The 115,193-nt window shown below is 46.4% G+C and overlaps 1 protein-coding gene across 1 annotated transcript; it reads right to left on the bottom strand.

Annotated features, from left to right (window-relative positions):
• Positions 1–19,736: 19,736 nt before the first annotated feature.
• LOC144173456 (uncharacterized) lies at positions 19,737–77,806 on the bottom strand. Its single transcript, XM_077701875.1, has 8 exons — positions 77,709–77,806; positions 75,640–75,681; positions 74,739–74,796; positions 62,709–62,806; positions 51,155–51,232; positions 39,924–40,052; positions 26,575–26,673; positions 19,737–19,973 (listed from the first exon to the last, which is right to left on the bottom strand). Exons 2-8 carry the CDS (start codon positions 75,652–75,654, stop codon positions 19,887–19,889), a joined length of 564 nt encoding a protein of 187 aa, XP_077558001.1. The 5' UTR covers positions 75,655–75,681; positions 77,709–77,806; the 3' UTR covers positions 19,737–19,886.
• Between the last annotated feature and the right edge of the window lie 37,387 nt (positions 77,807–115,193).

The raw sequence follows: 115,193 nt of genomic DNA, 5'->3' as shown, positions 1-115,193 counted from the left end.
TTTTTAACCTCACATTCAGAGCTTTTGACCTAATGCCAAATGTTTTATTAATACTTTCCCTTTTTTTCCAGCGTACAGTTTACTTTGGATAAAAGAACGCCAAAGTTGTTTGGATGGCCATGGCTTAGATTACATCAAAGTGTGCGGTTAACACAATGAGAATTTGCGATCCACTTTCGTGTTTTGGTTTAATTGGAGCTAAATAATGTTGTCATGTAGCCAAGGAAAACGCAGGTTTCTTTAAAGAACAAACGTTTATTGGAGCGAACTTGTGTTTCGCGCTGAAAACTCAGAAGACTGCTCAAAAAGACGGCAGAGAAGTCAAGAACGTGACATGCGCGGGCGAGTGTCGGCGAATAGAATGCCGCAGTGCTTGCCTTGGATTCTTTTGGCGCTAATCTTCCTAGGAGCATCGAATCACATTGAAACTACCGGCGATCAAGGGCGACCGTTGTATCGACAGACCGTATACTGTGCCTATCACAGAAGACAGCCGGCGCGCCATACAAATTAGAGACGAAAAGGGGCGCGTCACTTCTAAGATAAGAATTCTGAGCGCGACAGAAGCTGGCAGCATAACCAACATAACACACAAATTAACTAACCACAGGGGATAGTTCCCGGCAATACGTCTAGAGGCAACGTTTTCAATCTTCTCAATCATGAATTGGTTGTCTTCAGCGTATGCTATTTCTACCATTTTATAACATTTTGGAATTCAGGAACATCTTAAAACTGCTAACAGACAGTTCAAAAATGCTTCGTCAGTACGCTAAGCCAGCTTATCAGTTTGAGGCTTATTACTTGCGTACTGTTTCCTTACTCATCTTGTATAATCTTACACGAAAGTTAAATATTGCAGAGAACGCTTAACTACCGGTAAACCAGCGTGGGAATAAGCGATGATGCCGAGATTAAGTGACTTTCATATAAGGTTTGGATGCACCAAACCGAAGATGCACAGTTTCTAGTTGCGCATATTTTGAATAAATTATAGTTTTATGCGTAACAATTACAAACTGAAATCTTGCTCATGCCGGTAACACTCCACATTCTTACATACAGTGCCCACACCCCAATGCATCCTACAGCTTAATGGGAAAACGCACGCGTTGCCTGTTGGAACATAAGCTCAATTAAGTATTTTACTGCCAATGTTCCATCCTTAGACCTCTTTCCACATGGCACCGGATTCGGTGCATGGATGCTGACAATCATAGTGGCAGTCATATTCGACATAGTGCAGAGGTTGCTGTATATAACGAACACTGATGTTCGTTACTCTTAACGCTTTCTGCACATTACAGACTTCTGTTGAGCACTGCCTCAGATTTACCTACCTTGAATTGAAAAGTTCTTTTACGTCTTACATTCATCCCCATAAAACATAATACATCTTTTGATCATGTTGCAAAAGCAATAAGCAGCGCATTTGGCGAAAAAGTCATGGATACCTTCGTCTAACGACGACGATGGTTGAACGGGAACCTTTCTCCTGAAGGATTCTTCAGTTGTCGTCTGAGATTGCACTGTGACTCTCATACGGTTTGGCTTTGAATCCTTGAGCTTCGTACCTCGCTCGCACGAAGTTTCCACTTTTGATCGAAGCGGCTTTGATTTTGCCCTTCACCGTTTGATTTCTAACAAAGAGCTCTTTGCGTCGACCCATCGTCGTCGTTAGACAGAGGGGTGCATAATTTATCGTCAGGAAAAGTTACCTATTTGCAGTGGGTTATCGTCTAAGTTCGGACTTTGACTCACAGACGGTTTGTACTTTGAGTATTGGGGCTTTCACTCCGACTCGCACGCAGTTTAGACTTTTGATAGCTTCAACGTTGACCCTGCGCCGTTTCATTTTGCAAGAAGAAAGCTTCGCTTGCAACCATCGCCGCCGTTAAACATGATTTATCATGAGGAAAAGTTAGCTTGTTGTAGTGGGTTGTCTTTTAAATTTGGACTTTTATTCGCCGATTCTACATGCTTTGAGTTGTCGGGGTTTGGTATTTACTGACACGTAGTTAAGACTTGATAGCAACGGCTTCGACATTGACATTTCAACCTTTTATTTTGCACTAACAAAGCTTCGCGTTCAACCGTTGCCGTCGTAAGATAAGAGGGTGCCGGAATTTTAAGTCCAGTTTTGCACGTCCATGCACCCCTCTCCCAGTCAAAAGTGCTTTCACCGTGTTGCAGTGGCGCCCAATTCTGATCAAATATACCCGCGAAGGGGAATGGCCCCACATTCTACGCCAAAAGAAGCCTCTAAGACCAAGCGGATGCGGCTGAGGTGGAAGAAGAGGGGGTGTGAACGACGCACGGGCAGAGGGCGAGCGAGACCGATCCAGGAGACGAGGCGGATCGAACGGGGCACGGCACAGTCAGAACCCGTGTAAGACGTCCGGTCTACGCGCCACAGCGAGGCAACGCCGTCGCCAGTCTCCGCCACGGTTCCGGGCGTCGCCGCCAAGGTTCGGGGCATCGTCACCAGCACGGACTACCGTCTACCGGGCTCCGGCGTGCCGAACGGCGCAATACCGGGCGCGAGGCGGGATCAAGCCTTCAACTGCTTCGGTTGAAATTCTTTCCGGCGTCGCAACCTGCGGAGTGAACCCCGACTACGCAAGCACCGCCTAGAGGGCGACGACGGTACCCGCGTCGTCATGCGACCGACCGTTAGCGGGTTCTATTGTCGGGACATTTACGCGGGGACGGTCGCGGACCTTGTAGTTGTGAGCAGTGGAGCCGGCCACTTGGGTTGTTTCCCTTAGCTGAGTGTCTCTTCTAACGTTTCGTGTATAACCTTTGGTCGTTGCTTTAAAACCTCTGTCCTGTGACGTCTGTAAATATAATGTCTTCTTCTCGTTCGCACCAAGAGCGTTCCCATCGTTTCGCGTGATCCGGCCCATTCTTTTGACCAATAAAAATTGTCACAATTGCGGATTCTGGTAGACGTTGGCTTGGAAACGCGAGGAACCGAGGCTCAATTCCGAACATGAAGGGAGTTTTGAAGCAATCTTTTGATCATCATTACCCTCAGAGAAAATTTGCTTTCCTGGAGGGCCTTTTAGGTGCTATCGAAAAATCAGTAAGAAATGTAAAGCTTCACTTTAATATCTTTGGTCCTGTGTGTGTAGCGGCAAAGGCGCTTCTCTCTCAAATCGCGAGAATCGTTCTATTGTGCGTGCCACGCATTTGTTGCACGGAACAGTGACAGCGCTATTGGACAATGCCAGCGGCGGCGAATAGTTCAATAGCCTCTGATACGTACTGCTACCCCTGGGACACGCCCATTAGTGGCACTGCTTTTCGAACGCATCCTTTGAAATATCAGAAGCACGTCATAATCACGCAGCGCGGATGATTCACCAGCAGGGGGCGGGCGTGGTAGGAGATACACCCCTTGGGCACCCGCATTGATGTCTCACAACTTGTGAATTTCTACCCCAGCCTTCAACTCAAACTAAAATCGAGCACCAAACGGGGTTTGGGGCAAATCTATACCTACATCAGCCAGGTGCGACCATCGTACCGCAATTGTTTTCTCACCACACCAACAGCGACACCACGCCGTCAAATCTAACCTCGCTAAGGCCTAGCTCCGGCCTTGGGGCGCGCCAGACAGCGACGGAAGATGAACGACGACGACCAGGATCACCCGCTCATGGCGCGGCTGACAGCTGCTTCTACGGAAGCGGACACGGAAGCGGCTATAACGGACGCGCCAACTTCTGGATAAAAATACTAAGCAAGCGACTCAAGGAATACGCCGAACACTTAACCACGTAGGACACCGGCAGCCCCCCGATCTCGCCACCGACAAGAACAACCAAACCCACACGCCAGGAACCAACCACCCGTCTACCTCCCAACAACTTCACGATTGCCTTCCACTCACCTGAAGATATCCACGTATCCCCACTCACCACCCCAACCATTAAGTCAGTGCTCTCAACTAAATGCGGCCTCTCTGTCACTAACTTTTTAGAGCAAGTAACCGTACTCCTGCAACACACACCAAACGTAATGGAGGCGACCACTCCAAACTCGCGATCAGTCTCAGTGAAATAAAAAACCTTCGGTATACCAACCGTTAGCTACAATTCTCTACCCACATGAAGCCACCTTCAGGCACCAGCGCGGAGTTATACACGGGATCGGTCCCGCCATAACAGGCTCAACAACCTTATGAAGTACCCCCTATCCAACTGCCCGACTTTTTTCCACGTTCGCATCTAGGGACGCACCAGTTCCGCCCAGCACAACTTGGGGACAAAATACGTGACTTTGCTCCTGAAGGCGGATATAATAGGTTTGCGGTGCCGCTCATTTCGGCGAACCGTTCCAGGGTACTGGTCCGGTGGTGACGTCGGGGACAGGACTTACGTCTGTTCAACTCCAAAATGTTGCAAATGCCTGAACGGTGGTAAGGACTGCCCACGCCGCTATCTCCCTCAACCAACTACCCGCAAGACGAACATGAGTACACCCAAACAGGTAAACGGGTCTGCTGCTTTAGCGGACACCCATATTGTCCAAACCACACTACAAACCCCTACCCTACCGATTCCTTCCGCCCACTACCGACGACCAACAAATAAGTTCCCCACCTAACCAAACTACTCCAACTCTCCCACCTATATGAAATGATGTCCACAATTAAAGGGCAGATTGCCCAGCTCCTTTCCCGTGTCGAAGTACTTCAACGCATACGATCACCCCTCTGCTGCCAATCGCGACCAAGAGTTCCCGAAAACGAAACCAGAGCTGCCTTCTACCCGACCATTCGCCGTCAGTTGGATCCTCCTCGCCGGCCGGCAACTTTGGTGTGAACCCTGCTCCTCCACCCCAGGTACTTTGAATCAGGGAGGGGCGGCCGGCACTGGCGAGACGATCAGCTGAGCTGTGGCAGTGATCGCCTCCTACTGGTTTGTAAGGCAAGAACTGTGTGTGTGTAACCGGTTTGTTTATTTTTATTCGTACGTATAGTTGTGGTTAAAATTCATCAGTTCGGTCGTTGATTAACGAGACAGCACACGTGCTTGGTGCACCTAGAACACAGCCTTTCGGGCCTGCATAACCTCCTTTAAACCTAACCCCCCCCCCCCTTACGCCTAAAGAAGTTGCAGCTGCGAAATTCGAAGGAATGGTCTACACCTCTTTTAACACAATCATTGACTACATTTTCCAGACATTTCTCATTTAGCAAACAAAACGCAGCAACAGTAACTCATGTCTCACACCACGAAGTCTATAACCGGCGCCATGGATTTTCCCCCATTCAATCAACGAACGGATCAAACATACAGTGACTATCATGCAGACGAATAACTCACCATTCATCAAGAAACAAGGAACGCAATATTCCCATCGACCCCAGCCCTCCGCCCTTAACGATATACGAGTAGAACGGCCGCACCCTTAGGAACAAAAAGGCTACCCTCGGAGCCTGTCTCGCTTCACATTCAGCGGACGTCATGACACTGCAATAAGCTTGCAGCTTCTATCTAACCCTTGGAGGATTCCATACATATATATACAAATCCCCCTACACCTGTACGGAAACACTGGTGTCCCATACTCTTACCGCTGAAGTGATACCTCCTACGCTGCCAATCAAGCGCGTGCTCATTGAACTCGTTCCCCAGCAACCAACCACCTCCAGCATCTTTATACCAAATGTCTACAGCGCCCCGAAGCAACCCCGCATCGACACTGAAGCAGGAATTCATTTAGCGAAAAAAGAACAAGCTCTGAAAGAAATGACAGGGCACAGTGGATAACTTCCAACTGGGATTTATTGAGGATGTCGTTAATATAATCAGGCATCAATATCTGTTTTTTTGCGCTGCAAGAAGTACTGACACCCACTAGCCCAAACCAAAACTCTGCTAAGCAGCATTGAAGCCCTGCTGCAGGGCCCAGCATCCAAGCCAAAACGGACGCGGGCGTTGTAACAGGTGAGGTGAACGCACCTAACAACACCTGCGGGTACCCGCACGCAACATGATAATGCACGCCCCTTGTAATGCCATTGAGTACCATCGTTTCAACTACATAATGATCCTGCTCAGAACACCCTTATCGGCACCAGCGTCACTGAAGATGCAATTTCTGACACAAATTTTACTCGCAAGGTATGAAATTCCACCTTTACCTTGCAATTAAGCACCCTTGATAGAGACCACCTTTTAAAAATTACTAACACCTCGTCCCATCACAACCATCGCACATATGTGCCAAAATTAACAGGTTGGGACGCTTTCTCCTTGAACCCATTCCCAAACACCTTTCCATCAGAAGACATGGAAAGCTGGGCACAAAGCATATTCGACTACAAAGCTTCCCACATTGAATAAATCCAGCCTACAGAGGAAATAGCCAGAGTCTAAACCCCTTCCACCACTTCTGGGAAGCCAGACAAAGCCTCGTAAATCTCTGGTGCGCAATCGACACAACCTCAGTCTAAAACGCCGCATCGCCAAATTAACAGAATCAGCTACGTTAAAACACACCAGGGAACTTCAACAGAACTGCGGCGGATTATGTGACTAACTAGCGGGGGCTGTAACAACCAAATGCACCTTACACATTCCCCGTAAACTCACGGGCATATCCCCATTCAAAGCACCCACCAATAAAGACATCACACGTCTGATATACAACCATCCCCAACTGCTTGCGTAGCTTTTATCCATGCTCCGCCACCACCTGTAACGCCGCCTCGTCACCCAGAATATCAAGAACCACCCAACTCAGACCTCGAAGCAGCCTTCCCAGAGGATACCGTATTCAAGTCCTCGCCAAACTCACACGCAAGGCCGTTCCGGGGCTTGTCCAGGTCACCTACACACAATTAAAAACCTCGTCTACTAACATCTCGAGGCCCTTCTCAAATACATCCACGACCATTGCAACCACCGCGCCACGTTGCCCCCCCCCAACAGCGCCATTCTCGTACCAGCTTTTTCATGAAACCCGAGATGACAATCCACTTAGGCATTCTCCAGCAATAGTACTGACCTAATGCGTTGGCAAGATACGTGAATGCCTGGTCACCCATCGGCTAAAATCCAACCCCGCAAGTACCACCCAGCTCCATGACAAGGTATTCCAGTTCCGGGTTGACCTCTCGGTCCAGGACATGTACATTGCATTAAAATAAGAGGTGAAGGTATAACTTTACGGAAGCTGGCTGTTGAAGCGCTGGCGGTGACCACAGGACACAACCCAGCGATTTCTACGGCAACAGGATCCACCAGGCCCTTGTGGACAAGAAATCATTCAGAAACTGACCAAGAGCAACCCCAGCCCCACCCTAGCACTAGACGTAATGGTGACCGCTAACAATAACGGTGGCCTTTGGCGACCTTTGACTCGCTCAGCAACTTTAATTTACCTCCAACACACCGGATGTGGAGCGGCAACGTGCGACTATATCCGTGCGTTCCTTTCATACCGTACTGCTACTCTGATCACCTGCCCACACAAGACGGACCGTTTTCACACATCAGCGCACGTCACTCCACACGGCTGCGTTATATCGCCTACTCTAATATTGCCCTTGACAGGTCTTCCACCACTGCTATACTTTGTATCAGACATCCCTCATGCGTTTAATGCAGAATATATTGCCCTCTGGATTCACAACGGCTCCGATCACACGCGAAGGGAATGAACAAAGCACCACCCGCAGGTACTCCAGCCTTCCAACCTCTACCTCCACCTAAACCGACAGACTGTGCCACTACCACCAATGCCGCTTCTTTAACCACCACCTTACCCCTTCCTACCCATCGCGGATGAATGGATCTGGCGCCGCCTATAAACAAATACTTTTTACAACCACTAACAACCGTACGCATATCCCTGAGAACCTACTTCCTGAACTGCAAATATCCATTTATTTGATGAATCTCAGGGTACTCAACCCGAATAAACCCGCGTCAATTTATTATACGCTCCTGTTCTGGAGAGCCAGCTAGGAATTGTTCGTTCTAATTGCTCTCCTAAAAAGCGCACTACTAGTATTTAATAAGCGGACATGAGCATGTACCGCAAAGGATGCGATGCAAACGTTGAAATATGCAAAAGAATTTCAGCTTTGGTTTGTCTACAAATGGTATTGTTTTTGTATACAAACACACCCTTCTGATTTCTACGCTATTGGGCTCCCCAGACTGCGGTACCATATTGCATTCGAGGGATCGACGAACACCAATATTCCACGCCATCCTCACCGGCCAAAGTGGAAAGAGACACGTGGCCACCAAAGCGGCTTCATTTAAACAAGCTGCTTTAGTCGACAACATCATCCGACCATGGCCACGGCACCTCATTATCCCGTTTTTTCATAATAAATTTTCCCTGTGTTGGTGAGGCCTTGGCTCGACCTGTAGCTACCGATGGTGAAGCGGCATTTAGCGGAGGAGTTTCTAAAGGTCTCCAAATGAGGAACGAACCCCCTTCCCCTACTCCGCGAAAAAAAAAAAAAACCTTTATTGGTCACCATAAAGAACACTAGAGGAGAACAGCCCTATTAAAATCAACAGCGGCTTGTGTGATGTGGCACTCCAGCGTAAGTACGCCATGCGGTTTTAGTGTACATGTACAGCCTCCCAGAGTTTTAATCATATAGCGGGAGCGACGACCGACCGGCATTTCAGCCCCTTATCACGGTGTTCACCGGCAAAATAGGCAAGGGTACGCGCACGCGCATAGACGTATCTGTTGTGGGAGCGCCATCTGCTCCGCTGTTCTTCTCAGGGCAACACACCCCCTGTTTTTCTTATCTTGCAAGGCCGTTTCGCTACTGCCAAAGGTAGCTAAGCAGCGTGGGGCACAAAGTCATTCAGATGTAGTGACAGGGGGTGTGCTTGTCTCATAGAAACAGCGTAGCAGACGACACTCATGCAGCAGATGACACTAAGCGCGTGCGCGTGCTCTCGCCTATTTCGCTGCTGAACACCGTGATAGGGTGTTGAAATGCCGGTAGGTCGACGCTCCCGCTATATTATTAAATATTTGGGAGGCTTTCAATTCTAAACAAACATTGAAACCAAAAAAGGTGAGTAATAGTTGCAACACACATATACAGGGCAATGACGCAAATCAAGGGCATGTGCACTCTAAGCGGAGAAGTGAAAACTGCACACAATACTAGAAAACCAAAACTATATATTTACATTTGACTGTTGTAGTAGAAGCAATAAACACACCAATACAGAGTTCACACTCGCAGCGAAAATGTCATCGGGCAGTTTGTTCAAAATATTTGGCATGTATAATTCCGATCAATTTGGTAGGTGATCGCTCGATCGCCGACCCAAATAAGCGTTGCCGCCACGTTGCGTCATCCGCTTCCCTTCTGAGGGAAACGTCAAAGTGGCTTTCCTTTCATTTGTTGCTGTTCTTTGAGTAGATGTTACTCACTTGTAATAAAACTGGACCTTTTTTGCTAATTTTGTTTTCTTATTTTTTCTATAAATCTACACATCGGCGCATGAGGGCTATAGAGGACAGCGACAGTGATATAAAAATCTCTGAATGAAAATAAGACGACCTGGTTATAGCACTAAACATAAAAACACAGAATTTGTAATATTTAAGGCATGGGGCAACGACGTGCGCTCATGATTGCCATGAAAAGGAAATATGCACTGACAACATTTGTCAAGCTACTCACTGGGGCGAATGTTCTAGCGCGGAAAAGCCTACGAGTGGAAGAAGGAAGCCCAATGCTAATCTTCGCAGTTCAGAAATTGCCCGCTATGCTGCTTGAAAGGCCCGATGAACAATGCTCCCGCGATCACCTTCGTCTGTACACGCAGTCTCACTGCTGCATATCTAGAAGAGTAACGCAGTACAACAAAACGTGTTTTTTGAGCAGCCAGCGCGGGGAGACATGCGGGAAATTAAACTCATCTGTCCAGTAATGGCGCAGTACCACAGTACAAGTGAATATTTAAATGACTGAAATCCAAGTTCCAAATCCAAGTATACTAGAGAGGAAACTGCGCCTTGTAAGCCATCTCGTCGTGGGGGTTATCGGAAAACCCCACTTTTTGGCTTGGGCTTGGCATGGCAATTGGATTCTTAAGCGGTTTTCGGGATTTGCATTTTTCACTATGCATTAACACGTTTACCAGCTACAAGGAAGCCGAAATCCTGCCTGTTCTGCAGTAGCCGTGTTCAGTGAAACAGCAGGCCGTGCGTGATCGCACCTGAGGTTGATCATGCCGCAGTCGAAGCACGCATGACAGAGCTGGTAATATGCCGCCGCGAAATTTCTAGCCGACGAAAAGAAGAAACAAAACGTACTTCGACGAAGACAAGATACGACAACGGGGTGACGACAGATACGGGCGCTTGTATGCGTCCTATCTTGTCATGGTTCACGACTGTGTAACGGTGCGGTTTCGGAATGCACTTTATAAGCGACCCCAAACCTTCCACCGCCGGCGGCGGCGGCGGCGGCGTCCGCAGTCCTCCTCTCTATATAAAAAGAAAACAGCATCCGGCGCCAGGTTTCGATCCGAGGACTTTGCGGCCGCAGCGCGACGCTCTACCGACCAAGCCACGGACGCGACGCTGATATCAGTGTTAGTGACGCGCCTTATATCTTTAACGCATTCAAACTACGTCGTCAGCGGCGTGCGTTGGCGACTCAGCGGCGTTATAGCGGCTTGATAACTGCGTGGTGTACACGTGATACTACAAACCCGATGGAAGAGATGGAAGAGAAGGCGGCGAGGCGGTGGGCTGCGGGGGCCGAGCGCATGCGCCGCAAGCGGGCCGACAACCGTGCATTCGCACTTTCACATTCTCCCCCTCGGGGAAATGCGGGGGAATTTTTTCTTGCTAAACTACTTGGCGGTCGCTGCACCGGTTCACCACGAAGACAACGTTTTAATGGGCGCGCTCAACACACTTTCCAAACTCTGCAAGCAACTTATTATTTGCAATAACGGTCAAATTATAAAATCAGGGTCTCTAATGAGTTCCACCCCCCCCCCCCCTCGTCCCCCCCCCCAAAAAAAATATTAACCTTCTTCTTCACTTGTTTGTAACTGCAACCTTGGCCAGCGGAATAGCGGGCACAACCGTTCCGGCAAAAATACGCTTTACTTCCTTTTTTCTCAGTTTTAAAACAGCCTGTTTTTATTTTCCACACACATAATCGCACACTATTCTTCGCGTTTTTGTGCCCTTCATTTAAATTTTCGATCACTAAAACGTTTGCATCCAAGCCAACCATGAAACTAAGGCGAACGCGATGTATAATGGCGGTCCATGACGACACAGACGGCCTTCATGTGAGCCGCATAGACGCTAGCGCAAGACTCCTCTCTAGTGTATGTTGTAAGAAACTCCATGCACGTACCACCGTCCTACGGTCTAGTTTTGGAACCTTGAAAATCAATACAGTAGAATCTCGATACACGGAAATCGCTCAAACGGAATTGCCGCCTAAACGGAACAGTACCCTGTAAGTTGGTTGGTTTTGCATTCAGATAACGTAAAAAAACTCCCGGTAATCGGAACTAAAATTTGGGCGTCACCGTATAAGCGGAACTAGAAATGGAACGTCTTGAGAAACCCTTCGGGATGAGAATCAGCTTGTTACGGTTCCGGCTGTTTCGTTTTTGTTTTTTTTCTTCCTCCATGTTTTTTTTTTACCTCGTTGGCCTCGTAAGCCTCGTCTCGTTAGTGGTCAGTCGTGTTAGCGCAACGAATGCAACATCGCAGTTCTCGTTCCAGTCGTTTGGTCTCGATTCAAGACGCTGAGGTTATAGGGCTCAGCTCCTTATGCCTTGTTAATGCCATTGTGATGCTATTCGCACTTCATTACCGCGTTGCCGTATTCCACATTCGATGGCTCGTAATACTCGCGAAGTTGAGGCCTCTAGCCTCCGTGAAGACGCAGTTTCAAGTACTCAAACAAAGATAATTGATCCATTTTGTAGTGCAGAGCGACCAATTGTTGCCAAATCAACTTTGTGAATGCTGTGCCTAAACCTTTTTTTAGTTTTCTTGCTTTCTAAAAACCTATCAGCTACATTCACCTCCTAGTGCTTAGAGTTCCATGAAATGGTATGAAGAGTGCGTACGCACACAAATGTGCACTTTTACACATTTATCTCAGTAAACGGAAATCCTGTAAACGGAACTAATTTTTCCGGTCAATTGAAGTTCCGTTTATCGAGAGTCTACTGTATTTCACATTCTTCTCCCCCTTGTTGGCTGTTCTATGCTAGAACAATGGTTCTGACGACTGACTTGCCACCCTTTGGGCTTCAAGCTTTACATTCGGTGTCATCAAGCAGACAATTGGTTGCTTTTATCCACGCCGACGATAACGAAACTGGCATGAAATATTTGCTAAAGCTGGTGTTCTTTCTCCTTCGTTTGAAAGAGTAGCTTTCCCGCGATAACCTTTGAATCGCAGCAGACTGTACGTGCGACACATTCGTATATTATAGCGGTGAAGCTAGCAAATGTGCGTCTTCGTCCTTAAGTAATCGCCTTTTGTTATTTTTTCTGCTAAGTAACGTGACTAGTAAACTTGCGCGTAGCGGAACACCATATTGCACTGCTGTTGAATGTTGAGCTTGTTGCACGTCTGTTAAATTTCATTATATTTGTATCCGTTAAACCTAAACAGACATTGCTTCAGTAAACTTCCGGTTAAGCAAATACAGAATGCTGATTCTAACCAAGAGGGAGGTCAAGGAAAGAATGAAATAGTGACAAAAAGACAAAGCTCCGCAATAAAGAGAATTGTGTAGTTTTGTTGATGTGGAGGAAATACAAGATGAGCAGGGCAATGCTTTTTATGCAGCCGAAATTATGGAACTGCAATAGTCAATTGAAATGCGATGTCGGTAGAAAAATAAACATATCAAGGATTGATAGTTGACTGAACAAAATACAGCGACGTGCTCTGTACTGTGATTATAATTTGTACCTGTGTAAAGACAAGGAATTACACGCTAAATTCCAGACCACATGTATGCCTATATGAGGCTTTTCCTGCTGTTCAGCCATTTCCCGGCTGTGCTGTTCCGCCAGCGAAACAGCGGGACTGTTTCGATCGGCTCGCGGCAGGTTCCCGGCGCTTCTCGGTGTATCCGGCGCGAAATTCAGCCGGGCTGTATACATTGACATGTACAGCATCTGGATCGGGCATCGGGATCAGACGATGACGTAGCCCTTGTTTTCAGCTTTATATGAGCAAGAATGTCCTTACAACTGGAGGTTCCGCGCCTGCAGGCGACTTCAGGCGGTTTTTCAGGCTACTTAAACCGCACCTCGGCCTGGAACGAAACATTTCAGGGAAGGGGGGGGGGGGGGGGCGGGCACGGGCCCGGTGTCCTCTCCCCTGGCTACGTCCCTGAACCTAACCGAGACGTTATCTTTTTGAACTGCCTTTCTGGTTTCGTTGTATATTAATGTTTCAGCCGTCTTTTGATGTTTTGGAGTTTCTTCTTTGAGTCTTATTGCTGTTTCAACGCTTCTTGCCTGATAGGTTAACTCTTCTTTTAATCAAGTCATGGTGCATTATGCTCAAGCTGTTGACATAGTGATCACAAGTGTTGTTCGAATAGGTTCTTCTGTGTGTAAGCAAATTCCCGAGCCCTATTGTCCAAGTCCTGTTAACGGGCGAGGTAATATGACCGGCCTAATTGGTTTTTCAAATATGTGTGCAAAACCATAAGAACATCAATAGTTTTTACCTGACTTTCGATTTACCGCACCAATGGCGTGAAGCGAAAGGTGCAAACTTTTGCTAATTAGCATAAAGGCTCGTTAGTAATTATAAAATCAGCTTCAATGTAACTTTAACAAGGAAGCGTATGAGGCTGCTGCCATAGAACACTAGTTTACAAGTATATATTCAGCACATAGCATTCGTTAGCATGGTGAACATTTCCTCGGCACGCGCCAGGATGTGTCAGTGCACAAGGACGTGATACAGATCCCGGGCACAGTGGCTGCTTGTATGATAAATGCCAAAATATACAACACCCGTGCATAGAGATTTTGGCACACGCTACGAATACCCAGTTGGTCAAAATAATTCGTAGGAGCCGTCAACTACGGCGCGCATCAAATCCCAGGTGTAGCTTCGCTCGTAAAACCCCACAATCAAACAGTCTGTTTTCCATGGCAAGGGTTTTTCGTATTTTTCCTTGGTCGGAATAGACTTGAACTGAGTTAAAACAATACCTTGGGAGGAAACCTTAAGTAGAAACAGTGTTAGAAACCGCAATCTTCTTCGCAATAAAAACATTTTCTGGCGAGGTATCCACTGAATATGCTTTCCTATTGTCCAGGGTAATTTTGTTGACGGCGTAAAATGTAATATATCACAAAAGCATGCTATGCGAAACAGGATAGGAAGGTAATACTGTGCCGACCATGAACACGAGTTTGACATGGGTGCACTTTACAGTGCGCAACAAGCAACGTGTTTACTCTCGCCTGGCATCCAGCTCAAAGGCGACATATTTGGTGGCACATGGTGGAAACGAGTGGCATTGCCACCAGCGGAACTCTGTAGCATATCTATTTTAAAATTATTACGCCAGTGTGACATACCAGCGGAACGACTGTAAACCATATGGAAAGGGCAGCGTCCGGTCCGAACCCACCATCAGAATGCCGCCCGTTGGTTTCCGTCTACAAATCTAGGCGACACAGTGATGTATTTCGTCCACAGCGTCCTTGCTCAATCTACTTCTCCAGGAACCTCTGAATAAAAATCATAACGGCGATAGACTTGTTCAGCCGCTCTGTGAGTCCGTCCATTTGAGAGTGATAAAGTATTGTCCTGCGATGATCTGAATAACATATTTTGCATACGTATTGTGGAAGATATACAGCTTTGGCTCTGTCCACTACAACAACTGCAGGGAAACCATGGCAAAGCACGGTGTTATGAAGAAAAGATCTTAAAATTTCACTGGACAAAGTTGTTTATTCTCTCTCTCTATCCCTCGGTTGACGCTTGTGTTTAGAAGCAAATTCTCTGAGTCGCCATTCCGTAAAAACCGTTGTTATTGTAGTTGTCGAGCAAAAAAAAAAATAAGCACCATTGTGAAGAATAAATACAAAACACACCTGCTAATTCCAATGAGGTTACAACCCTCGACACCATAATATTAACCCAATGAGTGACCGCTGTTATATCTCCCCACGTTGGCAACGGTAAAATATAAGTTGCTTTCGTTTCCTTCTCAATTGCACATAGCCACTTGGGGAAGTGGACAAGAATCGGGAGCTTTTCGTCGCTAGTTTTCCCGCTTCGCAGAGCTCATAAAACTATGATTTGTAAACGCCAAGAAGCAGAACGGGGCAACCGCGTGACTCGTGAATGTGATTGGATGTCAGTTGAACAGGTGCGGAACAGCCACGTGGAGTCCTGTTTCTAGAGAAGCTATGGCGTGTTCCTGTCTGCTGGCTGACGTATTTCACTCCGTAACAAAAAAATAAATAAATGAAAAGAAGTAGCTTGCACTTATACGATATAGCAGTAAGGCAGTTGGTTACAAGTATTGCCAAGCTTGAGCCTAAAAACACGAAGGCAGCCTTAAGATCTCCGACAAACGTTCGTTATGAGAGGTCAGATAGTAAGTAGCAACAACAATTAACCTATTCCCATCTGATGACTTCGCAAACAGCCTAGCGAAACCATGCTGACCTGACCTAATATCATTTTCGCTAGTTCTATGGGCTGAAAAAAACCAGCGGTGCTAGTAGATGGTGTGTTACACAACTGTCAGTAGCGCAGAACTTCACCATCTAAGAGAGCTGCAGCCATTAATATATTGGGCTAACCCGTGCGCATGTACGCGTGAATCTCATGTGCCGAGACGAAGCCACGTGATTAGTGGCATACGGGATGTCGTCTTTTCATTAAACCTTTTCAGTAAAAGGCCCCGTTCTGGAGAAGAATTTGCGATAGTCGAGTAGTAGTAGTGCCACAGTGTTTGACATCGGGTTCAGGGTAGGGGGTGGCGGAGGCACAAAGTGCCCCAGCGACGTTTAGTGTTCTGGCCCTGACGGTTCCTTTGTTGCCACGTCAGAAGTCCCCAGAGCCTGCTCCCACTGAGTGGAGGAGGGGTAAGGTGGGAACGGATCCCGAAGACAGTGAGTGCAATAGTCATCACTGGTGAAGCTGCTATCTTTAAGTTACCCAAGTAGGATGAGAAGTTCAGGGTCTTTTTTTCGGGTTCTGGGCGGAAGCAGAAAAAGCTTAGTCGTCGTGAGGGCCGTCGTTTCGCGACTCCTTGTTGTTTCTGATGGGCAAGCACTGTCAACTCATGTAAAGTGGGTGTGGGGAACGATATTTGAAGCTCGCGAGAAAGTACAAGCCGTAAGGTTCGCTGACGACACTAAACGGCCGAAAAAAAGTAGAAACGGAATTTGTAAACTGCTCAAATCCACAGCCAAGTACTTCTTTTTTGCTATTGAATAGTTAACCCAGCTCGTGATAGTGCTACGTGCGCAAGCATAAGCAATGGCAGCTTGATTACAATCCTGCTACTGTGCTACGACTGCGCCCAAGGCGAGCGCTACTTACACTCGTGTGAAGTTCTGTGTGGGCGCCTTCGACGAAGTGTCCTGGTATGAAGACAGCTTGTAGGTAGGCCTCTGGATCACCGCAAGAGCTGCACTGCCCCGTGCCCAAAACAAATGACAGGTAGTCCTTTGTAAGAACATTGAGGGGTTCAGCTACCATTTAGAACTTAGTCATGCAGCACCTATAGTAGGCACAGATCACCCCATACCGGCGTAGACCGCGTTTATCATCAGGCGTAACGAATGCGTTCGTCAGGGTCGAGACTGACACTCTCAGAGCTCAACACACGCCCGAGAGACATCAGCGGTTCAAACGGCGACTCGCATTTCTCTGGTTTGATTAAGGGTCCAGGTGAGGGGCTTCAGATATTTGTCAAAGGTTTCAAAGATGACTACGTCATCCAGGTATACGACTTATGCGCGCCATTTCAGGAAAGAAAGAACGCGTTTATATTTTTTTATGATTACAGGGGCACGGGAGAGAACAAATGGGAGAAGCTTGAATTCCAACAGTTCGTATAGAGCAATAAAGGCAGTTTTGTTTCAGTAAAGTTCTTCGAATTTAATCTGCGGACACCGGACGGGTAATTCAGGGAACGAAGAGTGCACTGTGTGAAGCAAGATATCTAAGACTTTCTGAATACGACGTGGCGTTAAAACATTTTGTGACATTGTTCAAGCTCCTGTAACGGACTCGCAAACGAGGGTGCCGTGTTTTCTGCCCTAATACAGGCACCCTCGAACACGTCGATGGCTGTATAACGTGATCCCATAGGATGTATTTCATCTGTCGACAAGGTGCAACTTCCTATTTATAAATTGCAACTCGTTCAGAACAACACGTCTCCCATTTTCGACAAAGAGGCAACACGGCCCCCAAAAGCCCGACGTACCTCTGAATTCAGTGCTGGGTGATCTGCTCTTTGGTTCCGGTTAACATGAAACCTAATGGCTGAGTTGGGAACGACTGGATAGGTTGCAGTCCTTGAAGAAGGCTTCTTACTATCTGTCTGCATCTTAAACAACGTGGCTTGATGATCACGGTCGCAGTCTTCGTCAACTTGTGCTCAGGAAGTCTCTTCTTAAGCGCTGCTGTGCATAGCCTTGCTTAGTAGTCAAAATTCATTTCAGTGGTTGCAGAGCTCCAGAAGCCTGCGAGCAACCCAAACGTCTTGCAGGAATGAGACAAAGACAATGCCATCGGCGATTCTGCTGGTGGCGTTGCCTTAACCGCCTACCACGAAAAACATGCTGGCGTGGGGGGGGGGGGGGGGGGTTTACATGCTCGCTGCTTGCGCATAAAGCCATTATACAGGTTTCCTTGCCATTATAACAGCTCCATGGGTAAAGAGCTTCACCAGAAACTGTCTAAGGTCAATATTTGCGCCTTACCCATGGAGTATTTCCAACCCTACCATAAGCTGTTTGGAACATTCTCGCAGGTAGAGGAAGCAACCAGGGAAATTTTACAACGCGTATCTGAATTATGGCGTTCCGTATGCCGAAGGGTGTCGTCAGATGACGATCAGTGGGAGCCTGCGCGCCGAGCGAAGGTCCGCAGTGTCTGTAGGAAGGCGTTGCTAGATGTAGCAAGTTTATTGCTAGATTTTTAATTATTCTAGAAAAATCACCGTCAGTTTACAATACAGCTGCTAAGAAATCGGCGTCAAGAGGGCTTAGACTTCCAGGCGAAACTATTGCATTTTTTGATGATGCCGAACACTTAGTCGGGTCAGGTTGTCGGGCTGGGACGGTAAGGTTTCGGCGTTAGTGTGTCGAGCAGGGGGATAATTTTTAGGTGCCCGAGGGGTGTCAGCTGGAGGATGCCGTTTTGGGCCTTCACGGTGAGCACTGGGGATACGCCAGTGGTCCTCACCGAAAACAAAGGCCGCCGACGCGACGTGAAGCGCCGGGGCGATACCTTTAGTTACTCGTGCCGCTCCGGCGGGGGGAGGAGAACACGTTCGCAGAGGGATACTCTTTGGTTTAATGGGGAATTCAGTGTAGTTGGGTCAAATTATTTCTCAGAAAACCCCTGCAGCCTATCCTATGTTACGGGCAGTGGCTAAGAACTTGTCCTGTTTAACCATAGTGACTCTGATACCACAGCGTTCGTTTGTCCTTCATGCATTACATAGCCTCTCTCGCTTCAGGTTTGCTGGATCGTAAGGGGTAATGTCATTAGAACATTATTGAAATCGAGGTTGCGAAGTTGGCTGGAAATGCAGTGTCTCTACAACTTCAGCACGTGACACGTCAGCGAAAGTTAACACCAAGGGAGAACTTGCCGGAACTCTGCTGACTACCTCAGTGGTGCTGTGTGGGGACGTCGAGTATTTGGACCTCTAGTTCTTCACGCCCAATGCTCCTATCAGACGAAGAAGAGCTTGACCACCATTGCCCTGCCACAATGCACACAACTCGCGGCTGAAATGTCCGCTTGTCGACCGTATTGGGGGAACTTTGCGGCAGTGGGTGTTTTTTTATTCCCCCGTGAAACTGGCTACGCTGCATGGAAGGTCATGCACCAGGCACGAGAAAGAAACGACGCACGTTATTTTCTTTGGGATGTTTGGGTTTGCTCGCCTACATACTACATACTTCACACACATACTGAATGACCTAGGGAACCGTTTTATTTGGCTTTTATACTCTCACCTAGAGGGTGAGACCAGCCTTCTCTTTTCTTTTGTTACTGCTGCATGTAGTAAGCACCACTTACTGAATTTTATTTCCCGTTGTCTTGGAAGACTCATGGTTTTCGGTTTTCAAACCACGTCTTGGAGCCTTCTTAAGAGCGAGGTTTGCAAATATTCCAGTAAAGCTTTGAAAGGACCTTACAAGGCAGTTTGATATTTCTAGTGCTCTGAAATAAATGTTTATGCTAAAATATATCCGGCTTGGGTTTGGGTTTTATTTTGGTTGTATTTATTTCATAGTTGTGTACATAAAGTTATTGTAATAATACCTAAATATGTATTTTCAATATTAAAACATTCAGAAGATTTCCAGAACCTCATTGCCCATTTTTTTTTCAATTACAAATTATCTAATACTGTCGCATTCCCGGATATATAATGATATCGGTTGGACATTATTTAGGAATATTCCACTGTATACCTCCCTATACCTAATTCTAGCCTTGGGTAATACAAAAATTACCCTTTTGGTAAGCGTTCATTCTATCTGCACAGTATACACTTTCTAAATAGCCGTACGCCAAAAATAAAGCAGATATTTCAGAAATGTATTTTTTTATGAAAAGGTATATTTTAAGGAAAACCCGCTTCCGGGGGAACAATGTGTCAGCATCCATGTGGCTTCGTCTTGCATAGTACTTCATCTCCGACCTCTGTACAGATCCCCATGACATTGTCTCCTTCTGTAGTGTGCTGAAATCAGAACATGATGGTAGAATAAAATCTTATGAATATTTTAACGAATTAATTTTTCTTTTATGCTCATAGAATACGAAAATCTCGAATGGTGATGGGTTAAGCTCAGTCTTGTAGTATTTCTCTGTGGAGCCTTTTGTTACTCGCGTCAGCCCACATTCCTGAAGCCAGCCAACGCATGTTAGAGAAATGCTTCGGATTTTATCAAATCGATTCTCTTCTCAACATGAATTCGTCATCTATTTTGGCAATATATATGTTCCCTTATATTAAACTAATTGGCTGTTGCTTGAGTGCATTAATACACCAAAAATGTAGTCGACATACCTTATATGGCGGGGTATATGTCAAGATAAACCATGAGACGAATTTGTCAAATAAGGGGAAAATGACATGATTTAAAAAAAACAATTACGTACTTGCAATGCTCCTTTTAACACTACCCTTCGCCCCTGAATACTTTTTCTAAGCATGTAGGAAAAGACATGCTTTGAGTTTCCTTATTGAGCAATTTTGTGATTTATTAGCGTACCCCTATATTTAAAAAATTGCCGGCGTATCTGCTTCTTGCGATGCAAATGTCGACAAGACGATATAATGTCGACAGTTGTCAAGTAAATGCCTTATTCTCGCTCACCCCTCATGCTGTTACCCTTCCGTCGCGGTCCTCCCCAAGGTAAAACACACTAAAGGTTTGCTGAAGTATATTTAAATTTACCGCGTTACACTGCTACAGGTCGCGTTTCCCGAGGCCAGCGCTGCCGTACGTCAGAGACCCGCTTGTACCAAGGCGCCCTACTTCACCGTTTATAGAACCATGTTGGCTTAAACAAGTGCGTTACAAGCAGAACGTGGAATTTCCCTACTGAAACCTTTCGCTGCTGCTGCCATGTGATTGCTCAAATGGCGCCAGGAGCGCAGGGAACAGCAGGGGACGGTTTTCTGCAGTAGTTGTAGTATATCATTTGCTATCGCAAAAACCAAGCATCATGAATTTTTTAATAAAGAAACACTGCAAATACCACCCATGTATAGCTGTCCTACCCTATGTTTCCGTAATGTCGAGTTCTTTTTCATCAATGTTGACAAGTATGAACATTGACACCGGACTTAGACGTTTAGATTTGGCGGTGAGTATATGAGACTATTGCGGACACTTTATTTCGCTTGGCCGGGTGGCTCAATCGAGTCACAGACACACATACATACAGACAGAACAAATTTCTGGGTTTAAGTAGCCCAAGAAAGTCTATCGTCTTTAAAAGAGTTGACAAGAGAAGCCATAAAATAGTCGGTGCCGCCAATTTCCTGGTGCATTCTCTTCAGGCGAATGTGCAAGCACGTAGCCGTTGCTTGGGCTGTCATGGCCATGGAGTAAATCTATCTTATCACCGTCAACTAAAGTTCTCTCACTTGCATTGCCCACATATAAGATGTATGGAAGAGGTTGCAAGGCCATCCCAATGCGCCCTTTCTCGGCATTGAAATCGATCGCTTCAAGTCTCTGCAGAGAGGGCTGAGATGACATGGTGGTTGCGGCAAACAGGTACCCCACAGTTATTGAATATGCTGGTAAACAAGAGAGCGCATTCGTTCAGCTTTTAGCCTGGTGCATGCGGTTCATGCTGCCGAGAATTTCACCGTCTGACTGAGGCTGACGTGATCAGAAGCGCACCCTATCGCGTATTTCTCTCTTGCTCACCTATGTTCACCTCAGTCTTCGTTAGTCCTTAACTCCCTATTTTAAGAGGGGTATATTTTTTCCGTGTGACACTTTAAAACCATTTCTTGGTCAAACTCCAAAATTCAAAATTAGGTTTACTTGTTTTTTTACCCTTCTTTGCTCTCTGTACCAAAAATAAGTACATTGTCTCGTCGCAGCGTCAGCATTTCATGTAATGCAGTGCAGCGTACGCAACAAAACGAAGGGACAAAAACATTTCGAGCCCCACCACGTTGTGAAGTTGGAAGAGAGCTAACTAGCTTTAATGAGTTTTTAGAGCCTGGTTTCTCTCAGCGTACCGGTACTTGAACGAAAATTATGAGGCTCTTTCAATTCCTTCCGCTTTTCGTCCCAGCGAATGACATTCCTTGAGTATCGGCTCACTTCACTTTAAACGTTGTCGAAAGCCGAGGCATGTGCTCCTCCTCGAATCAATGTCCATTTTCTCTTCCTCTCCCGCAGCGATTAACAAGTTAGGGGTTTGCTAAAGGCAATTCAGCTTTCCCGCGTTACACGGCTCTCGCGCTATCCATGGAGGTTTTCATTATGGTTACACCCGAAATATCGCCCCTAGGGTAAGGCTTGGGTCTGAGCCTATTCTGTATTTTGGTTGTGTTAAGACCTGTCGAGCGAAGAGAAAACAGATACAGAAGGGCGCTGTTCTGAGCTGCTGCTACTTCTTCCTTTACTGCTTATTCAGTGTCTTTTTCTACACGGTGAAAATGGTTTCAACGCGTTCTTTAAACATAATACCTGATACCACCAATGAACGAACGTCCCATATCGCGTTCATTCTGTTGAAGCAGTGGTGGCAAACAAAAAAATTGCTCATCTACATGCAGACGCCTTCTTCAGAAACCTAGTCCTGTACACCTGCGCTTTGAAATGTGAAATTCGTGGAGTATGATAACCAAGGCTAAACTCATGAACATGTCGGGCCATGCTTTATTTTAACTAAGCCCATTCCACCTGTTGCTTTCTTAGCAGTATAAAAAGAAATGTTTAAATTTTAGGGTGTTCGTAAAGCTGACAACGACTCAATGGTGTTTTAAAACTGAGTTCAGATGGTTACCCTAGACTCAATAACGGCGCAGTCACAGACTAAATACTCACCCCTGATTAATCTTGTCTTTTATCGGAGCCAGCGCACGCAGCCACTACCGCGCTAACTATGGTGGGATTGCAGGCATCTCCGCTGGCATCAAAAAATTCACCACACTCTTTGAATGTTCTACTTGCGGCAGTGTGCCTATTCCTCACTCTAGGAGCACCGTCTAGGTAACGGGTGTGTTCATAAGGAGAAATGGGCCATTTCAGACCACGAGGATGCACAGTGACACCATGCCAACGATGAAGCTTTTAGAGCCTTAGTCGCTGCTTATCAGTCCCACTTCGCATGATGGCGATAGCAGGTGAATAAGTACGTCTGGTCACACTACACTCGTACCACGTGTACGAACTCAGAAGTTTGCCTACATTACAAAGGGTGTGCGCGCTGTCCGCAGTAAGTTCATAGTTGATGTCACTAAGGAAGACCAAAAATGGCATTACAGAGCCTTCACTGCGAAGCACCAGTTCTTTTCAATGGCCACGATGGTGCCATGGCGGCCATATTTGCAATTCGCGTAAGCTTATATAACAGGGTGTGATAAAGCGCATTCTAAAGATTGAAGCCGCAACGCAGCGGATGTTTGCTAGTAAGCCACGATTGAAGCCATCGAATTGCCCTCAATCACAATTGTTTTTGCATCGTGTTAAATGGGTAACGTGGGATATAAGATAGCAGTAATGATGCCACCGTCAACCAAATTTGTCAGGTCAGCTGTGTAGTTTCCTAAACTAGGGAAGACGAGGAGGAAGACGAGGAGCGCGCGCACCCGCAGCTGTTGCTATGCGGACGACGGCGGCGGACGATTCAGGCTCGCTTAAGAAGTGCATTCGCACTTAAAAAAAATCATCCACATTCATCAAAAATGGTCCTGTTTTCACCACACCGATGGTTGAAAGTTTTGCGGTAGTAGATAAAGTACCCCACTAGAAACACTAGAACTGAAAGCAGATTTCCTCGGGGAACCGATGACTACCTTTTTTACGTTACGTTTAAGACCCATGGTTAGGTCAAGAGTTGCAAATAATGCGGATTCGAAGCTGCAATGGCATTTCCCCAATTTCGTAGTCAGATACCTCTACACCATACCGCATGAAAGGGGCCATGTATTCTCTTCAATAGAGACAGTAAAAACTCATAAGGTAGCTCAATAGTACATTATTGCTTTCGTGCACTTGTGAAGTTTCTTGTAGTGCTTTTTCAGCAAAAAAAAACACACTTCACCTGGCTTAACCAAATAATATTACGTGAAAGCATTGTAAATTCCTGTTGAAAAAGTGCTGTTCAGTGCCTCAGCACACCTATGTCGTGCTTCGTGGGTGCGAAACGTTGGTGCGCTTCAGAGTCTCCAAAATAGGATTTAGTGTACGAACACACATTTCTTTTCGCCTAAAATTTTGACGATTTCAACTAATTTATTGCTGTATTCTTTGACTACTTTTAGCACGCCTTACCGTGTACTGGGGATGGTCGAGTCTGTGGGAACACATTTTTGCAGCATCGTACTTTTCTGCTCTTCAAGTACTGTAGTATAGAGCACTTCGGTTATATGCAACTCTGTGGGTTTTGATCATTACTCGAAAGATGTCACCATCATCGAGTGTGGGGTAGGGCTGAGCTGAGGCATAATATTCTGCTTTTCTTAAGCTTATAATATTATCCGGTAGCCCAAGCTTCACGTACAGTGAGTACAATGAGAACTTTTTTCAATTAGGCACCAGTAGACGACGTGAGACGTCAAAGGACTACGTTAAGCCTGACATCCTCATGTCACATAAAAAAGACAGTTTCAGTTTCATGTGCGTACGCAAACATTATAAGTATACTGACTACACGCGCATGCTGTTTCAAACCCTTTTTTACACGTAGCGGCGTGCGTACGTGACGCACGCCGCTAGTAGGGCGTTTGTATGCACGATCTCTGCGCCAATAGCCGCGCTTTAGTAGTACTAGTGTCACCTTCTAACAGACACAGATACTGCTGTAGCAATTCATGATCACGCGAGTTCGTTGCTATGAAGACGACAAAGTCTACTCCATCATGCTTAAAAGCTGAAAATTCGCTTTGCTATATGAAAAACAAAACCTGTTCCCTGGATTCAAATTTGTGTGAGGTAAAGAATGGGCAAACTGAAGGAAAAATCGATGGCTTCAAAACACGATCTCACACCGAGGGATTAGCGACGAAGCTGTTTTCACTGCAAATGGGGAGGGCAAGGCGCCACCACGTTGGTCAACTCTACATACGGAAACAACGTGAACACCGCAACGCAACATTCCAATCTCACGTGCGACCGTGACACTAACGTATACCCTTTGCGTTCTGAGCATGCGCAGTGGTCACCCGTGAAAGTTTTGCGTACGTCTAGCTTCCACGTACGTGAAGCTAAAACTGTGTACTGTCCTCCGCCTCAGTCTACGGCATATGAAAATTCCCATAGGGGAGTGAGAAACTGGGGAAAGCCGGATTTCCAGCAAATAAAGCTTTAAAGAGGAGGATAATCACCTTCATGCAATATAGCCAGAATCACGCCATTTTATGTTTCTCTAGTATGACCAATAGGGAATCCTCAGTTTTTTTTTGTTTTTATGACATGGCAACACGTTTGAAGCAATTAACGGATCGATCCGTACAATGCACCCTGCATAATATTTGATTGCACTTTTGCCCTTGAATCTTGATTTCAAACGCCTGACTTGCTAGCCGTCTTTCTAATTGTCTATCCGAGTTATAAAGGCGAACACGTTGCCCAATTAAGATAGAAGGTACGTAACGCTTCTTCACATGTAGAGAAAAGTTGTTATCGGTTTTAAGAAAACAAGAAATCAGCGCACCTAGCCTAAATACTGTAATAAGAAATACGAAGGCTAAACAAAACAGATTACAGGAACGTCAAATACAAAGATAGAGAAAAGGTAATCAGGCCCGCGTGACCGGGTTCAAAATTTTCTCCAATAAAGAGGATGTTTTATGCTCCCGCGAAGCCGTGGGCCTGGAAAACCTGGCCAGGCTGAACCCCACCCCCCTCCCCCACATAAAAAAACAGCTCCTTTTTTGCTTCGAGGGAGACTGACAGCAAGACATAAAATGTTTTGTTGTGCGTTCTTCGCCCTACTGGGCTTTAGTGGCTCCAGATTGTGCCGGGTGTCTGCTTTGGTGTAGGCATGCTGTCCAGAGCGATTTTTACGTCTTAAAAACACCTGCTTCCATTTTTTGTAACAGGAAATTTGGAAAAAAAAGTCTTAACGGCATTTCCGAAGACTTTGAGGAAGTATGCCGAGGGCACAGAATGCTGGGCATTCTGTGAAGATTTGTAAAGGTGTTTGTCTGTCTTGTAGAAGGCGCCACAACTGTAATTTATAAGTGGGTATACAACGACGAAGTTGTCTTAAATGTAGTGTTTAACTCCCCTACTGCAAGAAACAATACGCACAGAATACTAATGCAAGCAGTGGTTCGAACGCTTTTTAGCGTGACCAAAATGGTGCAATTGTGTCACCAGGCATCGTTCGCGCAGGAATCACTGCTGTTGTATCCTGTTGACCTGGATGATCACGCCCACATAGCACTTCTCTATAATGCGTCATAAATTCTACTGTAAAGAAAACGAGCAGCGGGTGCACAGTCCCCAAATTTTCGGCATTTTTTAGTCGACGAAAGGAGGCTTCACAGTTTCAGGCAACAAGCCTCGTGCTTACGGTGTTTGATTTGAAATAAAGGTTGCTATTTTGATAACAACATAATTATTTATAAAACATGTTCTTACCCAGCATGGAACACCAGGCTTGTAGTATCCGTATTCTAACGTATTTTTGTCCGGATCCCCGCACCTGAATGTGCAACCAGTTGGGGCGTTCTGTTTGGTCTGAAAGGCAGTGCGATAAAATACACTTGCATGGAGTAACGCTTGTTTCAAAGGCACTGGACACTGTCACTCCAGGAAGTGAAAAAAATACGTCAACTCGTGGTGGTCTTCTTGCCGGACGTTCTGCGGTATTGCTGTTAAATAATAAAGCACTATGATTTATAACAACCTATAAATACGGTATTCAGCGTAGAACAGTTTTTTTTTTGTCTTTCAATCCTAGTTTATTGGAGAAATTTTATCCTTTGTAAAATATTCCTTACCTTGAATCAGGAGTCACTGACACATGTGTCTATTAAAAACAGAGCTCTTCCTGCACAAGTGCAGGCATCGAATGCACACTGCTGGAGGAAAAGTTAGATGAAACCAGCGTAACGCGGGTGGAATAATAAGGCAACAGAACGAAACAGTGGAATTTGAAACAAAAACTCCGCTCCTGTGTGAAGTTCAAATAACTGTTTGTAATACCGCCAATATGACTGAAAAAAATTCCCCCGCATTTCCCCGAGGGGGAGAATGTGAAAGTGCGAATGCACGGTTGTCGGCCCGCTTGCGGCGCTTGCGCTCGGCCCCCGCAGCCCACCGCCTCGCCGCCTTCTCTTCCATCTCTTCCATCGGGTTTGTAGTATCACGTGTACACCACGCAGTTATCAAGCCGCTATAACGCCGCTGAGTCGCCAACGCACGCCGCTGACGACGTAGTTTGAATGCGTTAAAGATATAAGGCGCGTCACTGACACTCATATCAGCGTCGCCTCCGTGGCTTGGTCGGTGGAGCGTCGCGCTGCGGCCGCAAAGTCCTCGGATCGAAACCTGGCGCCGGATGCTGTTTCTTTTTTAAATATAGAGGAGCACTGCGGACGCCAACGCCACCGCCGCCTGCGGTGGATGGTTTGGGGTCGCTTATAAAGTGCATTCGCACTTAAAACAAAGAAAATTGCAAATTTTCATGAAGCTCGTATTCGCCAACCAAGAAAGAGCGACAATGTTTTGCACGGTCTGTCGGCTATCAAGCCACTCTGATATGAATGAGAATTTAAAGGCAAAACAATGAAGACCAAGGTGTATGAGAGATGTTTTCTTGCGATGCTCTCATATTTTTGTTGTCGCCGAGGATAACCACTCCACTGACGAACTACAGTAAGCTGTTAAAAAAAGCTGCGAGTAGGAACCCTATTGGTGAAGCTGCCGCTACATAGCCACACTCCCTGATCACTTCGGGCACCATGGTAAGGCTGCTGTCAATAAAAACGTAGTGAAATGCTTCAAGTGTGCACCAGGGTGGGCACCTGGCACTGTAATCAATTGGTGTAGTTACAAACCTTTACGGGTAACCACGGCCAGAACTCTTCAACTGTTACATATGGAAAAGTGGATGGTTCTTATGAAAACTGCAGATAATAAAATGATTTCCTTCTCCAGTCTCTGGGCAGTTGTTTACAGGACGACCCTGCCCGACAAATACGAGATGTTGCTGATAACTGTTGACAGTCGCCACTGTGGCTGCACTACCTAGACAATGTATAGCTCATGTGGAGCCCCTTGAAGGAGTTCATTTTACATTGCTTGGTGTGAAGTAGTTTGCTTCGAAAGGCGGGTAAAAGCTTCTGGCCTGACTATGTACCCCATCCCGCGCTTACACCTAGTTCCCCGTCCAAGGTTTAGCGAGAGGACATAAGGTTATGCCCGGGTCTATGAATAAACAAATAAAATTTATTTAAAAGACACCACCTTTTTATTGAGCATACAAGAGAACCTATGGTGCCAATAAGTGTCCATTTGATTTTGCGCAATCGTAAAAGGAATTTAAGTTTAAAATATGTTTGACCGTGAAGGTTCTATTCAAATATGAGTTCGTAAATTTGAGAAACATAAAATGAGCAAACCAACAACATTTTGCAACTATACGCTGCTAAGTATCGTGTTGACTCAAAAAAATGTTGGTGCATGATGTCCTCACCATTGTAGCAGACGGAAGTTTTAGGGAACCACCGTTGCCAAGCTTCTACATCGAATAAGCTTAAAACAGTTGACTGCAGCATATTAAGTCTCACTCAAGCCATGGGTGCCGATAGACACAATATTTGCTTGTAACGATTATATTAATGAAGCCGCTCAGATCCGCTGAAAAATCAAACCGAAAAACCAGATCGAAAGTAACTTTTGAGACGTTTTGCGGGTTCTAAATAATATTATGATTTTTCTAAGTGCGTAAATAAACGCCCCTCAACTAACCCAAATTTATCGCCAAGATTCCCTGCCAAGCGACTGTCATTTACTGTAGTAGTAGTAATTCGCAGTAAGTATAACATATACCAATTTATTAGTGACGTGTGATTACTTGTAGTTAAGAAAGGAGCTGAAGCCAGGTATACTAGCCGGATTTCAAGGCATGGCCTTGTACACAGCCGTGTGCTTGGAGAAAACGTCTGGAACTCTTGCTTTATTAAAACAAACCCGAAATACATTGTACCACGGGTTTGCTCAAACGACAGCATCCCTATCAAAAGAAGTATCTTGTCAGGTGTGATGGTAACGATCAGTCCCTGTTACATAGCATAGAACATAGCCTCCCATAGCTGGCGTGTGGTCATAGAAAACACAGTACCCTCACAACAGATGACGTACGAGGTATGGTGAAGCGGGAAAGCTCAGTTGAAATAAACCTTCCCTGTATTTACGCTGCACCAGATTCGATAGTGTTTTCTGTCGTGTACTCACTGCCTGCCCGGCGCGACAAACAACTACGTTTCACGTATCTTGCCGCAATTTTAAATACGGATGATTACCCGCTGCCCCGCATTCACGTCGCCATAGACTGTCTTTATTGAGCCTTGTACGTTTCCTCCATTGACGTGAAATGAGGCTATTGGGGAATTCTCATGGACACTAAGGATAAGAAAAACACGCCTGTTGTTGCGCTTGATAGACTATTTTAATTTAACCTTTTTCCCTTTGGACTTTACGATGGTCCGGCCACCTTTGAACGCTTTATGGACGACATACTGTGCGCACGGAGTTGAGAACTAGGCAATTTTTTGGACGCACAATCAGAAACCACAGGTCTCATAGACCACTGTTGTTCACAGCTTGTAAAATACTAGAGTAGTACTAAATTGTAAAAACGGTCAATTCTGAGATCGCCAAGCACTCGTTCTAGGAATTTTGTTCGATAAAAACGGAATCAAACAGATCAACCGAAAATCCAAACAATCACGGATTTTGAGTAGCCATGTTCTGTCAGGGAGCTTCGAAGTGTTCTTAGCCTTCAAAGTATTCTCGGCCTTTGTTATTTTTTTCGCAGTTTTATTCCTGCATTCGCTGTCAACGCCTACCCTTTGGTATCTCGACTTCAAAACTTTTTCCTGTTTACGTGGTCATCTGAATGCAGCATGGCTTTTCGTCTATTGAAGCTCCTTTTTTCGTAAAGGCTCATACTTCAAAATGTTGACCCCTCGGCTTCTGCGGAAGTTTATAGTGACGCCAGTGGTATTGGAATATCGACTGTGCTAGTTCGACGTCGTGATCAAAGTTAACATGTCATTGCTTATGTAAGTGGAGCGCCAAGCAAAGAAGTAAAGAATTACATAATGAACAAACCCGAGTACCTCGCTGTCGTGAACATCACGCAAGGATTTGGATCTTATCTCTATGGACATCCATTTACCGTCGTGAAAATTTTCCACTCACTACGCCGGCTCATCAACTAAGGCGATACTTGCGGCCGCCTCGAACGTTGTGCCATGCGTTAGCAAGAATATATTTTCACCGTTTCATACAAGAGCAGCCGCAAATATTATGGCGCCGATTGCCTTTCTCGCCTGGCGCTGCAAGCAGCCCCTGCAGTGCTGAACTTTCTGCCGCCTTTACCTGACCTCACAATCTTCTAAATGCAACAGTGTGAAGACAAGGGTCTAGAGCTCTTATTTGAGTCTGCCTGTGCTAGAAGGCGTGATAGCCGTTTTTGCCAGTGTCACGGCCTACTGTAAAAAAAGAATCGCTCTCCTGGTGGTTGCAGCCTTCTGCTCGTTGTACGCAAAGCCTGTAAAGTACTGTTATCAATTTTATACACAACGACCTTACTTACCTCCGATCACATGGGACTGGCGCCACCAGTGCAGTGCACCAAACCACTTTTTTTTGTTGGCCAAATATACATAAAACAACACAACATTAAGTGGTGACTTTCACACAATGTGGACGGCAAACACTTTCCACTACCGCTCCGGAATTGAAACTGCAGCCACTGTATCTGCCTATTACTGCCTTCGAAAGGACGGAATCTATTTGCTAGGACCACCCCGCGCTCATCAAGACGTAACATATGAATTATCGTATGTGTCGACTATCTCTCGTGCTACTCCGAGACCACCGCCCTACCATCTGCTACTGCAGCGGAAATGTCTCAATTGCTGCTTCGATCTATACTACTTCGTTATGGACCCTTCGTGTCATCATAAAAAACCGCGCAGCTGAATTCCCTGCCGAGATAGTCGAAGAGCTCATTTGCCTCTGCGAAATGGAGTGTCGTCAATCCAGCCCATACCATCATCAATGGAACGCTCATGGTGAGAGAAGGTTCTCACCCTGCACGTCACCTCCGAGCACAAAAATTCGGACGACCTATTGCCCTTTCTTACGTATGCCCCTAAAATGGGAAAGCACGAAACTACCTGCTTCATTTATCTCTTCCTTCTCTATGCCCGCCAACCTCGCAGCTTTTTCAACATCTTTCCTTTTGCACAACGCGACAAACCTTCAGTGTCTTAGAGACTTTTTCTTGCATAAAAAGGCACGCCGACGTGTGCGCTCTCGCACATTTGCTTCTCAAGAATGCTCCGAACAGCGCTGTGACGGCGGTCACCGTGATTTTTGTACGCCCCTTGTGACTTAATGTAGCTCTGTAGCCCCCCCGGAGACTTTACCTGTCCGGAAAACGTCTTCACCCTTACGTCGGTCCCTTCACTGCTCTTAAACACAGGAGTGAAGTGAAGTTCCTTACGTGGTGGCACGTGTAACCATCGGTGGAAGACCAATCAAGATAATACAGTTTTTGCACGTAGCATGCAAGAAACGCTATAGCGCCCATACTGTACAATTACTCGCCGAAGGGCTCTCTCTGTGAATGGTGAAGTGTTAAGCAAGTGAAATGTGGGTCTACTAATCTGAACCCTCCCGCTCTCTTGACTAAGCGGAAGAAGAACAGAACCGTTTGAGGAAGAGATGACGGAAGCTGGAACCTCTCCGCGTTTTGGCAATCGGCGCTCCAGATTTCCCTCCATCTTCAAAGTCAACGCTATTCTGTAAATAAACCATTACCGGTCGTAACAATACTATTAGGTCGGGTAAGAGTATTGTTACCCGACGACACAACTTGTCTGACTAAAAGCACAAGTTGGCGCGGTACTGCCCACAAAAAAGGTCCACCGCGTTAAATAGCACAATCCCATACTCGCGTGCTGTTCCAAAACAGGCGCGTGAGCACAGCGAGTGCGACAATCTGAATTCAGCTGAAGAAAAGACCATTGTATTTACCACAGCAGTCGCAAGAGAGTACAGAAAAGACTGAGGGGTGCGTGAAGGCGATAGAAGCTGGAGTTACGAGGCAAGAATGACTATAATGTCATCTTTCGAAGGTAACTTCAGCCGAATAAGCCCATATGCGACAACATATTCCCCTCCACGCCGAGAGTAAAAAAATAGAGCGGAATTGAACTCCTTGGACATAATATAAGCGTGCGCGTGAAATGTGAATTCGATAGGTCCCCAATTTTGGGCTGGATCGTCGCAACACGTGTTAGCGATTTTCTCTTCGTGCGGTGTGTAATTTTGAAAACCCAGTCGTTTTAGGGCAAGACCATTACATTTTCTTTCGACTATTTGTGGGTGTAGTATTTGTAAACAAAAACCGGCTGGATATATTGTCCCACAAAAAGTCCTTTCATATGTGTCTTATGTTTTGTTACCAGCGCCAAGCCTCGCCACGCTTTCTTATCTGGTTTTTGAAGCGAAGTGCGCGTTTCGTCCTTGTTTTGTACTTCACGACACCATTTTTATTTTGATAGGAATGGATATTGCATTTCTGTTCCGGTTTCCTATGAAAGTTTTGCATCAAGATCCAAGGTGGCAGAAGTGACGTCACTTTAAAAAACTCTTGCAGGGAAAACACCTAACGCACCTTAGATTGTAACACGCAGGTAAGGCTTTTAAAGAAAATCTATAAAAACTATCTGACGCTGATTCTATAGCGCAGAAGTAAACGAATTACCACCGCGTAACTGGCATAGGAAATTGTATGAGAGAAACTCAAGCCAGCGAGAAAAATGCTGTGGGCTCGATAAACTTGCCAAATTTGCTTATTCAGCATCAGCTCGCGTTTAAACTTGCGCGGGGAACATTAAAGTTCACCTCTGCTTTGGTTTGTCAGTAGCGCACTGCTATCTCCGGAACACCGTGTGTGCGTGATGCTGCTTTGTTCTCCACGTTGTCGACAAGTTGCGCTTAACGAAAGCTTGATAGTGGTACTTATTTAAAGTCGCAACGGCTGAAACAGGGCGTTAAATGCTCAAGTAGAATTATGTGCAATAGCTGCTTAAGGTACGCATTATCAGGGATGGCTTCATCAAAGTTTACTAACTCATATTGCGTTGCTAGATGTTCTGTTAAACAAAAAGGACACGAGGAAGAGCGATGAATACTAGAGTTACTTTGTGTGCCACCCCTCGTTGCACTGTGATGTGATTTTGTGTTTGTTTTTAACCCTCCACCACCAATGTAATGTCCATGGCACTAAAATAAATGCGATGAATGCTCACTTAATTTTGACTGATCGTTCTGACTGGAAAAAAGTTTCAACATTGGGAGAATTCAGGTGCGTGGAGTACGTGTGGGTTACCTCGAAGCCGATTTCAGTTTGTAGCCCGATTGTAACGCGCGCAAATCTTTGCAGGCTAGTTGTAGCAAAGAAAGGTGAACGTTGGAATTGTGGAAATACGGTACTCCTCGAGGTTTGTGTTTTTTTTTTACTTTCTCTTTACTGAGGGGCAAGACCTTGTTCCCATATACTTTATTCCTTAAATAACCTGGCGCAGTCTCTGATAACCCGACAATATCAACGGGCTTGCCACTCCTCATAACTCCGTGCTTGCCACTATTTAATCTTCCTTACTCATGGGTTCTCCAAACCTCTTGCCTGAGTAAGCCGGTACACCGTTATAAAACGTACTCCCGAAATTATCCACCTCTAGAGACAGTCATTCATAAATTAGCCTTACTCCGACACTTGCCTTTATAGGTATAGATTAGCTTGGTAATAATTAGCCCGTTCACAGTGCAGTTTCAAATAAGAAATTCCGGGGTGCTTTTCTGCGATTGTAAATATTAAGGTTTTCAAAACTAAATATCAAATGCAAAGCCCCTGTTCTTAGCATTACGAAGTTACAGGCAAAATTAGGCGTACTTTCTCCAACCATGTGCGTGATGTGTACTTATACAGCTTCCCTTGTCACCCACATTGCAAGATTGTAGCATCTCGTAATTTATTTTGGTCTTTTGGAGGAGAAGTGGCTATTGATTGTCATTATAGCAGGACGTTTTTTAGTAAAAAGATACTGGCATTATTTTCTTTACAGGATTTAACATCATTTTCATTGCTCTTGCGTCATCACGTCGCGTACCAGCACAATTACATACGATGACAGTTTTCCTGCCATACATCGGACGAAATATTAAAGAAATAAATAAACATACAAGCTCCAGTTATTAATTATCAGCCTTCGAAATAAGTTCAGCCTTCTAATTTTTGTCTTAGAATTTTGTGTCACCTGCCGTAAAGCAAAAACGTAAAAAGCCTGCAGCATTTTTGTTCCTCACACTAATATAAAAGCTGTGTCGTAGAGTCTTCGATTCCAAGAAGAAGCCATCAGAACATGTAAATGTCCTTAACTAGGATTCAGTGACTTCCATTCACCATACACTTGCTTAGGTAGAGCTAAATGATTGGTCAGTGCCGTGAGTGTTGCCTTGAATGTATTGGAGATTTTTTTTTATAAGAAGTCTCGTCCAACCAACTACAGTCTCAAAGATTCCCCAGTGGCCATCTTACAAGACTCGTAAATGTATCATTTTAGGTGTTCCTTCATTAAAAGGAAAGCGCCCAAATGACCGATATCAGCGTCATTTGTTGAAAATTCGCGTGCAAAATACAGTAAAAAAAGTAGTAACCGCTTTATCATGTACCCCCTGAACACAAATTGTGACATCAAACCTAAAAAATTCCAAGTTGTTGTTGGGGCTCCTTCGGTTGTATTACACGCTTCCTACATTTTAGGTTGCACTTTTGTTATTTGAAGACAATTTGTTTCAGCGTACGTGTAAGAGCCCGCACAACTAAAATGGCTTTTGAGACCCCATTAAAACGCAATAAACGAGCGTTATCACCTGAGACGACTTTTTCCCTCTACCACACTCAATGTGCAGAGTGAAATGTGGACCTCTAAGACTTCAGTAATTATTATGATAATTGTTTTTCTTTCAAACATTTATCTATTTTCGCGTGTTTTGAGAACCCTAAGTCGCAGAAAGGTATCAAGCGAAGTCAGTAAACAATTTTAGTCACCTCTACAAACAAGGTATAACGCATGTCTTTCGTTACTCTAGGTAATTGAAAATTACCCTTAATCCTAAATCAAGAATGCATAAAATTTTGACATGTGCCTATTTAATTACAACCAAGACTATGAGTTCAAGTGCGTTATTTTTTGTCTGGTCTAGATATGTCGAAGGCGTAGAAATGTCGGTGCCACTCGGAGGTTTCGACAGTTCCCCTTGGCAATTGATCGGTTCTCTTTCCCGTTTCTAATTGTAAGCCTTTGCCTTAGCATACTCGTCGCAACATATTCTTTAATACAGAGTTCATACATACGATCTGGTGATCTGGAGATAATGAGTTCTTTTAAAGTACGAGCAGCACTGAAACCATTGTATTCATAGTTTCTAGGAACTGACTACTGATCAAGTGTAAAATGAATTACCACACACCATTTCCTCCCATGATTTCTGCTAAGTTAAAGAAGTACTAAAGGAGGCCGGCAGACTTCCCAGTGCTGTCTTCGCACGTTGGGAGACGCACAAAACGTTCTTTGACGCTATACCTTCACGTAGCGATGAAGAAGCGTGTTCACAACAAAAGCACACATACCCCCCAGACATAACAAAAGCTGCGCCAACGTGAATTTTTGCGCCATAATTGGACAGTTACCGACGACTAGGTTTGTGCAGTCAAGCACAAACTTAGTTTGCTGGTTCATGCAAAGACATGCAGCTCTTGTTGGTAAAATTATCCTCATCGCTAGGGTTAACTTTGTGCACTACACCCGGTTCGAGCATTTAGCACAAATGAAAGTACACCAAAGACTAGTGCGATGAGGAATTGAAAAAGCAAGTGTGCCACCTCTGTGGTGGGTTTTAATGCCTGACTTTGTTTTTCACCGCCCAATTCACGGTGGTTAGGTGACCTTTTTTTAAATTGCTTTTTCCGGGTATTTCCTGGCACTCACCGTAAACATTGAGCGTTGTCGTGGTTTCAAAATCCACCCCCCCCCCCCACGAATAGGCATTTCATGGTAGCACAAAACAAAAAAGTAGGTTTTTATAAGTCACATCGGTTAAAAAAGCCAAAACATCGATCTTGCGCCGTCCTCTCAGATGTTCATATTGAAGCTCTACTCAAGGAGACACTGGAGGACCTTCGGATATGGGGTATTGAAGCATGACCACCGTGCCCCCACACTGGACGAAGTTTTTCCCCTCTTACATTGACAGTTACCACTTCCACAGTCAAAAACAGTTCTTTTCTTAGCACGGCAGCGGTTATGTAGGCGAATAACTTGACAAGTGCAAGAAGATAACCTCAACCGCGAAATGGGATGACACCTTGAAGCTGTTTAGCATCGTATTTCTTACCGGTGTGCTCAAAGGACGTTTCTAACTACGAAGGAAATTTAGCAGATTTCCCGCTTTCACTTAGCTGATCCTCTATATTTTTCTAACGTTGGCCGCACGTGCTGAGAGCCCCCACAAAAAGATCAATAAACACCCACAGTTTTGATGCAAGACATGTACTTTGTGTGTTCCCGCTTTTTTATTGTATAAAGAGAAACATGCTTGAACAGGACTGGATCTAGGATGTTGTAGAAGGCGTTGACTTTTTGGCATTTGATGCCCTTGCCATCTCAAAGCAGTTCTGCAACGCTTCGACAAAGTCCACGTGAAGCAAATTAAAAAATATGCTTCGCCAAGCTCTCACCTTGCACCCAAAGGCCCTCGACCATTGACCCCCAGCATAATTCGGGAAGAAGTGTAAAGTCACACGGACCGAGTTCTCTCGGTCTTCAGTACTATTCTCCAAACTCCAGGTCGCAAGAAATGATAATGGAGGAGCTACACCTCATCACTAGAATTTCCTACAAGGTGTACGCAGTGCTGCGTGAACAATCGTGTAGATGTTAATGCAACTCCTGCTACCACAAACACCCTTATGTTTTTCGTCTCCTAATGAGCATGTAGCGGCGGTTACCTCGATTCCTTATCACCGGGTTTTCTATTCCTCTTGGCATCCGTCGTGTCCTATCTTTTGGCACGGCGGGACTCGGGTGCAGGTTTGCTGCGTCTGCCTACGCCGTCTTGAAACCATAAATGGCTCCGAGGAATGCCTTTGCCACACCACCGTTCTTCACCGCCCTCTAATTACCTCTGCCAGTCTACACGCTCAATGGCCCTGTACTTGGAGCATCTTACGTAGTTAACAAGCGCTCGGAAGAACTGGGGCAGTGTTTATCGCAAGTGAAACTCCGTAGGCCCGAATATGCAAGTCCCCTCTGCACATCCACACTTCATTCATCCGGTGGAAACATTTGTGTGGAAGCTTATTAAACAGCGTTTCAAGTATTTCCGCTATTCATGCAGATTTGTGTTCGCCTCTCCGCAATGTTGAAACTCCATACCGTTGTTCGGTGCTAAGGCGTTCTTCTTGGACGCTCTATACAATGTGAGGTGCACGTACTTATCATCACTTTCTCTGAGCAGTGCTCACTCCGTGTGCTGATCAAATAAAACTGGAATCGTACTTTCTCTCTTGAGTATGCACTGGTATTTTGGTGCTAATTACCGACCGCTCCAATCAGTTACACTTTTCTCCGCTGTTTATTGTGCATCCGCTTGGCCCTGTTGTGGATTTCGATAAAGTTGTAAACCCTAGCGAAGAGACGTCATGTGTTCCTGTTGGAAAAGGTTCAAGCTGTCGATGTTTTTGTTATTCCTTCAGAGGCCTTTCATCCCAACGGATTCACGGCCTTTACGTTCCTGTTACGGTTTTAGAATGCGTCCACTCTACGTGCTCCAACAATCCGCAGTGACAAGCTTCATTTTACTGCGTGAAGACGCTCCTATTCATTGTGCAACCGAAAGCGGCACCGTGCGTGGTATGCACATCTGTTCAGCGACAACGGCGCTGAGACCTTCGGCCGCTACACCTTCATTTTCTGCTCTAACTGGAACCTCCATTTCGCACCTCAGTTCTTGAGATGCCGTGCTTCATAAGTACGAAGCTTGGTGTGACTTTTCTTATACGAAGCTTCCATATGATACCGCATCAGTGCAACATCTAGATGCAGGTTGATGTCCTATCACCTGTTAGTGGAGTAAGGAGGGATTGGTGTGCGTAGATAAATACAATGCCGAGGACCGAAGTACAGTTCAGTCTATCTGGGGACGTCCTCCACGCGCTGGAACCTTGATATATGACCGGTTCCCTCCAACAGCGGAGACGTCGAAACTTCAGTTTCATTTGTGCCTGGAGTAGCAGAAAACACGGCGCAGAAAAGTGCAGAGGAGGAAAATGTGCTAGGCAAAAGAAGGGTGACGGAGTGTCGAGGCGGCAAGCAGCTGACGAGTAGTTGTGGGGAGAGCGAACCTCAAGGAAAAAAACACTTCCAGTGGTGGGAATCGGACCTCGGTCCTTAGCGCTATAATATTGACGTATATCTTGTTGCGATATCATCCCATTCAGGGTGCCCAGCATTACTTTTTGGGTTCGTAGCGCGGGCGCTGGATTCGGACTTTGTCGACCCGAGCCGCGCTTGGGCGATCCGCATCACCTGGAGGTGACATAAACTCAGGCGTGCATTTATTGTAATTGAGAGAGGAGGTGCACGCTCGGCGGAATCAGTGTGCGACCTACCGACAAGTTGGGCCGACCTAAGAAAAACAAGGTTAAAGATACTGCTGTGATCGCCAGCTCCGCTGCTTCCTCAGTCTTCATATCTGAATCGCGAAGGTGGCCGAATATTTTTCTATTATATAAACGAACAGCTCCATGAATAGAATCACAGGTGCGCTTTCTGTTTCACTTGCACTCTACACCATTCCCTGAGCGACCGTACGCGAAACTACATTGTGCCCTCCCTTTTCAGTAAAGTATTCTGCGCTACACGTGGTGATAGGGGCTGTGAGCTCAGGAAATTCCTTGAAAGCGGGAAGTGTTCACCTACTTTTAGTCATCTTAGTATCTGTCACGACCCAACTGCTGCAAAACAAAAGTTTGTACAGATGTGGAAACACTACAGCTAGTGGAGAGTGTACTTTCAAAACCAAACAAAGCAACAACACGAAAACAACATTAACCATGTGTTCCTGCCATCTCTCTTTGGAACGCAGTGACTCTTCATTGTTCATATCATTGTTATATTGGTCAGGTCATTGCTCCCACTGCTCTTGCGTTGTTTAGCGCTTACCTAATAGTAGTTCAATTCTTCTAAAAGTGCTTTGTGCATTGCAGTCTTTTAATCACAAACTATTTTTTATTTGCCTCCGTCAATTACTCGTGATTCAATTTTGTCAAAACCATCCTGGATAATTTAAAGGCTTTCTTGGATATTTTTTTTTTGTTTTAAAGTCGCCTATACCTTTCAGTAGATTTAAATTTACCAAAAATAGTTTAAATCCATACAAACTTGTTACAAGCTTAATACCAGTGGAAAACAGACGTAAGCTATTATTCTATTCTTGCTTCTTTTTTCTGTTTGTCAGCTCTTCTCTGCAGCCCGAATACTCGGCTCTCAAGGAAGGATGTGATATTAATCAGTATTCAAGTAATGCTGTTTGAATATTCGGAAAAAATGATACCAATGTTATAATTGTAACTCTGAACCGCCCGCCATACAAAATAGAAAAACTTGTGTGCAATCACTTACAACTTCTAGTTGATGCATTCGTGGTGTCATTTCGGCACATCCTCGTTTAATAGGAACCAACACGCAGTCGCCGAAGTAGCATCTTCCTTCCTCCATTGACCTTTCTTTATTGTAACCAAAATCTTCCCTCTGCGTGGGAGGAAGAAATAACCTGTTTAACACACAACGAAACAATGCCGGGTTCTCAAAAATTGCGTATTTTGTTGAAATCATAATTGAATAAAAATATACTTATAGCTTTTAAATTTTTTTCGCATTTCTAGAGTCAACCCTCCTTTCATGACAATTAACAAGATTCGTTTTGTCCGAGTTTTTCAGGTTTAAAACACATTGATTGGAATTTTGTTTGTTTGAGGTTCCTAACCAGCCAAACGGCTTTCCACACCGCTCAATAGATTGCATGTTTTGCTAACTTGTTTTTTTTTTAATATTTGGTTAAATGTTTTGTTTCAAATATTGTTATGGTTAAACCTGGATATAAAGAAGCCGACAAAAATTAGCAACGTTTTGTTACATCGCATTTTCGTAACATGCAGGTTTCAAGTTCAAGTATTTATTTTACAGTGCTCCGTGATTTGCACCTGCCGCTTACGCACGATCTTAGGCACTACGCGGCGTTCAAGAAATCTAGTTCGCTTACCCCCGTATTCACAAGTGTACCTTAAGTATCACGCTTGCCTTTTTACACGTTTTCTTTCAAAACGTGTTTCAAGAAGTGAACGTATGCTGACATGACGCCTTTTCATGAACTTCATGCTCTTTTTCCCACTCAAAATTATTTAGTGGGTGCCCGGTGGAGTTCTGTACCGGGAGGCGACAGAATTTGAAAACGCGAACGTTTCTTGAAAAAGAGAAAGCTTATCGTTTTCTGGCAACAGGACTCATCATCGGTGAACCGACGCCACAGACATCATTGAAGACCAGCGACACGGGTTGACAGAAGCGTAACCCTAGAACCGGCACCGCACTTCCTCGTGGAAACGCATGGCAATTTGCGGTACGGGCGAAGAAAAATAAACTGAATGAAGAAACTTCACTAAAGTAAAGATGGAAGAAAGCGGAGAGAAGGATGAGAGAGGGGGCAGAGCAAGATTGGAGATGACGCCAGTCGCCCAAAAAAAATTGAAGTGCAGTTACTATTGCCAACTGGTGTCACAATACACAATCTCAAGTTTGTGCTACGTTAACCATGGGATGGCGTTAGCCACTGGTTTCATCATCATTATCACGAAAATTTTGTTTCCGGAGATTCTAGCTATCTCCATAGCTGCTGGTTCCTTAAAGAGACACTGAAGTGATATGTAAACATTGCGGGATTACTTGCGCAAATTGTAGTCCAGAGTCCCCAGGCCATGTTTCAGCCACCCTGGGCGCGTTTACGCGATTTTATTTAGTAGAAAAATTATTCGAAAATGCTTTCCTCCTCCCTTTACGCTCGCCCATTTTCTGCGGCGTTTTCGTGTGACGTCGCGAGGAGCCGAGCTCGCCATTGGCTGCGCTACTGCACGGCTCCCCGGCCTTCAGACACAGTCAGTCGGCCCAGCGTTTCGTCCGCCGGCCGCCGCGGGTCGTTGCAATTCGTTCGCTCAGTTGAAACGAACCCAGGACACGTTTGTGAATGGAAGAATCTGCCTTCCTTTACTTGGTTAGTTTGTACACTGTATCTAGCTCCAAGTCAAGGTCGCTTCACAGAAGCGCTGCACAAGCGCACATGCGACGCTTCGCTGACTGGTACGTCAGTAGGAAAATATAAGGCCTCTTGAAGGCGGGAGAAGAGTCAGCGAAGTCAACATAGGTACGAAGGAAATAAAATCAACTGATATTTTTACCGTACAGCGTAAAACTAGGGTGCGGGAAGCACTTTTTTGCGCTGGGCGAACAAGCACAGCGGTCAGCAGCACGACTACGCATCTGCGAAAGCTTTTCCGTTTACGAAATGCAATTACTAGACGTGAGCTATTGAGGAAACTCGGGTGACGCTTACTGCACGAGCGCAATACAACAAATAGTGACCTAAGCTGCATGAAATGCCAAAACTAAATAAAAGTGTAAACTGGTTGTACAATATATACAGTATATTACCAAGGGCAGCGGAGCCCGCCCCGTGGCCGAGTGGTCTGGGGCGCTGGGTATGTCACCGCGCAAGTATATTGCAAGTCACGAGTTCGAATCCCCGCGGGTACGTTTTTTTTTAAGTGCACTTTTTCGTTTTCCGCCGATGTTTTTTATATTGAGTTCACCTCTTTTTGGGCCGCAACGTTCATGGCTCCACGAACTAGTTCACAAAACGCGCGCAGGCTGGCACTGGCGCGCTAGCGAGTTGTCGTTGGCGTGCTGTTGCCATAAGCACCGACTCTTGCAGGCAGTGGGCACAGGCCAGAATGAACAGACCCTTGGCCTGGTGCGAACACGATTTTTACGATACAGTCATGAGGGAGGCAAGCTCCAAATATGGGGGAAAAGCGCGTGACATTTGGGCGTCTATGGGTACGCGGAGGGCGTTCATGCACTGCGTAGGTCTCGGCTAGCGAATGCTACGATTCCAAGCCGTCCTGGGAGGCTTATCTTTATGCATTTTTACAGCTGACAACATGGCAGAAGCGCGGTACGATGATTACTGAGTTATTGAGAATTCCCATCCAACAACGCCACCGGTTGTGTTTTACAGAACCGAAACCGAAACCGAAACTTGTTTGGTTGCTCACCTTGGGCATCGTCCAATCACGATGCCCGCTCCTCCCAACGTCACAGCTTTAGTTGGTTCGGCCGCCGCAAACCGCGCATGGTAGTTTTTCTTCTTTCGCGCTTTGTAAAATAATTACCGATTTGTCAACCGGATAAACGATGAAAAGTGTGCTAATTTGAGCCAGTCTACGCAGTGCAAGCAAAAACGGGAGCTTGACAAATTCACTTCAGTGTCCCTTTAAAGCAGTGGCAGTATTTGGCAAATCCGTGCACTTCCTCTGGCCGATTTTGCAGTAAAAGTGCAAAAAATAATGGCTGACGAGCTTAGCGAGTTAGCTAATAAAGGTTACCCGCAACAACGCCTTTCTTACATAGAGGTCGCAAGCACATGGGCTTCTATGGCTGTGCAACGGGGAATTGAAAAACTTCGTTAAATTCACGAAGTCGTTACGTAGAGCTTCGTTTCATCCCGGTTTAACTGCTATTATAGTCATTCACCGTTTACTTCATAACACGCTCAATGTGCAAGTACAGATGTAGCTGAACAACACAAAAACATTTGTTAAAATGTCTAACCAAGTGTTTCTACTCATGATAATAAGCTAAGACCTGTCTTGGATACGTTTGAGAATAAGGCTTACTTTTGTTTGATTAATGCAAATTGCTGGCTGTTCGAACCGGATATAGCAACTTGTTGACAGATACGTTCCACGCGCAAACATCACAAAACACAGATTTTTATGGTATAACCCGTAATTGAAACCTATAGCCAGTTAAAAAAGAAGAATTTTCCGCCAGCCGAAGTCCGCTGGCAAACTCGAACAATGGTGCCTTCTCTAATAAATCGGTATCGCTCACAGAAAACCCATAAAACAATCAAGATATTTCTTTATACTTCGTTGCCCTAAGTGATCACAAGAAGCTCCGTCTCCCGAAAATTTTGGAGCATTGGTACCGAACAGGGGCAATGTCATATGTCGTGTTTCGACCACTCTAGCGACTACGACGCCTTCGTTAAGGGAAAACAACTGTATTTACAACGGATCCCAGACAGTACACGTCTGATCGCGGCCATCGTTCCTCGTCGTCCTCTTCTGCCACACCTGAGATCCCTTCTTTACCTTGGAAAAAGCCTTAACGTTTCTACGACCTTCCCTTGCAGCGACAAAAAAACAGTGATGCTTAGGGGACAGGCCTAGCTGCCGATTTTGTGTCTGTACTTGAAACAGCAGCATCGCTTCATGCCTGATCCGTTTTCAGTTATCCCAGGCAAACGGTCGCCTCGCTGGCGGTGCTTAGGCCGGTATTTGCGAGTATAGCGAAGTCCAGGGAAAGTGTTTTTACGATTGCCATCGCTTGTATATTCTTTCACCAAATATTGAAGGCTGTCACGGCCATGACACAGGTGTCTGCCAAGCATGGCAATTGTAACGCGAATTATTTGGTCTACATCCATGTGTCGGTGCCGTGGCAGCCTATCGACAAACCTTATCTTGCAATGAAGCGAGTGTCGTTTTTCTGTCTTGTCGAGCCTTTCACTAATTAATTAAGACTTGCTTTGATGCGTATACCTTCAGGCCAGAAGAACGCCATAACTGTTTTTGGGACTGATCGTTAAACGCAATGGCGATAGTTGTGGATCTGCTGTCGCTAGTTGACGAATGGTCATTATCATTCTTGTTTTCACGAAAGCAGCAATTTAACTTCGATGTTGAATTCTTTCACTCGCGCTTGCTACTGGCTGTTCCACCATAGGTTGGTCTCCGGAAGGCCCGCACAACATCAGGATGTGAACCATTCTCCGCATACTTGTGCGAGCCTATTGTTCAGGTTTGACTGTAGCTGTCGGTGTGACTTCATGAACATTGTTTTTGTTGCTTGAGTTTCGATACCTTGCAATGGGGAAGTCACAACTATGGTTGAGGCATCAAGAGGCGTGTCGTCCCGAGAAGCGTCACAGTGCCTACTGACGTTCGATTGGTGGGTTCTAGGAATGCCAATCTTAGATTGCGTTGCTTCATACTTGAGACAAATGGCATGTAGATCTCTTCGCGGGATGGCGCTGCTTGCCTTAAGATGGATTGCCAATGGCTTCGTTCTTGGTCCAGTTATGACGAAGTCAGTGTCAGTGTTTTTTTTTCAGGTATTCATTGCAACGGTTGCGTACATACCTTCGTTCATTCATCGCGCCCTATTTCGGCACCACTATGTCGCGACAACAACGCCTTCGTTGAGGGGAAAGAACTGTATTTACTACGGATCACAGACATATCACGTACGACAGCCGCCATGGTTTCTAATAGTCCTCTTCTACCAACACCTGCAGTCACTTCTTTGTAATTGTAGAATAAAGATCCAACAACCACCACTTATATCGAATCCTTTAGTGTGACTGTGCTAAATATTTCAGCAAAAATTGTGGGAATACGTGATTGGATGTTTAGGCCGCCACATATACTGCCTTCATATGTGTCGTAACTTCTTCAACGAATAATGTCACAATTGATAACTTCGATACTGTAGTCACTACTGAACACCTAAAACTGTCGTCATCTTGCTGCTCGGGTAATACTGGGACGACATGAAGACGGGAAGCAAGCTGTCTTTACAGTATATTGATAACGTTTGTAGCGCACTGTACGCAGAATTCGGGCCTCCATAACGATGCGATGATGATGTCACCCTGAAACCACATAAGAACGTCTTCTGGCCTCGCGCCGCACAGATTCCTGAGATTGTTATCTGAATTCGTAAAAATATAAATATGATATTATAAACAATAAAATCGGTAATTATTGTTTCCTTCGCGGGGCCATTAAAGCTAGACAAGTTGATTAGGTAGCAACAGTTCATAATTCTGGATATAAGCGCAAAGAATATAGTTATCGACAAAGACTAAAAACCTGTGTCTTCGGCACAAACACGGGGTACATCATAATCCCTAGTTGTTATTTCACCGAGAACTATACTTTCTTCTAATCTACGCAATATAAATTTATAAAATTATATTCGTGCGAAACGCAGCCACAAAGTCTGACAAATGATCTATTTATGGGCTGCTGCTGATGATTATCATCAGCCCATTTAGGTCCACTGCAGGACGGAGACCTCAGCCCGTGACCTCCACTTGCTCGTGCCCTCCGGTTCCGGAGTACATGCTTTGACTCAAGATTTAATTGTTTCGCCTCTACATGCAGTTAATGGCCTCCCGCTTCTTTTAGTCCCGTCTCTTGGTCTGCACTCTATTGGCATAATTGTCCACCAATTCTCATTTTGCCTGACTATATGACCTGTTCAAGTCTAATTATTCTTCCTAATTTGAACTATCGTATCATCTACTGGAGCTTGCTCCCTGATCGAGGCTGCCCCTTTCCTGTCCATAAATTTTACATTTTTTATTGTACGCCGCAAAGCCCGTTCGGCCGGCTAAGTTTATTTCCAGTTGTTTAGTAGGGCACCAAGTTTTGGCTGCATGTCATTACCAGTAGAACTCATTGGTCGAATACTTTTTTTTTGACGGCTGGATTACTTCACATTTATTACTCGTGATTGCTTGCCGAGTGCACCCCAACGCATGTCAATTCCAGGCCAGATGTCTTTCTTAAGATCAGCGTTAATTGCCTGTACAGGGTACTTATATTGTTCAGCTTTTTTAAGTGTTTTGTTATGTATGCCTAAAAGGGCCCATTCAGATTGTTTAATTCTCATTATTTCTGGTGTATTCGTGTTTGTTTTTACCGTCATTGTGAAGCTTTCTGATGGTAGTCTTTCAATCATTTTTGGAGTTCTGCAAATTCATTGAGCAAGAGTAGTTTGCCTGCAAACCTCCGGTGACTCAATTTTTCCGCGTTTGTCTGTGAACCTCCGTTTTCACAGTCAAGCTTCCTTAATACCGTTTCCATACAGGCCTTGAACAATTTTAGTTATATGGTATGTTCCTGTCACACCGGTGGGAAGATTTCATTCTGGATCTTTTCGGGTATCTTTCACTTTGATTGTGAAGACCTATCCGGCCCGTAAATACCTGATAGATGGCTTGTTTATGTTTCGTTTTTTCCCACTTCCTTTAACTTCTCCAGCGTTGCTGCGGTGTCTTTTGAATCACACGCTTTTATATCGTTTATAACTGTAATCATAAGACTGTATAGTACACTGTAGATATTTCTGTTAGTTTATTTATGACATGAGTGTGCTGTATGGTAATCATAAGACTGTATAGGACACTGTAGATTTTTCTGTTAGTCTATTTGTGACTTGAGAGTGCTCTATGATAGCTCATCCTTTCCAAACTCAACCTGTTTTTCCGATGTATAAAAATGTAGGTAGTCGCTAATGCGGTTGACTATTACTTTAGTATAGAGCTTGTATACAACTGACAGTAGGCGTAGACCGTAGGCGTAGTAGGCGTTAGTTGGTAATTCTTAAACATTTTAGTTACAAGGGGGATATTGCAACCTGAGCCTATAGGTACAGCAGTTTATTTGGGTCCAACTTCAGAGGTGTATAGCCTGGTGAAGAGTTCTTTCCTGTGTTTTTATTTCGCAATATTTCGCTAATGTTACGCTATTTTCCCTTGCGTTTGTACACCCAGTTTCTGCGAATACCTAGCTTTTCTTTGGTTGCATTCAAGTTTTCTCGTAGCTCTAGTGTTTCCTCGCTCACTGCCATGTTGTTCCCAAAACATTTCGTTCGTTCTACTGCCCTTAATCAATTCTCACAACTCTGCCAAATAAATTTGATCCACCGTACACGACAATTTCAGGCTCTTAGGCTCTGCAGCAGGTGCCTTTGTTTTCTGATTTTGTTTGCCAGTTTGTTTCCCGCATGCTGCTTCACTCACACCTGATGAGGAGCCTATCATTGCAGTTTTATAGATTGGCATTACGCGTGTCAACGCTGTCCTCGTTTTCATCAGTTAAAAGAGGAAATTTGTTTTCAACGGTGATTCTATTCTCCTGCACCCTGGCTCTCACTAAGTACATGGTGGGTTTCCTTCCACTCACTTGTTTCCCCTTTCTCACTTGAGATTCAGCCTTGATTTGCACCTAACCATCATATGGTCGCTGCTCCGAATATTACCTAGCATCTCCACGTGCTCCGCCATACCTCGGTTGTTATTTAAAGGGAAGTAAATTTCGTTTTTAAGAAATGTCCCAACGGAAGTCAATCCCTTTGGAACGTTTTCATATATTCTCTTGTTTGCGGAAGAATACGTAATTAGCCCCAGGTTATTTCTTTCAGGGAATCCAACTAGCCTATATCCTCCACTATTGCGAGTGCCAATTCCAATGTTTCCTTTTTTTCATTTCGAAACATTCAGAAAGCGCAACGCTGGAAAAACGCGACACGAACAAAGGGAACACGGCACGAGCGCTTACTCACAACATAGAACATAGAACACGTGGCAATTTTTTTCTTTTTTTATGGAATGTATCTTGTCTTGTTTCCATGTCCCATGCAAACTGATTGCATACCGTTGTCTGGTGCACCGGTTTCTAGGGCGTTGTCAAGCTGCAAAAGTGGCTTTTACCCGATGAACCATCCACTTGTGGAAAATTAGCTGATTTGATTTGAAAAGTTTAATAAGGAAAGACGAGGAACAAGTACCCTCCCTTTCCCCAGACCACGCATGCGTCTCCTACGATCAGATCGGAACAACCCGAAAAACACAAACAACAAAAACCCACAAAAACAGAGCCAAACACCTACATGATCAGCTGCCAGAGGGTGTACAACTCAATGACTAACAAAATGCGCAATCTCTTTCTCGTGTAAAGGAGCAGATGCCTGACTGGCACATTGATCGCCTCTCTGGGTTATTTCGAAAGCCTCAGCTACTTCCCTCGTCATCTACCGCACAGGCTTGAACACCATCTTTGTATCACACAAAAGCGGCTTACAACCACCACGCTGCCCGCATTTTCTGCAGTGTTTCGCAAGATGTGACGATATAACCTTTTTCAGGGACAGTTCATGCTCTCTGAGGCACACGTTTACGCATCTGCCTGTTTGTCCGACGTACCTTTTACCGCAAGACAAAGAAAGCACAACCGCGGTAAGGAGCACAAGCCTTCCGGCCGCAACCCACCAGTGAAACGCGTGGCCGCGTACCTGGAAAGAAATGCGCTGTGTGTGCTTCCCTCTGATAAAGAATGTGGGTTTGCTGTCCTTCCCAAAGGGGTATTCCTAAGTAAGGCTATTGAGGCGATCACCGTAAATTTCAATCGTGTCGAGAATGTTTCTCTAAGTAAGGTAAAAAGCGTTGCCGAGAAGTTGTGCACCAGCACAACTTAACAAAGTTAGCCCAACAGATTAGGAAAAGCAAAGTCCTGAGCCTTGACGTGTTGTTGACGGTAAAGACACATAAAGTAGATTGGCCCCTCAGAGTTATAGTCACGCAGCAGGGAAGTTGGCAAAAAATTGTCGCTGTGTTCCTCCAAAAGAACCTGAAATTATTAACCATTGATGATCCGTTCTAAACAAAGAATTCAGACCAGGTTGTGGTCTTTCTTAGAGAACGTTTTGAAGAAATGTTTAACGCTTTTTCAATTGACATAGGAGACCTGTACTATTCATTGCCTCATAATCAATTGTTGGATTGCGTCGAGGCTGCCATAGAAAGCTTTGGTGATGTGGCGTTTCAAAATTCCTGTGGTCTTATGGTTGCGGGTTTTTTGGAACTGTTGTCTGTATATTTGCGCTCAACGTATGTCAGATGGGATGATTCAGTGTACATACAGAAGCGAGGAGTTTGTATTGGCTCTTCAATTTCTCCCCTGTTGAGTGACTTGTTGTTGGCACATTTTGATAGGATGTTGGATATTCGTCTGCCAAAAAGTGACGTGATCCGTGTGTTTAGGTTCGTAGATGACTATATGGTGTTGTTTAAAAGTAATGGTGATAGTGTTGATAAGGCCACAAAATGCATTCTGGGGATTTTTCAACATTCCCTTAGCCCGCTGATTGTGACCCACGAAATTCCAGTTGAAAGTTCCATTCGTTTCCTTGATTTACGTCTGTTGCTCAATGATTCCCACGTGTGTTAATGGTATGAACCACGTGGTAAGAATCCGTTGCTTTCATATGAGCCTTGTCATTCTAAGTAGTCAAGCGGGGTATTGTTCATACATTTTTGTCAAATGTTATCAAAAAGTCATGCCCTCATGCAATGTCGGATAGCTGTAACGTTCAAGTCCCCCGTCTTCTGTCTGCAGGCTACCCTCCGCTTTTGATTAGTTCCGTTTCTGAAAGATTGCAGAAGTATCTTAGGCACACTAACAAAGAAAACCGTGATAAGTCATCCACAAAAAACAAAATTGTTGTTATGCCATACATTCATGGAGTGCCACACAAATTGAGCAAAGTTGCTAAGCGTGTGAATCTTCATGTCCTGTTATCTGCGCCCCATAAACTTCCCAGGCTGTGTAAAATAAATAGGCCCAAATCTAAAATGAATAGTGGTTGCCCCGTAAATCACCGCAAAACTTTCGTTGAGTGTGTGGAAGGGGTTATCTACAAGATACCCCTTTCGTTCGGTAATAATTACGTAGGGCAGACGGGCCGCTGTCTGAATGACAGGTTGCGGGAGCATGATTATAATGTTCGGCACAGTTTGGAGGGTAATCTTAGCCGCCATTGTCGTTCGTGTGAAAAGGCAGGTTGTACGCCACTCTTTGATGAGTGTCTTTTTGTCAGCCGTCACGGCCATGCACTTACCGAGAGATTATTGAGGCAGTGGTGATAATAAGTGAAGGAGATATGTGCATAAGTGCCCGGTCCATTCTGCTGTCAAAAAATGAGACTACTTACTATGGCACCCAATCATGAACCTTCCTATAGATGATTGTGTAGTCTTATTTTCCTTGTCACTTTTTTCCATGTATGGGTCAGCCTGTTTTGATCTGTTTTGTGCACGTGGCTGTGTTACAGCTGCGGTATCTGCCATACCTTTGTGATAGAATGTATATTTATGTGGGCGTTTCTTTTCATGAAATTTCAGTTGGAAGTCAGCGCTTGTTTGTCGTCTTCGCCTCGTCCTTGGTCTTTTTTCGCGCTCTGTTGCTAAAAGTACCTGGTAGGTTATGCTTTCTGCTGAAAAATGGCAGTTGTTTTGTCAGTTAACCAGTAACAGTTAGCAGCATAAGTGATAGCCTATATTCCTAGATCAGGGTGGGTTCAAGAAAGGATACTGAAAAAAGAATCATATTTACATCGTCAATCAAGTAACAGAAAATCCGCAGGTTGCACTCAACCTTTTTCCATGGCATTTATAGACTATTGCTGGTTACTTTATAAATTGCTGGTCACTTTATAAATGGTGCAGTGTGCACCATGAATTTGCCCTAAAATCTTGTTCCTTCAAACATTTACAACTGACTGCCCCAGAAACTGCACAGCTGCATACTGCCTAACGTGCTTAAATAATTGGTTCACACATTGTCAAAAACTTGCATTTCAAAGAAAAATATTTTAACTTCCTTCCTAACGTTAAAGCAGGAGACAAGTTGTAAGCAATATTTCTTTGTGATTATAAAAATGCCACTTACCCAGCAACGAGTTTTATCGGGGTAAATCCCTGGCTCTCCATTAGACTGTGTGCAATTGCAGTCGAATACATAGGTGGTCTGAAAGCAGTTAAGAGCATGGTGTTCCTAATGCGCAGCTTGTTTGAGGGTATGTTATCGCAGGCGAAGCACACGATTAAAACTACCTTCACTAGTTACTTAAGCGCCAGCCGCCACTGTCAACGAGCTCCAACTCTAGTTATCATCATGAAACCATCATCACTAATCAGAATCATGTGGAAAGCGGAAGACGATGGCGCAAGGACTCTGACTTAGCAGGCACGCATGTGCTGCTCTTATGCCTTCGACTAGTACTTGGCGATAAAGCCAGCAATGCCACTGCTAAACCTCTGTGATTTATCGCCTTATCGGTACAGGAGGATATGTTTTTAAAAGGGGAAAACGAGAAAACTAGAAAGGTACTTCAATAAACATGCCGTTGGGCTAGTTGGTACATGTTGAATGGGAGGCTTAGCGCAAGAAACACTAGTACAGTGGCAGAACAGATAGGTGCGGCACTTGTAATTGTAGTATGCATATTATTGCGCAATATTGTTGATTCTAGCTTGTAATCTTACATCAATATTGCAGTAAGTTTACAAGCTTGTCTCGCGCGCCTCTCTCGTCTGCCACTGTCCTCTTCTTTATAGCGCTAAACCTCCCATTCGAGATAAGAATGCATTCCCACGTTTCAACTTGTGAGTGCGAGAATCTTCACCGTACGGCGTCTAAAATTAAATACAGCTTATTCATTTGTTGTACAGCGCTGATTATTGTTCTGGAGTCATTCCATTCATTCCAAATAAAATGTTCCTCCCTAACGAAATGGTGACAGCGACTGTTGAGGAAAAACATTGACGTATGGGCAAATTTACCGTGGCTGCATGGCCGGAAAACCACACATTCTTGTACATAAACAAACGACCTCATTATCAACATCAAAAGCATTATGATAATCTTGACAATGTTTCCAGTAAACAAAAAGCCCTCACTCTTGTTCCTCAAACCAATATTGCCTAGCGGTGTGCTTGCAAAACATTTGCCTCTGAATGTTTCCGTTCATCTCGCATTGAGTGTTTGGTCGTTTTCTGCATCTTCCACTGTGTGGTAGCAGTCTCTATGTGCATCTCCGGGTGTCTGTTCACCCATTAAACGCTTGACCCAAGTCGAATTTCTCGTCCTAGTTGTGGCTGTAATGTATTCTTCCCCGCTTATTTTTCCAATATGCGATGCTTGTTTTCTATGCGTAAGCATTATTACTATCATCCGTCTCTCTATGGCCTCTTGGCTCAACTCAGTTTTTCTGAAATGTGTCCAGTAAGACCCCCAGATCTTACCTTAAAAATCATCACTGGCACTCTGCATTCCTTTTCTCTGTTCTTTTTCTTTGTTGTAAAGGCATCTTGCTTTATTATTTTTGCGTGTTTGTACAATGCTTCTGCACATATTCTTTCTGCACCCGTTTTTTATAGAATTCTATTACTCAGAATTCTTGATTCAGTACTCTTGCCACTGAGACGAACATCACGGCAGCGAGATCTGTCGTTTCCAACAAAAAGCCCTTAAAACAACAAAGAAATTTCTTGGAACTTTAAATCAGCTTACCTGATTTGAAGGCGAAAGCTTGGCAATAATGGTAATTGATTTACTGCTAGATAGTATATTTTCCCATTTTTGCATTTTGTTTTTCTGTCTTTTATCGGAATTCCTAAAACCAGCTTTTGTTTCAGCTACACCGTTTATGCGTCTTTTTCTTCCCTTACATTCCTTCATCTTCTGCGGCGTAGTGCGCCAGAAAGTAGACTGGCAATCGCCCTGAATTCCCGTTATTCAGCCTACTGCGTAGCCAGTGTTCGCCTTTTCTACTGACGTGTTCTTACATTCACGTGTGATGCGGCAGGCACTACTCTCCAACATTTACCCTTAAAATTCAATCTTTTGGGCATTTTTTCGAAGTGGCCACAATGCCCCTCAAAGCTGTTAAGGGGGTGGTAACACTTTGTACCTACCATGCGTAATGCCAAGTTTGTATACACCAGGACTTTTTTTATTTTTTATTACGTTTTAAACTGAGGGCGTTTTACACCCCGATACCGTGTATTTATTTTTTAGCCTCCTCACGTCCTTTCATATTGTATTTTACTGGCTGAAACTACTCGCTGTGGCATGGTGCTCTTTCACCTCAATGCCTTTGTGCCCGAAAGCACATACATACAAAAATAGACATCCGGAAGCGCTCCGTGGGTAGCACCGTTCTGTAATCAGCTTCGGTAAAATACATGTGTTGGTAAAGAACTTCTTCAGGAATAGGTGTGGGGTATTAGAACCAAAGACGGGTGAAACGCGATGTGGTAGCAAAGAGGCCGTTAAAGTATCGCCAGGCTCTCGCCTTTGAAGAATGTACGCACAATTTTGCGCCCCAAAGAATTTTCAACTCATAATAATATGTAACGTATAAACTTAACGGTAAGAAGCGAAAAATCGTGAAATCACATTCGGTACATCACTCAGATGCTACTGCGGAGACGAAGTTCAAATTCCATTGAATGACACGTATGTTTTATTATCTTTACAGCGGTGCCCATTTTATAACGGACAACTAGTTAGAAGAGTACAACGCTTTGTAAGTTTTGCTAATTATGCACGTGGTAGCTGGGCTTGGGAACTTGTTCAAGATTACGAGATCAAAATTTCGGTGATGAGGACATAATGGGAGAAGGCGTGTAAAAGATGTTTCGAGCCCTCATTGTTTGACGGGTAATACCGGTGTGCATGCACCCCAACGAGGGTGATCCAATGATAATGAATGGTTGTCGACGCTTCTGCTGAGAAATCTTTTACAGTGTCATGTTAGTACACACGTGCTGGTATTTCTAGCAGCTTTTTAAGCACAGACGAATATTTTACTCAGTGAGTATATCTGCATCGTGTTGCAGCAGTTCTTAGACTGAGTATTCCGATTGTATTAAATTTTCCGAAGCATGTAGGCCTAATTTATCCCATCAAAATATCCCCCGTTAAATTGAAAAGGTGTCGATCCTCTGTCATAATTTGTTTAGTTTGTAAGAGTGATTTTTAGTTTATAATTTCAGACCCCATTTTGTGGTGGTGGGACAAAAGAATTTCTGAAGAAATTATATAGAAGATGTCTTTTTGACTAAGCCTTCACCTAATTACGTTTTTTTTTAGTTTCTTCATTAACGTTGGTGCCATAATATACTAGAGAATACTCTAACGAAGCCCCGCTTTTTCAAATATTTTTCTCGTTCAAACGAAACTGTTTTTTCATTAACCATGGTACTATAATGCACTAATGAACACTTTAACGAAGCGCCGTTTTTGCAAATATTTTTCTCGGGCTAACGAAACTGGAAATATTTTTTGCTGTGCCAGAGGGTTGATCCCGCGAATTAGCAAGGAATATCTGGGGTACACGTATTATAACGTGCACTTATGAACTGCGAACTGATGATTAAGTGACTGGTAAGCAAATCGCTGATTTTAGATGCAATGGGGACAAGGAAGAGAGCGAAGAAATGGCGATATAAAAAACGAGTTGAATCAGTGAGGACAGGGAGTGACAATAGCGGACGAAAATGGCGAGGGGTGGGGTCGCGAGGGAATTCGAAGTGTAGATGACAGGAATTTTGGCTGAAGGATATAGCCCAAACAGGAGGGTAGGAGAAAGCGAAAGGGGATAATGCTACGGTGACGATAATGTGAGAAGAGAGAACGAAAACAATTATTGCCCTTCCACTGTGTGAAGAAGGGTGACCTGCAAAGCAGCACGTCAATCACGGAGTAAACGAAATAAAACACGTTTGTTTGAAATTCACGACTCAGCATGCTTTCTAGCCAATTACCTGAATAAAATTTGGAAAAGACCCGCGCCTTACACATCCAACAAACGTAAAACTGTGTTTTTATGTAACACGCCAATCCAATGGCTTTTACCACACATGTTACCGGACCGGTCGCAGTGGGCTCTTAGGTGGCCGCGTTGAACCTCACGCCAACACAATGCCCATGTCATCAGTAAGGGTATGAAATCTATATCTGCGCATGCCCATCCCCCCCCCCCCCTCCAACAACCAACCCCTACAAACCCGTGCACACATAAACCGCCAACCGATCTTGAGCGGGTGCCTAAAAGTGAAAGATACTGTCGAACATATCGCTCTGAAATCCTTTTAAGCTGAACAAGTGATATTCACCCACATCGGCGTTTGAAGCAGGTCAGTTGCTGCTCATCCGGGAGGGATTCGCAGCTACACGACCAGTTGGAACTTTAGGCGTCAGCGGTGGCGGCAGTGCCCGCGTTTTCCTGGTTTTTGCGCCCATTCACGCTTCTGTTCGGGCTGACCCTCCTTAAGTTTCCAATCCTCTTCCTTCAAGCGAACGGCAAGTACTGGCGTGCCCGGTCATTCACACATCTGCCCATCTGGCCGATGTATGCCTCCCCGCATGAAAGCGGTATCTCGTAAACGACTTCAACGTCACAGGGCACAAAGCGGTTAGCATGCTTCTTTTCGCACTTTTTCGGTTTGGGCTTGCCGGAAATTTGCGCACACAGGCGGTCAAGTTTTTTTTTGGAGCCGAAAACACCTCCGCACTTCGTACCATTGTGCCACCTTTTTCAGGTTGTGCGTAACTCTGTGTATATAAAGTTACGCACAACCTGAAAAAGGTTGTGTGCAACCGGCTCCACAAAAACTTGGCCGCCTGTGTGGGCAAATTTCCAGCCAGCCCAAACCGAAAATGTGCGAAAAGAAGCATGCCAACTGCTTTGTGCCCTCTGACGTTGGGGTAGTTTACGAGACACCGCTTTCATGCAAAGACGGGCAGATGTGTGAATTACCGGGCACACGAGCATAAGTCTTCTCTTAACAATAATACGCGCGCGCGTTTACCCTCGCATTGCGGAGATTGCAAGCCTGTCAGTCCTTTGGAAAAATGCAGACCTTTCTTTGAGCAGATTCGAATTTTCGACAGGAGTGATTATACAGTGGCGAGGGCGCTCTTGAAATCGTTTTGTATTAACCAGAAAGGGGACAAGTGCGTCAGCGATACATCTGTGCTTTTGCGTTCCAGCGAGTTTGAATTTTGAAATACTTCACTTTGATCGTGTCCATCTGTTTTATGCTTTCCATTTAGTGTATCGAAGTGCGGATGCTCCAATGATACATGTATAAATATGAGACGATGCTTCAATAAATGTTAGTTGCAAGTGAGCGCTTGTCTCGTTGTTCTTCTTTAGTGTCGTTGACCAAGTCGCGCTCTATTCTTCAAACACGCGACATCTGCGTGGGAGGTTCAAAAAGGGTTTGCAACATGCTGGCAGGCCGCGCCGTTGCAATGCGCGGTAGCAGCAGAGTAGCGTACGCCACTGTACGTTCGGTGATCACGCGAATACTTCCTGAGACGCAGCACAAATACGCCGCGACCGAGAAGACTGCTTGCTCGTACAGCGCACACATTTCATATTAGGGAGTAGAGTAATTGTGAGTGCATTCTTTTACGCCAAGCCGTGCTTCTATTTACTTTTCGCAATCATCTGGTAACCACACCACCACGGTTAGCTGCCGACTGCGCAACTTGCCAAAGGGGTATCGGTGGAGGCGAGGGGTAAAATAGTTCTGAAACAGGTATGAGCGGTGGTGAGGAAGAGCGGCCGGAGTGCCGCCGAGTAAATCGATGACACCGGAATGAAAACTGGGGGGCGGCGGTGGGAATGGTTAGACATTTACTGCTTTGCGGTAAAATGTGTGTTGCCGGAGCGGTGAGGCACATGGGAAGGGTGGGACAGTCCTTATCGAAGCTTTATTTACAAACAGAGGGACTTAGGCGCATGAGGGAAAGACGAGATATGGAAGGAAGATTGAGCCTAATTTTCGCTTGGCGATGGGCGCACGCACAGTCGGCTGTATTCGGCGTAGTGCTTAACGTGAGAGTCCATGCAGCAGGTCGGGTCGCATTCACAACGGCTGACTGACTCACGCACGCGAGCATGGCGCAAGCGCACTTCTGCCGTCGCCTTCAAGTTACGGGCTGATGAAACACCCCACGTGCCCCTCACTCCAATATAGCACGATGCACCGTAACCAGCTATCACCTCAGGCTAAGGGACGTATTCTGAGCCCCTCCTCCACTCCATTTGCTCACTCCACATAGCTGAGGGGAGGATTCCGCAATGCTTATGCATGGGCAAATCAATTTCAAGGATTTCCTCCGCTAGAGGCTCGAGCGGAGGAAGAACTCAGAATACCAGGGTAAGGATTTCTTGCCTTTCGTTATAACGGACATCCACCGGATATGTGCCCCCTACCCCGTCGAAAGTGCATCGAGCCGATGCACCCAAGGCTTTCAGAAATATTTATGCCCTTGTCGCATTGTCGAAACGAGATTTCGTCACAGCGCGAGGAAGGGCTCGAATCGCACGACATGAAATGCATCGGGGCTGTGGTTAACGGCGCTGTCGAGAAGCGAGTCCATCGTCGACAACAAAGGACCCTGAATCTCTTCCGTGGGGCGGCAATTCATATGGTTTAAACTACCGTTTGCGCAGCATTTCACGGAGTCCTCGACGCCACAGAAAAGTTCATACTTAAACCCTGTCGTAAAGTTTTTAAACGGCAGTCCTGCGACAAGGCGCTGATTCCGGGGCTCAGCGCTGTTGGTACATTCTTCACATGTGCGCCAGTTACCGCTTCTTTCGCTCGTTACTTTATCTCATACATTTTCATGTTGTCGCTGGTGGTGTCAGGGGCACGACTGCATACAGTGCCCGTCACAGGTCGGCCATAAAGAACAAAGGACGGCGTAATTCATGTCATCTTTGTGGAGGCATATTACATGCGAATGTGTCGTTTGGAAACACAGCGCCTCATGTCTCGTGCTTGACATCAGAATACATGCTTAAGATGTCCGCTATTTCAGTGTTTACGCGGTGACACAGCCATTTGTTGGTAATACCTCCTCGTATTCCGAGAGGAGGTGCCGCTTTACTCTAAGACTGCCTGGACGAGCCACACAAAAAAAGGGTTTTCTCTGCATCTACTAATATTAGCCGAATCACAGTGGCGGAGAACGAACTTCGTAATACAGAACTGGGCGACCTCGAAAGCTCTTTCGAGCATGAGGGCTTTTGTTTCGGCGAACCGAGTAAGAAAGTCGGAGGATACTATAATCCACTTGCTACCAGCAGACAACGGCGAAAATGGCATTGAAAGCAATCCGCTTAGCCGGTTCTCTACGCATATCAACTGGGTGCAGCAGACGTGCTGGCCGGATTGATGGTGTTTGGAACCATTGGAGAAGGTAACATGTGCCTACGCAATTTCGCACCATCGCTGCCTGCTTAATACTAGCCAGAGCATGGGTGTACTCAAGGTGACCAGCTGTCGGCTCGTCGTGGCAAGCACGCAAAACATCCTTTCTGAATGCTCCGGGAATAAAAAGCAGGTAGCGTCTGCACCCCGGCCAAAAATTCTGTCTCGTAGAAAAAGCGAAACACAGAGGACGATAACCCTCTTGAAAACAGATTCGTCATGGTGTAAGCTCGTCCTTCCAGGAAGCCAATCAGTGCCAGTATCTCGTGGCCTACCTGCTGGTGCTCCGACAAGAAGGATGCGTCACGTACGCCAGCAAATGCGTCGTCTCATTGGTGCCGTCATTTGCATTGCTTGCACCCCGAGTAACGCGTATTTAGAAGATATCAGGAAAGAATAGCAATGAATGTCCATCTCAACCAAACAACCTTCTGCTTGTGCTTTCAATGCATTGTATTCCTCATCTGCACCTAGAAAATCTGCAGCACACCAGAAAGGTTGTTTGTTGGAAGATGTCGATGGTCGTGACAGGCTGGGATGCTGCACAGAGTTCTGCAGGGTTTAAAGTGACGCCTTTAAAGGCAGCAGCACTCGAACTTATGCGGCCAGAAGCCATAGATCTTCTATTTGTCGTGTAGCTACGTCAAAGTTTAGGTTTTGTTAAGGACATTAAATCCGGATAATTTCACAGATTACAAGCCGCCAGCCGCAAATGGCCAGCGCCACCGATTGCTCAGATAAAGCCTGAGCAAGGGTGTGGAATCTCTATTCTCTTAATAACGGAACCTCGTCTTCGCCCATGCTCTTCAGCCCGGGATTGTATGGGCACCCGGAAAGAACGACCGTGTACTGACCAACATATATATCTCCGTACCACGCACCCTCGAAGCTTATTTCAATGTGATCTGTTGATAGAGGTCAGCCTGACCTGTGTGGATGGTGATAGCCCAACCACTTCCACTTCTCACAACGCTAGGTGCCCTCGCCGGTACCAGCGCAGAAAAGATTGTGGCAGTCATTTTCACATAAAAGATGTCCTCATTTATGCCCGCTTTGCCACCAATATGTGCACCGTGATAGTCAATATTTTCTATCAAAGACGGCTACTTTAATTAAGCGATTCGTAACTGAGCTGTGGTTATCGCGGAGCTTTTACACGGGAAAAACTGCATGTGAATGATTATTTAGCTCGGACATCTACAAACGAGCTGTCACTGGGCAATTCCAGTGATTGAGAGAGTATGCGCTGCGCATATATAGTATTCGAGTCAGTAAATGAAAGCCGGCTCTCCAAAAATACACCCCCTCGCTAGGCCATAGGTCGAACACCAACACGCCGTTTTTGTGCTGAAAACAATGCCGGCTTGCAATTCAGTTCACGGACCCTTCCGAAATGTGGTGAAAGAGATTACTCTCATTAGCTTGTAGCAAAATGTTTTAGATGGAGAGTAATCCCCGCATCTCACGCATTGAAACATAGGAATACTTTTATTGTTCATAAAGCTATATAGGTTGGCGTTCTGCACGCTCCAGTTCATGCTGCCCTCCTATATATCCATTCGATATTCTGGATACTAAGTGGCAAGCGCGTAGTGGCGCATGTTATAATATTTTATTTCAATGCTGCACCCAAAGCTTTTGCCGCGAACGAAAAACAGTATCACTCTTTCGAAAAGACCAAATGACAGAATAGCTACCAGTCGTAGCCATGGGAGCATACTTTTGCGGGCAACGTTACTCCTGCACTGCGCTGCTGTTCATCGCAGAAGTTCGCATTGCCGCATTCACATGGGCGGAAACACGCAGTCCGCTCTGAAATGACACTCGACCAGAAACATCAACTCCGTGAGCTTGTTGTGCGGCACTTATGAGTCGGCGAAGAAATATTTCCGATAGTGACTGCGACACCACTAACGCTTCGAAACACTAGAGAATATTTCATGTAAAATGCCAACTACTACCCCTGTTTCTACCACCTAAAGTGGACGCTTTTCGAGAATGTCTGATCGCGCTGAGTCCTTCAGTTATAAGACGATCCCCAAAGGTTTAGACTGCTCACGAGTTCCCAAGTGCGAAGAATTTTTTCACGGTGATTCACGACACACAGGCTGCTGGGACATGCTATTTACTTTTACAGCTTGCCGAAGTCAACCATGACATCGAAGCTCTCACTCCTTTTTTTTATTTTTAATTCGAAAGCGGGTACTTCTTTTACCGCCGAGGTGAGATACCTTGGTAAGCAAGGGCGTGAGAAAACGTAGACACAATCTCTCTCATTTCAAGGAGTACTGACACGAAATTTCTCGCTGTCAGGTTTTATGCTGTAATGAATACCTATTGGCCCTGTAATTACGAAAATCGACCCGAAAGCCGGCAGCAGCCAGCATAGAATGAACTATAGCACGTTGATTGCAACTAGTTTCAAAGTCGGTCGCCGCGCGGGAAAATGGCCGTTCGAAGGCCAGTCTGCAAGCGGGCCAGCCTTACGTCACGGTCTCACCCGTGAAGTCAGCGACGTTCGCCGCATCGTCTGCTACGATTGCACATGGTCCGCACTCGCCCGCGGAGTCGACATGTCGTCTGAATCGTCAGACTCGGATCAGTCGCTGCCACCCGACAGACTGAACAACTTTATTTGGCCAGGCGATTAGGCCGGTGATGTCTTCGCGTCGTCCGTTTTTTAATATCACTGCAGCTCGAACCGCTGCAGACAGTGATAGCAACAGCTTGTCGCCACTCTTATAATCAATGTGATCGCGAAAAAGAAGTTCCACATGCGAGAAAGTAGATGTTAGTGTGGTGACAAATTGTGCTAGGGGTTGTTATCAGCGCTGAATTTAAAAGCGGCGTTCAGATATATGCCGCGATGATAAGCCTACGCTGACCGGCAGCGGAGGTTCGGCGCTCTGACCCAGCACTGCCGACACCGCGGTGCGGCAAGCGGCCGAAAGATGGCGCCACCTGCGCGCTAGAATCAAAATAGGCCACGGCAGATGTCTTGATCACCGATCGCTGAAACGGGAATTATTGCCAAAATAAAGCTCGATATGCGAAAAAGGGGATGATAGTGGATTGAAAAGCTGTGTAAGGGATGGCCATTCGCAGTTGTACAGATACCGGCGATCAAATATTCGCCACGATACTAAAGTTCTCAACACCCAAGCTGAACCCAGCAACGCCGAGCCCGCTGGCTTGGGCGACAGTTCTTGCGGCCGCCAGCGCGCACAAACTCAGTCCACGCTTAGCGCTGCATGTCGTCGCGTGGAAAATAATGCATTGGCGTAGTCGTCGTCGATTTGCTCGGACAGGCTTCCACAAGCAGTATTTCACATTCACCGAGCTTGCCACAGCACCACCTGGGCAAGATTTGCGACGCGCGGTGCCGGCACCACGCAGTTTTCGGCACCAGTGCAAGGGAACACCATGCACCGGCCACGAACTAAACAGCAAAGACGTCGAACACGCAAACTGCGCAAAGTTTACAAGCATTGCTCACACAGCTACACCCACGTCTCCTGCCCAAACGAATACCACCTACAACAGCAGCGCAGGGTATCGTTTCCCGTTCCGAAAACGACTATTTGACGTCACCCTGAACCGGCCAGACATTACGGCAGATGTTTTTTCACGCCGAAAGCGATTTCACTAGTGCGGCCGATTTGTGGAAGCTCACGGCCGGGACAATCAAACTCGATTTTAGATGTGATTGCGGCTTCGGAACGCTGCAAAAATTTCTGTGAGGCATCTGTACAAGCTACTGAAGCCAATTATATCATTTTTAGGAGTAAAAATTTGGTGTCAGTACTCATTTAAATTAAAATTACACCTAAATTACAGGTTACTTACTTATCCCGTTTAATTGGCAGATTTTCCACATTTGAAGCAATACAATCCTGAATATTACACTGGAAACAACTGGAAACAATAGTAAAGAACGATGCCCGCCATACATTAGGCACATAAAAACTAGAAAATCGTAATTGCTCATTTACATTTGTCTTTTTCGTTGGGGGTTTTTTGGCTTTCAGAGCCATTTAGGACTCCAGGCTTTCCTAACAGCACCTGTGAACAGCAGTGAGGAAAAGCCGTGCAAGAAATTCTTGCATAGTTTTTTTTTACTTGATTGGTGTAAAACACGTGTTTTTCAATGTTTCAAATCAATAAAAAAGTAGTAATCTTGGGTTTAGTTTAAACAGAGCATGACTTACTTTCGGCTGGATTGAAGGGGCCACAGCGTTTTGGTCTATACACTTAGGTTTAGCTTCGCTGGCTCCAGCATCGTCTCTTGGCTGTGGTAATCCCATTCCTGTTTTTTAAAGCAAATGAACAATCTATACTAACTTCAGTAGTCGAAGGAAGATAAATGCAAAATGTGCCGTCAAATCTTAAACTCTGTTTTCACAAGATCAAATAGTTACAACGTTAAAATTCCAATGACAGTAATGGTTCATACAATTTTTTTTATTTCAAAAAGGCACATTTCAGTAACTGCACTCATGTACAACGGAAGAAGGTTTGTGGAACTAATTTTTTGTGGTTACAGCACTCAATGAAGCGGCACCAATTCTGTGGAAGACATCAATCAACCTCCACAAACAACGTTCGGGATTTCGAGTGTATCGCACTATGGACTGTTTTCTTTTTTGCACTGCTTACTATGAATATTGACACTTGAGTTTAAAATAAATTTTAGACCTGTGAAGTAATGCTATTGAGATTACTTCATCAATAATATGTTTTGTTTCTTAAGTACACTTCGCGTAATATTGACTAACTAGTTAAAATGCTACAATTTCAATAAAATTTCTAAACTGACCATCGGCCTTCGTTCGTGAAATCTTCTATAAAATTCAAACTAAATACCGTGAGCAGTTGTGCGCTTATTCGATTCATTAGATTTCTGAAACTGTAACCCATAAAATGCTTTGGTGTCATGACCATGCACGAATTACTTCCAAAAAATGTTTTCAAGGGGTTTGTTTTGTGAACGTGCTTCGTTGTTGTTTCCCAAAATCAATCGCAGAGCTGTAAAAGCATGCATTTCTTACTGCTACATTATGCGACGCGCAACCACAATCCAAAAAGAGAGTCCCAAAAATAGCTGGATCGCGTGGGCTGCCCACTGACTTCATTCTTGTATAAAAAAGTGTAGAAATGAGGTAAGTCATTTGCGTTCATTTGTGAAATGTACAGGCGTCCACAGAATAAACCGGACCAAGCGAGCGGCGCGCGATAGCTATCGGTGCTTCATCTTCCGGCCCAGCGCCTGCTGTCGAGATAGCGGAGGGCGCATGCGTGTCCCTTCCTATAGTTTGTGCATGTGACTTTCCTTGACTGCGGCTGCAGCACTCCGTTCCTCTCGAATGCGACGCGCGGCGGCGCCTTGCGCGGCTCGCCTACCGAGCGGGCGTGATGCTTGGCAGCAGCCGGCAGCGTGCGCCATGCGCTGATGCCGCGTAACTGTGCGTTTATCTGAGAATGTTTGTTCGGCGCTCTTTTTATCATTTTAATGACTGGAACGCAAACTGGCGTTGAAGGAAGGCTGCGATAAAGATTCACACATGACTAAAACAGTGCTGGTTGTTATTGACGAACACAGTTGATAGCAACAACTGAATACAGCGAAGGTTTATTCGGTTCGGAACAAAAAAAAAAAGAGACATCGGAGATTGTGCGAGTGGTTCCCCTTATTAATTGTGTGTGAAGTTTCCGTCGTTTTTGATAACTTCATGAATGCGTCGGGGGAGCGACTCATAAAGCGACTTTATGATTTCGGGACGGGGGTTCAGGCGTCCCCCTTCATCTTCCACTGCCTGCCACAACTCGTCCCCCGTGCGACCGCAGTCATTTCGTTTGCCGAGATTCATCTTCATAATCCCCCACACATTTTCTGTCGGATTTAGGTCTGCCCCGCACGGAGGCCACCGCAGCTGTCGCACCGCGTGGTCCTCGAGCAGTGAGCTCACGGATCGTGCTGTGAAGACAGGGCTTCGGACCCGTACAATACGTAGGGGAGCAGACTTGTCGAAATGATGTTACAGTACTGGGAAACATTGAATGGCCCAGAAATTCTGACGAGGGGTCCCAGGCCGTCCGCACTCATTGCGCCCCATACGCTGACGGAGCACCTCCCACTGGAAAAGACGCTTTGGATGTAGCCGGGCTGGTATCTAAATACTATCGGGCTAAACACAGAAATACATTCAGGAAAGATATCTCCGAGGAAAGATATCTTCGAAGATGTTCGGAGGGTATACTAGCTAAATCAATGAAAGGACATTCGCCGTGTTTGATATTTTACATCGATTGAAATTACTGGCACATTTTTTTAGCGGGAGGCTGCACCCCCACTGCCACGTAGGCGAACAGTATCCTGTATAAAACTATGCATCAATTTCATCCCCTTTCCACATCGGGAATTACGAAATTCCCGTTAGCCGATGCGGGTTACCTGAAGTGTTTCGTAAAAAAACAGCGACAAGAAACGCTTAACAAACGGTGCTTATAAAACTACGATTAAAACGTTTCAAATAAACCCAGCTGAATAAAATTTACAGTGACATTGTATATCGGTTGCTCCGAAATATAGTTATTAACAGGTCGTTATGCATAACAGGTAGTTATCGGGACCCGCAAAGAAATGCTCAGCAATTCTCACATTAAACCGTGCTCCCGATTTGACCTCTTACACTGTAGTAGTTTATATATCATCTTGAATGCACATTACCAGCTACGTTTCACAGTTTAGTTTCGTACCTGCAGCTCATCGGACTCCAAACACGCCGCTCTTCATCTCAGCGAGTGGAGAAAGTCGATTCGTCTGTGAATATAACTTCCTTCCCCTCGTCCGTTGTCCACCGCTCCCCTGCCCGGGCGAACTCCAGCCTTTCCAGCCTCTGGCGGTCCGTCACGCGCGGTTTCTGCGCTGCCACGCAACTCCCGAGTCCCGCCTCCTTCAGTCGTCTTCGAATTGTCTCGCAAGAGACATTCAATGACAGCTCCTGTCGAATTTCTTTTGCAGACAGGAGGGGATCTGCCACAGCGGCTGCGACAATCAGTAGTTCCTGCTCCTCACTGGTGACTTTAGGCCGCCCGCTGCGCTCTGCGTCAATGAGTCTGCCCTGATCATCGCGGTAAGCTTGAATAATGCGGCTTACAGAAGTCCTAGACCTCCCGGTGAGGTGGCAAATTTCCCACTGAGTAGTCCCTTCGATGAAAAGTCGCACGATGTGCCTCCGTTGCTCGATGGGGACGCGGGAAGGCATTCTTCACGAATATGCCCATGCAGGACGAGTTACGTGTTTTATACGCTTCATAGCTATCACTGTCCAAAGGGTGACATGGAAGGAAACGCCTCATTGCTTTTCGATAGCAATTCACTGACACCGACAGCTGTGTCTTTCGGTCTATTTTTCCGAAGCGAATAAACTCTTTCCTTCCTACTTTCTTCCATCCTCCCATCTTTAAACCGCCTCTCATATGCCGCACGGGAAAAACTCGAAATTAAAAAAAAAACATCGCTGTTTTTAGTACTATCAACTGTGTGTTGGTCGCATAACGACCAGCACTGGTTCAGTCATGTGTGAATCTTTATCGCAGCCTTTCTTCAACGCCAGTTTGCGTTTCAGTCAATAAAATGATAAAAAGAGCGCCGAACGAACACTCTCAGATGAACGCACAGTTACGCGGCATCAGCGCATGGCGCACGCTGCCGGCTGCTGACATGCATCACGCCCGTTCGGTAGGCGCGCCGCGCGTCGCATTGGGGAGGATCAAAGTGCTGCAGCCGAAATCAAGGAAACTGACATGCACAAACTCTTGGGAGGGACACGCATGCGCCCTCCGCTATCTCGACAGCAGGCGCTGGGCCGGAAGATGTCGCGCCGATAGTATTCGCGCACCGCTCGCTTGGTCCGGTTTATTCTGTGACCGCCTGTACATATCGATTTTGTGCGCCTAAATATAATTCACTGCTGCTGTAAATATATGTAGATTAGTCAGCTTCCATCGCAGTATGCATCGCGCCGATGAAATTTGTGAAGCAAAAGCCGCCTTGCTTACAGCATGTTTATTCTGTGTTCGAAACAACACGAGAGTGGATTTAGACGCCGCTAGAGATCATCAAGTAGTGAAAATCATTCCGCCACCCTCAACCGCGGCGTGACTAATATCCCTTTCATAATCCCGGCCAAATAAGTCGGAATTTTTGCTATCGGAGAAAACAGTAGATTGAAAGGCGGAGGCTAGGATTGGTGAGCAGGGTCAGCTTTGTAAGTCGGAGTCGCTTTTAAATGGATATGTTGGAAATTGGAGGGGACCCCGAGGATGCAGGATGCCATCTGGAGTGCTTGAGGGTAGTCCCGCCGCCGGTACCGAGACACTAGTTTGTTCCGGGCGCTATCATGTGCAGGGCCCGAGCAGAGGACGGGTTACAATGTCTTGGCGTCGGGGCAGTGGGCACAGGTGGGTGTGGCCTTGCGACGCTTCCTGTGGATGTGTACTGCTGTACTGTAGCAGCCTGTGCAGAGCTGGAGCAGGAGGGGCCGCCCTGTTTGGGATATCCCACTGGGGAGGAGGCGCCGCGGGGCCTCGCTGGTGGCCACCCTCTTGCAGGGGTGGCGGGCGGCCACCTCTCGCCTGATGACATCCCTCGCAATAGCATAGCGCACCAGGGACACGGAAACAGGGGCCATTGGGGAGTTGTGGGCTGCTTTCAATAAATCGTCTGCAGCCTCGTTCCCCGGCACACCAACATGGGCAGCAAGCCACTGCAGCCGGAGGTTGCAGCCTTGTCCCTGCAGGTCGCCCAGCTTGGCACCTATGAATTTCTCGCGATGGCCACGTCGCCCCCGTTGCATACCTGCCTCCTTCATCCGAAGTAGCGCCGGCCGGGAGTCGCAGAAGATGGTGGCAATTGGTGGCGGATCTTCTAGTAGCGTGTCCGCGGCCAAGAGTAGGCCTGCCAGCTCGGCCGCTGTAGAGGTTTTGGGGAACGGCAGCCGGCATTGCCGGTGGGCTCCTCTGGCCGAGGCAGTGCAGGCAGCAGCACCTCGGCCCTCACTTGGAAGTATCGAACCATATGTGTAGACCAGGATTTGTCCCGGCGGTTACAGGTCTATGGGGGCAGCAGCTTTCAAGCAAATCCCGACCTCTGGCAGTCTCGCACGGGAATTAACTCCTGGTAGCGTGATTGTGACGTCAAGGGGTACGGCTGCAGGTGGCGGTGAGGGAACAAGGCATGCCCTCTGAGGGACTTCAACATTGTCATCAAATAGAGCGGCCATGCCGTGCATGCGGGATAGGCCTCTCGAGCGAAGCCTGGCGAGTAGGTGGTCACCCCCAGGTGCTCGGTGCAGGCGCTCCCATGCTGCAGCGCTGTGTGCGTGGCGAGCAGCTACATGGGCGAGCTTCCGGTTTCGTTTGGGAGGCCGACGCAGCGCCAAACGGCCCTTCGATGAGCCAGCTCCAAGGTCTTCCACTGAGCGTCCCTGAGGTTCACAAGGGGGAGTGCGTAAAGGACCGCGAGACAGCGCAGGGTCCAGGAGCGCCCACTGGTTCGAGACCCTTTAGCCTTCCCCAGGAGCTGGTTGATTCCCCTAACTATGCGGCTCATCAGCTCCAGTTGTGCCTTAACGGCAGTCTCCCATGAGAGGGTTTCGTCCATGGTCAGGCCGAGGTAGACGACCTTGCATCGCCAGGGGAGGGATCTGCCATTGAGATGTAGTGGAGCAGTACATCGGGCTTGCGCTGGGTGCGGCTGAATCGCTATGACCTCCTTTTTGACTTTGGAGAGTCGAAGTCCTCTACTCGTCAGCTGGTTCGCCACTGCATCGAGGGCCGCTGTAGCGACGCGCGTACCCGCCTACCGACTTTGGTGGGGCCCCGGGTCCAGAGTGCCAGCCACGTCGTCTGCATAGATGGCCATGTCTACCGGATATTTCGGAGATTCCGGAAGACTGCCCGGAAGGTCCCCCATAGCAAGATTGAATAGAAGTGGGCTCAAGACACTCCCTTTTGAAACACCGGTCCCCCCTCCACGGGGGATGCTCAGGGCATTGCCTACGCGTACACGCAGTGTACGGTCTCTCAGAAAACCACTGACGTAATCCCTGAGCCTCCCCTCTACTCCCAGTTGGTCAACGGCACCGGAGATAGTCTGGTGCGGTGGCGCCTCACAAGCTGAAGACGTCAAGGAGCAGGATGTACGGCCCCTCTTTCTTGTGTCGGGCCTGCTCTAGAAATGACACCACATCTGCGAGGGCGTGAGCGGTGCAGCCGCACCTTCAGAAGCCACTCTGCCTTCCGTCAAGAGCACTTTGCAGGCTTCCTAGTCATTCCAGTCTGCCGAGTACCACCGTCTTTATGAGTTTCCCAACCGCCAAGATCAGAGAGATAGGGCGATACGAGGAAGGCTCGCTCGGTGGTTTTCCAGCTTTAAGCGCCGCTGTTACAGTACCCATCCTCCTATCCTCAGGGATAATGCCGGTTCTCCAAACATGGTTAAGGTCCAGTAGGCGCACTTGCTGGTCGGTATGGAGGTTTCGCCGCATGGCATATGTGATGCCATCGCCGCCAGGGGTGCTGCGCGTCCAGGGGTAGCGCCGCACAGTAGCCATAGGCTCAGTCGGTGTGATGTCTGAGTTGAAGGCCGCTTCCACCCGAAGGTAGGCTGGTCTCCGTGGTGGCTCGGCAAGGGGGACACTATATTGTTACGTGCGGGGAACGACGGTTTATTGCAAAGTCAACAAGGGGGTAGCTCAGTATGTCCGACTGCAGCCGCGAACACTAGCAACCTCGTCTTTCTCTACCTGGCCAGCACATTTCCTTAAATTCGTTGGTCAATTCCTTGGGACACTTGACCTTGTGGACCGTGAGTAGACAGTAACATTTCCCCCAGTGGAGACGTTGCCCTCCGGGCGACTCAAGGCATGCCGCGTGAGTAGTAGGGTTTGAGGCGGGCCACGTGAACTGTTTGATACTTGCTGCTTCGTCTGTCATTTCTAAGGAGCCGTGAGATGACGTAATTCACATCGCTGGTACGATTGGGAACTACAAATGGCCCTTTGTAGTGCGCCAGAAGCTTTTCACACAGACCGCGTTGGCGGAGGGGGGTCCAAAGCCACACAGAATCTTCTCTTCTGAACGACATGTCTCGGTGGCAGCTGTCGTAGCGCAACTTCGACCGGTCCTGCGAGGCCAGAGTACATAACCTAGCGATTCGACGGGCTTCTTCAGCGAGGCACAGAGTCTTAGCTACGCTGCGGTCATCGTTCACAGATGTTACGCCTTCTACTCACGGTCCACAAGGTCAAGTGTCCCAAGTGACCAAGGAATTTAAGGGAATGTGCTGGCCAGGTAGAGAAAGACGAGGTTGCTAGTGTTCGCGGCTGCAGTCGGACATACTGAGCTACCCCCCTTGTTGACTTTGCAATAAACCGTCGTTCCCCGCACGTAACAATTGTGGTGGAGGGTGCTGGGTACGCCACGACGGATCATCAGCACACCCAGGTTCTTCGCCGGAGCCGACGAGTCGCTGGTCTACCACCATCGCTGCCGGAGATGCCCAACGAACCAGCTGACCACTGACCACCTTGCAACATTCACGAGAGCCCCGCGACTTCTCTGGCGAACCCGGTGAGGATGTCGACGACTGGCTGCGGCACTACGAACGAGTAAGCCAATACAACCGATGGGACGCGACCATGCAGCTCGACAATGTTCCGTTTTCCCTGACTCACACAGCGTTGATTTGGTTCGAAAATAATGAATCAACCATCACCAGTTGGGATAGCTTTGTAACAGAAATCAGGAAGCGTTCTGGTGACTCCGAAGCCAAAAACAAAAAAGCCGAACAGACCTTGCTACAAAAAGCTCAACTCCTGGGGGAAACATGCACGGCATACATTGAAGGCGTGCTGCAGCTCTGCCGGATCGTAAATTCGGCAATGTCTGAGGAAGACAAAGTGGGTCACCTTCTTAAAGGCATCGCCGAAGATGTTTACAACTTTCTGATAAGCAAAGATCAGCTGACCACTACGGCCGATGTGGTCCAGCACTGCAGGACGTTTGAAGTTTTGAAGGTGCGGCGCGTTAAGACCAAGTTTGGACGTCTTGCCAATGTCACCACGGTCGCTGCAGTTGATGTGGCCGCCTCAGGCGACCTCGCTGAGATTGTGCGGCGTATCGTGCGAGAAGAACTCGTACGGCACGCAGAGTTGACTCAGCGGCCTGATGACGTTCGCGATGGCTGTGCAATGCAAGAAGAGCCCTTGAACGTTTTTCCAACACCCGTTTCAGCTCAATGACGCTCGCGCATCCCCGGGAGCTGGTACCTCACGTCGACCGGGATAGGAGGAGCCGCAATGAGCATCTCAACCCTCCATACCTATCCCAGTACCCAAGCTATGTCGGACGCCCTAACGTCGAGTACAGAGACGGTCAGACCGAAATTCGGAGAGAACGTCCTGTCTGCTATTTTGGCGGATGAGTTGGCCACATTGCGCGTTATTGCCGCCGCCGTCGCCAAACACCGAGATTCGAACAACGGCCCGTGTTGTCGCGCACTACCTACCCTCGCGATTTTGGGGGCTACGGACATCCGCAGTCAGCACATTCCCTTAAATTCGTTGGTCAATTCCTTGGGACACTTGACCTTGTGGACCGTGAGTAGACAGCGTAACAATATGGTAACCCGCCGCGGTGGCTCAGTGGCTAAGGCGTTGCGCTGCTGAGCAGGGGTTCGCGGGGTCAATTCCCGGCCGCGGCGGCCGCTTTTCTGGTGGAGGCGAAAAGCAAAAACGCCCGCGTGTTCGAGATTTCGGCGCACGTTAAAGATCCCCAGGTGGTCAAAATTAATCCGGAGCCCTCCACTGCGGCGCACCTCATCGCCTGCGTTGCGTCGGCGCTTTAAAACCACATTCAACCAATCAATCAACACTATATGGTAGCAGGTAGCAGCGCGCTTTCGTGTGGGGCAGCCCGAAGATAGTGGCCATAGAGACCGGCGTTGTAAGTGGGTACATCAGGTTGACAAAGGGTCAAGGTGCTCCCCAAGGAGCTCAGCCAGCTTTTGCTCCCTTATCTCCGCCCTTATTGCCACCGAGTGGACTGGGCGCAGAGCGCTCGCCCGCTGTGTGAGAGACTTGAAAAGCCTCCACCCCCGGGCAAGGTCCCGGCTTCTGTCAAGGGAGCTGCAGAGTCTTTGCCAGTATATGTTGCGCGGCTGCCTGGCGTACCGTTCGGCTGCTGCGTCCAGTCGTCTGATTGCTGTCTAAACGGCAGGTGTGTTATGGCGGACGGCTTGTTTAGGGGCTATGGTTCTGGCGGCTCGAAGGTTCAGTGCCTTAATATCAGGCGGCTTTCCCCAGGTCATTTCGGTGTAGGTACTGGAAGCTTCAGTTAAGGGGACAAGTACCTTTAGGGGGGTGCTGCTGTCAGCTGTCTGCAGTTCCCTCAATTGTCACCCCAAGACAGTCCAGTTTAGCACTCCGTAGCGTGTGGTGTCAAACCGCCGTTACAGGGAGGACTTGGTGAGGAGTGCCGGGAACTGGTCGGAGCCCCAGGTATTGTTTGCCGTCTCCCAGTTGTAAATGCGTTAATTGGCGCATTCATGGGAGGTTGTGGCCGGTACTACATCAGGGTGGCCAATCCTGCTCTGGTAAGGGAGTGCGTTACCGGCAATGGTCGCCAGGGTCAGGCCGCACCCCAAGCTTCATTCTGGAGTTCCACGAACACCGGGAGTTTTTTAATACGGTTGGAATCGTTGCCACAATCCTGAAGGAAGTTACCCCAATCCGTAAATTTGTCAATGACAGATTCACTTACCGTTAAAATTATCCGTACACGTTTTTGCTTCTAGAGCCGTGCAAAGAATGCCCCGACTTCTAGAATATTTTCGGAAATTCCTCTATTCTGGACTAGAAGTTTCGCCAGCCAATGTGTTACTGTGGTACACCTTCTACAAATCATTACTGTGACCAACTCGCAATCCTAGACACCACCGAAATTACCGGGACGCAGTCTTTCCGCTCTGGTGGCTCGGAATGCAGAATTTTCTCCGAAGGCACTAGTGGTGTTCGGAGCATTGTCAGACAATCTAGGTTCGTTGCTGTAACAATTGAATTTTGGTAGCAAGAATTTCGCTTTAGCGCCTTTCTGTTCCGGTAGGGCGGCTTCGGTTGGTGTTACCGGGGTGGAAAGAGAAAAAAGATCCCGGGATACAGCCGTAACCCAATCGCTAACCTTGTTTTCGGCATTTGGCAGGGTTGTAGAGTCCTGGGCTCTGAGAATTGGTGTTTTAGGCCCTGTCTAGGATCCTGTGTTCATCTTGACGAGAGCACGTTTGAGAATCTACATCCTAAAACCACAGCAACCACAGCCAAGCTTTCCGCTTGGCTGTGGCTCGTGTGGTTCTAGGATTGATTGGTCTCCCGTAGTTACCGATATATTCATAGTCCGGGTGAAATGGTCGCCCGCACATTTGAGGCAACCGAGAGTGCATTCATGTTCGGCAGAGCCCTGCGGAGTAGTAGTCATCTCGGGCCGCAGTGGCCAAAACGCCCCGATTACGGCGTCCGGCACATATCCGCCCGATGTCCAACCGTGCCGCCACCATGACAGGCGGAGATCGTTTTCTTGTATATTCTTACAGAGAAGCCCCGGTCGTTGTGGTGGATTCGGCGGGGAACTGTGTACCCTTCGAATATAACCGCAACCACGTTCGGGCTACCGAATGTTCTAAGATAGAGGATTTCACAGTTTCCGGTGGTATATTAATTTGTGAGATGTCGTACCATTAGGATGATTTGAGAACACCCCTTTGCAGATGTAGCAGTCGGCTTTATCATGTCCCCAGAACGAGAGCTGCTGGCCATCAACTATCAGCGAGATGTCACCAAGTAGTTGTCGGGCGGTAGTGTCTGACAGAGGCTATCATGTTTTGTTCCCCGCATACTACACAGTAAGCTCGCTGTCCGCCGTGCGCGTAGTAAATTGCAAGCAACAGAACCGCCTTGGCCTCGAACAAAGGTTTCCCTCAAATCTAGCGTTATGAGTTAACTAACCAACCAACCACTGCTAACCAATGCGCGGGTTTTTCTGTGGCCGTGACAGGGATTGGTTGATTCTGTGAGTCGAGGCCTTGCTAGCTACACCCCTTCCGGAGAATGAATAAAGTGACCCCTCGTCCGTTGTTGGCAAGCGGTGTCGCTGACCTTCGAAGCCGTCGTATTCTGTTCGCACCCCACATACAAAGCACATCTCGGAAAATATATTCTTCCTGGCCCTGCAGAAAGCTTTCGTGGTGGGCGGTGTCCATGCTTTGAGGCTGGATCGTATCCTGTAATCCTCTCCGACGTTGTCATCACCGGAGAGGTCCGCGCCAGTTCTAGCGGCACCATGATCGCCGCTGGGCTTAGCGTCTCACCAGTCGGTTTATTCTTCAAGCACTCAGAACTCGCTCACAGATGAGCCCACATTGATAAACGTAAAATTCGCTGGTAGCGCTGAGCTTTAGGGAAGACATTACGGAAAACGTTTCGGGGTACAGAGTGGTGTGGTCTGGTCATAGCTTGCCTCGTTTCGTCTGTTCATCTCCGTGTCACATAGTGAAGGTATTGGCGTGCCGTGGTTCTACGTGTGACCTGTTAGTGGTAGTAACTGGGTTGCTTCATGAGCAAGATAGTGTGGACTCAGAGGCGCATGACGGGGTTGACACCGCAACCTGAAGCGTACAACGGACATGAAGCGTTGTATATGAGGCTCATAATTATTCGGTGGCTCTACCAGCCATACCACCTGAGCTACGCCACACTGGGTCAGTCATGGTCTTCAGAGTTCGGTTCTTTGTCGCAGTGACCCCCACTTTTTACTTTGTCCTCCCCTTGCATGAATGTATTTTTATAGAATACCATATTTATTTTCAAAATGAAAACTGACCACTCGTCTCTTGTAAATAACTGCATGCAATTGGAAACAATGATTCAGTCATTAATTCCGGACAGTGGGTACTCTACAGGAGACTTCCTCTTCCTCATGCACCAAAACACAAAATCGAGTGAAAGGCAAATGGGAGCCCTTTTACGTATATTTGAAAATATTTCCTGGTGTTTTTATAAAATGTTGTTCTTCAGTATCATAGTAACATTTTATGGTTGAAGCTATCAGGCACTAATCGAGGGTAAACGTTTAGGGCATGACTATTGCTGAAATTGACAGATAGAAGAAAAATACGGACTTACCCAGAAGAAAAAAATGGCTTCCTATATATATACTGAGAAAAAACATGTTGGTTCCGATCTGCGAAACAGAAATGTGTTTTCATGCAAGAAACATAAATTTGTTTGTGTACCATTATTTTCCCGGAAATTGTGTGAAATTTTTCTACTCCGCAATTTCGTTGAAACTGCTGTTCTTCAACATACTCGCTCAATTTGCGGACCCCTTGCATCTTCAAATCTTTCAATATGGCGGTTTAAAAGCAATTACAACTGCTTATAGAATAAATGAGCAACTTTGATACACAGAACAAAACGTTAAGTAAGAGAGCAGAAAGATAAATTCTACACAAGGCCTACGGTGTAAAAAAATTCAATTTAACTCAACCATCTGTATGACATGTGAAGCGACGCACTCCGCTTGCGCCAACTGGAGCGCAGACCGCTTTGTATGCATTAAATTCCAGGAAATAAAGTTACACGCAACGGTCTATGACCCCATAAGGCCAGTTAATTATTCTTCGAGAAACAAGAGGCAAGGACGTGTCCCTGCCACAAACTCTACCCTCTGTCCGAACTTCACAAGATTCAGTAGGTCACGGTAAGCGACGAGAGCCGCCTGTGGCAAAACGTTGTCCCAAAATTGATGCTCACATATTCAGGCACTGCTATACAAGTTGAATTTGCTCCTGACTTGCCCTTCAATAACAACGGTCTTCCTCTACGCTGTTTACTTCGTGCCTTATACTTTTTCATTTAAACTAGTTCAGTTTCTTTTGACGTGGTACTTGTACCAATACATAGAAAATAAATGGTACCAATGTATAGAAAATGAATTGTTTTTAGGACAGCAAATGCGAAATAACGCGTACAATTACGCTCTCTAGTAGCGCATGAGCCGTGGAGTCACAAAAAATCAACTTACAAACATCCCTTGCATTTACAATACCATGGGCGAGTGTGGAGCCTAAGGATGTGGGAAGTGGAAAGTAGAGATGGGAGTGAGAGAGACATAGTTTTATGGGAGATATATTGTTAGGTAAAGATAGGAGAAAGATGAAGTAAACGATGAGCTGGGCTGAAGCGAGCTTTTTACAATATGTGCACGGTAGCCATCAGGCAGACTAAGGCAACGCGCCACCAACTGCTTCGTTCTCTTGCCCCCTTACTCTGACAATATCACAAGACTAGCAAAGCAGCAAAGCAACAAATACGCGACGAATGTTTTCGCGAAAATCGAGTATGCGTACGTTTTATAAAACGCGTGAGGTAGAAACACTGAGAAGAAGTTATTGCTGAGATAGTTGGGGAATAGGTGCAAGATTTGAAGCGCAACAAAAAACATAGACGAAGAAACAGACTAGGCGAGACATGCGCTGTCTGGCTACCCTGTTTCTTCATCCATGTTTTTTGTTGCGCTTCAAATCATGGTACTAACATTGTTAGCTATTACAAAATCATAAAGAAAATCGGAGTGAAAGCCGGCGATCACGCCCCGGTAAAGGAAAACAGCCCTGAGGGAGGAAGACTGAACGAGGGCTTGGAAAGGGACGACAGAGGGTAGCAGCCGCCTTGAGAGGTTAGATTACTGACGGGGGTGAGCAGGAGGCTGTTGCCGATAGCAAACGTGGGAACGAGCTTGAGAGGGTGCCGTCCAGTGGGCTGGTCAAGTGGTGATAGGCGTGAGGGCAAGTTAACCCGAACATTCAACGGCACCCTAATTGGAGGTAAATATATGCTTTCGACTTTACATTACTAAAAAGTTATCAGCATCCGCATGATTTTTCTTCTGGTGTAATGTCTATATTCTTGCCTGTTTTCCACGTGCCCTCAAAGCTACAAGTTCCTTACCGCTTCGTGGCGGGACGTGTTTTTGCGAGCATTCAGAGGCTTCTAAAACTTTCTCCGCTCCTACAATCCCTACAGATGTCAAAAGATATTGCCAGCTTTTCATCACGCGTCCCTCGCAGCCGAGAGATCATTTAATTACAAATTAAAAAAAATTCTATTAAATCATGGTGAAATGCTTTTCCTGTAATTATAAAATAGGCAATTAAGAAAAAATTGCACATTTTGGACATTTTAGCTCTCAATAAACCGCAAGTGGCCGCGAGTACTGCATCAGAGTCCTTCAGGCACAACAGCGGAAGTGCCATTATAACTATTATGGGTTTTGTTTGTCGTCGCAGATGCGCGTAAAAACGAAAAAACAAACCTCGTGTTTACAGTATGACAGTCCAGAAAAGCGTAAACACACTTTATGTAAACAGGTCAGCGTATGCCTTCTGCGAAGTGCGTGTGGAAGTAAACGTTGCAGGGAGTAGCTCCACAAATGCATCACAATGTAGGATAGCTTGTTATACTCAGTGGAATAATGAAAAACAAAACATTTTTGGCAAGAACAAGAAACTACGACGTTTTTGATCTTGAGAAGCTCAATTGCCGTTGAACACACCAGGGCTTTTACATTTTTAGCTCTCTCCTCGCTCTCGAGCTAAATACCGCCCATTTTTCTGTACTGCGGAAATCTGCCCGACGTTTTCGTCTCTGTAACGTATACAATACTAATAAGTGATGTTACTAAAAGATATTTAAATTCGCGGCAATAAGTGATTCCCGATTTTCAAAACAAAAGACATATATAACCATTCAGATAACCGAAATAAAATGCTAACAAAACTGAATAATAGGGTTGTTGCTCATTGCCTATATCTGGTACCTTAAAACTAAAAACTGGGTTCCTTCCATTATGTTATTAAAAAAGAACATCAGCTGAATATAGCCATGAATATTTTGCAGCTCCGAGTTTATTCCCGTTGTCCTCTACAGTTTTCTATAGATTTGTTGCCTACAAGACACTGATTTGATATTCATAACACTGATGTAAACACGGGAGTGTGCCTAGATTAAAGATTTGCCTCGGGCAGCTTGTGCCATACACACCTCTAGGAAGCTTTCTAAATAGGTTTTTCGCTGCAGTGAATTTTGACTTACTTTCTTGATTCAGTATATCGCAGCTCCGCGACGCCGTGCTTCGTTACCCGGGGCAGCAGAGTTGCAGCGCATTTGACGCCTTTTCTGCTGAGTATTTGTCAAAGTAAATGCAGAGTGAATCAAAACACCGCAATCTATTTTCGTTGTTTTTCAACATGTTCCCCAGAATTCTGGCTTCTGACATTATTCGAGCCATTGTTCCTTGCGCCTGACCCTCTGTTGACCTTGCCCTTTTCTCATTCTGCATCGCTCGAACAACAGCTTGGACACCTGGAAACAGTTCCCTAGGGGTTTTTTTGTTTGTTTTTGTACGTATAAAATTAAAGGGGATGACGCCACTTTGTCATCACGGTCACGGGATATATAACCATGAGTCCTGTTTTTCTAACCAAATAAAATAAAATGCTGACAGTACAACAGCATCACTAGGTTGCAGGCGTTAATCTTAAAAAAAATCAAGTAAGCGTATTGTTTCTTGAAGAACAAAGAAAACATTATTTTCCAGTCACTATAAAACACAGAACCACTGTGACGGCCTCAATATAAGGGATCCTATTCAACTTTTTTTTTAGATATCGCTCACCTATTGCATACCTTTTCACGTAATAGTAATAGTATGGCCCATTTATTACCCTAAAGGTTACTTCGAGTAGTTATTATGTTTTGAACTACTTTCTGGGCCTCCTTCAATTCTAATTTATAACAATGGTACCATCTGCAAAGCGGAACTGAACACTGAGAACTTACGTTTTTGCTTTCGGATTTGCATACAGCTGCTAAAATATTTCTATAGGTCCGCCTTTCAAAGGTCGGGGTTTTTAAACACGTTCTTTTCAGTGTAGACTGCTCCTACAATTTTGTTTCTACTTTGGCCTTTGCAAAGGTCTAGACCCGCTTACGAAACCGGTACCGACGTTAAAACCCATTCCTAGTACGTTCATCTAGCTAATTAGTATAACGTCATCCCTATTGTGATCTTGTTGTCCTCGAGTTGAATTATCTAACCGAAAATACAATATATTCTTGGGAACTTTCTCAACAACTGAAGAATGTCATGTAGAAACACCGATGAGAGCATGGATACATTTGCTCAGGGTTCTCTTCCTTTACAATGAAATTGCATTATTTCTTCGGAAATTTTTTTGCCCGAATAAAGCACAGTTTCATTTTTGACAATAAAGAGATGAAAATATCCTTCATTGCCAGTGAGACATCACGTTCCTTACCACTGCTCCACTCCGCACCCACTCAGCCTACAACTGACCGCTGAAAAGCAAAAGAACATGAGCTCGATATGGGTACTTCACGGCCACGGTCGAGTCTTCGCACATCTTCACTGCAATTCGCGCAAAGGCTTTGTATGCGACTCGCGATCACGCTGGAGGTCGTACCGCAGGGCGCACTTAGGATACTGAATGTCAGCTACGCCCATGTTTTGACATTTGCCCCTTCTTTGCTTTGCGAGCTCCTCTTCAGCAAAGCCTAATTGTACCAAAAGCAGTTCTGATAGGTTATGTGGCTACTTATATCCACCGACATACAACATACGCTCCCTATTGAGCAAATGAAGTGCAGAAATGTAGACAAATGAATGTATTTAGGGACATTCTTACCCTCTTCACAACATTGAAACTTTTATAGCCATATTTCCAAAAAATGTGTTATGATACTTTCTTCTCTTTTATTCTTCACGCCTTTGCCGTGAATTTACCCTATTGTAGCTATTATGCGACATAAATTTCTCAAAAAGATATAGTGGTGCAAATGAAAACCGTTATTTTTCACATGTTGTAATACACAGAATTCTTTGCAGTATACTCCCACAGCCCCAATATGGAGCCCCCGCACGCTGCGGATTGGGTATTCAAGGTGACGATATTAGTCACTCCAGGGGCCCCGAGCATCCACACTCAAGCTGTGACCAATCGCGGAAATGATTCTCGGACGGAGGCTGTCGGCGCCCTTGTAACACTCCGGCCGATGGGCTCCGGGTCTGCTTACCAGGCGGATAGCTCCGGGTCCTCTATGTAAATCAGGGGAAAGCCTGCAAACAAAAAAAAACTCTTCTGCTTTTTTTGCGCTATATGATAAAATCAAGCCCCCCAAATACAAGATCGGACTCAGAAAAATGTCTCTACCGATGTCGTGTTTCCCCTCCTTCCACCATCTCCTTCCCGGAACCTGATACCTACCTCGTATTTTTAATATCTGAATCTGCTGGAAAAAAAAATCTTTTGGGCGTCAATGTCCCTGTTCTAGATCTCGAAGTTCCTAGAAGGAATAATCGGGAAGTCCTACAAAGCCAATCAATAAAGAAGTGGAGAACTGCTGGTGGAAGACACCAGTCAGCAGCAGCCCACAAAATGTCTGAGCGAGACCCAAATGTCCTATCTTGACGTTAAGGTCACGCCCCACTGAAGCCTTCACAGCTCGCTGGGCGTGATCTCTGAGCAAGATCTGGCGAACTAGATGGAGGCCGATTCCATCAGGGTAAGATGGAATTCAGACGCATTAGTAGAGATAATAATAAAGTACCCAGTAAACACAACCGTGACGTGTGACCATTTCACTCTTCCGCAACACAACTATCCGGGCTTCATTCAGTGCTCAGTCCCAGCGTACATCCCAAATCCGCGGCGCAGTTTCAGGTGCCAGTTTCTTCGGGAACAGTACTCTTTTGTTTATGGGCCAAAAACCATATGCCAACTGCGCCAAAGGCAACCACCCCACAGGTAATTCTGACGCGCTCTTCATCAACTGGCAAGGTCCACCCCTGGCCTGCTCCAGGACCTGTTAAAATTTCAAATGCGAAAAGGAAATCATAAATATGAAAATAATCGAGAACACCTTCCCAGGGCCAGGGGAAAGGTTCACCTCCTTCTGGAGAGGTAATCTGACGCCGCTCGCAAGGAGGAGGAGCTCTGTCTGGTTTCGAAGCTCAGGTCAGCCAGATTTATCTGGTCCTGTTCCCGCTCCCCCTGGATTGTGTTCCACAGCCAAACCATTTATTGCCCCGCTTTCCGAGTCAGATGCGGCTCCAACCACCTCCGTTGGGAGTGAGGCTGCTCCAGCAGTTTCTGCTCCAACGACTCCCGGTACAGGTGAGGGCGCAGAGGAAATAGTGAGAGAGGAACCTCCAGTGGCTCTTCTCCTACTGCAGCCTTGATTCTCTTGTCCATGGTGGATCCAGCAAACAGCACCCAAAAGCGTGCGCCCTACAAGGAGCCTGATCTCTGTGGTGCTCGAAGGACGTCCGGCGACGCCATGCACTACGGTCATTTTCTACCTGCGTTGCAGCGAAAGAAATGGGTGAGTTCGTCGAAACTATGAGAAGTATAATGGGTATGAGGCACTGCCACGAAAGACCATAAATAAATAAACGAACCCTTTACCAGTTGCTCAAAACTGAATAATGGGAAGAGAAGACATAGTACTGAGGAACTGCAGAGGCTTATCAAACATCTTAAGATGGAAAAAAATTCTGCATGCCAATCAACCAAGCGTAATATGTCTGCAGGAAGCGCATCTGAACAGCCCCCATACAACCTACCTGAATAATGACATGGTATTTACAAACGACAGAAATTTATGAACACACTCCTCGGGTGGTGTGGCCAGTGCCTCTCGAAAAACCGTAGCGTGTAATGCCATAAACACTGTCCTTGAGGCCGTTGCAATTCGAGCAATAATATGTCATAAGTTAATACCCGTATGCTGCTTTTACATCCCTCCAGACTTCAAGCTATCGAGGTCTAAGTTCGAGGCGCTAGCAGATCACCTGCTTGAACCTGAAATTCTTATAGGTCACCTCAGCTCAATTCTGTCTGTAGCTCTTCCTGCACGGATGCCCGAGAACGTCTCATCGAAAATTTATTAACACGGTCGGGAGGGCGCCTTAACAATATGAAACACACCACACTATAATTTAGGACACAACACATATTCATTCCTTAGCCATTTGCTCTGCAGTCCCCTTTCCTTCTCCTGTGTGGGGTGCGGCTGCAAACTCATATTGTAGTGACCACTTCCCAACTACACTGACATACATATGCTGTCATACCCAGAAAGTTCATGCATAACCAGACAGTTCACCTTCCCATAAGAGTTTATTGAAGCAAGCGTGAACTGGAATATGTTTACAGAAACGTCTAAACACTACCACACATCCATAACACGCCTACATGTTAAAAAAACGGCCTAGGACGTTGAACAAGCGACCCAAAGTTCATTCCACGGCCTCCACTGCCCCGCCAAACCAAAGGAGGCCGTAGTGCAATGAGGAGTTCAGACGCACGACAAACCCAGAACAAGGCTCGGGATACCTTCGGCGGTACCCCACGTCGGATAATGGGATGTCAACCAAACGGGCAAGAGCTCATGGAGAGTGTTTGTGCCACGAGGCAAAAAGTGAGAGTTAGCGTGCCTTTCTTGCATCCATATACTCATGCAAAGCCACGCACAAAGTCGCAAAACGAGTACGAAAGCTCGAAGGACAACAGACACCTAGCCCTCCCGTGGTCACGACAACAGGAGACGCATTTGAGGATCAGGCTAACAGACTTGCACAATACTTCCAGCACGTATTCAGTTATGTACACTAATCAATCACTTTCAATACGAAAAGAACTCCTTACGCGATGATAATAATAATTGAAACATGTCTTGCAACTGCACTCTTTCACTTGGTGAACTGAGTATAGCTTTGAGCACGTGTAAAACTTCAGCTCGGGAGAGACAACATTCCATACACTGGGATACAACACGTACCCACAGACACTCTTGAAACAGCTCTACACCTATACAACAAAATATGGCTTTACGGGCATGTTCGAAAGCCCCGAAGGGAGGATATCCCACGCCGCACAGAAAGTGCGTCCCAAGGCCGACTCATCTATGGCCGCTTTCTGGCATGTACGGCCAGCATTCAGCTTCTGGCCGCCACTGATCATACGTTGAACAGCTAAAATTCCGACACCAGCACCTCGGTATTTCTCCGGTCGCCCATGTTCGGTAACACAACGCAGGTTCCCGGCTGCCAAATATTCAGTTTACTTTGGCAGCCGATGTTCAGAAAAATAACGCCCTAAGTACCGCCAGAGGGCATCCACTTTTCCTTCGGGAGGCGGTGTTCAACCGAAGCACGGCAACCGACCAGCCACATAATATTCGTATTCTTGTGGCAGTTCGTACTCTGGAAGAGAACGGCCGATGTGCGACTGCCGCGCATTTGCTCGGATAAGCGCGCGTCTGAAGGAAGGATATTCGTTTTGTTCGGGCAAAAGTTGTTATAAAGAATACCGGTCGACGTACGGCCCCAGAATGTACGTTTTTCATTCAGTTAGCGTCCTTCCGCTGAATTACAGCAAGCGAACGACCGCAGAATATTTGGCAACAGCTATTCTGGAGCAGACCAGCCGACTTAAGGTCTCACGGTGTCCGTCATTTTTTCGGTAAGCGGTGTACAGCCGAACAAAGGCAAGCGTCTGGGATACGAAATTCCACGGACAACTACTGTTTGGAAGAAGACCGGCCGGTGCGCGACCGAGTTTTTCCTTTCGTGAGGATAAAAAAGGTTATGGAGTCTAGCGATCCAGACGCGTTTTTCATCCGCTCATTGTTGCTGTGCTTTAAATGAACTAACTTCGTTCGTCAAGTAGCAATAAGTGGTACTAGGTGAACCGGCTAGATGCCAGGATTCACTCGACATTACCTGTTCATGTTTTAGGCCATCCGAATGCCATTTATTGCCACACGAAGACTGTGCCAAACCGACGGGCGAGATAAGCCTCGCCAGTCATAACGCTACCATGCTTCGCCCACCCGCCTCGTCGACGCATCATTCCGGAGATTCATGCCGCCTCGAGAAATGGAGAGCTTTAGAAACCCGACCCGTCATAGATGTCCTACCCGAGATTACGGTGGTTCACCGAAAATTAGTGGCCTACTAGAGCATCGAGCAAGCGCCCAACATGCCGGAGCTCAACCGGTAGGCCACTAATTTTCGGTCTGGTGCCATGTCAACCAATGCCATGTCAACGATTCCGCACAAAACAATTAGAAGTGCGCGGGAAAGCGCGAGTTTTCGACAGTTCTTCTGAGAATAATATTGGGAAAATTAGTGTTGCATTATTTTGTTCCTACTAAGCATATAAAAAAATAGGCTACGCATATAATAGGCTAGGCTTCTAATAGGCTACATTCGTGCGTTTGTAGGCTAAACTTCGTGCCGTGCACTGTTTCTTTATGTGATTTTATGGCTTCGTATTTAAAAACCAGGGTAATTTTAGGTTTGCTATGACAGGAGAGCCTTTTCAAAGACAATGCCTATCTTTTAAAGTAGTTGCGGTGTTTGAAAGTGAGCTTACCTAGAACTGGCATATGACACTTTTGGTTGAACATAATCTTTAGCATCGTAGCAATCACGGATTTCGTCAGGTTTTTCTTGCTCAACGCAGCATGTTGAGTTCACGCATGATTTCGCTCTTGCAATAGATAAGCGTAAAGTACATGACTATTTTCTTCGACTACAAAAAAGCATTTGACGCTGTTCCATATGACCTTCTTTTGAGTTCATTGAGGTGTATAAGCCCAATGAATCTTTTATTGCATAGCTAGCCCAGTATCTCTCTCTAAGACGGCATTTCGTCGTTCTCAATGCCTGTTCTTCGGGATATGTTTCGGAAAACTGCTTTGGGAGGAGCTCAAATTTTTGAATGATTGCATCTCCGATCAGCTCTCAATAATTGCATCAAGGCACGAGGACGCTGAAAATAAACTCAAACGCAATAATTTGCTGTTTTTGGGTATATAGGTAGAGCCCAAAGAAGAGTAAGCTGAGCCTTAAAACGAGATAATAAGGTTGCGATAGGAAAAACCGAAAATTGAAGCCAAGAGTTAGCACTTTGAGGGGGAACATAGGCACGACTAATACCTAAAAGGGAAAACAGACCCATCATGGCAAGACGGACCTTTTTGAAGGACGAACAACGCATGAAAACTTCTCGCTGGCTACGCGACAAGCTTCTTGAGTTTCCAAAGCCTGAAAAAGTGTCTCTCAAGCTGTCAGTTGATCGCCTGCTCGTGAATAAAAAGACATACACGTAAAGCAAAGTCGCTCACGCAGTTGTCATGCCAGATAGATGGCTTGATATCAGCACGTGTCCTGGAGAAAGTTCTCCGCAGAAGCCACTCATATCTGGGACAAAGTTGGCAGTGTCTTTTGCAAATATCATTAGCATTCTGTCTAAGTATGATTTAGTCTCTTGCTTACTTTAAGATAACGAATTGAATATTCTTGTGTTCACCGAAACAGGGCTTAATCCTGACACACTCGCCGACGGAATTCTGCCACATACGCAGTCTTGTAGTGTCTATCGCCCAGATAGAATTGGAAAAAGAGGCGGGGGCGTTTTCTTAGCCACAACAAAATCTTTGCCATCATGTATCATCCACTCCAACTCAATCGCAGAAATTATGTACGTGGCTGCAGTAATTAATTTATACAACCAAACTGCTACTATGTGTTTGTTATCGTCCGCCTGACGCCAGTACATCGTTCGTTTGTGAACTACGCGGCTGTTTAACCGCGGCTGTTCGGATCTGTCCAGCACATTCTGTTAATTTGATCGGAGACTTAAACTTACGGTAATAAATTATGATAATACATCGTCGACTTTTAAAACGTCAGTTCAATTTAGAAATGTCACTCTAGATTTCAACTTGTGTCAGGTTTTTCACAAACCTACCCGTAGTAATCACACTCTCGGCCATTTACTCACCAGTGCTCCCAAAAAGATTAGGCTCGTAGCGCACCTATACGGTATTGTTGACCCCAACTTACTTCAAATACCCGTCAATGTTCAGTTACCTTTTACAGGCGTCACAAATAACTTAAAACGTGTAATAATAGGGCAAACGTTTCTAAAATAAATGCAGAACTTGAAATATTTTTCAATATTATGCTGCTCCCTTTTAACAATTGAAGGCAACAGGGTTTGTCTCAAGAATAAAATCTCGGAGCTAATTCACCAATACATCCCGATGTCTCGATAACTAAAAACAAATCAATTCCTTAGTTCTCTGAACTGCTGCGCAAGGTTAGCAACAAAAAGAAACGTCAGTACAATACAGCTATACGTATCAACAGTGCTCCTGCATGGGAAAGTTATAAGCTATGTTTTCAAACCGACTCATCTGCTCTAACTAAAGCGAAACATAATACTTTTTAAAAGATTTACCTTCTCTTCGTCAAGCGAATCCGAAACAGTTCTAGCAAGTAATATCCCCTGACCGCGACTCAAACCGGATCACTTTACACAGTGACACCTCAGATAATAAAGGTACCTCTGCATGTAATCCACTTTTAATCCGTTTTCACCCTACAGGATCACACCTATTTTACCAACGTCAATGATTATTACTTGATACATCTCGCTTACCGTGGTCGCAAAACCACGCGCCGCTCCTCCCGTGTGAAGTATTGGGCTGCATACCAGAGAAGTATTGAGCTGTGTGAAGTATTGGGCTGCATACCACCAACATAAGGTATAGAAGCTGGACGTAGACGTGTTCGAAGTATGCACACTTTTGCTTCATGATATTGTAACGTGGGAAAAGACGAAGCAGTTGTCTTGAGGGAAAACAACTTTATTGGAGCGAACTTGTGCTCCCCTAACAACTCATAGAATACACAAAGTCGAAGCAGCAGTCAACAAAGCGCCGTGCTCAAGCGAGTGTCGACGAATCGAATACCGCGGCGTCGGCTCTGCAGGTTTTTATCTTTAGGCGCGACTGCTTCTCCAACAGTCGATTTACATCCAGAACATTGCCGATCAAAGAAGGTTATTCTAGGTTGGTGACGTTAGTTCGATACACATTCTTTATCAAAGCAGATAACAAGTGCGGAATAAAAATAAAGAATGGAACAAGCGCTTCACTTCGCCCACGGATAACAGAGATAACACAGCCCAGCGCAGCTGATAGGCAAAAGCATAAACAAACAAACCAAATGCATGATTCGCGGCATTACCCCCCTCTCAGTGCATCGACCCGACGTTAAAATAAAATACAGTCCGAACAAACAACAAAAAGAGTTCGTTATCTTGCGTAGTATTTTATGTACGGAAGCATCGCGTCAAGCATCGTAGTTGGCCGTGTTCCGTAGACAAGCTCCAACGGGGTAATCTGCGTTGTTTCCGGGATAGCTGTTTTGTACGCAGACGTGACATACGGGAGGACTTCGTCCTAAGTCGTATGTACAACATCGACGTACATAGATCATCCGCGGTCGTCTTGTTCGGAGGTAGCGTTTGTCCGTTCGTTTGGGCGTGGTACGCCGTCGTTTTTCGATGATCCGTGTTGCTGTAGTGTAAGTTTGTTGCGTACGGACCGCAGTGAAGGCCGTTCCGCGGTCCGTGATGAAGACTTCAGGGGCTCTATGTAGCAGCATAACTTGGTTTGTGAAGAACTTGCCGACTTCTGGAGTCCCCCTCGGAAGAGCGGCGGTCTCTGCGTAGAGCGGCATGTAGTCTGTTTCCACGACACTCCATTTGTTCTGGGATCGTGACATAGGAAACGGGCACAGAAGGTCCGCTCCAATCTGTTGGAAGGGCCTCGGTGTGACAGCTATCGGCTGCAGAAGTCCCGCGGGTCTCGTCGGCGGCGTTTTTTGTCGCTGACAGTCAAGGGAGCTGCGGACGTAGTAGGACATATCGGTTGTAAGGCGGAGCCAGTAGTACTTCGTTATTTTTCCAATAGTGCGTGCTGTGCCGAGATTTGCGGACGACGGGTCATCGTACCACGCTTCCAAAATTTGGTCACGAAGGTCTGCAGGCACTACAAGAACATAACTTATTCTCGTTCCGGGGTGCAAATTTTTTTTCACGAGGGTGGAGTTTTTGAGGCTGAATGGTGGTAAGTTTCGTTTGAAGGCCCTAGGCACGGCGACATTGCGTCCTTCTAGGTAGTCGATCATGACGCGTAACGCGGGGTTGGCACGCTGCTGGGCGGCTAGGTCGCTCCCAGTTACGACTCCGAAGAACGGCTGTCTGCTTCGCAGTCTTGAGATAGTGGTCGACGGGGGCACGCGACAGGCATTTGGTGCCGGAGTGTTTCCTGCCACATTTATAGACGCTTGTAGCGTCAACGTCGTGTAAGCGCAAACTCCATCACCCAAGACGACCAGATGGATCGTTAAAATTGGCGAGCCAGCACAGCACATGGTGATATGTGAAAACCTTGAACGGTCTGCCATACACGTGTATGCGAAATTTCGAAATGGCCCATAGGATGGCCAGGGACTCTTTCTTGGAGGCAGAGTGGTTTTTCTGCTCTTTCGACAGACCACGGCGGGCATTGGCGATTACCTTTTCGACCCCGCTTTGCTTTCGGACGAGAACGGCACCCAAACCTATATCACTCTCATCCATGTGCATTTCCGTTTCGGCGTTTTTGTTAAAATGAGAGATCACGGGCGGGATTTGCAGCCGTTGTTGCAGATCGCAGAATGCTTCCTCTTGGGCACTTTCCCAGCTGAAAGGGGTGCTATTTTTCGTCAAGCGTGCGAGTGGCTCAGCAATGCGTGCGAAGTCTGCGACGAAGCGCCGGTAGCGCAGTCAGAGAAATCTTCCCACACCCTTCTTGTCTTTCGGCCTTCGGATGTTCGCTATGGCTGAAGTTTTCGCCAGGTCAGGCAGGACTTCCACGGTGTTGGTGACGTGGCCCAAAAACTTGAGTTCCTCGTACGCGAAGCGGCACTTTTCAGGCTTCAGCGTTAACCCCGACGTACGGATTGGTTCGAGTACCAACTGCAACCTTGCAAGGTGTTCGTCTAAAGTCCGGCGACTACAACAACGTCATCGAGGTATACGAGCAGGTGTGCCACTTCAGACCAGCTAACACAGTCTCCATGACTCCCTGAAACGTTGCTGGCACCGTGCACAGCCCAAACGACATCACCTTCAACTCGCATAAGCCGTGCGGGGTTATTTTAAATGCAGGTTTCACTCGATCTATCTCGTCCACTTCAATTTGCCAGTAAGCTGTCTTCAGATCCCTCGATGAAAAGTACTTCGCGTGCCAGAGGTTTTCGAGGGCGTCGTTAATTCGTGGCAGTGGGTAAATGTTGTTACTGGTGATATTGTGCAATCGCCGGTAGTCAACGCAGAACCTTAGTGTGCCCTCTTTTTTCTTCAAGCGTACGACCGGAACAGCTCAGGGGCTCTTCGATGGCTGTATAATTTCGTCACTGAGCATGCCTTCGACTTGTGACCGGCTGGCTTCCCGCTCGTGTGAAGACACGCGGTACGGTGACTGTCACGTAGGTCGGGCTCTATCTTGGGTTATAACTCGGTCCTCCGCTAGGGGTGTCTGACTTAATGTTAAGTTCGACGAAAAACATTGGCTGTAGCGATGCAGCAAATCCAATAATGTGTTTGGTTTTCTTGCGGCAGCGCCGGGCTCACATCGAAAGGATGCGGCAGCTTGAAATCATCTGCGCATGCGCGTTCAAAGTTGGACCGCGATCACTTGACTTGTTTCTTGCGTTTCTCCGAGTAACGCAATTGCAGCGCCCTTGTTTAGATGCTGGTACTCCTGGGTGATGTTAGTTATCAAAACGTAGGATTTGCGTTGCTTAAAGCGCGCAATGCCTTTTGCGACGGAGACACCATGGTCGAGAAGGAAATTTTGGTCACTCTCTACCAACGCCGCCGGTATAAACATTGCCTAACGCGTCACCTGCTTTCTAATGGGAGCGATAGGGAGGGTTAGTGCGGGCACACATCCGGTATGTGGCGCGCGGCGGCGGACGTCCCGCCTTACGTCACTGCTCGCGAGTCAAGAACAGTGCACCCACTTCTACAGCGTGTGTTTGTCAGCTTGACTCGAAAGCGTGGGAGCGCTGCCTGGGGAACACCATAAAAACTGTCAACTATTTTGCATAGCTTCCGGGGAGCGGCACTCGTTGGTAGACATAAAAGCCCGTACGAAGGCTACGGGGTGGAAAAGGGTAAGAGAGGGCAAGAGGAGAGTGGCTGTTTGGCCATCTTTCGCGGCGTTGCTCTTTACAATAGTGTCAATGTCAGGAGCAGCATTCCACAGTAGACGGTGATCATCAAGTTTCCGCGAGGTGGCAGGGTGACGTGGTCGTCGACGATCCTTAACACAATATGATGTTCGCGGTTCGGCTGCGGCGTCATTTAGTGATCGGAGGAAAAAAAATATCGACTTGGTCTGCAGATCAGTTATTGCGCCGTTGCCCGTCAAAAAGTCCATCCCGAGAAATACGTCGCGGGAGCAGTTAGGCAAAATGCCGAACGCAGCCGGGTACATGGTGCCGTCTATGGTGACGCGCGATGGGCACGTTCCACTTGGCATTACGAAATGGCCTCCTGCTGTGCGTATGTGAGGACCGTCCCGTCTTGTCGTAATTTTCATAGCTTAGATGCGAATCACCCGCTCATTACCGAGTAGTCGGCTCTTGTGTCGATGAGGGCGACTACGTCAAATCCGTCGATGAACAACTGGACCTAGGACGCCGCATTCCTCTAGTATTGCGTGCGTCGGGGCGTCGTATCTCGGCTTGTGCATGTCGGTGGTCGGGCACTATGCGCCATCATTGTCGCCGCCTTCTCAGCGGCAGGCTCAGTCACGTCAGGTACGCCTCGCGCCTTGTGGCTGTCGTCGTGTTCGCAAGTCAGGTCAGGGTTAGGTCAGGTCGTCGGACTAAGGGCATGTCGTTAATCACGGTGTTCGGGGCGTCCTGGCACCGTTGGAGGGTTTTCGTTTTTCCGCCGTTGTGCAACTTCACCTCCAGAAGTTACTGCTTTTATTTTCCCCCGCTTGGGGTGGGGGACCTTCCACGTGCGAAAATAGCATCACTACGGCGGTTCGGCGACTGGTATGGGTAGGGCGATGGCGATCGGTGGAAACGGGCTGGGCCAAGGCTGATTTGGGATATATACTCGTCGATATTGCGTGGTCGTTGGCCAGGGAGAGAGCGAGGGGCACGATGGAGAAACCACGGAGTCCGAGCCTCATGTATGGGCAGCGAAGGTAGATGTGGTCGGCCTCTCCGCAGTGGTAGCAAAGCGGAGGATTATCGTGGGTTCGCCATGCCCCGCACATCCACCAGATGTCACGTGGCCAAAGACGAAGCAGTTGTCTTTTGTGAAAACAATTTTATTGGAGCAAACTTGTGCTCCCCTAACAGCTTAAAGAATACACATGCGGCGAAGCAGCAGTCAACAAAGTGACGTACGCACATGAGTGTCGACGAATCGAATACGGCGGCTTCTGCTCTGCAGGTTTTTACCTTTCGGTGAGAGTGTTTCTCGACAGTTGATTTACATCTAGAACATTGCAGATCAAAAAAGATGATTCTAGTTTGGTGACGTTAGTTCGATACACAGTCCCTATCAAAGCAGATAACAAGTGCGGCACAAAAATAAAGAATGGAACAAGCACTTCACTTGGTCCACTGATAACAGAGATAACACAGACCGGCGCAGCCGGTCGGCAAAAGCATAAACAAACAAACCAAATGCATGGTTCCTGGCAATATGCTCTTGCTCATACCACAGCAAGCACAGTTTGTTCTACACCCTTGGTTACTTTTCGCTGATGACAAAGTGAATCGGCTATACAGATGTCTTAGATGGCAAGTAGACAGGGCTTTTTTTACTACCAGACCATTTCTGAATTTCGTTGACGGACCTGCTTTGAAGGTGGTCAATATTCTTGTCTATTTATGAATTGATATTTTTCATGTGGTAAAATGTTTGCTGCAGAAGTGAGCAGGTTGACTGCTGTATTTTCCACTTCAGTTTTAGTATGTCAAATAAGTAGAGCAGTTACTTCAGTCGCCGCAGTGGAAGGCACTTCCAGTTTTTCGCATAGCATTTTAATTGAATCACTTTGGTCCACACCGCTGCCAACTGCAATAGCAGCCCCCAAACAACCAAGCTGCTTATTTGGGGGCTCCACAGCTATGTAAATATTTGTTATGCGGCGGGGGAATCAGGTGGCGCAAGTCGTCATCGGAGTCCCGCGGCAACACATTGGTAGAAAGCCAGAAACAGGCAAATATTGTGACCCGCCGCGGTGGCTCAGTGGCTAAGGCGTTGCGCTGCTGAGCACGAGGTCGCGGGTTCGATTCCCGGCCGCGCCGGCCACTTTTCCGATGGAGGCGAAGAGCAAAAACGCCCGTGTGTACGAGATTTCGGCGCACGTTAAAGATCCCCATGCGGTCAAAATTAATCCGGAACCCTCCACTACGGCGCGCCTCATCGCGTGCGTTGCGTCGGCGCGTTAAACCCTACAATCAATCAAGGCAAAGATTGTGACGATTGCGGCTGCCCTTGGGGGGGTTGAACCAACAAGAATTTCCTGCACGTGATCATCGAGGGCTGTTTTGGTCACCCTCTATTATCCCCCTGAAACATGCCAAAAAGCTCCAGGAGATGATGCTCTAGTAATGATTACCTTCTCTTAATCAACATTGTACCACACCACGTTTGCTTCCCAGAACACACCAGCAGCCCCCATTAATCGCACCCCCACTCTCGAGCAGTGGGTGCACGCGCTGTGGAGTTTGGCCCGTAAGGACCAGCGACAGTTGGCGGGCCGGGCACGCAGGACCGCAGCCGCCGCAGGGGCCCTGAACTGACGGCTTCTCCCGCTTTCAAGCGCGAACCTCTTGTATAAATGTTTTTTTACCACCACCACCACCATCTCTCTACCAGCAGTTGTCTTACACAACAAGTTTGCTGCGGCTGAACTGGCAGGAGTGACATCGCTTGTAGTATTCGCATGATGCAGCTTGGCTGTAAGATCGGTGCGTAACAGACATGCGCTAAGCCAGAATTCACGCGGCGCATCCTGTTTCAATCGTGGCTACCGCGGCTTGCAGAGTCAAGTTCGGCTATATTCTGCAATAGCTTTTCTTGAGGTAAATAACAGCTTTGGCAATATTGCTCGTAGTACTAGCATATTTGGCCTTGTCTGCAAGATCGGTGCGTGGGAAACAAGCGTGATAACTGCCATAATTCGTAAAATATGGCCAAAATATGGCCAAATACGGCAGGTGAATAACTGCGGACGACCCTTATGAGTATATCAAATTCTTGGTGGCCGGAAACACCGGTCACGGTAGCCTAGTGGAGGGGTGTTAGGCCGTCCGACTCTTTCAAATCATTCAAATGACCGCAAAACCAGATTCGTTTTATTTTTGTACATTGAGAATTTGGTAAACACTTTTTTTGGAGCAGAAAGCCGATTTATTGGGCGAAACGCCGAGAAGATATGAGTTATCACTGATGCCTCCGATCCTACTCTAGTGCCCAGAAGCGCACCACGTGGGCTACTTGAAGTAGCCACTCTGCTTGTCCTTCCTGTTCAAGGTATGTGATAGCCATCCGAAAGCCACGGCGAGGTTCACGTTGAGTAACGGTTGGTCTGTCTTCCCCGCTGGCTGCTCCTGTCGACACGGAGCTTTCTTTGAGTTGATGTAACTGTTGAGCGGATGCACCGGCAAACTCCAGGATTTGCTCGTCTCTCACAGGCTCCAAGGTGTTGGTCTCTTTCTCTATTTCCAAATGGCCACTGCTTCTTCATCTGGGTTTTTGCACCCAACTGTTGCGGAGCTTACAGCCTTGCCACTTATGTGCAGCGTATATTTTCACGAACTATTGTCGTCCTGCTATCTTGTTTTGTGCCCCAGAACTTTCTCTTTCCAGCATATGCCGCGTAGAGAAGTCGTCACTACCCTAGAGTGTTGTTCGCTGATCATGAGTGTTCTCGATCTAATTCGATGGTACTGGAAGGAAGCTTCCACCCCCTTCTTAAATGCATGCTTCGGCTTTGTGTGCTTCGGCCAACGGTGAATTCCTAGCACCCGCTAGGGCCTCTGGGGGTAACCCGTCATTTTTTCTACTTTGTGCTTTGTGACCCGGGTGCATATTACCGTGACAAATATGCCTGTAATTACCCGTTTCGTCCCCAAAATCCGGATTTCCGGTTTCTATATTAACAGGGCAGAGTTACATGGTGAGAAACCGGTCGCCGACAAGTTCGTCCATTCCACCCGCCTTTCGTGGTCCCCTTTAACGCAACTTTTTATCAACGTGTACTATCCTCCAAGCTTGTCTATTGTTACACAAAAGGCAAATATTTTAATCTGTACAAACACGTTGAGTCGTGCACTTGGTCTGAAGTTTATGCTACAAGCGATGCAGACAAACCAGCGACCGAACTCTCCACGCTTATTAAGGAGGCACTTGTTCAGCACATCCCGAAAAGGCAATTAATTTCCGGCCATTTGCCCTCATGGTTTTCTAAAGAATTAAAAACAACATTGCGCAAGAAGGAAATGTTTCATCGTCGTTTCAAGAAAACTGGGTTGACTGTTTGGTACGCAAAGTTCAGGGCGTTTTGTTCTCGGGTAAAAAAGCAAACGCAACGTGGTGAAGCTATGAACGAAAGACGAGTGGAGCATAACTTGCGCTCCGATCCAAAGTCTTTTTAGAAATATGTGCACGACCACACGCGCCAATCTTCGCAAGACATCTCTTTGCGCGTGCGCACGGATTCTGGAAACCGCCATCTGTCCTCACAGAGGGAAGTCGCGGACACGTTTTCGTCCTTTTTTAGCGAATGTTATTTGCCACTTAGCGCACGAGGTTGTCCTGATTTGCGTGCAGGAGATACAGATCAAAACGCCAGTACTGATACCTGCTCCCTTTTCACTATTACCGTCTCTGACGTCATAGCGGCGATAAACAAGCTCCGACCTAAACGGTCTGTGGAAGCAGATGAAATCCCGCTGTTCATCATCAAAGAATGTTGCTCGCTTATCGCCCCTGTATTGACCTATGTATTTAATCTTTCGCTCAACACTGGTGTCTTTCCAGAACTTTGGAAAAAAGGTATTGTCGCCCCATTTTTTAAAAACAGGTGATGCTTGTAACCGGTCCAACTACCACCCGATTTCTTTGCTTTGTGCCTTTTCGAAGGTTTTTGAAATAATTCTGTGCAGGCGCTTCTCTGCTCATCTGTTCAAACTGTTACCAACTCAACAGCACGGCTTTGTGAGAGGGCGATCTGTTGAAACTAACCTCTGTTCCTGACCCACGTGTCCCCTGTGGTCTCAAACGGAGGTCGGGTGGACGGCATTTACTTTGATCTATCAAAGGCATTCGACAGAGTCCATCATAAATTACTCATACGAAAGCGAAAAGGCTATGGCTTCTGTCCCACGCTGTGTAAATGGATACTCAGTTATTTATCAAGTCGCCAAAATTATGTCCGTGTTCATGATATTTTGTCCATACCCTTTGTTGCGACCTCTGGAGTGCCACAAGGGTCGTTATTGGGCCCACTGTTGTTTCTTGTTTTTATAAATGATGTGGTCAATTGTGTAAATTATGGAAAAGTACTTCTGTCCGCGGATGATATGAATCTGTTTTCAAAAGTTCAGTCAACAGAAGACTGTGTAAACCTGCAGAAGGATATTTTGCCATTTCGCAGTGGTGTATGAAAAATGGTTTATCTCTAAACACGTCTAAAACCAAAATCATTACTCTATCGAAGCAGAAGGCGCAAGTGTTGTTTTCTTACAAGGTGGGAAACGAAGCTATTTTTCGCGTAAACGTTATCAAAGATTTAGGAATAATTATTGGAAGTCATATTAATTTCAAACCGCATGTTGCGTCCCTTCGTAACACCGGTTTTAAACTACTGGGTGTAATTTCGCGCATCACACGCAATTTCAAATGCCCGGATACCATCATCCACTTGTTTTGTTTTTTGGTGAGATCGCGTTTGGAATTTGGTTCCGTTGTTTGGAACCAGCTCCCAAAAACGTATTCCCACCTAATAGAATCAGTCCAGAAGCGCCTCGTTAGAGTTAGCTATGACCGATATTTCGAACGTAAGGTTTATTATGAATACCATTCCCTTTTAAATAAAATAGGCATCACCGACCTAGAAGGTCGCCGATGTTATCGTGACGCCATGTTTTTCTATAAGATACTAAACGGTCATTTTGACGCTCTCGATTTACTGCACAGCGTCAATCTAAATGTCCCTCAGCGATTCACGCGCCATTGTACATTATCTACCCCCGGTATGCCACATAGCAAATCACCTGCTGAACGGCTGCAAATTCTGTGCAATCGTATGCCAACAGATATTGATTTCTTCATGCCTGAAACTGTTTTTACTCGTACCTTAAGAAATCTGTTTCTAATGCCATGCCTTGTGGTTGTGCCTTCCATGCACGGTTATTTCACTGATAAATCTGTGCTCGCGATATCGGCATTTTCTTGTAGCTATTTTGAATTAGTGATGTTTTTAATTTTCACTTTATCACATTTTGCTATCTGACTTGTGTACCAATGTAAGAGCCTCTATGGTGTATTGGACACGCAATAAAACATGAATGAATATTGCGGGGTGTCCATATTAGCGGGCCCATATTAACAAGACATGACTGTATGTTATTTTCACGATTTCAAACAATGCTAAAAAAACTGCCCATGCGATTTCAACTTATGTTGTGGTAGTTCATTTAGTATTACGGAACATCATTTACTTCAGAGCATCACACAAACAAAAGTAACGCAGCGATGTCCTCGATAGCCTTGGTTCCCCTTCATCATTACTGTCTCAATCTTTGTTCATGTCGTTAGCCTTCCCCAGTAGCAGGCACCTTGTGCTTTAAGTGAGAAGCAGAAACTTCCTTGAAATTAAACATGCAGACTTGGTATCACAGAAAGAAAAAAAAGAAGCATTATCCGCTCTTCTTTAATTACCTTTTATAAAAAAAAAACTTAAAATAACGTCCGTTCTTACCATATGTACATCTCTCCATATCTCTAGTCAGTTCCCCTCTTCTCACTACACCTTTTTCTCTTATTTTTCATTCTTTTTTTCTTTTCTTCATGCTTTTCTTTTTCTTTTCTTGTTTTTTGTTTCGTTCTCCCTCGCTTAATTTTTCATCTCACGTAGCATGTCAGGCTCATTGCTGGACAAACCTCGTCAGTATCACTAAACCATTCTCGTTCTGTTAAAATTACGCAGTAAAGCACGTACGCTTGTCCTGTCGAGTAACTTCAGTAGTCTGAGGTCTTTCTGAAATGGGCTATCAGTATTTTAAAACGCCTTTGTTCGTATTTTGTTCAGGAAAATTTACCTGACATGTGATGAAAAAATTCAACAAATTGGGGAATTTAAAGTCATTTCATACACACCCGGTTCTGCAACACGACACAAAAACTTTATAAGGATGCGAGCATTCGTTCTTACTGCGAAATATTTTAAACTGTTTTGAACACGGGTACCGCATATCTGTATGCCACTAAACTTTAGCAATGCCTCTAGGATACATTTAGGTGATATATGTTGAACCAAACAAGTGGTCACTGTAGACCGGCCATGTTCGGAAGCAGCACTGTGAACGAGCAAGCAAGGACACTTGGACGGAAACGCGAGCGCGCCATGTTCCGCAGATTAGCTCGCAACTCTGGACCGGCGGCCTTTCGGGGCGGGCAGGAGCGGTCTTGGGACTCCTCGCGCCATCACCTTGTCAAGGCAAACTAACACAGTGACGTCACCAGGTGGTGTGACACGACATTATGACGTAACAGATCCCCACGGTGCTGAACATTCGGTCCCGGCTGGGACATTCATAGAAATATTTACTTGGATAGTTCACCAGTGCCAAAATCAAAATTCATAAATCCGTATCCGTATCTATATCCATGTATGCGCTACCTGTTGCTGGCGCGTTTTCTTCAGTTCAGGAAAAGTGAACCTGGATATCCACATTTAATTATGCTGATAAAAACTTCACAGGGTGATTTCTGCCCTCCGGGCATACGCGTGTGTTCAACACACGGGCACGGGTAGAACGCACGTAGAACTATCATCGCCATCGGCTTCATAAAAGACTGACGTTGCGTCCAAACCAAGCCTACTGTTCGCAAGCTCAAGACGGCAGTAAAGGATAATTTTACTTTAGAAACTTCGTTTCTACTAGAGTACGTACGCATCTTTTATGATCTGCACTTTGTTTGGAGGGATTTCTGGTGTTTATGGATCAGTATTTCACTAGACCACCCCTCTCATTTGCTATGAAAGCTTAGGTGACCTAGGATACCTTCTGCGCTTCTTGGATTTACCAGTTCACAATTTCCGTGACAGCCAGCATCACATTTTGCTAAATATAGACCTTGGCGATGCTAATGGTGCTGTAGTATAGGGCTACTCGTTATTTCAAATCATGGAACGCTCTTTAACAACGGGACGTGTGTATGTGCAATCATGGATGAAATAAATACAAGCCGCGGAATGCACGGCCGAGGATACCGGTGGCGTCACATGGCAGCGGCCCTGGAAAGCGCTCGGAAATGCGGAGTATAGATATCGGGAGCAAGGGTGCATGCCGCACTGCGGTATGTCTCCCTCGCTCGCATGTTTGTCTTGTCGCCACGCTGCAAGAGCGGTGCAAGCACTGCACGTATTATACCGCCGGAACAGCTGAGGGTGTTGCTCGCGCTGACCGCAATGCGGCGTGTAATTGCTTGCAGAGGCGGCCAGTGCTTGCAAGAGCAATGCGTGCACGCTCTCGGAAGGCATACAGTTGACAGGTCGCAGGTTCATAGCGTACGAGCCTCAACCTGATGTCCAAAGATTATCACTTCCGAACAAATGGAAGAAGCTATCACCTATTACACAAATGATAACGTAAAGGTCGTTGCGGCGGCGAAGAAGAAGCAAATCGGCTGGAATCGTGGACTTAAACGTTGCGGCGGCGAAGAAGAAGCCAATCGGCTGCAATCGTGGACTTGAACCATCGTAAAGGTCATGAAGGTTGCGTAGAGCTTCGCTACCTTCAAGACATGCATTAGTGTGAGCTTCTTTTATTTTTTGCTATTGCTCACGAGAAGCTTGGAGCAGTTCTAGCCGTTGAAACATTCGTAACTTGGCACTTGCGTCTCTTTTTTCTTAGACAATTGAAACCGTGGACTGGTTAGGAAGACCGCTGCTGTTAAACATAAAAACGAGTCTTATGGAAAGCTGCGCTGCGCTGCTGCAGATTAGAGCCCTGGAATGCAAGCCGCGCTACTGCAGCTAAAATCTTTCCTTGAATAGAGAACGATGGTTCTCTATTCAAGGAAGCGTAGAATTTACAGCTTAGATCGCGCTGACAAAGAAAAGCAGCAGACGGTCTCGGAAAGGACGTTTACATCCTATGAAATCATGGTGGCAGTATAGACAATTTATTTGGATCCTCTTCAATTTAAAAGCGAATCTACACCTAGCACTTATTCAACCTTCTTGTACGCTAAAATAAGTTGTGCTTCCCGAGCAAACATCCTGCCAAGCGTTTTCTGCACAAGTAAACGGACCTATTCAAATTTCGGCAGAGATGTCCCGGTTAACGTTTAACTTGTCAGAGCTGCGAGAAAAAGATTTTAAAGAAGAAAAATATTTCGTCTACAAGAAGGTCGTTTCTATTCTACATAAAAATTAAGTTTCTTGGGGTTCAGCAAACAAACTGCTGAGTTGTCCCATCCATGTTATGATGGTGCCCCGCCGCTGACTGTGGGCGTGCTTCTATGTTTGACTAGATTTGCCAAACCAAAAGAATCAGCAACCTTTTCATTATGGCCATCTGTCAAGGAGTGGACCACGTAAGGTTTCTTTCAGAGGATTTGAGACAGGGATTTGGGCATAGGTACACGCAGGGAATTATGTTCGGAAGCCAAACGAACAGACATGGATATTACACAAGGAGCAATAACATTGCTCAGGACGGTTCACTCAATGCTAATGCTAGACACACAGAAATCGAAACGTCCTGCATGGGACTTTCGACGAGGCCGCTGCTGCCGACGCGGCGGGGTTGCCTCGCAGTTATGAGGCCGTGAGGGCACCAGTTTCGAGGAACTTTAGCATTGCTCGAAAAGGTCGTAGATGTTCGTCAAACTTACTGGAAAAGATGACATCGTCCGATTAAACGAGGAAAGTAAGGCCGGCTAGACAGTGTCCATGAATTGCTGGGAGGTTGCTGGTACCGTACCTAATCCGAACGGTATCACTTCGAACTCATAAAGTCTATCTGGGGTAATGAAGGCCGGCTTTTCTCGATCTCGCTAGTCCACGTCTGTCGGCCGGTACCTAGTGTTAAATTCAATTGACCAGAAGTAGCGGGCCTGGTGAAGCCGATCCTGGGTGTTATGAATACGCGTGAGGGGGTACAGAGCTTTCTTTGTAATTTTGTTTAGCCCCTGATAGTCCACACAAACCCATTATGTTCCATCCTTCTTCTTTACAAGCACCACAGGGCAGTGCGGGGGTTGTTAGACGGCTGAAAAGCATATTCCTTCAGCATTTCTTGTACCTGAATTTGTATTTGTTTTCGTTCCACGGAGGATATTCAGTATGACTTAACATGTAGACGTGCGGCCTCATCAGTGAAAATTCAGTGTGTGGCAACGGTAGTACGGCCAACTCCGCAAGGCGTGGCAAGACAGCGACGGAATTCGCCGAGTAGTGCAGACAAGGCACACCTTTGCTGCTGCGAGAGTTTTGAGTCGACGCCTAGATCTACACGGCAACATTATTTTATGGGGATCATTTGGTGGCATCGGGCACAGTCTCACTAGCGGGAAATTTGGCTACCTCTTTCACTTGTGTTACAGCCATGCCCTTTATCAGATGTTGCGGCTCGTCTCGAAAGCTGGTGGCTAGAACTGGGGCACATCCATTGTGAAAGTTCAGTAGGCCACTGGGGACACCGATGCCTCTCTCTAGAAGAAACTGGATGCTCCCTTCTGAAAATGCTTCGGCATGAGTAGACTTGCCCACTTGAACCAATAACAAAAGACCGGCTTGCGGAGGCAGCTTTAAGTGTTCCTCCAAGACGCTTGCCACGCAGAAAATTGTGCTAGGCTGGCTCTGTGACGCTCCGGGCTTGCGCAGTGTGACGCTGTTGAAAAAGAGGTCAATCACGGCGCCGTATCTGCACAGAAAGTTTGTGCGAAGGATTATGTACGCACAGCACTTCTGCAGGACAAGAAATTTCACTGGGCACACCGCAGTAAAAATTTCGTCGCGGGTAGTGCACCGTTCAACAGGCGTTAAGAGGGGGCCTCGGGTGGTACGAATATTGTGGCCTGCCTACGCTGTCATCACATTCTGCAGGCGGCGGGCTAGCTTCCCACCCGGAATTCCGTAGTAAGCGCCTGGGTGGACCTCCCGACTCGTCGTGGTCATCTGTAATGACAAAGACATTGTTGGACGAGGCACATGAACGCATAGAATGTTTTCCGACGTCTGAGTGCGAGCGCCGCGGCGTTAATGGTGGTTCTCTGGTAGTTTTACCGCCAGCAGTACCTCCTCCCACTGCTGCCGCACTTAGTTTCCCCGGCGAGGCTGCGGCAATAGGCTGTGTCAGCGAGAAGAGCGAAGAGGCTAGGGCAGGCGGCGAGGCGAGAGTGGCGGCGATGATAGACGTGGGATAGATTCCTTAATTTCGCGAGGGCTTTCACCATAACGTGGGTTTGGATCGATTGGACGTAATCCCGCAAGCTCGAGCTCACAATAGGGAGAGCGGCGATAGATATGACCTGGCTCACCACAGTGGAAGCACCGCGACCTGTTATGTGGTGTTTGTCAGATATATGTCTTCCCTAGGCAATGCTGTTGTGCACGGGGTGGCCGAAAATGTGGCGACTCAATGGAACCCTGTCGCGAAATGTTTCCATCAGGTCCGGTGACTGACGAGTGCGGCTGGGGAGCTGGCATGGCGTACGCCACGGAAGGACGTTCGGGGACAACGTCGACGGGAGTGCGGGCCGCAAATGTCTGCTGCACTTCTTCCTTGACAGCCTGTACAACCGATACTGAGGCTGGCTGTTGGTACGTTGCGACAATTTTTGCAGTTCCTCCTGGAGTACCAAGCGGATAATTTCGCGGATGCAACTATGATTGGCTCTGTCTATGTGAAGTGGTGACGTCATAGCTGCAGAAGCTGTAGGAGCAGCCGCTAACCATTGGTAATGGTCCTTTTCGCTGCCAGCATTCGCTCAATGTTAGTGGCTTTAATCATAAACAGGTCAAAGGTCATTCACGGATTCAGAACAAGCCCACCAAAAATTTCGCTTCTCATGCCTCTCATAAGGGCACCAACCTTGCTTTCCGCGGTGGCCCCCGATACTCCCATGGACTCAATCACAGAATATATTCAACAAAACTTAACTTTGTGACGCTTTCGTTCGGCCCTTCAGAAGGGCTGAAGAGATCTTCAGCCCTTTGACGTTGCAAGCGGTTCGCCAAATATCCATGGAGACCCTCCTTGCTAGAGTCCCATGATGTGTGGTCCGCCTGATGGTTGACAATCCAGGTATGAGCCGTAGCCTCCAAAGAAAAGTACAAGCTGTTTCGGCACTGGTCCACCGTCCAACCATTGTGGCGAGCTACTGGCTTGTTCTGCGTGATCCAAGCTTGGACGTAATCGAAAGCATCCCCATGGAACGAGTCAGGAGAATGGGGCTTGACGGGTCAGTATACGATCGGTTTCCAGAACGCTTCTGTTTGCTGCTACTGAGACGGAATGCCAACAGTATGCCTTGCCCGTGTCCTTTTGGCATGCGCGGTCCGTCGCCCGAACTCCGGTTCGTGGCCCACGAAGCCTCGGAGAGTGTGCACACCCGTCTCTTAGAAGATGGCTCGCCGACCCGGGCTTAATAACGGGCTGCGTGGGCATGAATGGGACGTACGCGGCTTTCCCTGAACAAAATGCCACGAATGACACTTCGGGCTTCGATAGATCAAGGTTAAAGACCACGTTTAATAGCTGCAAACTGGAAGCTCAAACCCCGATTTCTTTACGCGAAGCGCTCCCTCGAGCGTTCCTGTCAAGTTCACTCGATTTGTTGGGGATTATGTTAGTGTCAGTATTTGTGAACAACTGCTTCTTCAAAAAGTACTGAAGGCTAAAGGCAGCTTATGTTTTTTTGTAAGGCTTACGGTAAACATAAATAACTTTATATCGATGAAAGCTTTGGTAAGACCTTGTCACGTAAGATTCGCTTGACTAAATTAAAGGTCTCAAAGAATAAATCAAACAACAAGAGACAGCATACAAAATAAAGTTACTTCACTTTTACACACGTCATTCATTTCGAAGCCATGCCCAAAGAAACAGAAAAGGTCTACTAATAAATAACCATATCCAGTACAGATGATTGGTCTGGGGATTATTGTTGCACGCATCACCTTTTTTGCTCCCTTGCAGTTCTTGTAATACGAATAATTCAAAAGCTTCTGTTGTATTCGTCGCAATTTTAAAACCAGTGAGGCATATTTTCATTTACTGTTTTTGTGGCCATACTTAACATCTTTTACGAATACCTTTAAACTTGGTGTTTTAAAAGCCAGGCTGTTGTAGGTCACGCCTTCTGGTCTGTCTGGTGTAGGTTGTGCGTAACGTAAGTTGAGGAGCAAGTTCTCACACCTGCCGCCGGCATCACAGAAACCGGCTTCCTGACCCACCGATAAATTGCGCAGTAGCCCTACAGAGCCGGATACCTTTCAGTTCGTTTCATATTTATTCGGGAATTTTACGCATTACAAATATACAAAGCATTGGGGATAGCCGTAGCCAGTTGAGGCCCAGATAAAAGATAGAGAGCAGGGAAAACACGAACTTAGTGAACAAGTCATCAAAAACAAGCACAATAATTGTTGCGCACACAATCTGTAAATGCCTGAGGCAACGGCACTGATATTCTATGAGGTTAGGCAGAAAACAAATACCAGTCAAATATAGGGAAAACAAATTAGAATATTTCACTCATTTTGCTATTACCCTCGCGATTCATTGTTTAATACGAAAGTATAAAGCACTCCCTTTATATTTCAGCAATTTTTTTTTCTTCTTTTTTTCAACTCATGCACCTGCCCGCCAACTTTGGTTAGGCATAAGGCCGCTGTCCATTTTGCCACATTTTCATTTCGCTGCCTTCATTTTATTCTTGTGCAGACTTGCGCTAATATCCACAAAAATGTGATATCAAATACGCGCTATTTAAAACTTGAACCACGCAAATTCTTTTCTTCTCTGAGATTACTTAATAAATAGCTTTCCCTGTTCACAATATTTCCTAAATTTATTAGCAGTGACGTCCTTCGCAGAACGTGGTATTAAAAGGGCACCTTGATTTATACCTGCTTTGGTGACGTACTCTACAGCTTCTGGGGCTACGGCCCGTTGGTTCAGTGGGCGGTTTATTGCGACACTAATGCGGGAATTGCACCGGGTAGGACATATTATAGCCAAGCATCTCACGCTCTGGGTTGTGTCCCTCCTTCCCTTGTTGTTGTCCGCCGTCCGCACTCTAATGCGCATGCGCGTCTCTTCAACCCCGTCAGCGTTTGGGATGACGTCAGTGCAGTCCATTATAAAAAGAAATAGGCGGCGCCCGGTTTCGATCCCACGACTCTCTGGCCGTAAAGGGAGGTTCATGGCGCTGTTCCCACTGCGCTACAAACCGAGACGGGAGCATGTGCTACGAACGCGCCTTATGTCCTTCACTCATTCAAACTACGTCAAGAAGCTACTGATACAACGAAGGCTCGCGAAGCTCAACGTCAACGGAAACGACGAACTGAAAACTTTATAGGAGGATGTTAAATTTCCCACGGGAAAGCTGCGGCGGGAAGCCCCACGCTCCTTGCAGCTCAACCAGAGAAGAGGACGAAGAGGGCGGGCAGCGGGGTAGGAGCGTGAGCACGCAATAAAGAAAGACGAGAACCAGGAGGCGTTCGATTAGGTAACGCGGGTGTGGGTCTCTTCTCTGTCTCTACATTTTTCTACATTTCTTTGTCTCTACATAGGGGTTCACACTACGTTTGCATTCGTGCTCCGATAAACGAAACAACATAACGGCAACACAACGGAACCTACACAGAACCCCCATGATGCTTCGTATCCTCCACATGGTTCCCCCCGGGAGTATGGTGTAATTTTTTGTCTTTTGTAATGCCAGAACTGTTTCTGTACCATGTAATCCTTTTGGAATGGCTATCTGGGGATGTTATTTCTTATTGCACGAGAAAACACTCCAATAATAATTATGTGCTGCTGACCTACGAAATTTCTCAGGGGGCTTGATTAAACGTACGACTCCTTGTTTAAAAAAAACTATCGCGCAAGAAGCACCGAGTACTTGGGCTTATTTCGAATTAAAAGGTAAAAACGCCGGCCGTCATTCATTGAGCTACGATTGGACTACGGACAAATCTTACCCTTTTTCCACGCTGCACGTATACAAAACTGCAAAAGCGAAATAACCAATAAATAGCTTTCCTAACGTTCGAAAACCCACATTCTAGAACACAAAAGCAGTACTGCTCATTTCGATCCAAAAGTATTAGTGTTAGGTTTTATAGTGTGCGCGTCTCAGTTTTATGGCGAATGATGTGGGGGCGTGTTTGATTCACCTTCTACTCTATACTTAATTCTCGCCATCTGTTGGCCCAGCGCCATACAATGGCAGGTGCTTTAAAACTCATAAACTTACATGTCTGTTTAGGTAGGTGTCCTTGAGGTAGTCGAGAGGAACGCACTGCCTTGAAGTAAACACGTCGTAGTCAATCGCAGTAGATTCAGCTTTTAAATGCGGAGCATTTCTTAGGCTCACCTGGTCCTCCGTCGTTGATGGCGGCGCCGTTCCCACGCTCACTGCGCATGCGCAACTCTCCTCCTTACACCCACTGCTCCGCGATACTACACTATAAAAAAAGAAATTGTTAGCGGCGCCCGGTTTCGATCCCATGACTCTCTGGCCGCAACGGGAGATACGCGGTGCTCTTCCCATTACGCTACAAATCCGGGGCAGGAGCATGTGCTACGAACGCGCCTTATGTCCTTGACTCATTAAAACTACGTCACGAAGCTACTGATACAACGAAGGCATGCGAAGCGGAACGTCAACAGAAACGACGAACTGAAAACTCTAGAGGGGGATGCTGAATTTCCCGTGGGAAAGCTGTGGCAGCAGGCACCACGCGCCTTGCAGCTCAACCAGCCCCGTCTGCAGCGCTTCTGATGCTGATTGTGGCAGGATGCCCCTAGGGATTGGCCAACCAAAGAATCCATCACGAGATAGGTTCGCGTTCAACCACCGTCGTCATCTTCCCGTAGGGGAACCGCCGAAGAAGAAGAACGAGAAGACAAAGCTGCGAAGAGGAGGGCGTGACATTGCTCTCAGCCGGTGCACCAATGTCAACAACCTTTAACTCACCAAAGCTGACGGAGACTACCGATTTTACCACAGAGACAACATCGACAAGAACATGATGGACGAGTTTCGGCGCCTCGAGAACCACCACCTACTCACCGTAACACAACAGAACTTGCGTGCCTTAGCTACCGGTGTGGACCCGGACGCGGAATTCTCTCTGGCGCTAGTAAAAACCAGATCCGTCAACATAACGGCAACACAATGGAACCACACGGAACCGCCACGATGCTTCGCATCCTCATCAGGGTTCCCCACGGGACGATGGTGTAATTTTTTTCGCTGACGCACCTTCTGGTTCTCCCGTCCCGCTGTCTATTTGTGAGGTGGAAAGACGACTAAGACGACGACAGCGTGTCCGAAAGATACCCGCAGTGTTCGTGCCGCAAATGCCGGCTGTGAAGATTTCCCTCAGTGTGGATTCGCCGAAGAAAAAGAAGCGGCATGCCACATGAGGAAGTGACGTCGACTTATAAGAGGCGGCCACAACCGAAGAGCCAAAGAGGACAAATGATAACAGAAGAGACCGCCGGGAGAAGTGGACAGAGCAGGTTGACGGAGCGCGACGTCCAGGTTGAAGACTTGAAGCTTGTCGGGTTTTTACGACCAGAGCTTGAGCAGGGTCAACTCCTCGGCTCCTCGGCATCCTGGGGCTCCCCGGCATACTGGGGCCGAGGCGGACTGACTCGTGCAGGCGCGCAACGTTTGCGTGCTCTGTTCTTCGACGTCCCGCTGCCTGCTGCCCGTCGTCAACCGCCAGTGGCAGATTACCTCCCGCGTGGTGCTACGAGGATCCCGATTGTCAGCGAAAAGAACGGTGCCTGTTCCTGGTCAACGCTCCGTCGTGTGCGAGTGCGCGACACCGTCGTCCTGGCCACACAACGCCACACCGCACATCGTCACCAGCACCCACGACACCCTGCGGACAACGTACAGGTTGTTTAGCTTTGAGTTGCAATTGCCTGCCGTGTGCGTGTGTTCGGTATAAGAATGTATGCTTGGTGCCGTCAAGCACGTTTGTCACGCGCACTCCTCTAATTATTGGCCCTGTTGCAGGTCCCAGTCGCCACGAAGTGCCTGAAAAGAACCATCGAGGGAGTTTCCACTCACCACACTATTATAGCGATGCGCTCAATTTATTTGTTATGAAAGATTTCATGTTTCTCCCAGGGTTGGAGACTGCTTTAGCCCTCTTCACCGCTTCCCGTCTATTCACCTGTTGATGCAGCGCCGCATTGCCATGCATGATTACGTTTCTGGGCTGCTGTTGATGTTAAAAGTTGAGGATGCAACGGTGTATACAATACACTTAATAACTTCAAAGACTAGCTGTCAGGTTCAAGGTAATGGGCTCTATAAAATAAGAGGGGAGACCGAGGGCCGAGACGTCCCGGCGATACGATGGTGCTTGTATTTACAAGATGGCGAACTAGAGAAACATGAACCAGCTCGAGGGAGAGCTGCTCCCGCGTGATGACAGGCACCAATTTGGTGCAGCAGTGATCGGTGCAGCAGTGATGACCCCTATAAAGTTTCTACATCTTACCCTGCCACAAAAAAACTCTTGTCAGTCCGTCTGCGTTTAGTACATATGTTCGTTCCAGTTTGATCCAGTGTGCAGTCAGCTGTCGAAACAATCACTGTGGCCGTCTTCTGAGCACACGCCAAGTCTGTCGATGCAGTCGACGTAGCCAGGTCGAAATTCGAAGCACGTCTTCAACGGTCTTGTACCTTGATGTAAGTTCTTCAGGTTCGTTCGCTGCGATCTCAAAATATTACCTTGGAGGCTTCCGCTTCTTTCTCGCGTTCTGAACATTAGTAGTTCGATTTTCGTTGGTACGTGCCTTGTTGTTCAGATGTTTTCTGCGGTGTATCGTTTTCTTTAGAAGGGATTGCCGAATATGTGCCGCGCCCATCTTTCTCACATAGCTTACAAAAACGTACTCATCCCGCGCTCCAGTGTCGTGCATAGGTTTTCCTTTTTGGGTCGTATCTTGCCTTTGAAGCTCTCCAGGTTCCAAATTCATGGTCTCCAGATTGATATATTTGCAAACGGAGATTATGCTGGCGTCATGAGTTTCGATGACCTGCCGCCGGTCTTGTTCGTAGACATCTCGGCCGACTCTTTCAATGCTCGCAAGAATAAGGCGCCTTGAGTTTCAAGGTCTAGTGCATACAATGAAGTTGTAGCATTCTCAAGTCCTGTTTGCGATGGGAAAACCGACTGATGTGAGGTTTCTAGTAATATGGCATGTTCTGCAGGTGTCTCCAACTCGCATGGGTCGTAGCATTGTTCAGTCATTGTAAAAAACTACTTGAATGTGCTTGATGAATGCAATTTCTCGATGAACTCGCACTGTTCTATGATTTTAGGCTTCCTGCCTTTCAAATTGGTAGTACAATCGGATCATATTATCCGTGATTTCGTCTTCATAGTCAATTTTGCTAGTAAATTCCTCGTATAAATCTTCTATATCAATAACTGGTTCGATCTCCTTATTCAACAACACCAATTGAACATCAATTTTTCGTAGCCACCTCAGAAAGCTTGTTAACACACCGTCAACATCAGTGATCGCTACGGACGAGTCTAATATTGCTTTGCCGTTTCGGCACAGTTGTCCTGCGATTAACCGCCTTTTTTTACCCGCCGCGGTGGGTCAGTGGTTAAGGCGTTGCGCTGCTGAGCACGAGGTCGCGGGCTTGATTCCCGGCCCCGGCGGCCGCTTTTCAGATGGAGGCGAAAAGCAAAAACGCCCGTGTGTACGAGATTTCGGCGCACGTTAAAGATCCCCAGGTGGTAAAAATTAATCCGGAGCCCTCACCTACGGCCCACCTCATCACCCGTTTTGCGTCGGCGCGTTAAACACCACAATCCATCAATCAATCCGCCTTTTTCCTCTTTCATTCTTCAGTTCGTAGAGGCTCATGTTACATTGAAAAACACCCTTTTCGTGCATCAAAGGTATTTGGTTTTTCATTGCGAAAAGCGCTGCGGCATTCCCCTCACCGTTTCTGGAATCGTCGCCAATGGAGAGAATCATCAGAGGTGAGGATCCGTCGTCGTCTAGTCAGCCCATCGCCTCGGTCACCTTCGCGTACCACCACCGGTTCAGTTCATCACACCGGTCCGTCATCGGTATCAAGGCTCCGTCCTCCTTCTAATAGGCCAAATTTCGGATGACTCCGAATCGCTGAGGGCCCTCTTCCCGGGTTGATCGGTACCATATAGAATAAGAGGAGAGACCGAGGGCCGAGACGTTTCGGCGATGCGATGGTCCTTTTATTTACAAAATGGCGAACTAGAGAAAGACGAAACAGCTCGAGCGAGAGCTGCTCCCGCGTGATGACAGGCACCGATGATGATAATCCATCCCATTAGTGCAGCAATGATGACCCCTATAAAGTTTCTAAAGGCTCATTTTATGTAGTCATGTATTGCAGTTGCATCACGTTCTTGATACCTACGTGAACGGCACCTGTGCAATGTTGCGATCACGTCCCGTTGTCAATACCATCATTTTATTGCCGGTGCACGTTTTTGTTTTTGTGTTTGCGACTAGGGCTCAGAATGTTGGTTAATCGCCTTTGTCAGCGCTATTAGCAGAAATATCCTTTGTTGTATTCGCTTAGTTGCTACTCCTCTTTTACCCGCTGAAATCACTTCTGTAACCCGAAGTACTACAAAATCTATGTAGAAAGTCACCACGAATTCGGCATGTTCACCTTCAGCCAGAATCGCCAAAGCCTGGTAGTTGATGGGCTTCCTGCTCCTCTCTGCTAATGGAGGCCCCGGGTTCGAATCCCAACAAAAGCCAAATTTTCAAAATTATATTTTCAATTCATTTGTTTATTTTTGCACTTACTCTTAGTCGCCACAGCATTGTAGGCAGGAGTTGTTTAGAGAGTATACAAAAAATGAAAAATCCCGCGAAATACCGAAAACCTCCGATCAATTGGCTAAATATACTTAGTCGCGACACAAATAACATCATAAAGAATAATTAAAAAACAAATGTATCCATATCAGAAAGGCATAAAGAGGAGGAAGAGGATAACCTTTATTGGGAGCATCGTAATGTGGTGTGGGGCCCACAGTCCAGGACTCCATTGGAGACCCCGGCCGCCACGGCCCTTTCCACCAGCCTAAGCTGGGAATCGAGACCGGAGCTGGACAGCTCCTTCTCCCACTGCTCACGGGCTCGGTGCGCCATTCTTTGAATTTTGGGGTTTTTGAACACTCCCATACCATATGGTACAGAGTGCCCGGGGCAGCGCAAAATTTGCACAACGGGAAGTACTGCGTGGGATGGAGCAAGTGTAGTTTTCACGTATGAGGAAAGATATATGTTTGGAGGAGCCGGAGGCAGTGCTCCTGCCCTTTGGTTAGAGATCCATGACCAGCGGGATACATCATTCTTTGGCACTTATAGTACGCCGTTATGTCTTGATACTAACCAAAGGTCACGCAGTCTCTAACCTACACCCTCGTGTTGCCTGGCGGGATAGATCTCGGGCGATCTCGTGGGTGGTCGTGTTGCCCTGAAGGGTTGAGTGGGCTGGCGTCCAAACAATGTGTACTTTTCTTTCGGGTGGCTTTTGAAGCAGGGTGTCCAGAGCCGTCTTGGAAATTCTACCACGAAGGAAGTTTCGGCAAGCCTGTTGCGAGTCCGTAATAACGGTATCCGCATTTGTCTGGGAGATGGCCAGAGCAATGGCCGCTTCCTCTGCCTGGGTAGTGCTTGTGAAGGGCAAGGTAATGCTGGTGAGGTGGTTCACTGTTGAAGTAACCACGGCGGTCATGGCTCCCCTTCTGGCGTAGTCGGCGGCGTCGGTGTAAACCATGTGGTCTCGGTCCTTGTGTCGTTTGTCGAAAGCGCGCGCTCTTGATTCTCTTCTCCCTGCGTGGTGAGTGGGGTCCATCGTATAGGTGCAACTTCAATGTTTATTCTTATTTCTGAAGGTACGTGGCGTAATTGCTGGAATCTTTCTACGGGCGACGCCATTCGCAGTCTGGTGAGGAGACTCCTCCCGCAGGGCGTAGTGCTTAGTCGCAGACGCTGGCTGGCGAGGTGGGCCTCGACTAGTTCGGCGGCCGTGTTATGTTGGCCCAATTTCAGAAGCCTGTCGGTCGAGGTACTAATAGGGAGTCTCAAAGCTTGCTTATAGGCTTTCCGGATCATGGTGTCAATCTTGGACAAGTCGCCCTTGCTTAATATAGCATAGGGAATGGCGTAGGTAATGGGTGAAATGACGAAGGCCTCTACCGGACGAAGGGTGTCCGCCTCCTTCATTCCCCTCGCTTTGGTGGTTATTCTTCGGAGCATGTGGGTAATTTGTCCCGTTGTGTGACTCAGCCGGTTAAGAAGAATGGTGTTCGAACAGTCCTCTCAAAACGTCATACCGAGGACTTTGATGTGAGGTGACGGTGGGGTGGTATGGCCGTCCAGGGTGATCTGGATGCCCGGATCTTGGACGTTTTTTCTTCTTCTCTTTCCGACCATAAGAAGTTCGGACTTGTGTGGTAGGCACGAAAGCCCGCACCTCCTTGCTTAGTCACTCACAGCACCAGCGGCAAGGTGGAGAAGGTCAGGAAGGGCGAAAGGCAAAAAGAAAAATATATGCATCTTGCACAGGCAAAAAGAAACGCAAGGTGGAATATATAGCATATCACAGAGAGGAGCATTGACACAGAGTTGTATATACTGAACGAAGAATACAAAATAAAATAAGTGTAGAGACCAGGGCAGCTGCGCGTCGACACCAGCAGCAAAGAATTACGACGGTTCACCTGGAATCAAATACAGTTATAATGACAGCATAAAAAGTTCATGATCGGGTATTTATGCTATATCTGCACGAAGGCGGTTTCGGTCATTTGATGCGTTGGGTAGGAACGATTGAAAAAATGGCTATGTTTGAAAATAAGGGATACCAACTTTGTGTATGTGGTCAACACGGCATGAGCGATAGAATGGCAGTGGTATGAGCAGACTACGCAGCAAGTTGAAATCTGTTTATTTTGTGGAACAGGTAGGGACGGAAAGGTCTACAGCGCAAGGACAGTTTTGGCAACGATAAAGTGGACTTTATTGATGTAACGCTGGCTGTTCGTTGATAATGGGACAATTTGAAGCAAACTACGTTGTTTTGCAAGAGCTCTAGTAGCTAAATTAGGTTAGCATGCCTGGGATCCAAACAGGGTGCAGCACATTCTAATTTAGAGTTCAAAATTGTTCTGTAGGGTAACTTTAGAGAAACAAGAGCGCTGAACTTTTGCAATAAATAGTACAGCATTCGATTAGTGTTTCGTATGAACAAGTCAATGTTCAATATTCAGGTTAACTCTGATGATAAGGTTACGTCGAGATAACGATCGAATGACGCGTTTTAAAGTGGCGCATCATTTATTGTGCAAAATTTTGAACTTACATCACGCCGAGAAATAAGCAAAACCTTGCATTTTAGAGAATTAAGCTTCGTTTTCTATGTTTCGCATGAAGTTACGATGTTATCAAGTCAGGCGGAAGCTCGCAGTTATTGTCTTCACTCCTAATTTTACAATAAATGACGCAATCATCTGCGTATAGGTGCATTAAAGAAGACACACGGTTAGGTAAATTATTAATATACATTATAAAGAGTAAGGAACCAGGAGTTGAGCCTTGAGGCACAACAGGGGTTGCCTATGTAAGTTAGTCTCGAAACCATTCTGGGTGACTTATGGAAAACGGTTGTTGAGAAAATGTTCCATCATATCTGTAACTCGGGATCGAGGTTGGAGGGAGCACGTTTGGTCTTTAGTAAAACGTGGTTCACCTTATCAAAGGCCTAGCCGAAATTTAGGAAAATACAGTCATCCAAGGAATTGCTATCAGTATAGGTATGGAGGGAGTTAGTGAAGTAGAGTAACTCTGTTTCGCATGAAAAGGAACGCCTAAATGCTTGCTGTGTGGAATTTAAAAAGTGATTGAACTCAAAAAAATTACAAACAAGCGAACACAGGACGTGCTCCACAATTTTGTAGGGAATTCTTGTTAGTGAATTTGGCCCGTAGTTTAGAGGAAAATGTTTTTTTCCTGATTTATGAAGCGAGACCACCTTCCCAATCTTCCAGTCCAGTAGTAAAGCTCTGCTATTTAGAGATTTCTGGAAAGTCTGTGCAAGAAAAATGACATAGACAGGCTGGCTTGAATCATTGACAACTGCTAGGTCGTTTCTTCTTTAATATTTGCAATGCCCCAAAACTCGTTCGGGTTGGTGCAAAGAATATCCCGGGACGGGTTGTTCAAGAAGTGCCGTTTGATATCTGGTACTAAACTCGTGTATACTGTTTTAGCCGAAAAATATTAATCCCGGCGTTCATTAGTGTTGTTAAATTTCACTTTGTGGAATATCCGCTTGTTTTTTTTCAACATACGAGTATGTGTACTATTGTGCCACGGGGATCATGCATCGCAGAGAATACGCCTCAGAGGGACGAGTGCATTGACCGGCGCAGTTATTTTTTCTAGAAATAAGTTCTACTTTTTTTGTACGCTATGGTCACCGACCAGATACCGGCTTTCTTGAGTCGGCTTTCTTGTTTATATGAATAGGCTTAATTGGTTATATGAATCTGCTTAAATATGAATCAGCCTAATCGGATTATATATAATTGAATGGTCTATCTTCTTTATACGACCGTAACTTCAAAAATGGCCGTCATTCCAACCTTTCGTTCAGCCATATTTTTGGTCAGCTGTCTCGATGTTTTGCAGCAAGCGTCGGAAGATTTTTCTTATTTTGTGGGAGCGGTATGCTTAATGTACATAATAATAAAGCTTCCGACTCCTTATATTTGCCATTGATGTGAGTCTACGGCAAAACCAGATGATTTAGTTTGGTTTTCAATTAAATGCTTCATTATTCTATTCCTAAGAGACATTTATTACGCTTAGACTGCAGCTTCCTAAAAAAATTCAAATTTTTAATCTTCCTTTTCACATTCTGAACAACGGTTGGAGATCGGTGTGCGCAATCACCTTACGTGAAAACTAACGTTTCTGTTCCAATACCTTTTCTTGCACAAGCAGCACAACCGAAGGTCATTGGCGAATAATTTACACTCTAGTCAACACATGAGGAGGAAGCGTTACCGTGCGGAATTCGTCAAGAATAAATATAGGTTCTGGCCACTGCGCACAAATGGCAGTTCCACTTCTTGGTTGCTTGCGTGCTTGCTATCTTTGGACACGGTCAATGTGAAAGATTTATTTTTCCTACTACAACTTCATAGAAAGATGAGATCTCATTATTCTGCTTGTCTCTGACATTTATTCTATCTTCATACAGCTAAGCATATTTTCGTACTAAGTTTAACGCTGTGAAAAAGTCTTTTACTTTCAAAGACGTGATGTTGATTACTTGTTACTCATCAGTCGAGAGTGTGGTATAAACTGCTTTGACATGCTTCCGTGTTGTTGTGACCGTTTCTGTTTGACTTGTTGTTTGCGGTAATACTTTGAAACACCATTTCTTGAGTAAAACATTTATTGTGAATTTAAACCTTTTGCTGAAGTAAACCTTTTTAACTATACATGTAGGACCAAGTTATCAATCACTTTGCACTATAACATAACTGCAGTACATTTTAAAAATTACCACGTCTAATTTGGGGCGCTCTTTATTTTAAGTGTGGGAAAGCACCATCATAAGCTCCAAGAAAATCATAAGATATCATATTCGTTGCAGGTTTGTCTGATGAGCGTGAGCCAGTGTGCTTGTCACGGTCGACAAAGAACTTTGTGTCCTACTGGTTTGCACTTGTGTTTCACAAATTTTTTTGTGGTAATATTCCAGTGCTAGAAAAAAGAAACAGACGTTAGACAATTATGTAAGAGCTCATGTTTTGCTTTCGAGCTAGCTCTGTCGGAAACTGTCATAACCACTCGATGAAGGCACTCCTAAAAAAAACGTTTCCGCAGAAGCATATAAAACAGTGAAAGCAAATGTTTTCTCATCAAGAAAAGGAAAAGGAAAAGCGTCTCCGCTTAATCAACTGTTTCGTGGAACAAAGCTGTAAAAACCCAAGGTCAAGGGACTCGCTTTGGCGTCATTTATTTCTCCTACAACACATACCATTGATATATGTTACGGCTAAATTATTACCGTGATAGCTGTTGCATGTCTCCGAAAC

The sequence above is a fragment of the Haemaphysalis longicornis genome, unplaced genomic scaffold (assembly GCF_048455015.1).
Source record: "Haemaphysalis longicornis isolate Haplotype H1 unplaced genomic scaffold, Haemaphysalis longicornis Haplotype H1 scaffold_3, whole genome shotgun sequence".
NCBI classification, from domain to species: domain Eukaryota; kingdom Metazoa; phylum Arthropoda; class Arachnida; order Ixodida; family Ixodidae; genus Haemaphysalis; species Haemaphysalis longicornis.
This window is presented reverse-complemented; position numbering and strand designations above follow the sequence as displayed.

What these genes read in the sequence shown, in the direction of transcription:
- LOC144173456 (XM_077701875.1), bottom strand. An exon ending in AAGCCATTTTTTTCTTCTGG is followed by an intron (nt 62,807 to 74,738) that starts GTAAGTCCGTAT and finishes TTTAAAAAACAG; the next exon opens with GAATGGGATTACCACAGCCA. An exon ending in CCCCTTCAATCCAGCCGAAA is followed by an intron (nt 51,233 to 62,708) that starts GTAAGTCATGCT and finishes AACTGCTTTCAG; the next exon opens with ACCACCTATGTATTCGACTG.